Source organism: Dendrobates tinctorius, unplaced genomic scaffold (assembly GCF_039654945.1).
Source record: "Dendrobates tinctorius isolate UK_male_01 unplaced genomic scaffold, ASM3965494v1 ptg000387l, whole genome shotgun sequence".
Lineage (NCBI taxonomy): Eukaryota > Metazoa > Chordata > Amphibia > Anura > Dendrobatidae > Dendrobates > Dendrobates tinctorius.
In genome coordinates, this window is record NW_027362053.1 from 2,350,025 (window position 1) to 2,494,203 (window position 144,179).

Sequence of the window (144,179 nt, forward strand, 5' to 3'; positions counted from 1 at the left end):
CTTTCAGTGCTATAGCCCATTTCTCTGCACTGTTTTTGGCTGTCTGATAGGTCTCTCTGTGTGTGAGTGCAGCTCACGTTGCAGTGTGTTCTACAGCCACCGCTAGCTGTAGTCCGCTCAGCGTGCGTCACTGCCTCGTACATAGTCCTTTTTTTGCAGCAAATTTAGTCAGATTTTTGCTCCTATATTAGTGTGCTTCCAACCGCATCCATTGTCATTGGTTGGTTGCAAACACTATATAGGATTAGATAGAGGAGCCTTTTTGCTGGCTTGTGCCCTTCAGGGTCAGCCAGGCTAGTATCACCCTATTTTTTGGAGCCTCATCAATTGAATTGTAGGTTAGCGATAGCAAGTTTGTGATACTATAGCTTTCAAACTTTGGTCACATCCTTTCCTTTCCCCCCACCCAAAAAAAAAAAGGAAATAAAGTTCACCAAACACTCCACTTTACAGTTGTCTAGGCCACATTAGATCATATTAAAGTGTAGTACACACACTCTTAGCCAAATTAGTGTTTCTTATACTGGTTAGCAGGTGTTCAGGAATAAAAACACTAAGCCACCCCTTTTTTACTTTTCTGCCTATCTTTATCAGTCTACCAAGATGAAGAAGGCAGGGAGTAAGGCACGTGGTCGTGGCCGTGGAGTTTCAGCAGGGAGAGGACGGGGGGATTCAGCAGGGAGAGGACGTGGGGATTCGGTATCTGCTGCGGCCACCAGTGACCCGGCATCCCCCACTTTTACCAGGCAACAGTCCTTCATGCGCAGCTTTGTAGGACCTCGCCGTACCCCACTGCTGCGTGACGAACAAATTGAAGCCGTTGTTGGATGGATGGCAGCTAACGCATCCACTTCAATGACTTCCGCATCCTCCCAAGGCCAGAGCACTGAAGAGCAACCATCTGTCTCTTCACCACCTGCCAAATTGCCCAGGCAGTCTGAGAGCCCTGGACAGGAGCCATCTCAATCTTTACTTCTGTTCTCAGAATCTGTTGGCTTGGAAAGAGGTGGCCAGCCAAGCAGCATTCTAGAGCGTGAAGAAGAGGGAGTATGCAGTGATGCGCAACTGCTTTGTCCCTCTGAATCTGAAGAGGCGGGTGGGCCAGTGCCTATGGTCAGCACACCTCAGTATGCATCAGATGATGATGAGACTCAGTTGCCAATTTCTGGTGCGTACGGTGCTGGCGAGACAACCCAGGACCAGCCGGTGCTTGAAGAGGGGAGTGGAGATGATGAGGTCCTTGACCCATCATGGCGTCAGCCACAGGAAGGTGGTGGGAGCAGCTCTGAGGAAGAGATTCCCCGAACGGCCAAAAGAGGAGGGAGAGGGCGGGGGCAAACTTGGTTGCCTGTAGCCTCCACTTTGGCACCCGTGAGGAGCAATCCTCTTCCAAAACACAAAACAGGCGCTCCCAGGACTTGCAGTGCGTGGTATTTTTTTGACACAGTTGCAGATGACATTTGCTTTGTCAAATGCAAGCTGTGTCATCAGAAAGTGAAACGAGGCAAAAATGTGACCAACCTCAATACCACAAATATGTGGAAACATGTGCGTACCAAGCACGAGGTGGAGTTACACAGACACACTGAAGATGTAGGCCAACCTTCAGCAGCACCTACCACCTCTTCAGCTCGTGTTGGGGCCTCTTCCTCCAGCTCACACACAGCTGGTTCGGCTTCCTCACTGGAACGCCATGGAAGAACCACTGCCACTGTTGTCCAGAGACCCAGTGAAATTCCACCCACTGAACCACGTTCACAGTCATCAGCACCCTCCCAGGCCACTCACCAGCAATCGGTAGCACAGGCATGGGAGAAAAAGCGGCCATACTCGGCAAACCATCCCCGAGCACTGGCTCTGAATGCCGGCATTGCCAAACTACTGGCCCTTGAGATGCTGTCATTCAGGCTGGTGGAGACTGACACATTCCGGAACTTTATGTCATTGGCAGTTCCACAATACAATGTGCCCAGCCGCTTTTATTTCAGCAGGCAAGCTGTCCCTGCCCTGCAAAAGCATGTGGAGGGAAAAATTTAAAATGCGCTACTAAATGCCGTCAGTAGCAAGGTCCACCTGACCACCGATGCGTGGACCAGTAGCCATGGACAGGGACGATACCTTTCCCTCACTGCCCATTGGGTCAATGTTGTGGAGCCGGGTACAGATCTGGAGAGTGGCTCTGTACGTATTCTGCCAACTCCAAGGATTGCAGGAATGCAGTCTGTACATATTGAGTCCTCCTCCTACTCTAGTTCCTCGGAATCAGCACTGCGTGAGCCTGTTAGGCCAGATATGAGCACAGGTGTGGCCAAACGTCAACAGGCCGTCCTTAAATTAATTTCTTTGGGGAATCGGAGCCACACAGCACAGGAGCTCTGGAATGCCATCAAGCAGGAGAGCGATGTGTGGTTTGTGCCAGCGAATCTCCAGCCAGGTTTGGTAGTGAGTGACAATGGCCGAAATCTAGTGGCAGCTCTGGGCCTAGGCAACCTCACTCACATACCATGTCTGGCACACGTGCTCAATTTGGTCGTGCAGAGCTTTCTGAGGGACTATCCGGATCTTGATGCACTGCTGCACAAGGTTCGCCTAGAGTGTGCTCACTTGCGGCGTTCCAGCATGGCAAGATCGCGCATTGCATCTCTGCAACGCCGATTCCGCCTGCCAGAACATCGCATCGTATGTGACCTCCCCACCAGGTGGAATTCAACGTTACATACAGTGGGGCAAAAAAGTATTTAGTCAGTCAGCAATAGTGCAAGTTCCACCACTTAAAAAGATGAGAGGCGTCTGTAATTTACATCATAGGTAGACCTCAACTATGGGAGACAAACTGAGAAAAAAAAATCCAGAAAATCACATTGTCTGTTTTTTTTTCATTTTATTTGCATATTATGGTGGAAAATAAGTATTTGGTCAGAAACAAGCAATCAAGATTTCTGGCTCTCACAGACCTGTAACTTCTTCTTTAAGAGTCTCCTCTTTCCTCCACTCATTACCTGTAGTAATGGCACCTGTTTAAACTTGTTATCAGTATAAAAAGACACCTGTGCACACCCTCAAACAGTCTGACTCCAAACTCCACTATGGTGAAGACCAAAGAGCTGTCAAAGGACACCAGAAACAAAATTGTAGCCCTGCACCAGGCTGGGAAGACTGAATCTGCAATAGCCAACCAGCTTGGAGTGAAGAAATCAACTGTGGGAGCAATAATTAGAAAATGGAAGACATACAAGACCACTGATAATCTCCCTCGATCTGGTGCTCCACGCAAAATCCCACCCCGTGGGGTCAGAATGATCACAAGAACGGTGAGCAAAAATCCCAGAACCACGCGGGGGGACCTAGTGAATGAACTGCAGAGAGCTGGGACCAATGTAACAAGGCCTACCATAAGTAACACACTACGCCACCATGGACTCAGATCCTTCAGTGCCAGACGTGTCCCACTGCTTAAGCCTGTACATGTCCGGGCCCGTCTGAAGTTTGCTAGAGAGCATTTGGATGATCCAGAGGAGTTTTGGGAGAATGTCCTATGGTCTGATGAAACCAAACTGGAACTGTTTGGTAGAAACACAACTTGTCGTGTTTGGAGGAAAAAGAATACTGAGTTGCATCCATCAAACACCATACCTACTGTAAAGCATGGTGGTGGAAACATCATGCTTTGGGGCTGTTTCTCTGCAAAGGGGCCAGGACGACTGATCCGGGTACATGAAAGAATGAATGGGGCCATGTATCGTGAGATTTTGAGTGCAAACCTCCTTCCATCAGCAAGCGCATTGAAGATGAAACGTGGCTGGGACTTTCAACATGACAATGATCCAAAGCACACCGCCAGGGCAACGAAGGAGTGGCTTCGTAAGAAGCATTTCAAGGTCCTGGAGTGGCCTAGCCAGTCTCCAGATCTCAACCCTATAGAAAACCTTTGGAGGGAGTTGAAAGTCCGTGTTGCCAAGCGAAAAGCCAAAAACATCACTGCTCTAGAGGAGATCTGCATGGAGGAATGGGCCAACATACCAACAACAGTGTGTGGCAACCTTGTGAAGACTTACAGAAAACGTTTGACCTCTGTCATTGCCAACAAAGGATATATCACAAAGTATTGAGATGAAATTTTGTTTCTGACCAAATACTTATTTTCCACCATAATATGCAAATAAAATGAAAAAAAAACAGACAATGTGATTTTCTGGATTTTTTTTTCTCAGTTTGTCTCCCATAGTTGAGGTCTACCTATGATGTAAATTACAGACGCCTCTCATCTTTTTAAGTGGTGGAACTTGCACTATTGCTGACTGACTAAATACTTTTTTGCCCCACTGTATGTTGGAGCGGTTGTGTGAGCAGCAGGCAGCAGTAATGGAGTACCAGCTGCATCAGGCGCAAACAAGTCGCACTATGCGCCGGACACACTTCACCACCACTGAGTGGGCCACTATGAGGGACATCTGCCAAGTTTTGCGTGCCTTCGATGACTCCACGCGGATGGCCAGTGCAGATGATGCACTAATCAGCATGACTGTCCCCCTCATCTGTCTGCTTCAAAAAACCTTACAAGCACTAAGTGAGGAGGTTTTTGAAGAGGTCGAGGATGAGCAGTCAGAAATGCCATCTGCTTCTGGCAAGTCTGCGCAACATGCTTCCACACAAAGGCCCAGGCAGGGGACACTTAGTGAGGAGGATGACGAGGAGTCAATGGAGGAGGAGGAACACATCTCTCCAGAGGAGGGAGGTACACAAGGCTCTAGTAGTCAGTGTGTACAGCGAGGGTGGGGTGATGCTGAGCAGGCAGAGATGCTGCCTCAAGCTGGGGACAGCGTTTCCGGTCCAGTTGGCAGTCTGCAGCACATGGTTGATTTCATGCTGCAGTGCTTGTTAAATGACCGCCGCATCGCCAACATTCTCCACACGGCTGATTATTGGGTGTACACCCTCCTAGATCCTCGCTACCGGCCATGTGGGTAGAGGCAGTGGAGGAAGCTCTGCACAAAGAGGTAGCAGAGGCAGTGCCGCAGGACAAGGCAAGGCCAGTATGGCCCAAATGTGGAAAAGTTTTGTGGGACCGCCACAAACGGCTACACCATCACAGACGGTTCCAGTCAGCAGGAGGCAACGTTTCCGTCAGATGGAGACAGACTACTTGTCGTGCCCTGTTAGTGTTCTCCCAGACGGCTCTTCCCCGTTCAAGTATTGGGTCTCTAAGCTGGATACATGGCCAGAGCTTAGCCAGTATGCATTGGAGGTGCTGGCTTGCCCTGCTGCCAGTGTATTATCGGAACGTGTCTTTAGTGCTGCAGGTGGTGTGGTAACAGACCGTCACACGCGACTATCCGCCGATAATGTTGACCGGCTTACTTTTGTGAAAATGAACAAGGCCTGGATCTCACCTGAATTTGCCAGTCCTCTTCCAGAATAAATAATTGGCTGGCAACAGGATCCAGGTCTCCTGTTGTGTTCATGTTTCTATGACCTGAACTTTATTTCCTGGGCTACAGCAACGCCCGTTGTTGCTCAGAAGTGCTGTCCGCACAGACAAAACACTCGCTCATGTGTAAGTGGGGTTCGGTAACGTCAGCTGATCCCCTGCTGTGTGTACGGCAAACTCTCCTGCTGCCTACAACTTCTGACTACCTCTGATTTAATATGTTCTCTGATTTGCCCTCTGTCTCCACTCTGTTTTGAGTATTTCCTCCGGCCTACAACACCGCCTGTTTCTGCTCTCAAGTGCCGTCTGCACAATCCACACTTGTTCCTGTGGTACCTGGGTCCTGTAACATCTGCTCATCTCCAGAGTTGAGCACGGCAATGTCTCCTGCTTTGTCTACATTCCCACTACTTGTAGTGGAAATGTGGACAGAGCAGGAGACATTGCCTGACTCACCTCTAGGGAGAAGCTGCTGTTACAGAACCCCAGTAACACAGGAACAAGTGTGGGTTGTGCAGACGGCATTTCAGAGCAGCAACTGGCGTGGTTGGAAGCCAGCGGAAATACTCGAAACAGAGTGAAGACAGAGGCCTAATTGGAGTACGTTGACAGTTAGTAGTAGTCTAGAAACAATCGCAAACTGCCACCAAGTAGGCCTCGGCCTACTACCTGATTTTCCCTGGGCTCCGACACCGCCAGTTGGTGCTCAGAAGGGCTGTCCACACAGACAAAACACTCGCTCATGTGTAAGTGGGGTTCGGTAACGTCAGCTGATCCCCTGCTGTGTGTATGGCAAAGTGTCCTGCTCCCTCCACAGTCAAACAACCTCAGATTTACACTGGGCTCCAAGTAGGCCTCGGCCTACTACCTCATTTTCCCTGGGCTCCGACAACGCCAGTTGGTGCTCGGAAGTGCTGTCCGCACAGACAAAACACTCGCTCATGTGTAAGTGGGGTTCGGTAACGTCAGCTGATCCCCTGCTGTGTGTACGGCAAACTCTCCTGCTGCCTACAACTTCTGACTACCTCTGATTTAATATGTTCTCTGATTTGCCCTCTGTCTCCACTCTGTTTTGAGTATTTCCTCCGGCCTACAACACCGCCTGTTTCTGCTCTCAAGTGCCGTCTGCACAATTCACACTTGTTCCTGTGGTACCTGGGTCCTGTAACATCTGCTCATCTCCAGAGTTGAGCACGGCAATGTCTCCTGCTTTGTCTACATTCCCACTACTTGTAGTGGAAATGTGGACAGAGCAGGAGACATTGCCTGACTCACCTCTAGGGAGAAGCTGCTGTTACAGAACCCCAGTAACACAGGAACAAGTGTGGGTTGTGCAGACGGCATTTCAGAGCAGCAACTGGCGTGGTTGGAAGCCAGCGGAAATACTCGAAACAGAGTGAAGACAGAGGCCTAATTGGAGTACGTTGACAGTTAGTAGTAGTCTAGAAACAATCGCAAACTGCCACCAAGTAGGCCTCGGCCTACTACCTGATTTTCCCTGGGCTCCGACACCGCCAGTTGGTGCTCAGAAGTGCTGTCCGCACAGACAAAACACTCGCTCATGTGTAAGTGGGGTTTGGTAACGTCAGCTGATCCCCTGCTGTGTGTATGGCAAAGTGTCCTGCTCCCTCCACAGTCAAACAACCTCAGATTTACACCTGGCTCCAAGTAGGCCTCGGCCTACTACCTCATTTTCCCTGGGCTCCGACAACGCCAGTTGGTGCTCGCAAGTGCTGTCCACACAGAAAAACACACTCGTTCATGTGAAAGTGGGGTTCGGTAACGTCAGCTGATCCCCTGCTGTGTGGCGGGCAAACTGCTGCTGCCTCCAAATTTTAGCTACTTCAGATTTAAACATTCTCTGATTTGGCCTCTGTCTCCACTCTGTCTCTAGTATTTCCCCTGACCTCCAACACCGCCAGTTCCTGCTCACAGTTGCCGTCCACGCATTCCACACGTGTTCCTGTGTTACTGGGGTTCTGTTACGTCAGCAGATCCCCCAATGTGTGTCCGCCACTGTCTCCTGCGCTGTCCACCTTCCCACTGCAAGCGGTGGGAATGTGGACAGAGCAGGAGACAGTGGCAGACACACATCAGGGGATCTGCTGACATTACAGAATCCCAGTAACACAGGAACACGTGTGGATTGGGCAGACGGCTACTGTACGCATAAACTGGCGGTGTTGGTGGTCACGTGAAATCTGGGAAACAGAGTGGAGACAGATGCCTAATTGGAGCACGTTGACAGCCTGTTGTAGCCTACAAACAATCTAAAACTGCCACCAAGTAGGCCTCGGCTTGCACCCTGGTTCTCCCTGGGCTCCAACAACGCTAGTTGGTGCTCGGAAGTGCTGTCCACACAGAAAAACACACTCGTTCATGTGAAAGTGGGGTTCGGTAACGTCAGCTGATCCCATGCTGTGTGGAGGGCAAAGTGTCCTGCTCCCTCCAAAGTCAAAATACCTCAGCTTTACACCTGGCTCCTAGTAGGCCTCGGCCTGCACCATGATTGTCCCTGGGTTCCAACAACGCTAGTTGGTGCTCGGAAGTGCTGTCCACACAGAAAAACACACTCGTTCATGTGAAAGTGGGGTTCAGTAACGTCAGCTGATCCCCTGCTGTGTGGAGGGCAAACTGCTGCTGCCTCCAAATTGTAACTACTTCAGATTTAAACATTCTCTGATTTGGCCTCTGTCTCCACTCTGTCTCTAGTATTTCCCCTGACCTCCAACACCGCCAGTTCCTGCTCACAGTTGCCGTCCACGCATTCCACACTTGTTCCTGTGTTCCTGGTGTTCTGTAACGTGAGCTGATCCCCCAATGTGTGTCCGGCACTGTCTCCTGCGCTGTCCACCTTCCCACTGCAAGTGGTGGGAATGTGGACAGAGCAGGAGACATTGGCAGACAAACATCAGGGGATCTGCTGACATTACAGAACACCAGTAACACAGGAACACGTGTGGATTGGGCAGACGGCTACTGTACGCATAAACTGGCGGTGTTGGTAGTCACGTGAAATCCTGGTAACAGAGTGGAGACAGATGCCTAATTGTAGCACGTTGACAGTCTGTTGTAGCCTACAAACAATGTAAAACTGCCACCAAGTAGGCCTCGGCCTGCACCCTGGTTCTCCCTGGGCTCCAACAACGCTAGTTGGTGCTCGGAAGTGCTGTCGACACAGAAAAACACACTCGTTCATGTGAAAGTGGGGTTCAGTAACGTCAGCTGATCCCCTGCTGTGTGGAGGGCAAAGTGACCTGCTCCCTCCAAAGTCAAAATACCTCAGCTTTACACCTGGCTCCTAGTAGGCCTCGGCCTGCACCATGATTGTCCCTGGGCTCCAACACCGCCAGTTGGTGCTCGGAAGTGCTGTCCACACAGAAAAACACACTCGTTCATGTGAAAGTGGGGTTCAGTAACGTCAGCTAATCTCCTGCTGTGTGGAGGGCAAACTGCTGCTGCCTCCAAATTGTAACTACTTCAGATTTAAACATTCTCTGATTTGGCCTCTGTCTCCACTCTGTCTCTAGTATTTCCCCTGACCTCCAACACCGCCAGTTCCTGCTCACAGTTGCCGTCCACGCATTCCACACGTGTTCCTGTGTTACTTGGGTTCTGTAACGTCAGCAGATCCCCCAATATGTGTCCGCCACTGTCTCCTGCGCTGTCCACCTTCCCACTGCAAGCGGTGGGAATGTGGACAGAGCAGGAGACAGTGGCAGACACACATCAGGGGATCTGCTGACATTACAGAATCCCGGTAACACAGCAACACGTGTGGATTGGGCAGACGGCTGCTGTACGCATGAACTGGCGGTGTTGTTGGTCACGTGAAATCCTGGAAACAGAGTGGAGACAGATGCCTAATTGGAGCACGTTGACAGTCTGTTGTAGCCTACAAACAATCTAAAACTGCCACCAAGTAGGCCTCGGCTTGCACCCTGGTTCTCCCTGGGCTCCAACAACGCTAGTTGGTGCTCAGAAGTGCTGTCCACACAGAAAAACACACTCGTTCATGTGAAAGTGGGGTTCGGTAACGTCAGGTGATCCCCTGCTGTGTGGAGGGCAAAGTGTCCTGCTCCCTCCAAAGTCAAAATACCTCAGCTTTACACCTGGCTCCTAGTAGGCCTCGGCCTGCACCATGATTGTCCCTGGGTTCCAACAACGCTAGTTGGTGCTCAGAAGTGCTGTCCACACAGGAAAACACACTCGTTCATGTGAAAGTGGGGGTCGGTAACGTCAGCTGATCCCCTGCTGTGTGGAGGGCAAAGTGTCCTGCTCCCTCCAAAGTCAAAATACCTCAGCTTTACACCTGGCTCCTAGTAGGCCTCGGCCTGCACCATGATTGTCCCTGGGCTCCAACACCGCCAGTTGGTGCTCGGAAGTGCTGTCCACACAGAAAAACACACTCGTTCATGTGAAAGTGGGGTTCAGTAACGTCAGCTAATCCCCTGCTGTGTGGAGGGCAAACTGCTGCTGCCTCCAAATTGTAACTACTTCAGATTTAAACATTCTCTGATTTGGCCTCTGTCTCCACTCTGTCTCTAGTATTTCCCCTGACCTCCAACACCGCCAGTTCCTGCTCACAGTTGCCGTCCACGCATTCCACACGTGTTCCTGTGTTACTGGGGTTCTGTAACATCAGCAGATCCCCCAATATGTGTCCGCCACTGTCTCCTGCGCTGTCCACCTTCCCACTGCAAGCGGTGGGAATGTGGACAGAGCAGGAGACAGTGGCAGACACACATCAGGGGATCTTCTGACATTACATAATCCCAGTAACACAGCAACACGTGTGGATTGGGCAGACGGCTGCTGTACGCATAAACTGGCGGTGTTGGTGGTCACGTGAAATCCTGGAAACAGAGTGGAGACAGATGCCTAATTGGAGCACGTTGACAGTCTGTTGTAGCCTACAAACAATCTAAAACTACCACCAAGTAGGCCTCGGCCTACACCATGATTGTCCCTGGGCTCCAACAACGCCAGTTGGTGCTCGGCAGTGTCTTTGGCACGGGGACTCCCTGTTGCCCAGCCTGGTTCCAGCACGCCTGCTGTTTCCGGGTAGTGTCAAGGTCACTATGCCACCAATCCGTTGTCCTGTCGTCTTGCGGCCGGGTTAGCCGACTCTACGGTGCCTGCAGTTTAGGTGACTCCTATGTGGGCTGCGGGAACTGGCACTGAAGGCTGGATCCGTAGTGCCAATGGGACATGGACCCCCTGTAGGACTGTGGGTTTCGGTAACTGCGGCCGGCTTGCGGCCTGGCTACTTTGCTTTCAATGGGTACCTTCTGCTACCCACCCGTGTTCCAGCACTGTCTGCTGGTTCTCGCCAGAGCCTTTGGCCTAGGTGCCTCCATCTCGGTATCCGAGGTCCAGCACCGTCAGCTGGTCCTTGGTAGTGCTTTTTAGCACAGGTACCTTCTGCTTAGTAACCGTGGTCCAGCACCGTCAGTTGGTCCTCGGTAGTGCCATTGGCTCTTGTTCCTTCTGCTACCCATCCGGGTTCCAGCACTGTCTGCTGGTTCTCGCCAGAGCCTTTGGCCTAGGTGCCTCCATCTCGGTATCCGAGGTCCAGCACCGTCAGCTGGTCTTTGGTAGTGCTTTCTAGCACAGGTACCTCCTGCCTAGTAACCGTGGTCCAGCACCGTCAGCTGTTCCTCGGTAGTGCCATTGGCTCTTGTAGCTTTTGCTACCCATCTGGGTTCCAGCACCGTCAGCTGGTTCTCGGCAGTGTCTTTGGCACGGGGACTCCCTGTTGCCCAGCCTGGTTCCAGCACGCCTGCTGTTTCCGGGTAGTGTCAAGGTCACTATGCCACCAATCCGTTGTCCTGTCGTCTTGCGGCCGGGTTAGCCGACTCTACGGTGCCTGCAGTTTAGGTGACTCCTATGTGGGCTGCGGGAACTGGCACTGAAGGCTGGATCCGTAGTGCCAATGGGACATGGACCCCCTGTAGGACTGTGGGTTTCGGTAACTGCGGCCGGCTTGCGGCCTGGCTACTTTGCTTTCAATGGGTACCTTCTGCTACCCATCCGGGTTCCAGCACTGTCTGCTGGTTCTCGCCAGAGCCTTTGGCCTAGGTGCCTCCATCTCGGTATCCGAGGTCCAGCACCGTCAGCTGGTCCTTGGTAGTGCTTTTTAGCACAGGTACCTTCTGCTTAGTAACCGTGGTCCAGCACCGTCAGTTGGTCCTCGGTAGTGCCATTGGCTCTTGTTCCTTCTGCTACCCATCCGGGTTCCAGCACTGTCTGCTGGTTCTCGCCAGAGCCTTTGGCCTAGGTGCCTCCATCTCGGTATCCGAGGTCCAGCACCGTCAGCTGGTCCTTGGTAGTGCTTTTTAGCACAGGTACCTTCTGCTTAGTAACCGTGGTCCAGCACCGTCAGTTGGTCCTCGGTAGTGCCATTGGCTCTTGTTCCTTCTGCTACCCATCCGGGTGCCAGCACTGTCTGCTGGTTCTCGCCAGAGCCTTTGGCCTAGGTGCCTCCATCTCGGTATCCGAGGTCCAGCACCGTCAGCTGGTCCTTGTTAGTGCTTTTTAGCACAGGTACCTTCTGCTTAGTAACCGTGGTCCAGCACCGTCAGTTGGTCCTCGGTAGTGCCATTGGCTCTTGTTCCTTCTGCTACCCATCCGGGTGCCAGCATTGTCTGCTGGTTCTCGCCACAGCCTTTGGCCTAGGTGCCTCCATCTCGGTATCCGAGGTCCAGCACCGTCAGCTGGTCCTTAGTAGTGCTTTTTAGCACAGGTACCTTCTGCTTAGTAACCGTGGTCCAGCACCGTCAGTTGGTCCTCGGTAGTGCCATTGGCTCTTGTTCCTTCTGCTACCCATCCGGGTGCCAGCACTGTCTGCTGGTTCTCGCCAGTTTCTCAGCCTTCTTGTACCTTCTGCTACATTTCCAAGATCAAGCTTTTTGAAATTGTCTTTGGTAATCCTTATTGATCTCCATGACGATGACCCTGATGATGACGACCCTGAAGACCACACCAAAGAAGACCAGAAATATGACCTTAAATAATAAGACCAAGAGGACAAAGAACATGAAGACAACCACCAAGATACAGAACAAAAGACAGAAGAACAAGAAGCAGAAGAAGCAAAAGCAGAAGAACAGAAAGCAGAAGAACATTAAGCATAAGACAAAAAATCAGCATAGAAGAAATCAAAATTATAAGCAGAAGAAGACTAAGCAGTAAATGGGGGTGAGTCCGTTCCTCCTCGTGGTGCCCCTGGAAAATGCCTGCTGCTGCAGGCCAAACTGAACGCGGACAAATCCTGTTGTAAATCTTTTGTGACAGGCAGAACGTAAGGTGTAATCTTATAACTTTTATAGATAAGTACTACAGGAATGCCTGTCACCATAAGAAAATGAAGAAAAAGAAGAATAGGAAGAAGATGAAGAAATAGCATATGAAAATTAATAATAGCTGAATAAGAAGAATATGAAGAATGGAAAAAAAAAATTAATGGGAAGAAGGTGAAGAAGAAGAAGATGAATAAGGTGAAGAAAAAGTTGATGAAAAAATGCTACTGCTGCGGATCATGAAGGAGAAAGTGTGGGAGAAGTACAAAAGAAGGTGAAGAGCATGGAAGTTGCGAAACATACATTTCTGACTAAATATAAAAAAGTTAACATAGTCAATATCTTTTTAACTCCGAACGTCTTGAAAAAAAAAATTGGAATTAATGCTATGCCATGGGATTTTAATAAACCACTATGCTTTTAAAGTCTCCTCCACCTCCCACAATACATTCTACATGATTCTTATTTGTTTTCAATTATGTAGAATTAGCCGACAAGGAAATAAAGGCCTTTTTTTAATTCCGATACCGGAAGTCCCATTGACTTGAATGGGACTTCCGGTATCGGAATCGGCGATACCCGATATTTTTTTCGTATCGGGCGATACCATCCGATACGATATTTTTGGGTATCGAACGGTAACGCTCAACACTAATGGAGAGCATTATACACTGGAGTATTATATATGGGGCCCATCATACACTTGCGCATCATAGATAGGGCCCATTATACACTGGAGCATCATATGGGGCCCATTATATATGGAGCATTATATGGGCCCATCATACACTGGACCATTATAAATGGGGCCCATCATACAATGGAGCATCATCCATGGGGCCCATTATACACCTGCACATTATAAATGGGGCCCATTATATATGGAGAATTATACACTGTTTGCATATTTATTTTTTTATATCAGGTAATTTTTTATTAAACATTTTCAAAAATTGAAAAACAGGTAGTCATATACAGGATATTCCCCAAATATTGTATTACATAAACACAATAGAACCCCACAAAAATCCCTCCCAACTCACCCCCCACCCTCACCCGAAAAAACACCTCTCGTCTCTCCTGATGCATTTAGTCTCTCACAGCTACAATTTTTGGGTTATAGCCTCCTCAGCGCTCTCATCCATGTTAATCTAGAAGGCGCCAACCCGGGTGTGTCCAACCAAGGTGCCCACATATCTTCCCATTTCTTAGTTGTTCTTCTCTTTTGATACACATATTTTTCCATATCTATATTATTATTAACTGCATCGGTAACTTCCGTGACTGTGGGTACAGAAGATCCCTTCCAGTGAGCCGCCACCCTTTTTCGAGCTTGATATAATATTCTTTAGACTGCCAGCTGGTGCTCCTCCGAAAGCAGCAAAGTCTCCCGCCGCCCCAGAAGAGCCATTTTGGGGTCTAGTACCATTTGACATTAAATCATTCACACCTTCCCAAAACCTACGCAACCGAGAACAGTTCCAGGTCATGTGTATCAGATCCGCATTGGGCGTTCCACATTTCCAACAATCTGCCTCTCTAGCATAGCCCATTTTCAACAGCCATACAGGGGCTCGAAAAACTCGATGAAGCAAATAAAGATGCGACACTCTCTGCACCTCGCTAACCGAGACTTTCATGACTTCTTGCAATGCATCCTCCCATTCATCATCTGTTGAATCACCTACATCAACTTGCCACTTATTCTTCAGCGTCTCCAAACTTTTCACTCTCTTTTCCAACATGGTTGCATATATCATGGATATAATACCTCTTGATCCTCCTCCCATCACTACTCTATCCAACAGCGGAGTTTTAGCTGTATTACCTAGTGGAGCGAGTCGCTGTTGTGCTTCACAAGCATGTCTCAGCTGGAGATATTGAAAAAATCTTTTATTAGGGATGGAAAATGTCTGTTTGAGAACCTCAAAAGATCGAAACTCCCCTTCAGAATAAAGCTGTGATACTAGTTTAAGCCCTCTCCTCTCTCAAAGCTCAAAACCCTCTAATTTATTTAGCTCTGTACAAGTCAAGTTTCTCCAGATCAGGGAATGCCCCATGACTCCCTGTATACCCAATATTTCTTTGGCCATGTTCCATACCTTGTACATGCACTTCATTGTCGGACTATTGATAGCTTGACCCTGACGGAACCGCCCCGAGTCTAACGCCTGCACCAGTAAGTCCTTTCCCACTACACATGTAAGCATACACCCCGAGGAACTTTGCATGATGGAATCCTCCTCCCCCCATCCTCTGAAATGCTGCAACTGTGCTGCAAGATAATACAGAAACGGGCCAGGAACTGCTAATCCCCCCAGTTCTTTAGATGTACGCAAAACCTCCAACCGAATTCTAGGAGCACTCCTCTTCCAGATAAGCTCTCTAAATATTCTGTTTATCTGATAAAAGATTCGACCAGGAATCCAAATGGGTACATTGTGGAGGTCATACAAAGCTTGTGGCATGAGAACCATTTTTACCAGGTTTGCCCTTCCCACAATACTCAGTGGTAACTTGCACCAGTCCTTTACTTTTTGCTGAAATTTAGCAAGTAGCGGGGTAATGTTTAAACTCTTAAAATCTTGTATATTATACCCAATATGAATTCCCAAGTATTTAAACTCTTTGACTACATTTGATCGTCCGGCCAATTCCAAGGAGTTCTCAGGAGCATCTTCCACCCGCATAATTGAAGATTTCTCCCAGTTAAAACATAAACCAGAGATCACTGCGAAGGATCCAAAGACTTCCATTGCCACCCTCAGAGAAGACGGCCACTCTCCCAAAAACAAGAGCATATCATCAGCATACAACGCTATTTTTTCTTGCAAAGACTCATACCCAAACCCCGTAATTTCAGGTGTCGCCCGAATTACTACTTCCTAGGGCTCAATTGCCAGAGCAAACAGTAGGGGAGACAGGGGGCCCTCTGTGTAAGTTAATTGTATTTGAGATCTCCCCATTAATTCTAATTTTGGCCTCTGGACTCGAATACAGCAGCTGTATCCAGGCTATAAAATTTTTACGGGAACCCATCTTGGCTAATATAGCCCACAGAAATGGCCATTTGACACTGTCAAATGCTTTAGCAGCATCCAAAGATGCAACAGCCCTAGGTTCCTTTCCCTTTGATGGGATCTGTAAATTTAAATACAACCGCCGGATATTAATTGCAGTTGATTTCTCTGGCACAAAACCAGTTTGAACTGGATGAATAATACTAGATAATACTCTAGACAGCCGCATCGCCAGAATCTTTGCAAAAATCTTGACATCAACGTTTAAAAGTGAGATAGGCCTGTATGACTCTGTATACCCACTAGAGTCCCTGTGGGTAGAGATAAGGGGAGGGGGGAAAAATAATAAATTACTGATAGGGGTTTGTTATAAATCTCCAAAAATAATGGAAGCTACAGAGAATATCCTCATAAAGCAAATAGATGAAGCAGCGACTCAAGGAGAAGTCATTATTATGGGGGACTTCAACTACCCTGAAATACATTGGGGAACCGAAACCTGCAGTTCCAGCAAAGGTAATAGGTTTCTGACAACGATGAGAGACAATTACCTTTCACAACTGGTTCAGGACCCAACAAGAGGGGGGGCACTGCTAGACCTAATATTAACCAACAGGCCAGACCGCATATCAAATGTAAGGGTTGAGGGTCACTTGGGTAATAGTGATCACAAATTAATAAGTTTTCATGTATCCTTTAATAAGATGTGTAGTAGAGGGGTTACAAGGACACTAAACTTCAGGAAGGCAAATTTCCAACGGATGAGAGATGATCTTGGTGCAATTAACTGGGACGATATCCTGAGACATAAAAATACACAAAGAAAATGGGAGACGTTTATTAGCATCCTGAATAGGACCTGTGCACAATATATACCGTATGGGAATAAACATGCGAGAAATAGGAGGAAACCACTATGGCTAAATAGAGCTGTAAGGGGCGCAATAAGAGATAAAAATAAAGCATTTAGAGAATTAAAGCAAGTAGGTAGTGATGAGGCATTAAATAAATACAGAAGATTAAATAAATTCTGTAAAAAGCAAATCAAGACAGCAAAGATTGAGACAGAGACACTCATTGCCAGAGAAAGTAAAAATAATCCCAAAATATTCTTTAACTACATAAATAGTAAGAAGCTAAAAAATGATAGTGTTGGTCCCCTTAAAAATAGTCTGGGTGAAATGGTGGATGAGGATGAGGAAAAAGCCAATATGCTAAATAACTTTTTTTCAACAGTATTTACACAAGAAAATCCCACGACGGATAACATGATCAGGGATAAAAATTCTCCATTAAATGTCACCTGCTTAACCCAGCAGGAAGTACGGCGGCGTCTACAAATCACTAAAATTGACAAATCCCCGGGCCCGGATGGGATACACCCCCGAGTACTGCAGGAATTAAAGCACAGTCATAGATAGACCACTATTTTTAATCTTTAAAGATTCCATAATAACAGGGTCTGTACCACAGGACTGGCGTATAGCAAATGTGGTGCCAATATTTAAAAAGGGGACAAAAACTGAACTTGGAAATTATAGGCCAGTAAGTTTAACCTCAACTGTGGGTAAAATCCTGGAGGGTTTTCTAAGAGATAATATACTGGAGTATATGGAGAAGAATAACCTTATGACCCAATATCAACATGGGTTTACAAGAGACCGTTCCTGTCAGACTAATCTGATAAGCTTTAATGAAGAGGTAAGTTCCGGACTGGACCAAGGGAATGCAGTGGACGTGGTGTACATGGACTTTTCAAAAGCTTTTGATACGGTGCCACACAAAAGGTTGATACATAAAATGAGAACAATGGGGATATGGGAAAATATGTGTAGGTGGGTTAAAAGCTGGCTCAGGGATAGGAAACAAAGGGTGGTTATTAATGGAGCACACTCGGACTGGGTCACGGTTAGCAGTGGGGTACCACAGGGGTCAGTTTTGGGCCCGCTTCTTTTTAACATATTTATTAATGACCTTGTAGGGGGCATAGAGAGTAGAATTTCAATATTTGCAGATGACACTAAACTCTGCAGGGTAATTAATACAGAGGAGGACAATTTTATATTACAGGAGGATTTATGTAAACTAGAAGCTTGGGCTGATAAATGGCAAATGAGCTTTAATGGGGATAAATGTAAGGTCATGCACTTGGGTAGAACGAACAAGTTGAATAATTATGTGCTTAATTGTAAAACACTGGGCAAAACAGTCACTGAAAAAGACCTGGGTGTATGACAAACTCACATTTAGTGGCCAGAGTCAAGCAGCTGCTGCAAAGGCAAATAAAATAATGGGATGCATTAAAAGAGGCATAGATGCTCATGAGGAGAACATAATTTTACCTCTATATAAGTCACTAGTGCGACCACACTTAGAATACTGTGTACAGTTCTGGTCTCCGGTGTATAAGAAAGACATAGTTGAACTGGAGCGGGTGCAGAGAAGAGCGACCAAGGTTATTAGGGAACTAGGGGGTCTGCAATACCAAGACAGGTTATTACACTTGGGGTTATTTAGTTTGGAGAATCGAAGGCTTAGGGGTGATCTTATTACAATGTATAAATATATGTGGGGACAATACAAAGACCTTTCTAATGATCTTTTTACTCTTAGACCTGTGACGGGGACAAGGGGGCATCCTCTACGTCTGGAGGAAAGAAGGTTTAAGCATACTCACAGACGCGGATTCTTTACTGTAAGAGCAGTGAGACTATGGAACTCTCTGCCATATGATGTTGTAATGAGTGATTCACTACTAAAATTTAAGAAGGGACTGGATGCCTTTCTTGAAAAGTATAATATTACAGGGTATATACACTAGTCTCCTTAATATTGCGTTGATCCAGGGAGCTAGTCTGATTGCCGTATGTGGAGTCGGGAAGGAATTTTTTTCCCCAATGTGAAGCTTACTGTTGCCACATGGGTTTTTTTTGCCTTCCTCTGGATCAACATGTTAGGGCAAGTTAGGATAGGATATGGGTTGAACTAGATGGACTTAAAGTCTCCCTTCAACCTTAATAACTATGTTACTATGTTACTATGTTACAAGGATCCTTATCAGCCTTTGGGATCACAACTATGATTGCTTCATTCAAGGACCAGGGCAAGTGCCCATCTTCCCTAGCCGCCTCAATCACCTTCAATAGCTGTGGAAGCATTATATTTGAGTACTGTTTATATACCACCACAGGCAGCCCATCAGACCCCGGTGTCTTATTCCCTGCCATAGAATCTAGAGCCTCCTCTAATTCCTCCAGACTAATTGGTGCCTCCAGCCCAACAGCTTCCGATTCCGACAGAGTAGGCAGACCAGCTGTCCCCAAAAAGCTAATGAGCAACTAGTCAGAGAACCCGCCCTGCAAATTATATAATGTCTCAAAAAACTCACTAAAAGTTGCTAGAATTGCCCCAGAAGATCTTTCTAGTTCCCCATTTTTGTTTTTTATCTCCGCTACCATTGTAGGGCCAGATTGAGTCTTGATCAGGGTAGCTAGCAGATGTCCAGTTCCCTCCCCTTCCCCAAAATAGATCTGCCGCCGGAAGTATCGTTTATCTGCAGCTTTTGAAAGCTTATGTTGGGCTGATCGTTTTTCCGCATCTTTAATGCATTAAAACGTATATCTGATGGAGTTTTCAAATATTGCAATTCTGCAGAGATAGCTTCCTTCTGTAAAAGTTCCTCATATTCTCTAGACTTAGTTGTAAGGCTAACTGCACATGTAGATTTTCCTCCTGCGGATTTTTCCGCGCAGATTTGAAGAAATCCGCAGGTCAAATGACCTGCATTTTTCCTGTGGATTTCTTCCGTTTTTATTGCGCTTTTCCAGTGGTTTTTGTGTGGTTTTCCATTGCGGATTTCCCCCTGCGGATTTGGAGAATGGAGCAGGTGGAAAACCGCACAAAAGAAGTGACATGCTGCATTTTTTGTACAGCACAAAAACCGCACGGAAAAAACCGCAGCGTCTGCACAGTGGTTTTTTTTTGCATTGATTTACGTTGTACTGTAAATCACTTTGTGGATCTGCAGCGTTTCTGCGTGGTAAAATCCGCTGCGTATCCGCAGGAAAAATGCATCGTGTGCACATGGCCTAACTCTATTCACTTCCGAGCTCAACAGTCCTCTCACATAAGCTTTAGACGCATCCCATATTATTTCCCTGTGGGCTGTACCCTCATTAATAGCAAAAAATTATTTTAGCAAGTCAGGGATCCTAGCATTTGCTTGAATAATAGGTAACCAGAATGTGTTAAACGACCATGGTGCCCGTTCCCCTCTCCCGCCATTTTCCCAATTAAAGGTCGCCATAACAGGGGAGTGATCTGACAAGGCCATAGGTTGATACTTTTTTGCATAATTATTACTAGGCAAGTTGTATTTGAGAGGATTCTTTTTATTATTGAACAACAACTATGTTCTCAATCAACCGAAAAGACTCATAAATATCAAAGCTTAATATTTTTGGAAGTTGGAGTGGGTTTTTTTTAGATTTGGCTATCTTAGGAGGATATCTGTTTGTGCAGGTAACTATTACTGTACAGAACTATTAGCCAACTTAATAAAAACCAAATATATACCCATCTCACTTGTTTACTTTCACCAGGTAAACAAATATAACAACAACACAAAATGTAGAAATAAACATTTCTGACATTCAAAACCAAAAAAAAGGGACCAACATAGCCACCTTTCTTAACGATGACACTCAAAAGTCTTCCATCCATACATTCTGTCAGTTGCTTAATCTGTTTGCGATCAACATTGCGTGCAGCAGCCACCACAGCCTCCCTGACACTGTCCCCAGAGGTGTAATGTTTTGTCTCCCTGTAGATCTCACATTTTATAAGGGACCACAGGTTCTCTATGGGGTTCAGATCAGGTGAACAAGGGGGCCATGTCATTATTTTTTCTTCTTTTAGAACTTTACTGGGCAGCCACGCTGTGGAGTATTTGGATGCATGTGATGGAGCATTGGCCTGCATGAAAATCATGCTTTTCTTGAATTATACCGACTTCTTCCTGTACCACTGGTTGAAGAAGGTGTCTTCCAGAAACTGGCAGTAGGTCTGGGAGTTGAGCTTCATTCCATCCTCAACCCGAAAAGGTCCCACAAGTTCATCTTTGATGATACCAGCCCATACCAGTACCTCACCTCCACCCTGCTGGCGTCTGAGACAGAGTGGAGCTCTCTGGCCTTTACTGATCCAGCCTCGGGCCCATCCATCTGGCCCATCAAGAGTCACTCTCATTTCATCAGTCCAAATAACCTTACAAAAAACTGTCTTAACATATTTCTTGGCCCAGTTTTTATCTTATGTTTCTTGTTCATTGTTCAAAGGTGGTCGTTTTCCAGCCTTCCTTACCTTGGCCATGTCCCTGAGTATGGCACACCTTGTGCTTTTTGATACTCCAGTAATGTTGTAGTTCTGAAATATGGCAAAATTGGTGGCAAATGGCATCTTGGCAGCTTCACGCTTGATTTTCCTCAATTCATGGACAGTTATTTTGAGCCTTTTTTTTATCAATACGCTTCTTGCGACCCTGTTGGCTATTTGCCATGAAACGCTTGATTGTTCAGTGATCACGCTTCAAAAGTTTGGCAATTTCAAGACTGCTGCATCCCTCTGCAAGACATCTCACAATTTTTGACTATTCAGAGTCCGTCAAATCTCTTCTGGCCCATTTTGCCAACGGAAAGGAAGTTACCTAATAATTAAGCACACCTTATATAAGGTGTTGATGTCATTAGACCACACCCCTCCTCATTACAGAGATGCAAATTACCTGATTTACATAATTGGCAGTTGGCTTTCAAGCCTATACAGCTTGGAGTACGACAACATGTATGAAAAGGATGATCAAAATACTCATTTGCCTTATAATTCTGCACACAGTGTATAGGCCCATCATACACTGGAGCATCATCCATGGGGCCCATCATATACTGGAGCAACACATGGGGCCCATTATATATGGAGCATAATATAGGACCATCATACAATAAAGCATCATCCATGGGGCCCATCATATACTGGAGGATCATATGGTGCCCATCATATACTAGAGCATCATATGGGGCCCATTATATATGGAGCATAATATAGACCATCATACAATGGAGCATCATCCATGGGGCCCATCATATACTGGAACATTATATGAGGTTCATTATTTATGGGGCATCATATAGGATATGGAGCATTATATGGAGCCCATTCTGTATGGAGCAATATATGGGGCCCATCATATACTGTATTGAGCTTTATATGTGACTCATTATACTGTATGGAGCAATATGTGGGGCTCATTCTACTCTATGGGGACCGTCCTATACTGTATGGCACATTATATGAGGACCATCATATACTGTAGCATTATGTGGAGCTCATCATATACTGTATGGAACATTATATGGGACCAATTATTCTGTATGGAGCAATATATGGGGCTCATTATTCTGTATGGCGCACTAGGTGGTGGCCATAATACTGTAAGGAGGAATATACTGTCCGGTTTTTGAGCTATTGAAGAATTTAAAATAGATATCAGTCATGTAATGTAAGAAGTTAAGTATTTGTCATTGCACTATACAAATATTTCTCTGCCGTATCGGAGCATCATGAATTGTGGTATGTGTGCCCACTGACACTCTTTCGCCCGGGGCACATGAAAACCTGGAGCCAGCGCTACCCCTCCCCCCCACAACTTTAGCCAAATAACCCCCAGTTTTTAATGCATAACTATTATTATAAAGCAAATTAAGGTTGACAAGCTTAAGTGTTAAGAATTAATGCCGTTGGCATTGAAGGGCACTGTAGGTGTGTTTACTGTCCTCCACTCCCTGACAACTTTGCTTTCCCATTGACTTGCATTGGGTTTCGTGTTTCAGTCGGACCTTCAACTTTTCCCGATAGTCGGCCGATTTCGTTCGACTCGACTTTCATGAAACCCGACTCGACCCTAAAAAAGGCAAAGTCGCTCATCTCTAGTCTTGACCTTTTATCAGTACCTGGGTTAGACTCGTCCATGATGACCATGTTGACCTGACATGGGCCGAGTTGCGGAATTTCCTCAGCTCTTCAGGATTTTATGAAATCCACCAACTTATGCTATAATTTCCACTCCTGATGATCGCAGAAGTTTGAGATCACCGCCATATTTTTCATGGGGATTTTATCTTTCCCCAGAGATAAAAAATGACTTGACTGCTTTCAGAGATTTGCCTGTTATCGATTTGCGACCTACAGGCAGGAGTTGCAATTAGGAAAACCTATCTATCTTCTATGAAGCTGAAAAGGTATGTCGCATCACTATTAGATTGATACAAATTGATCACTATTAGATAAAAACTTCAGTGTTTATAATTTACTTTTGGAGACATATGTCTGGGCTAGCTATTGTAGCAGTTTCCTTGCAGTAAACCACAGTATCACTTGAATTCAAAATGCATTTTCTGTGGACAAAGATCCTTCCACACTTTGCTATTTTTGTGTAAACACAGGTACCTTATTGCTATCCATCCTTCTGAAAAGCCATCACCTGTCTATTCTAAGTCTTCTAAGTCTAAATTACCTGTACAAACTATAACTCTTTGTCTACACACAAAAGACATCCTAATTTTTCCACTGCAGGGGTCCTATGTCTAGACTGAGCTGCATGCATGTTAATTAAGATTGCCACTTCCCTTTGTCTCCAATCTATACATCACAGTTTTACTCATTTCCCATGTGTTAAACTGTGCAATTCACATAAAGTCAGCTAAAATTCTTAGCTCTTGTATTGTATTGCAATTCTGTGTGACAGAGGAGGAGGAAGGGGGTGAAAACCTCTTATAGTGTGGTGTGCAGAGCTTTTAATATTTTATATGACACCAATGTTCCACCCATGGTCTCCAGTATGTACCAACTGGTCTCATCAAAGGGTTTCATAATTCCATGAAGCTCTTCATTTTTATAGTGTTTGAGTAAAAAGCATTTCCATTTTGTCATTAGCGATTTTATACTTTTTTGTTACAGCGTTATACTTTCATCCATTCCAAATGAAACAGCTTTCATTTGACCTATTGTAGCTTTCCGATTTGTAATGGATTCATTTAACCAGTGCTTTAATAGGCTTCTTTTGGCTATTAGACATAGTGAGAGGAACATTGAATTTAGTGTCCCATTCCCTTTCTGTTGTGTGTCTCCATTACCCTTTCAATAATGGAAAATGAACCTTTTCCAATGTTTCCAATGCCCATACTTTCCATCATATTCTTTATGTCTTTAATAAATTATTGTATTGTAGGGCAACTCCATAGTCCATGTAATAAATCTGAATCCCTAAGTTTACCTTTTGGGCAATGTGTCAGACAGTCTCTCATTGTTCTAGATATTGGTATTGTGGAAGACAGGCTCACTCAGCTGCACATAGAGGTAGACATAGGAACACTGTCTCTTTAAATCTTCCACTGGTTTTATTCAAAATACAGCATAAAACCAGTGCAATGTTAGCAAAACAAGACCGGCCTAACAGAAAACAAAAACATAACGTATGGTATAGTCCTTGTTGCTACGCGAATTCGCCCACTTCAGGAACAAGCTGTGAGGCTGGAAGGACTCCAAGGGTGAACCCACAGGACCGCGACGACGAACCTACCCCCGGGCGAGCGGGCCAGGTGTACCACCCCCTATACAGGGAGCATTTGGGGCAGGCCCGGAGGAGACTATCGCCGCGGAAGCTGATACCTTGGGGACAACTGGAGTAGACCGTCAGTCACCGGGGTGGAATGCAGACAGGACCGTCCGAAGGACACAGGAAGAACAGCTGCAGGACTATATGGAGAGGAAGACCGGGACACAGGAGCAGGCAGGGAGAGACAGGAACAGACTGGACCGGCGGACTCTGGAAGAAAATGCAAAGGCGGTGAGAGTTCAGCAAGAGAAGAAAGGCGGCAAGCTAAGGCAAGGCTGGGTGCTAGGCAGGATTTAGGTGGACCCGAGAGTCAGTCATGGAATACCATAGACGATCAGGCAGCGATCCAGAGGAGAGGCTGCCTTTTATAGGGACATGAGTTCCGGGTCGGACCAGCAGGGTCATGGGGGCGGAGAGAGGACCGGCTCGCCAGTGTTGGGACCCGGGGTGTGATCTGCGCGTGCGCCTCGGGCAGAGCAGTCAGGCTGACTGCGGGGCAAGAGGCTGGAGTGCCGGCGGGCGCCCGCCAGCTGCAGGGGCGCGCTGGAACGGCGGGCGCACCCGGAGGCCACGGGCAGCGTGGAGCCAGAGGAGAACGCGGCAGGAGCCGAGCGCGCGGTGGAGGCGGCGAGCGTGGGACCAGTGGGAGCGGGAGCGGTAAGCATGACAGTACCCCCCCTCTTACGCCCCCTCCTCTTAAGGTCGGAAAGGAACTTAGCTAAAATTTGAGGGGCTTGAATGTTCTCCCGGGGCTCCCAAGATCTCTCCTCTGGACCAAAACCCTTCCAGTCAATTAAGAAAAGGGTTTTACCTCTGGACCTTTTCATAGCAAGAATTTCCTTAACCTCAAAAATATCCTGTGCGGAAACGGGCGCGGGGGCGCGGCCAGCAGAAGCGTGGAACTGATTGAGTACGACCGGTTTCAAGAGGGACATATGGAATGAGTTAGGAATTCATAGCGAAGTGGGGAGTCTTAACTTGTAGGCAACATCATTGATACGGGCTAAAATCTCAAAAGGTCCGATGTACCGGGGGCACAGTTTATAAGAGGGAATTTTGAGACGGACAAATTTTGAGGATAGCCAAACTTGATCCCCAGGATGGTACAACGGAGAATCTAGGCGTCTTTTGTTGGCATGTCTCTTGAATCTGTCACATGCTCATTCAAGTGCGGTTTTGGTCTCCTGCCAGACCCTGGAGAACTCCTCGGTCAGAAGATTGGCCGCCGGCACACCCAAGGCCGGGAGTACAGGCAGAGGTACACCAGGATGTTGCCCGTAGACAATAAAGAAGGGTGAATTGGTGGAGGATTCGCTGGGATGGTTGTTGTAAGCGAACTCAGCCCAAGGGGAGCAAGCTGGACCAATCGTTCTGGTGGGCATTGGAAAAATGTCGGAGATACGTCACGAGAGTTTGGTTCGTACGCTCCGTTTGGCCATTAGATTGAGGATGGTAAGCGGAGGAAAAGTCCAGCGTTACTTCCATCATCTTGCATAGGGCCCTCCAGAATCGCGAGGTAAACTGAACCCCTCTGTCCGAGACAATGTGCTTGGGGAAGCCATGGATCCGGAAGATATGAGATATGAAAATTCTTGCCAGTTCGAGAGCGGAAGGTAATCCTGGTAGAGGGGTGAAGTGGGCCATCTTGGAGAAGCGGTCCACGACCACAAAAATGACGGTGTGGCCCGAGGACTGAGGCAGATCCGTAATAAAATCCATCGCAATGTGTTGCCACGGGGCCGAGGGAACCGGAAGTGGGTGCAAGAGACCAGAGGGTCGCTGCCGGGGAACCTTGTTCTTGGCACAAGACGGGCAAGAGGCGATGAAACTTCAGACATCTTGAGGCAGGGAGGGCCACCAATAAAAGCAAGAGACGAGGGAGTGCGTTTTCTTGAGACCGACGTGGCCGGCTAACTTGGTGGCATGACCCCAATGTAAAACTCGCCTCCTGTCGTTGTCTTGGACAAAAGTTTTGCCGGGAGGTAAGGAAGTCAGGCTAACAGGATCAACTACGATAAGCTTGCTAGGCTCCACTATGTGTGAAGGCTCCTCCTCTTTATCAGAGACCAGAAAGGATCGGGATAAGGCATCCGCTTTGAGGTTCTTATCACCAGGACGAAAATGGAGCTCAAAATCGAACCGGGTAAAGAATAGCGCCCATCTGGCCTGCCGAGGGTTAAGCCTTTGTGCAGACTGAATATATGCTAGATTCTTGTGGTCAGTGAAGATCTGGAGTGGGTGTACGGCTCCTTCCAGAAGATATCGCCACTCCTCCAAGGCTAGCTTAATGGCGAGCAGTTCTCTGTCTCCGATGGTATAGTTTCTATCTGAAGGGGAGAACGTCTTGGAGAAAAAGTCGCAGGTGACCAACTGTCCGGAAGGAGATCTCTGAGAGAGAACCGCACCGGCTCCGGTGGCAGAGGCATCCACTTCGAGTGTGAATGGCTTGTTAGCCTCTGGACGGTGTAGCACGGGAGCTGTGGCAAAGGCTTGCCTCAAGGTTCGGAAGGCGTTCTCGACTTCGGTAGACCAGTGGTGAGGATCGGCTCCCTTACGGATCAAAGCGGAGATTGGAGCGGTCAGAGAGGAAAAGTGTGGAATAAACTGCCGATAATAGTTGGCAAATCCCAGGAACCGCTGGATTGCCTTGATTCCCTGGGGACGCGGCCAATTGAGTACGGCGGTCACTTTTCCAGGGTCCATGCACAAGCCAGAGTCGGAAATGATGTAACCCAAGAACGGCAGTGACGACTGTTCGAAGGCGCATTTTTGAAGTTTGGCATAGAGACAATGTTTTCTCAGACGAAGTAGGACTTGGCGTACATCTTTTCTGTGCGTAGACCGATCCGGGGAAAACACCAGGATGTCGTCCAAGTAAACCACCACGCAGACGTAGAGAAGGTCTCGGAATATGTCATTAACAAATTCTTGGAACACTGCGGGAGCATTGCACAAGCCGAAGGGCATAACCAGGTACTCATAGTGGCCGTCTCGGGTGTTGAAGGCGGTCTTCCATTCATCACCAGAGTGGATCCGGACCAGATTGTAGGCCCCCCGGGAGATCTAATTTCGTGAAGATCCTTGCACCCCGTAGACGGTCAAATAGCTCTGGAATAAGAGGAAGGGAGTATTTGTTCTTAATGGTGATATCATTGAGACCTCTATAGTCTATACAGGGACGAAGGGACCCATCCTTCTTCTTGACAAAAAAGAATCCGGCTCCCGCGGGTGAGGACGACTTGCGAATAAAGCCTTTGGCCAGATTTTCCTGGACGTATTCAGACATAGCCTGAGTCTCGGAAGGGGACAGCGGGTAGATTCGACCACGAGGCGGCGTGGAACCGGAGACAAGGTCGATGGGGCAGTCATATGGACGATGTGGAGGCAGATTCTCTGCTTCCTTCTTGTCAAAGACGTCCAAAAAGGCCCGATAGGCGGAAGGTAGCTCGGTAGACGTCAACCTAGAACGTGAGGAATCTTGCGGCTGTACGGTGAGCAGACACTTATTTTGGCAAGGTTGGCCCCAGCGCAGGATGTCTCCAGAACGCCAGTCCAGGACAGGTTCGTGTGTTCTTAGCCAGGGAAGGCCCAAAAGAATGGTATGGGATAAGGAAGGCAGCACATAAAATACTATCTTCTCCCGGTGCAAGGCTCCGACCTGAAGTTCCACTTCTTCAGTGACCTGAGAAACGGACTCCCAGAGGGGTTGGCCATCGACCGACGCAATCTGCCGAGGGGTCTCCAGGGATCTGACAGGAATCCGAAGTCTCCTAACTGCCTCAAGTTGGATGAAGTTACCGGCTGCCCCAGAATCAATATAGGCCCATTCAGAAAAACGCCTAGTACCTAGATGCAAAAGGACAGAAAGAGTCAAGGGTAGAGAGGAGTCACAATTACCTAGGGAGGCCTCTCTTACCTGTCCTAGGCGGAGGTGTTTCCTGGACGAATGGGGCAAGAACGAAGAAAGTGAGACGCACTCCCACAATAGAAACAGAGCCTCTGTTCGACCCTTTCTCTCCGACGCTCCTCTACCGGTTTGAGGCGATCCACTTGCATGGGTTCTGGTACCAGGACCGAGGAAGCAGACATTGGGCGGGAACGGGGTGGACTACGGGCAGCCGGTGGAGCACGAGGCCTTCTCTCTCTGGCGAGCTCTCGAGATCGTTCTGGAAAGCGTAGGTCGATGCGGGTGGCCAAAGAGATCAGGTCCTCCAGAGAGGTGGGAGTATCACGACCCGCCAACTCATCCTTGATTCGACCTGAGAGGCCCCGCCAAAAGGCTCCCACCAAGGCCTCATTGTTCCAGCCCAACTCTGAGGACAGGGTGCGAAACCGAATGGCGTACTGACCTACCGAGAGCGCGCCCTGGTGCAGATTGAACAGAGATTCTGTGGAAGAGGCCAGGCGGCCTGGCTCATCAAACACCTTACGAAAGGTGTCCAGGAAAGAGGAGAGTTGAGCAACTAATGGGTCATCTCGTTCCCAGACGGGGTTAACCCAAGCTAGGGCCTCTCCTTCTAAATGGGACACAATAAACGCCACCTTGGCTCGATCGGTGGGATACTGGTGTGGCAGCAATTCAAAGTGTAGCTGGCACTGATTTAAAAACCCTCTACACATTTTGGGGTCGCCACTGTATCGCGGGGGTTTAGCCAAACGAGGAGATGGGAGCGGAACCGCAGGCTGTGCCGGGGCTGCGGACGCGGTCTGGAGGGCAAGCAGGTGGTTATCCACCGAGGCCATGTAATTCAGGATGTGAGCCTGAGTGTCGCGCAGCTGGGCAAGCTCCTGTTGGAGACCAGCGATCTGGCTGGCACTCCCTGGATCCGAGGCCTGCAACGACGAGAGGCGGGACTCCATGGTCTTGAGGAAAGACATGATCCTCGTCTGATTTTCCCGTAGGAACAAAAGTTCCTTCTGGGTCGGGGTCGGGGTACCAGCGGGGTCCATGACCTGATCGTTCTGTGAGGCTGGAAGGACTCCAAGGGTGAACCCACAGGACCGCGACGACGAACCTACCCCCGGGTGAGCGGGCCAGGTGTACCACCCCCTATACAGGGAGCATTTGGGGCAGGCCCGGAGGAGACTATCGCCGCGGAAGCTGATACCTTGGGGACAACTGGAGTAGACCGTCAGTCACCGGGGTGGAAAGCAGACAGGACCGTCCGAAGGACACAGGAAGAACAGCTGCAGGACTATATGGAGAGGAAGACCGGGACACAGGAGCAGGCAGGGACAGACAGGAGAGGCACACACGGGAGGAGGCAGGAAAGGACTGGACCGGCGGACTCTGGAAGAAAATGCAAAGGCGGTGAGAGTTCAGCAAGAGAAAAAAGGCGGCAATCTAAGGCAAGGCTGGGTGCTAGGCAGGATTTAGGTGGACCCGAGAGTCAGTCATGGAATACCATAGACGATCAGGCAGCGATCCAGAGGAGAGGCTGCCTTTTATAGGGACATGAGTTCCGGGTCGGACCAGCAGGGTCATGGGGGCGGAGAGAGGACCGGCTCGCCAGTGTTGGGACCCGGGGTGTGAGCTGCGCGTGTGCCCCGGGCAGAGCAGTCAGGCTGACTGCGGGGCAAGAGGCTGGAGTGCCGGCGGGCGCGCCCGGAGGCCACAGGCAGCGTGGAGCAAGAGGAGGACGCGGCAGGAGCCGAGCGCGCGGTGGAGGCGGCGAGCGTGGGACCAGCGGGAGCGGTAAGCATGACACAAGCACAGCTTTCCTTAACACCAAAGCACATCTCCAGAGCTTGCACCTTCAGATTCAACCACACTCAAATGCTCTAGAAAGCTGGATACTTATCATCTGGATGTCTCCCACTCTATAGCTGTTCAATCATTCTAGCACTAAACAAGAATTATAGGTTCCCTCCTGCCTAAAATCCAGGATCTTTAATTATAGGTTCCCCCCTGCCTAAAATCCAGGATCTTTATGATAAGAGTATTCGATCCCACGCATTGAAAATTTCATCCGATCCCTCTCACCCGGGACACTCCTCATTCCAACTACTCCCTTCAGGACGTCGCTTCAGAGTCCCCAAATGCAGCACCAACTGCCATATGAACAGCTTCTATCCACTCTCTGTTCAACAATTAAATCGTCATGTGTAGACTATATACTGTATCTGTCTTGTTAGATGTTACTTGTTGTAGCTGTTGTTATATATTATGTTGCCTCTTTGCCACAAAGAATTCCTTGTATATATGTAATATGTACTTGGCGATAATAAATTTGATTGATTGATTGATTAACCCCTCACATCACTTAGTGTGCTGGTTGATTTTTTTCTAGGTTTATATTACTGAAGCTAACCACCTCAGTGCTACATATCTCCCCTCTAGTACCTTGTCAGTGACTTTGTCACAGTATGTTGAAGCAGGGGTGGACACTGACAGCTTGGGGCCCCTGTGCAAGAAATGTGCCCCCCTCCTTTTATGGCAACGAAGCTACACATTATATTATATACAGTGGGGAAAAAAAGTATTTAGTCAGTCAGCAATAGTGCAAGTTCCACCACTTAAAAAGATGAGAGGCGTCTGTAATTTACTTCATAGGTAGACCTCAACTATGGGAGACAAACTGAGAAAAAAAAATCCAGAAAATCACATTGTCTGTTTTTTTTTCATTTTATTTGCATATTATGGTGGAAAATAAGTATTTGGTCAGAAACAAAATTTCATCTCAATACTTTGTGATATATCCTTTGTTGGCAATGACAGAGGTCAAACGTTTTCTGTAAGTCTTCACAAGGTTGCCACACACTGTTGTTGGTATGTTGGCCCATTCCTCCATGCAGATCTCCTCTAGAGCAGTGATGTTTTTGGCTTTTCGCTTGGCAACACGGACTTTCAACTCCCTCCAAAGGTTTTCTATAGGGTTGAGATCTGGAGACTGGCTAGGCCACTCCAGGACCTTGAAATGCTTCTTACGAAGCCACTCCGTTGCCCTGGCGGTGTGCTTTGGATCATTGTCATGTTGAAAGACCCAGCCACGTTTCATCTTCAATGCCCTTGCTGATGGAAGGAGGTTTGCACTCAAAATCTCACGATACATGGCCCCATTCATTCTTTCATGTACCCGGATCAGTCGTCCTGGCCCCTTTGCAGAGAAACAGCCCCAAAGCATGATGTTTCCACCACCATGCTTTACAGTAGGTATGGTGTTTGATGGATGCAACTCAGTATTCTTTTTCCTCCAAACACGACAAGTTGTGTTTCTACCAAACAGTTCCAGTTTGGTTTCATCAGACCATAGGACATTCTCCCAAAACTCCTCTGGATCATCCAAATGCTCTCTAGCAAACTTCAGACGGGCCCGGACATGTACAGGCTTAAGCAGTGGGACACGTCTGGCACTGCAGGATCTGAGTCCATGGTGGCGTAGTGTGTTACTTATGGTAGGCCTTGTTACATTGGTCCCAGCTCTCTGCAGTTCATTCACTAGGTCCCCCCGCGTGGTTCTGGGATTTTTGTTCACCGTTCTTGTGATCATTCTGACCCCATGGGGTGGGATTTTGCGTGGAGCACCAGATCGAGGGAGATTATCAGTGGTCTTGTATGTCTTCCATTTTCTAATTATTGCTCCCACAGTTGATTTCTTCACTCCAAGCTGGTTGGCTATTGCAGATTCAGTCTTCCCAGCCTGGTGCAGGGCTACAATTTTGTTTCTGGTGTCCTTTGACAGCTCTTTGGTCTTCACTATAGTGGAGTTTGGAGTCAGACTGTTTGAGGGTGTGCACAGGTGTCTTTTTATACTGATAACAAGTTTAAACAGGTGCCATTACTACAGGTAATGAGTGGAGGAAAGAGGAGACACTTAAAGAAGAAGTTACAGGTCTGTGAGAGCCAGAAATCTTGATTGCTTGTTTCTGACCAAATACTTATTTTCCACCATAATATGCAAATAAAATGAAAAAAAAACAGACAATGTGATTTTCTGGATTTTTTTTTCTCAGTTTGTCTCCCATAGTTGAGGTCTACCTATGATGTAAATTACAGACGCCTCTCATCTTTTTAAGTGGTGGAACTTGCACTATTGCTGACTGACTAAATACTTTTTTTCCCCACTGTATATATACAGTATAGGTATAGTCAAATACACACATGCATGTGTATATATTATAGTCTCCTTTATTATGTATATTGCTGTCCCTTATTATACAGTGCCCTCTCTTGTCATGTACAGTACCGTACCTTACATATTGGATTATATAGAGCCCTCTTTTATATTACATACTGTTCTGTCTTGTTAGATGTATAATGCATTGAAGGCTGGTGGAGCATGGGAAAGATTCTTTTCTAATGGAGGAGCTGATGGACTGGTCATCTGAACACCGGCTCCTCCATCAGCAGTCATTTTATATCTAACAAGAGAGGGGACTATGTAATAAAAGAGGGTACAGTGAATAACAAAAATAATAAGAATACACTATGTAAGAGGCAGTAGAGTTTGGTACGTAATACGGGTCGGTGTTATACATAACTAAAGAGGAAACTATGTAACTAAGGATGGTGTTATACATAAGTAAGTACACTATATACTAAGGGACTGTGCTATAAATAATAAGTGAGTAGACTATATACTAAGAGACTGTGCTATACATAATAAGTGAGTACACTATATACTAAGGGACTGTGTTAGACACAATAAGCGATAACGTCTTCCTCCACCTCCCCGTTCCTAATTCCATTCTAAATCCTCCTTCCTCCCATCCCAATCTCCCACACCCCTCATTGTCCTCCTCCCCCCGCATCCCATTATTGTCCTCTCCCCCATCATTGCCCTCTTCACCACCTCCATCATTGCTTTCTCCCTCACCACCCCATCATTGGCTATTCCACCACCTCCATCATTTCCTCCTCCCCCACCACCCTCATTATTGCCCTTTCCACCACTACCATCATTGTCCTTTCCACGACCACCCCCATCATTGCCCATTCCACCACCCCCATCATTGTCTTTTCCACCACCTCCATCATTGCCTTCTCCCCACCACTTGCATTATTTCCTCCTCCCCCACCACCCTCATCATTGTCCTTTCCACTGCGACCATCATTGTCTTCTCCCCACCACCCCCATCATTGCCCATTCCACCACCTCCATTTCCTCCTCCCCCACCATCCCCATCATTGCCCATTCCACCACCTCCATCATTTCCTCCTCCCCCACCACCCCCATTATTGCCCTTTCCACCACTCCCATCATTGCCCTCTCCTCCACCTACACACAGACATACACAACACCATTCACCTTTCTGCATGTTCTCCCGCAGCACTATGCACGCACAAACACACACATACACACACAGCACCACTCACCTCTCCGTACGCTATCACGCAGCATCACCGTCAGCTTCCTCTTATAACTGCAGCGCTGAATGATGATGTCATCCAGATGCGCTGCTGACTACTGTGTGACACAGGAAGCTCGGGCAGGAAGCAGGATGGATCGCTGCAGCTCTGCTCCGCTTTCATCTCTTGCAAGCAGTGAAGCTGCAGGGATTGCTGCCTGCCCATCGCACATGAGGGCAAACTGGCCAGGGGCCCCTTAGGGCTGGATAAACAGGCCAGATTTACCTCATTATTAGCCGCCCTGCAGGGGCCCCCTCCACCTCCGGGCCCCAGAGCAGTCGCACTGGCTGCACATGCAGTATGTCCGCCCCTGTACAGTTGAAGGCTAATATTGATCTATGCAAAATCCTAAATTGCGTGTCTCTCCAAACCTCGCTCAAAATGTTTTTTTGTACTTCTGTAATGACCAGGCCGAACATTCCCTGCTATCCACCCCTACACGGTGTCCGCAGCCGAAAGGAATTATGACACACACCGGTCTAGGGGATAACAGTTGCTTTTACTTTAGCAGGAATGGAAATTATAACTTGGAACAGATAAGGAACAGTCTCTCAAGGGTAGTCCACGGCAATTACAGTCCACACTTAGATACTGAGATGTGATTGGGGTCTGGAGCTTTAAGCGCACTGGACAGTGTCTTTTTGTAGTTTACAGAAGGAGGTAGACGCAGCAATTAGAGGTTACAGACCTGTACTTGGGGTTAGCCCCACAGTGTGTCTCGGCACGTGCACAAGTACTTATAGGTGAATGTAGAAACTGTGGTGAATACAGTCAGAAAAACTTTAGAATGATGTCTGTACAGGTTAGAGAGGGAACTCAGGCTCTTAGGCCTGCAGGAGATCTTGAGGTAAACACAGCCTCTACGTGTGTTTTGCTCTCCGTGAAGGCATCCCTCAGACTAAAGAACATCCTAGACTTGCCTGGAAAACAGCTCCTCCTATTGACCATGTGACTAGGAGCTGGCCAATAAGAGACCAAATTCACATCTCAGATCCTTACAAACCAATAATTATGAGTCATTGTACACGTTCACCATTAGATGGCGCTAGAACACAGCAAATGAGAAATGCATTGCATCTAAAATGGAGGTTACTAGAGATGGAGAATTACAGCTCACAAATGCAGGGAATAATGTAGAAGGGCAGCTAGAGAGTGAGCAGTAGTGTACAGAAGCCACTCACAATCCAGGATTACTTAAAGGGACAGACACACTCTGGACTGGGCCACTACACTTCCTGCCAGCCTACCATTATTTTTTCTCAAACTTCTTCTCCCTCTATTTGCCCAAGGCCTAAATATTTGTTAGGCAGGTGCATCTCACAAAATTAGAATATCATCAAAAATTTAATTTATTTCAGTTCTTCAATACATAAAGTGAAACTCATATATTATATATGTTAGGGACGGCGGAATGCACTAAATAATAAATAATAAGTGCGGGGTCCACCGTGCAGAAGATGTTACACTGCTGCTATGTAATGGCAGACGCGCTATATGGCGGTATAACGCACGCGGGTTGAACGTCACCCAGAGTGCTCTGGACGATCTCTGTTCCTTCACAGAGTCGCCGAGGTGTTAAACACAAAGGCTGAGCCTGTTGACGTCACAGGACTCAGAGGAATGCACGCACGGTATATGGTCACAGGACTTGATCCAAGACACAGAGTCCACATCCGTCTAGACCTACCGTGCGTGCGGTGTCGCAACTGCAGATGCCAAGAAGAGCTGCAGACTGCAGCACAGCGACAGACACTGCCGCTATACGACAATGCCTGGTAGCAGGCGCACTGTCGGACGCTAGCACTGTGGAGGATGAGTATTGTGGCCTGTAGCTTGCCACTGGCTGGCGCTGACTCTAACACTAGTTCCCTATCTACACACGTAATATCAGAGGGAGGGGAATCTTAATGAGTCATTTGCAAGTCCATACATCCATCATCATTCACACAGTTAGCAACTAGAGTCTATACTAGCGCATGGCCGAGCGGCCATGCAAACCTTTTATAGCCGGGTGTTATGATTGAGTCACCGTAGGAGGCAAAAACAGAAATGCTAGCTAAGTCCAGAAAACCAGAGAGGTTGGCAGCTATCGGATTGCAGACCCCTGAACCTATCAACACAACTAGCAGTAGCCGTGGGGGGTTCCTATGATGCCCTAGACCCCTCGATCACAGCCGGAGGACTAAATAGCCTAAAGACAGAAAGGGAAATCTAAACTGCCCCAGAGCAGACCCCAAAGCAAAAGGCAGCCCCCCACATATAATGACGGTGAAGCAAGAAGAAAGAACACAACACAGACAGAAAGATAGACTGAGCAAAGACGGGGCCCAAGCTAACTAGGTAGGAAAGGACAGGAAGGCTGCTGTCTGCAATCCGTGAAAAACCCTATGAAAATAAGAGCCAACAGACTGACAGTGAAAAAGGCCCTGAAGATGCTAGGCTTCAAAAAGACTATGTCAGTACTCAGGAATATTCTGAAGACAGAGCAACCGGCAAAAGGAGATTCAGCTCACCCCAGCAGGGAATGGCAGAATCCAGAAAAGCAAGGCAAACAAAAACAAAACACAAATGCTAAAAGGCAAAGCAGAAAACTTAGCTTTAGAGGAGCAGGAATCAGACTGGTCTCCTAGAAGTCCACAGAGAAGTCACCCGCAGGGAAGAAGGGCGTCGGCAGCCTTATATCCAGTCCGTGACTCCACTCAGCTAGTCATCATCATTAGGCTCAGGTGCCTGATAATCAGGCTCATTACCTTCCTTTACCAGAATAGGGAGTTCACCAGACCTCAGTGACGAAGGGGAAAATGAACTCACAACAGTACCTCCCCCTTGAGGAGGGGTCACCGAACCCTCAACCACGCCACCAGGGCGATCAGGGTGAGCCCGATGAAAGGCACGCACCAATCTTTTGGCATGAATATCAGAGGCAGAGACCCAGGAATTATCCTCCTGACCATAACCCTTCCACTTAACCAAATACTGGAGTCTCCGTCTAGCCAGACGGGAATCCAGTATTTTCTCTACCTCATATTCCATGTTACCTTCAACCAATACAGGGTCCGGAGGTGCCACCCCAGGAACAACTGGTTCAACAAACCTCTTCAACAAGGACTTATGGAACACATTATGGATTTTAAATGTGACAGGAAGAGCCAAACGAAAAGAGACCGGATTAATAATCTCCAAAATCTTGTAAGGTCCAATAAATCTAGGCTTAAACTTAGGAGAAGCTACCTTCATAGCAATATTTTTTGATGATAACCACACCATATCACCAATCTTAAACTGGGGACCAATGGTCCCATGTCGATTGGAAAACCGCTGGGCCTTTTCCTGGGAGAGAGATAACTTATCCACCACTTGGTCCCAGATCTGGTGCATTCTCTCCACCACAGTGTCAACACCTGGGCAGGCAGAAGGCTCCACCTGCCCTGAAGAAAATCGAGGATGAAACCCAAAGTTACAAAAAAAAGGTGACATCAAAGTGGCAGAACTAGCTCTATTATTTAAAGCAAATTCGGCCAAGGGCAAAAATGAAACCCAATCATCCTGATCAGCGGAAATAAAACATCTCAAATACGACTCCAAGGTCTGGTTTGTTCTCTCTGTCTGCCCATTGGTCTGAGGGTGAAAAGCAGAGGAGAAGGACAACTGAATTACCAGCTTGGAACAGAAAGTCCTCCAAAATCTAGACACAAACTGAACTCCTCTGTCAGATACAATGTTCTCAGGAATCCCGTGCAAGCGAACCACCTGTTGCAAAAACAGGGGCACCAACTCAGAGGAAGACGGCAACTTAGGGAGTGGTACAAGATGAACCATCTTAGAGAACCTATCACAAATCACCCAAATAACAGTCATTCTTTGAGAGACAGGCATATCAGAGATGAAATCCATTGAAATATGGGTCCATGGCCTCCTGGGGACCGGCAAAGGCATCAACAACCCACTAGAGCGAGAACAAGATTTAGACCGGGAGCAAGTCCCACAGGACTGCACAAAATTCCTGACATCTTGAGACAAGGTGGGCCACCAAAAAGAGCGACTCACCAGATCTCTAGTACCAAAAATACCTGGATGACCAGCCAATGCAGAGCAATGAACTTCAGACATCACTCTCTTCTTCCTCTGGTCAGGAACATACAACTTTCCACTTTGACAACGCTCAGGTTTGTCCTCCTGGAACTCTTGCAGAGCAAGTCTCAAATCGGGCGAGATGGCAGAAAGAACTACCCCTTCGCCTAAGATGGTAGCAGGCTTGGTCACCACAGGAGAATCAGCAAAGAAGCTCCTAGAGAGGGCGTCTGCCTTGACATTCTTAGTTCCAGGAAGAAAAGAGACCACAAAATCAAAACGTGTAAAAAACAAGGCCCACCTAGCCTGTCTAGGGTTCAAGCGTTTAGCCGACTCTAGGTAAATCAAATTCTTGTGGTCAGTGAGGACCACAACTTGATGTTTAGCTCCCTCCAAACAATGTCTCCACTCCTCAAATGCCCATTTCATGGCCAACAGTTCCCGATTCCCCACATCATAGTTACGTTCAGATGGAGAGAACTTTCGGGAAAAGAAAGCACAGGGATTCATTTTAGATGTTACAGGATCCTTTTGGGACAAAACAGCTCCTGCACCAATCTCAGAAGCATCCACCTCTACCTGGAACGGGAGTGAGACATCAGGTTGCCGCAAAACCGGGGCGGAGGTAAATCTTCGCTTCAGCTCCTGAAAGGAAGCAACAGCCTCCGGAGACCAATTCAACACATCAGCACCCTTCTTAGTCAGATCAGTCAATGGCTTGGCAACACTAGAAAATTTTGCTATAAATTTCCGATAAAAATTAGCAAAACCCAAAAACTTCTGGAGGGCCTTCAAAGAAGTGGGCTGTACCCAATCATAAATGGCCTGTACCTTGGCCGGGTCCATTTCAATAGTTGATGGAGACAAAATAAATCCCAAAAATGAAATCCTCTGTACTCCAAAAAGGCATTTCGATCCTTTGACATACAGGGAATTCTCCCTCAAGATCCGGAACACAGTCCGAATATGTCCCACATGAGAATCCCAATCCTTGGAGAAGATCAAAATATCATCCAGATAGATAATCAAAAATTTATCGACAAAGTCTCGGAAAATATCGTTCATGAAGCACTGGAAGACAGAAGTGGCATTAGTGAGCCCAAAAGGCATCACCAGGTACTCAAAATGTCCCTCCGGAGTATTAAACGCCGTCTTCCATTCATCCCCCTGCTTAATGCGGATAAGATTATACGCCCCCCTGAGGTCAAGCTTGGTAAACCAGCAAGCACCTCTAACTCTAGAGAATAGATCCGAAATCAGGGGTAACGGATACTGATATTTAATAGTAATTTTGTTGAGGGCACGATAATTAATACAAGGCCTTAAAGAACCATCCTTTTTGGCCACAAAAAAAAAAACGGCACCTAAGGGTGAAGAGGATGGTCTAATATGACCCTTCTCCAACGCCTCCTTAATATAGGATCGCATAGCCTCGTGCTCGGGTACAGATAAATTGAAGAGCCGACCCTTGGGAAATTTACACCCCGGGCTCAGTTCAATTGCACAGTCATAACTCCTATGAGGAGGCAAGGACGCAGACTCATTCTCACTAAATACATCATAAAAGTCCGCCAAATAGTTAGGAACATCATGCGACTGAGGAGAGGTGGAAAAAACCGGAGCCTCACTAAAGGCACACCGACAACCCCAACTCACCACAGACACAGATTTCCAATCCAAAACTGGATTATGAATTTGCAACCAGGGAAACCCCAGAACAACGGCATCATGCAGACCATGCAACACCAAAAATCTGCAATTTTCTTGATGGTCTGGGGCGACCCGCATTACCACCTGGGTCCAAAACTGAGGTTTATTTTTCACCAAAGGAGTAGCATCAATCCCCCTCAAAGGGATAGGCGTCTGCAGAGGTGTCATCAGAAATCCACAACGTTTAGCAAAATCCAAGTCCATTAGGTTTAGCGCTGCTCCCGAATCCACAAAAGCCTTGGCGGAAAATGTGGACAGGGAGCAGATCAGAGTAATTGCCAGAAGAAACTTAGGTTGAACACCACCAACAGAAAACGTGTGTGCAAAGCGTTTCTCTCGTTTAGGACAAACAGAAATAATATGCGAGGCATCTCCACAGAAAAAACACAGCTTATTATGCCTTCTGAACTCCTGACGTTGCGCCTTAGACAAAATTCTATCACATTGCATAGGTTCAGACGTCTGTTCAACCGGTGGCAACACCTCTCGTGCAATCCTGCGTTCACGTAAACGCCGATCAACCTGAATGGCTAATGACATAGAATCGTCCAGACCAGAGGGAACAGGAAATCCCACCATAGTATCTTTTACAGCTTCTGACAAACCCTTCCGAAAGAGAGCAGCCAAGGCATTATCATTCCAGGTTGTTAGGACCGCCCACTTTCGGAACTTTTGACAGTACAACTCTGCAGAATCTAGACCCTGGTTCAATGCCAACAGGGTCTTTTCAGCCTGATCAATAGCATTAGGTTCGTCATACAACAACCCCAAGGCTTGAAAGAATGCGTTCACATTAGTCAGAATAGGATCATCTGGTTTCAAAGAAAACGCCCAATCCTGGGGATCGCCACGCAGCAAAGAGATGACAATTTTAACCTGCTGCGCGGAGCTCCCTGACGAGTTTTTTGAAACTCAAAAATTTAGATCGATCCCCAAAAAATACATCAGGTGTAGGGATCTTTGGTTCAACAGCATGCGAACGAGCAAGGTAGGCGGAAATTCCCCGCACTTCCGCAGCGAGCTGCTCCACACGATCAGACAATTGCTTTATCTCCATTGAGAGAAAAAAAAAATTCCCCCTATGGCCTCAGAGATATAGATGAAAGAATATACACACTCTTTTTTTTTTTTTTTTTTTTTAAACACAATTCTTTCCTGCTAATGAGTACCCTAGGATCTGCGGTATGGCGGGTGATTCTGTTATGATTGAGTCACCGTAGGAGGCAAAAACAGAAATGCTAGCTAAGTCCAGAAAACCAGAGAGGTTGGCAGCTATCGGATTGCAGACCCCTGAACCTATCAACACAACTAGCAGTAGCCGTGGGGGGTTCCTACGATGCCCTAGACCCCTCGATCACAGCCGGAGGACTAAATAGCCTAAAGACAGAAAGGGAAATCTAAACTGCCCCAGAGCAGACCCCAAAGCAAAAGGCAGCCCCCCACATATAATGACAGTGAAGCAAGAAGAAAGAACACAACACAGACAGAAAGATAGACTGAGCAAAGACGGGGCCCAAGCTAACTAGATAGGAAAGGACAGGAAGGCTGCTGTCTGCAATGCGTGAAAAACCCTATGAAAGTAAGAGCCAACAGACTGACAGTGAAAAAGGCCCTGAAGACGCTAGGCTTCAAAAAGACTATGTCAGTACTCAGGAATATTCTGAAGACAGAGCAACCGGCAAAAGGAGATTCAGCTCACCCCAGCAGGGAATGGCAGAATCCAGAAAAGCAAGGCAAACAAAAACAAAACACAAATGCTAAAAGGCAAAGCAGAAAACTTAGCTTTAGAGGAGCAGGAATCAGACTGGTCTCCTAGAAGTCCACAGAGAAGTCACCCGCAGGGCAGAAGGGCGTCGGCAGCCTTATATCCAGTCCGTGACTCCACTCAGCCAGTCATCATCATTAGGCTCAGGTGCCTGATAATCAGGCTCATTACCTTCCTTTACCAGAATAGGGAGTTCACCAGACCTCAGTGACGAAGGGGAAAATGAACTCACAACAGCCAGGACCTTCCGGAAGCTTCCAGATCCCTGAGATGGACCAATCAGATCTGGAGAAGGACCTGTGCATGTGACTCCCGATCTCCAATGGGAGATCGTCTCATGAGCATGCTCAGTGGAGTGACAGAAGGACTTAGCCTCTGGAGCGGTTTGCTGCTGAGCAGCCTGCATTGCTATTGCTGTCCAAAAGGTGGCAGCAACAGCCAGACCCACAGAGCAGGTCTGGGCAGAGCGCCGGGAACGACAGGGCTGCTGAGCAAGCTCCTCTGCCGTCGATGGGGAATGGAAGACCGCAGAATGTGAGGCTCTGGATTCCTGCTGTGCCGCTGCAGGAACCTGAGGCCTAACATTACCCCCCCTCCTAGAGCCCCCTCCCCCCTGAGCCTTCCAATCCACCAAATAAAGTTTTTTGCCACGTACCACCCTGTGTCCCACAATGGCATTGACCTCAGACTCGTCCGAAGACAAGTCTGATGTCTCGGCAGATGACTCGGAAAACCGGGACATGTGAACAGGTTTGAGAAGGGACACATGGAAGGCGTCAGAGATGGCCAAGTGTGGTGGAAGAGCCAGATGATAGACCACCGAGCTGATCCGCTTGAGGATTTTGAAGGGACCAATGTGTCGCGGCGTGAACTTGGAGGACTCGACCCGCAGCCTGATATTTCGGGCAGAGAGCCACACTAAGTCGCCAGGGGCAAAAGATGGAGCAGGGCGCCGATGGGTGTCGGCGGGCGCCTTCATTCTCTCCTTAGAGGCTAGAATGGCATGCAGGGCGCAACCTAAACTGTCACGAACCTCCATTGCCCGTTCTGCCACCGGCAAGGGATAGCGTAACCCAGCTGGCCTCTGCTTAGAGGACCTGTTACGAGCACAAGAGGCATATGCCTGAATGTATTCTTTAGTGTCCCGAGCACTGTGCGGCCACCAATAAGACCTTGCCAGTAGTTCTGTGGTCCGCTTGTAGCCAAAGTGACCACCCACCCTGGATGCGTGTGCCCACGCGAGAACCTTAGGCGGAACAAAGGTCTTGCCAGGCGGCACTGACTCGAGGACAACCGGAGTCACGGTCCTCAGATTCTCAGTGGGGGGCGCGGAAAGATCCGCGGGCACCTCCACAGAGGCTACTTGGACGCTGCCCCCCATGCACCATCCCACACAGCCCTTGCTCCATCCCAGTATTCTCCACGAGGACCACTCTATATGAGGGGAATGGCAACGGAGCCAGGGAACCCCGAGGAGCACCTGGTCGATGCCCTCTGGCATAATGAGCAGAGACAGCATCTCATGATGAGATGGTGGAATTGAGAGCCTAAGGGGTGCTGTCTGGTGGGAAATCTGGGATGATAAGGTCGAACCGTTGACCACCCTGATGGGTACGGGGTGAGGAAGTGGCACCAACGGGATAGCGTGCTGTTGGGCGAAGGCCGAGGACATAAAGTTCCCTTCTGCCCCGAAGTCCACCGTGACCTCTACCTCCCAGGAGGAAGCACCGCTATCTAACGTCCCTCGGAATGCCGGTTTGGGGGAGAAGGTCTCCATAGAAAACAGACCCCCACCCATTACCACTGGACCGACCGTTTTTTCGACCGCTGCGTTCACCTGTTAGCCAGGTGACCAGACTGTCGACACTGGTAACAGCATGTGGAGCTTTGTGCCGGACGCGGCTTGGGACCGACGCGGGACACCTCCATGGGCTCAGGAGGTAAACTTTCCAGCTCGGGAGGTTCACCTAGCCTTAGGCCTCTCCTTCACTAATCCTCAAATTAAAATTTATAAATTCTCACACGGCCCTTCACAATGTGTTAGGGCACGAGAAAACAACTACGGTAAGTTATTACCGAGCTACTAATGGACCTTCACCCCCCCTTTTTTCCTTACTTTCCATCCACCCTTGTCCCTCTCTATTCCCACCCCCCACTCTTTTTCACCCATTGTTTGTCGAATGTTAGTTCTGCAGTTCCATGTATTTTCCCTCTTCAAGGTTTCTAGTTATTCCAGAACTGTTACAAATTGGAATTACTGATATACTGCTCACACTTGTCTAAAAAAAAAGAAAACTAAGAATCTTTCATTTTTTTGTAGCTATGACCAGTGTTTCTTACATATTGTTGGTGATTTGCTTTACAAGATGTTGTCATATATTTCTTGATTCTTAATAAACAAAACATTGAAAAAGAAATATATTAATTTACGGTAAAACAACTGGACCAATTTGTCCCAAATTTGCCACATAAGTAAATCAGGCACTTTGGAACATTTTTACATCGGTTTTGTGCTGTGTAAAACCTACCATTCTCTAGCTATTAGCAAAAAAAAAGACAGAATAAAACACAAATATCAGTATCAGATAAAGTTTTTAACCGCACACAAACAACAGACAGGAAAACCAAATACACCTGTGAGAAGTGTGACCAGAGTCGCCATCTAATCTCTGTGAATTAGCTGATGTCTCAGTAGCCCAGATTTCTGTTCAAAGCATTTTGAGCATGCCGAGCACGTATATGGCTTCTCTCCAGTGTGTGTTCTCGTGTGTCGTACTAAATCAGATTTCTGGGTAAAGTTTTTCCCACATTTGAGACAAGTAAAGGGGTTCTCTACATTGTGTATTCTCAGATGTCTTACAAGTACTTTTTTTTGCAAAAAATGTTTGCCACACTCAAGACACGGGAAGGTTTTTTTCTTCATGATGTGGGATTCTTGATGATCAATAAAGTTGTCCTTTGTCATAAAGCACTTTCCACAATCGGTACAGGTAAACTGCTTTTTGCCACTGTGAATTGTCTGGTGTCGGATGAGTTTCGATGCGTATGGAAACATTTTGGGGCACTCTGTGCACGGATATCGGTCCTGGCTTATGTGAAGTTTCCGGTGTGCCGTAAGATAATCTTTTCCCTTAAATCTTTTATCCCACTCGGGACAAGAGAACAGTCTATCACTCTTAGGATTGCCTTGTTGCAAACTTAGAATCAGATTTTCCTTAGGAAGGTTTTGCTGACTTTGCATAGGATGAGAAGTAAGACATGGGAAATCTTTTGGTGGTCCAGCTAAACCTCTCGGCTCCATACAATCAGATAGGATTTCCGTTCTGTACTGATGTCTATCTAAGGCAAAAAGATCTGAAGAATTCTTGGTGCTGTCATATTCTTTATTTAAGTTTTGAAATGAGTTATTGCCTTCAGGAAGAATGCCATTTTTAAATTCTTTACCTGAAAAATAAAAAATCCTGTATTACAATGTAATTCAATAGTATCATGGCACGAGGGCTCATTAACACTTATGTACTATGAATCTGCATTAATTCTAGATTTTCAGTGAAAACCTTTTTTTTTATAAACCTTTGCTAGTATGTTTTTATTTATAATTCCATGTTTTAAACGGCATTTTGTAAGTGCTTGGCATTTTTTCAAGTGTAGCACAGGTACAATTTCAATTAATTACATTAAAAAAATACATATTTTGTGTTTGCATAGTTCACAAGTACATAATTATGATTTTTAGCATCCATATTTCAGCAACTTTACAAAAAGTATAAAAATACTAATTCAACAAAATACAAAACTAACAATTACAGATGAAACATGAGAAATTAGAAACACAATTTAAAAAGAAATGGGAAAAAACTGCATTGTACATTATTTTTTAACCTGTATTTTTTTTATAGACAAGTGTGTGTAACGTCTCCCATTTCTCAAGAAATGAGTCAGTGTCTCCAGATCTTGTGAGTGAAGGTCCCACATAATACAATTTATCATCCATACTAATTATACCATCTTTATGCATCATTTAATAAATCATGGCCTTGATATTCTTTGATACAGTTAATAATAGCAATTCTGAGATTGATCCACTGATCCTCCTCTATCACTGATCAGACAGCTATTGGAGTATCCACCCCAGAATGGCAGTGCGCTCCACAGATAGAAGGTGTCTTGCGTTCCACTGAACTGACTACTCCATTATTACGTGTGTCACCGGAAGTGATGTACTTCCAGTCCAATATGGCAAGTTTAGGTTCCAGAGGGAACGCATGCCGTTTGATCAAATGGACCGCATGTTCTATTACGCGCATCTTGTGTCACCAGAAGTGACGTACTTGCAGTCCAGAGGGAGCGCACGCTGTCTTTTCCTATGGAACGCATGCTATATTACATGCCATACTTATTTCTAAATGTTTAACATTTAATTATTTTACACCCGAATCATCATGGAGGATCTTGATAATTTTATTGAATCACGGGAACCTAATTCTTATTGGACATTTGCTATTGTTGACAACCTGTTCCTCACTTAATTTTTTAATCCGATATCACAATAATCCAGTGACTGCGCTTGGCTTCCCATATTAGTAAGCTGCACATTAATTATCTCTATTGCAGACTAAAATTATATACTGATATATGTACTGTTCTTCTATTTGTGCTTTTTAAGTGTTAAGTATGTTGTTACTTTTTTACTATATTTAGAATAATTGACATAGTTTAATAACTGTATACCATTGCTGTTTTTCCCTTTTCACAATCAATTTTATCCTAAGATTAGGCCATCAATATTTAAAGTACCAGACAACCCCTTTAACAGTTATTATTGGATGGATAATCGTTTTCAGGCTAGGTTTATAGGGTGTAGAAAATAAGAATATGTTCTTGACTGTACACAAATCTCTTGCTTACCTAAGCAAATAGCAATTATTTTCCCTATATTACATGGCTGAACACTTTCGGCAAAAGTCTTTTCTACTCCATCTTCACTCTAAAGAAGCCAAACATTACATAAATGAATAAATAAATTAGGATTAACGGTAAAGAGTACCTATCACCAGTCTAGGCTACCCTTTTATTTAAAGAAACTCTCCTATCAAAGTTTTATCCTCCTATCAGTTTTGGGCCCGCTTCTTTTTAACATATTTATTAATGACCTTGTAGGGGGCATAGAGAGTAGAATTTCAATATTTGCAGATGACACTAAACTCTGCAGGGTAATCAATACAGAGGAGGACAATTTTATATTACAGGAGGATTTATGTAAACTAGAAGCTTGGGCTGATAAATGGCAAATGAGCTTTAATGGGGATAAATGTAAGGTCATGCACTTGGGTAGAACGAACAAGATGTATAATTATGTGCTTAATTGTAAAACACTGGGCAAAACAGTCACTGAAAAAGACCTGGGTGTATGGGTGGACGACAAACTCACATTTAGCGGCCAGTGTCAGGCAGCTGCTGCAAAGGCAAATAAAATAATGGGATGCATTAAAAGAGGCATAGATGCTCATGAGGAGAACATAATTTTACCTCTATATAAGTCACAAGTGCGACCACACTTAGAATACTGTGTACAGTTCTGGTCTCCGGTGTATAAGAAAGACATAGCTGAACTGGAGCGGGTGCAGAGAAGAGCGACCAAGGTTATTAGGGAACTAGGGGGTCTGCAATACCATGACAGGTTATTACATTTGGGGTTATTTAGTTTGGAGAATCGAAGGCTTAGGGGTGATCTTATTACAATGTATAAATATATGCGGGGACAATACCAAGAGCTTTCTAATGATCTTTTTACTCTTAGACCTGTGACGGGGACAAGGGGGCATCCTCTACGTCTGGAGGAAAGAAGGATTAAGCATACTCACAGACACGGATTCTTTACTGTAAGAGCAGTGAGACTATGGAACTCTCTGCCATATGATGTTGTAATGAGTGATTCCCTACTAAAATTTAAGAAGGGACTGGATGCCTTTCTTGAAAAGTATAATATTACAGGGTATATACACTAGTTTCCTTAATATTGCGTTGATCCAGGGAGCTAGTCTGATTGCCGTATGTGGAGTCGAGAAGGAATTTTTTTCCCCAATGTGAAGCTTACTGTTTGCCACATGGGTTTTTTTTTGCCTTCCTCTGGATCAACATGTTAGGGCAAGTTATGATAGGATATGGGTTGAACTAGATGGACTTAAAGTCTCCATTCAACCTTAATAACTATGTTACTATGTTACTATGTTAATATATTGCAGTTATCATATAATATATACCACTGTGCACTTACAATTGCTCATTTTGCCTGTCTACCCAGAATTCTCTTTATTCTGCTTTATGTCGAAACAGGAAGTCTCTTGTCCCTGCAAAAATCATTCCCCTCTTTATCTCCTGACCCAGCTGCTCCCTCTTCCTGCCAGGAATTTTAGCAGTGACTTTTGACTCATGCAGGGAAAACTGACCTCCTGTTTCTGTACAGAGCTTAGAAGGATTCAGCTAGTCAGTTATTAATCACGTGATGTTATAGACCTAATGGAAAACAAAAGAATTATTTGGGTAGAAAGGTAAAATGAGCGACTGTATGTACACAGTGTTGTCTAAAATGTTGATTGCAATATATTAAGAGGATAAACATTTTGATTGGAGGAGGAGTGCTTCTTTAAATAAAAAGGGCATCCAGAAACTGATAAATTTTCTATATATAACTTCTCAAAAGTGTCCAGAAGTGTCCATAATTTCCCTAAAAGAGGTTTAACTTTCCAGCAAATGTCAGGACCAAACTTACCAGTTGTGGGATCTGGTCATGCATAGTGGAACCCACAAACCTGTGCACACCTCCACCTTTGCTATGAAAGTTTGAGAGTGTTATAAGATTTTGTGCTTTGCCCTAACCTACCACATCCTTTAGGTTGTAACATAGTAAAGGATTTGGCAGCGTTGGGTTGGTGCAAAGAGCAAGATCTTGCTTTTTCACAGCGAGAAGCGGCCATGTTGGGGTATGGGATCTGTTCTGCATTCTCGGATTCCAAAACCTGGAAGTTTGGCCCTGACTTTTGCTAGAACGTTGACTTCTGTAGGGGGCATTAGTGACACTTCTGGAAACTTTTGGAGTGCCATGTGTCTTTTCGTGTTGGCCGTCAATGTTCATTGGTGTTTTGCCTTTAGCAAAATGTTTTTTGTTTTTTATTGTTTACACTCACACATAAGCATCTCCAATTCATTTTACCCTTTCACCATAAAACGTTCATTACCAATCCCATGGATAGGCCATTAATATTATGTCACTTATAAACCCTTTAATAAAATCACCTTTACCACAAAAGTCATAATGTCAAATTCACAGCTTGGCAGAACTTACCTTGTAAACATGAAAGCTATTGAGATGTTCCTGTTTTGCAACCTGTGTATAGGGACATGGTTTACTCTCTGATAAACTTCTTTTGTTGGACTTTTCTACAAGATACAAATGCAGTGAGTTAAGGCCCCTTTACATTTAGCGATGCACCAGCGATCCCGACAACGATACGACCCAGTCAGGATCGCTGGTGCATCGCTAAATGGTCGCTTGTGAGCTGCCACACAGGCAGATCTCACAGTGATGCAGCAGCGATACAGCGGTCTTTACTTACCTGTCAGACGCGGCCATCCTGACGTCCTCCCGCCCGTGTCCACGCGTCGCTCGTCGGCGCCAGCAGGAAGCGCCCGACGAGAAATGGAGCTGTGCGATCAACAACAGACAGCAGGGGAGCCGGTCGGAGGTAAGTATCACACATAGCGATATCGCTGCTGCGTCACCAAATAGGTAATGCTTTAGCGATATTGCTAGCGATATCGCTATGTGTAAAACCCCCTTTAATCTTAGGGTTATGTGCTAATCATATAACCTAGTGGATGCTTGGGAGTGTTTTCACATGACCTGAACGGTTCCTTCCTTTTGCCATGTGGCCACTTACCATGATTTTGGGCTTGGGTCTTGTACAGGTGAAACAAATTGTAAGTAATTTGTTTCAATGGTAGAAGTCATATGGCTATGAAAGATCATTAAAAAGATGGTGCACATGCGACAGAAGACTTTTTCTTGCCTAGTGACATGAGGGTCTGGGTCTTCTCCATGATGACGTCCTCGTAGAGATCCTTGTGTCCTTCTATGTACTCCCACTCCTCCATGGAGAAATACACACTGACGTCCTGACACCTTATAGCAACCTGAGAGACAATGATAAATTATCCAAACACATTATTCCTTGTGTTATCATGTAATGACCCAGTATTCCCACCAGCGCTCACCTCTCCAGTCAGCAGATGGATGATCTTTTTAGTGAGGTCCATGATCTTTTGCTCATTTTCTGTGTCAAGTTCCATGGTTGGTTTATTTGACTCATGTTGGCCGTCGATGGGCTCCTCAGACTTCTTCATTGGTCCATAATCCTAATACGACAGACAATGCTAAATATAATAGATTCTTGCTCTTGTACATTTCCAATTTCTGTTTATAAATTAAGTGCTACTGTGTGACATGCATGAATTGTCAGAATCCCTTACCTGTCCAGTTCGCAAGTAGATAATCTCCAGGGTAAGATGTAATAGCCGCTCAGTCATGTCACCTTGGTGCGTGTTCATCATGCATGACCTATGACCTGTTGCAAAAACATAAGCATAAAGTAACTGGGCAGCAAGGTGGCTCAGTGGTTAGCACTGCAGCCTGGCAGCACTGGGGTCCTGGGTTCAAACATCTGTAAGGAATTTGTATGTTCTCCCCGTGTTTATGTGGGTTTCCTCCGGGTTCTCGGGCTTCCTCCCACACTCCAAGACATACTGATAGATTGTGAGTGGGGCCAGCGATGATAATGCGTGTAAAGCGCTGTGGAATATCATGGCAATATATAAGCGTAATAATAACTGTAGATATACTATACAGTCTTGGGTAGTCTGTAATAGTTCACCATCATGTTAAATTAAAAAAAAATCAGCACTACTCACCAGTTCTCCTCTCTTATACAGGTAGATGGTGCTCAGCATCATATAAAGCAAAACACAGTCCAGAAAATAGTATCCTTAAAAGTAAAATTTGATGCAGCGCTCACCCATATAGGCCAATTCAATCTGTATTCTATATCCCTCATCCCAGTCTACCACTGTTTAATGCTTCTGTTCTTGGGTCGCCCTCGCACACCCAGGGCAGCGGGGTACTCGGTACCGGGCCGGTGTCAGGCGGGAATGTGTCACAGCAGCGGTGACCCGCTCTGTGGCCCTGGGCGCCCAATATCAGATGCCTTTATGCATCTGTACTTGTTCCTGCCTTGCTGTTGTAATGCTCTGAATTTCCCCATGGTGGGACGATTAAAGGATTATCTTATCTTTTCTTATCTTATCAATGGCGGTGATGTAGCTAATGGTAGAATAGTTCGTGACGCCACCCGTGGTGTTTGGCAAGGTGTTGAGCCAACGCTGCATGCAGATCCGCTGGGACTGATGGTGTGGTGCAGCAGAGATGGTATAGCTCCCCACAGGTGGAGCTGTAGCCCCAGGGCAGTGTAGGTGCAATGGATGAGGAGAGGCGCAGAATGGTATGGATGCTGATACTCAGGTGTAACGGTGCGGGAATAACTGGAGGACACCAGAGTATGTGGTTCCAAAGCTTTACTCACTGTTTGCAGTTCACACACATGCCTGCCTCCGTACTGTGTTCTCCAGGTCAGGGCTCCAGCCAACCTCCAGGCAGGATAGGATTCTCCCTTCCACACTCCGCCAACATGTACCTTACTGAACGACTCCTCCAATGCGCCTTTAGGTGCGAAGCACTCCAGTACTTAGTTACCCTGGAATGCCTCTCTCTAGGTTTTCCTAGTCTTTACTTGTATGACAGACAGCTGTAGCCTGCTTCGGGGACTCCTCACTGCATCCCGGCTCTCTATTCAGTTGCTGTTGTGTCCCAAGTCTATGATGGGAGCAAGGCGTTAGTGGCTCACTACTCCTCCGGTGTCTGTTGCCAGACATAAAGATCCAATCAACCTCGGGGACCGGGCCCCGGTCTTTGCGCTCTCTGGACTGGAAGGGTTCTCTATCTTTCTTCAACCAGCTTCCCACCGTCCTTCTATTCTCCTTCGTTCCGATCTGTTCTCTCTCTCTTATGGAAGGTTAGGTTATCAATCTTATCAGTCTCTTTCTCTGGTCTTTCTCGTGCCAGCAGCCCAGATCACTGGGACCTGCTGCAGCACGTCCCTCAGACACCCATTTTCTCTCTTCTCTCTCCTCTAACCCACTGCTCTGCCCCCTAACTTTCACTCTTCCCACTCTTTTATATCATCTCACTCCACCAGCCTCCCAGCACATCTCGTGTTACAAAGCAGGGTTCCACGAGGGGTGCTCTGCTAACCCCCAGCCTGAAGCTGTTAGGTGGCCCCACTGAACTATCCTGTGTGTGGAATGCAGGTGTGGAGCGTGGTCAGGAGCTCGCACCTTACCTGGATGGTGGGGCACTACACCTTAGGAGAAGGTGCAGTACCTCTGTGGCGACTGAAGCCTCAGGGGCGCCACATTCTCACTTGACATTACTTGGAAGAAGATGTGTTACATTAGAGGTATACTTTTTTTGGTAGCATTTTTAGTCATTTTCTGAGCAGCTTTTTTCCACCAATTTTTTTTTTCAGCATTCTTTTTACTGAGATTTTTCAGTTGTTTTTTTTTTTAAATGAATTTAACAATGAAAAAAATCCTGATAAAACGCTCAAAAAGACGCGTGGGTATCTTATGGGTGTCCTTTTAACTTTCCCAGTAACTTTTATTGTCTATGCCTGAAGAATGTACATTTCACTTCTTTTAAACACTTGGTGTATTAGAAAGCCTGAACAAATGATCAGCAAATCTTTTTCCCATACAAGTTAATAGGACCATTATTTTGAGCATTTGAGCTTTTCCTGCCATTGTTTTCAGTGAACCCAATGATAAAATGGCAGAAAATGACATTGTACACATACCCTAACTTAAGAGAGTACTTTGGCTGTCACTAATGGGCAGGGCCAGGTTTAGACAAAGTGGGGTCCTGGGCAAAAGTTTAAAGTGAGGCCCAAAATACTCACATATTGCACATCACACAGAAACATTTCAGTTGTATTTACATGCGCTGAGTTCAGGCCGCTAAACGAGCGTGATCGACAATATTGAAATTGTTCGACGTTTGTTTCCCGGCCTCTTTACTTCAGCTGAGGAAGAATGATGAAGACAGATAGTCCATGACACAGTATAATGCAGGTCTCATATAGTAAATATAGTATAATGCACTGACCATGGTTCTTGATAGAGTATAATGTAGCCTCCCTCATAGAAAATACTGCAGCCCCCTATAGCGTATACTACAGACCCCCTCATAGGGTATACTGAAGCCCCCTCAGAGTATAATTCATCCCCACACACAGTATAGTGTAGCCCCCTCGTAGAGCATAATGCAGCCTCCTGAGAGTATAATGCAGTCCCCCATGTACACAGTATAGTGCAATTGCCCCACCCACAGTTTAATGCAGCGCTCCCACACAAAGCATAGTGCAACCCCACACACACAGTATAGTGCATTCACCCCAAACACAGTATAATGCAGCCCTCCCACACAGTATAGGGCAGCACCCCCCACACAATATAGTGCAGCCCCCAAACAGTATTTTGCAGCCTCCCCCATGCACAGTATAGTGCAGCCACCCATATACAGTATAGTGCAGCCTACTCCATACGCAGTATAGTGCAGTCCCTAACATGCAGTATAATGCAGCTTCACCCCATACACAGTGTAGTGCAGTCCCCCCACATGCAATATAACGCAGCCTCCCCACATACACTGTATAGTGCTACCCTCCACACCACACACACAATACTTACCTCTCCTCCTTATTCCCCTAGTTCTGGCTTCTGCAGAGCTTCTCATCAGCTCCACATCTGGCACACGCTGAGTCAGAGGCAGAGGTGCAGTGATGGGAACGTCATCTGACTCTCTCCTCCATAACTAATTTCAACTGTATCGGCATCTGTGGTCCCAATAAAGTTGAATGCGCAATGCGGCGGGAGGCATGGCGCCTGGACCCTCTTTCTCATGGGTTCCATAGCAGCTGCATGGTGTGCTGCTTATTAGTGGCACGCCACTGGCTGGGGGCCCCTGGAGGAGCATGGGCCCTAGGAAGCTGCCTGGTCTGCCTGCCGCTAATGAAGGCCCAGCTAATGGGGATAATATAGTGGTCACTGACAGTTTTTGGGGACACTGTGGCTTTAATTGTTCAGAGGCAGTGTCAGTGTGCATGAGAGCCCTGCTGTTTAGAATTACATCCCTATTGCCATTGTGGTAGGTCGTCTCACTCGGCTTCTTAAAGAGGTAGACACAGGAACCGTTTCTATTTAAGGTCAATTTAAAGTCCACCTGGTTTATTGCACTCTTCATAAACCACATCACCAGAAAACATAAATACAGCCTTTATGTAGGTAAAACATAAAGTATCAAGTCCATACAATAGTGCTGGTTAGCCCTCTTGTCTTAGATTTCAGCTTCCATGTCATTTAGAAAAGGACATTCAATCCAGGAGACCTGCAATTTCCATACGTCCAGCTTTCCTTAACACCAAAGCACATCTCCAGAGCTTGCACGTCCAAACCCACCCACACTCAAATGCTCTAGAAAGTTGGGTATTTATACTCTGTACTCCTCCCACTCTATAGCTGTTCAACCGGCCTAGTACTAAACATGGCTGATTAACCCCTCTCATCACTTAGTGTGCTGGATAACAATAAAAGATGTAATTTACCTCTCATAGGAAGAAGTAACACAAAATACCATTATGCTATAATTTCCCGTCAACCACCGTTACATTGTATCTTCTATGCCCCATTTGTTAAACCCAATCAACCTGACACCCCAATGAAACCATGCCACCCTATTCAACCCTATTGTTCTCTGCTATCGCCTATCACCTTATGTCACCCATCCCGTACTCAGTACTGTGCAAGGAACAGGAGATTCTTCCAGTTCTAGGCAGAAGGATGATCCTTAGTACAGTTGCTTTACAAAGGATATTTGCTGCAAGCTGAAACTACAAGTCCCAGATGTCATCCTTTTCTATTACTACCCACTACACACATTGAACATTCCCTGTAGCTATAACAGCCAGTATTGCTAAAGTCAGCGTGACTCAATATTACTACAAGTTACAAGTCTGACCAGGAGCACTACAATCTTGCTCCTATACGTGCCAGCTCACCCAGAGGGACAGATAAGGGGCATTGGCGGGGCATTCCCAGCATACGGAGGGAATTTCAGTTTAGTTAGTGAGACAGACCCATCACCATACTCACCTTTGGAAATAAGCCTTAGCCTAATCCTGGTGGGAGTTATCAGCATGGTGGGACATGGTCAGCCTAGCACAGAGCACAGCAGTCCTTCCTCCTGATCCGTGTCAGAATCCCAGCACAGTCTGGAACAATGTATCCACTTGCATACATCCGGGAGGACACAGTACTTCCCAGTCCTCAGCATCTCTGTCAGCAGATAGCAGAGGTTGGGAATGAGGTTTTTCATAGGAGGGTTTCCAGCTTGGGAGTCTCAGTCCTTCTTCTCCCCCTTTGTCTAACAGGATGTGGCGGAGAGAATGCTACAATATTCCAAATATTAATGTGGAGCCTAAATATTATTATATGGAACATTAATTTCCTATAAATGATAGACTTTTTTTTTACAAATTTTAACTACTAAAATAATAAAACTGAGTAAGTTTGGTATCGCCATAATCGTAGCGACCTAGAGAATCATGTTGCCAGGTTAAATTTTCAGACACAATTGATACCGTAAAACACATAAAAGGATGGTAAAATTGTAGTTTTTTTTCATCATTTCTCTTCACACAGATTTTTTCTCTCTGTTTTCAGTACTTTATATGGTAACGTTAAAGTTGTCATTCAAAACTGCATCTTGTCCTACAAAAATGAGTCCTTATATGGATCTGTTGACTGAAAAATCATAAAAATTGTAGCAGTATGAAAAAAGGAACATAAAAAGAAAATGATAAAAATGAAAATTGCGTCTTTAACCCATTCCTGACATCCGCCATACATGGATGTCACAGCAACCGAGGAGTTCCCACAAAGCACCATACATCGCAATGTTGGAACCAGTTTAGAAGCAGAATGGGCACCAACAGCAATAATTATCATCTATATATTGCAGCTGAAACTCTGCTACCTGGTACCAAGATCTCATCAAACAAAAAATAAACCATCACATAGATCTTACAGCAGAAAAATAAAAAGGTATAGTTCTCAGAATATGGCGATGGAAAAAACAAATACATTTTTGAAAAAAAAAAGTGTTCTTGGTGTACAAAAATAGCAAAATGTATGAATACTGTATAACCCTGGTGTCGCTATAATCGAACAGTCCCACAAAATAACGTAGATTTATCACTTTTCTTGCACAGTGAACAACATAAAACTCCATAAAAAGTTAAAGACAATTCCTGAAATGCTGTTTTTGTTCATTTTGTCTACCAAAAATAAAAATAAAAAAAAGCAATAAAAAATGTTATCTAACCCAAAATGGCACAAATAAAATCTTCAACTCATCCTGCAAAAAACAAGCCCTTAGTCAGATTTGTTGTATGTCAATGGAAAATTTAGGTTTTCTATGCTACCAGTAGCTCAAGGGGGCTGGTAGAGCGACATGGATCCCAAAAACCAATTGACGAAAACCACGCTCCCTAAGCTAAATGGTTGCCCCTTTTAAGTCCTGCAGTATTCCCATAGAACATAGACTTGTAGAACACTGCTGCAGAGGGGAGAACACACTTAAAGGGGTTTTCCAGGACTTAAAGGAGTTGTCCACTACAACAACCTCTTCTTAGATACTATGTTCATTCCACAATGAGTCTTGCAGCCAATCAGCGGCTGATACTCCGCTGCTGTGCTCTCACTCCCTTCGGACAAATCTTGGACAAACGGAGGAAGCGGGAGCACAGTAACCCATTATCAATGACTAACTGGCTGCCAATGATTAACCCTAATCAGCTGAACACTGGTTCGGCAGCAGAACCAGTAATGCACGGGCAGAACACAGCAGCCGTACACTGCTTAGTGACTGCAAGCAAGTACTGCACTTTATCTAAGAATGAACTGCAGTGCTCGGTTGCAGCCACCATAAAACGTACAGGGTTGTTACAGTACATCGCTTAGTTCAGGCTGCTGTCCGAGACAAGCTCAGCTGATCAGTGGGGGTGTTGAACCTCTATGATTTTATATTGGGATAGGTAATCAATTCATAAGTCCAGAACAAACCGTTTAACAATTTATGGGACACGTGTCAACTGAGTGCTACAGTATGTAATGAGCACTAAAATGGTATATTTTCAATTTTTACTCACACCTGGACATTAACACTTTCTCTAACGCTCATTTTCAATTTTTACTCACACCTGGACATTAACACTTTCTCTAACGCTCTTCAACTGCTCTCCATCATAACCTCACTCCACAGCCCAGACACAGCCACAGTTTTCTACAGCGCCAAACTTTCATTTAATATTAATTTGGTTGTCCCTCTCATGCACAGCAGAATGTGACGAATCAATATACAACCCTTGCACACCATGCTCATAGAAAAAAGCTGCTGCATGTATCCAGGGTTGCAGAGCGGCACTGGAAGAAAATAAGCTAATAGGTAGACTTAATCACATTCAAACAAGCAATTTTTTCTTCCAAATCTGTCCTCACGTCTGCTAAACAGGACTACTTCAATACTCTCATATATTCAGCACACAAGACTTTACAAGTCTTCCTTATTTGCCTCCGTTCTTCACCCAATTGCATTCAAGATTTTTCCAGAGCAACACTCCCACCATCCTCTGAAACTTTCCCACAACCTACTGTCTCCTTACCCTGTAGATTGCAAGCCCGTGAGGGCAGGGTTCTTTCTACCTCTGTACCAGTCTGTCAGTTTGTGTAATTTATCTTATATATGTTATTCACTGCTCAAAAAAATAAAAGGAACACTAAAATCCCACATCCTAGATATCATTGAATGAAATATTCCAGTTGCAAATCTTCATTCATTACATAGTGGAATGCGTTGAGAACAATAGAACATACAAATTATCAATGTAAATCAAATTTTATATCCAATGGAGGTCTGGATTTGGAATGATGCTCAAAATCAAAGTGGAAAATCAAATTACAGGCTGATCCAACTTCAGTGGAAATATCTTAACACACAGAAATTATGCTCTGTAGTGTGTGTGGCCTCCATGTGCCTGTATGTCATCCCTACAATGCCTGAGCATGCTCCTGATGATGCGGCGGATGGGATCTCCTCCCAGACCTGGATTAAAGCATCAGTGAACTCCTGGACAATCTGTGGTACAACATGGTATTGGTGGATGGATCAAGACATGATGTCCCAGATGTGCTTGATTGGATTCAGGTCTGGGGAACTAGCAGGCCAGTTCATAGCATCATTGCCTTCATCATGCTGGAACTGAGGATACCCTTCAGCCACATGAAGCCCAGCAAAGTCATGCATCAAAAGGAACCCAGGGCCCACTGCACCGGCATATGGTCTCACAATGGGTCTGAGGATCTCAACCCGGTACCTAATGGCAGGGTACCTGTGGCTAGCATATAGAGGGCTGTGCGGTCCTCCAAAGAAATGCCTCCCAACACCATTGCTGACCCACTGCCAAGTCGGTCATGCTAGAGGATGTTGAAGTCAGCAGAACGTTCTCCACGGCATCTCCAGACTCTATCACGTCTGTCTCATGTGCTCAGTGTGAACTTGCTCTCATCTGTGAAGAGCACAGGGCATCAATGTTGAATCTGCCAATCCTGGTGTTCTCTGGCAAATGCCAATCGCCCTGCACGGTGTTGGGCTGTAAGCTCAACACCCACTTGTGGACGTTGGGTCTTCATACCACCCTCATAGTGTGTTTCTGACAGTTTGAGAAGACGCATGGATGTTAGTGGTCTGCTGAAGGTTATTTTGCAGGGCTCTGGCACTGCTCCTCTTTGCACAAGGGAGGAGGTAGTGATCCTGCTGCTGGGTTGTTGCCATTCTACGGCCCCCTCCACGTCTCCTGGTATCTACTACATGCTCTGGCTACTGTGCTGATAGTGTTGGGCTCACAGTGTTGGGCTGTGAGCACAACTTCCATCTGTGGACGTCGGGCCCTCAGACCATCCTCATGGAGTCGGTTCCTAACCATTTGTGCAGACACATGCACATTTGTGGCCTGCTGGAGGTCATTTTGCAGGGCTCTGGCAGTGCTCCTCCTGTTCCTCCTTGCACAATGGTGGAGGTAGCGGCCCTGCTGCTAGGTTGTTGCCCTGCTATGGCCCGCTCCACGTCTCCTGGTAGCGCATCCATCCTCTGGACACTACGCTGACAGACACAACAAACCTTCTTGCCACAGCTTGCACTGATGTGCCATCCTGGATGAGCTGCACTACCTGAGCCACTTGTGTGGGTTGTAGAGTCCGTCTCATGCTACCACGAGTGTGAAAGCACAACCAACATTCAAAAATGACCAAAACATCAGCCAGAAAGCATTGGTACTGAGATGTGGTCTCTGGTCCCAACCTGCAGAACCACTCCTTTATTGAGGGTGTCTTGATAATTGCCAATAATTTCCATCTGTTGTCTATTCCATTTGCACAACAGCATGTGAAGTTGATTGTCAAGCAGTGTTACTTCCTAAATGGACAGTTTGATTTCACAGAAGTTTGATTCACTTGGAGTTATATTCTTTTGTTTAAGTGTTCCCTTTATTTTTTTGAGCAGTGTACTTTAAAAATAAAAACGGGCACACCATAAAAAGCTTTATTTTACAACCACAACCCCTCTACATAACAGACTAATGCCCTTCCCCCATAATCTTCTGTCGCACCATCACTGAAGTAAAGCTTGATCATTTTCTTCCCTAGTCACGCCTCACCACCATGCTTATCCCAGCTATCACGCACCTCTTCAACTTATAATTAACCTCTGGTGTCTTCCGCTCAATCTTTCAAACACACAATCAGGCATATCCTGCAGAAGCCATCACTTGACCCAATCTCTGTCTAGCTATCGACTCATATCACTACTTCCGTTCACCTCTAAACTCCCTGAACAGCATGTCCATATCGAACTTTCTTCCCACCGCTCATCTAACACACTCTCCAACAATCTTCTGTACAATTCGGTGTCTGTACTACTCCACTCAAACTGCCCCAACCAAACTTATGAACAACTGACTAGCTGCAAAGTCAATACTCTATAATCTTCCTAGACCTGTCCTCTGACTTCAGTTTAGTTGACCACTTTCTCCTACTAGAGATCTTCTCTTCCCTTGGCAGTAAAGATCTTGACCTATCCTTGATCTCCTGATACTTCACTAACCGCACATTTAGTAGCTCTATTTCTAGACTACCTCCTCATTTTGCCATTTGTGTTGGAGTCCAGCAAGACTCTGTCCTGGGACCTTTATTTGTCTCCATATATATCTATGGCCTAGGACAACTCAAACTCGAATGACTTCCAGTACTACCTGTACACTGATGACACTCAGACAAACTCTCTCGCTCAGAAGTCAACAGAAATGATGTCCAGAATCCCAAAGTGCCCATCAGTTGTATCTTCCTTCTCATCATGCTTCCTAAAACTAAATGTCGAAAAAAAAAAATAATCATCATTGCTCCATCTCATTCAACCCTCCCTGGCAGAGTTAGCACTATAAATGACACCACACTTTCCCCTGTATCACAAGTCCGCTGCCTTGGTGTAATGCTTGAACGTGCTCTGTCACACATCCAAGCCCTTACCATCTCCTGAAACTTAAAAATATTATCCAGAATTCATACTTTCCTCAACCCTGAATCTTTTAAAATGTTAGTGCGTGCCTTCAACAACCCTCACCTTGATAACTTGATTATCCTCCTCTGTGGTCTGCCATCTATCACTCCCTCCTTCGCTACTTCTCTGCCAATCCCTTCACTAGCTTCCAGTTCCCCAGTGAATCCAACTTGAACTACTAACAATGATTTACTAGGCCGTACATAAATCTGTCTGCCCTATATATCTCTAAACTAATCTCGAGTACTTGAGAGACTTCTTTCTCTCCTTTGCGCTAGTATTTTCCGCACCTAATGAACTGCATGAATTTTCAAGCTTTCCTATCTGCAAGAATGGAATGCCAAAGCACATGCGATTGTCTTCCACAACTGATACCTTCAGACTAAAAATACCTGAAAACTCAACTCTTCAGGAAAGCCTAGCCTGCAATGACCCAACTAACCCCTGACATCCACCGGAGCTGCTGGCGCCCCAATTTACTCTCACCCTTCACCAATACCCTGTAGTTTGTAAACTGTGCAGGAAAGGGCCTCTCCCTCTCTGTACCAGTCTCTCGCTGTTAGGCTACGGCCACACTATCAGTATTTATTGAGTATTTTTTCAAAGCATTTGTAAGCCAAAACCAGGTGAGGAACAATCAGAGGACAAGGTATAATAGAAACAAGTGCAACAATTTCGCATGGTTTGACCCACTCCTGGTTTTGGCTTACAAATACTGATGTGAAATACTGACTAAATACTGAGTGTGGCCGTAGCCTTAGTCCCATACCCTTAATGAATCCATTTCCTCCACTCTATGTGTCAGCTAGATATTGGATTTCTTTCCATTTCCTCCACTTTATGTGTGTCAGCTAGATATTGGATTTCTTTCCATTTATTTTAGATCTGCCCAGGATCAGTTCTCTTCTGGAGAAAGGCTCATACTCAAGGTTTTATACAGTCAGTGATGTTCCACAACAACCTCTTTATTACTGTACTTGTTGAATCTTCCTCCTAAAGCCATCATCACAAAATCCAGCAGATTGTTTCAGCCCATTCTAACAGATGCTAAAACTCTTATAGTCCACTCATAGGAGCATGTAGCCCTTGCCTCATGTTATGAACTTTTCCCAGCTGAAAGACATTACATAGCATAAACATCTGACTGGCTCCGGGAATAATAATTCAGAAGCATCTGAAGTCATTTGGGCCTTAGGACTACTATCAAATATCTAATATACGCGGATAGTGGATAGCCATCTGGGTGTATGTGATCCTATGATACAGTATATCAAAGCTCTAATTTCTCTCTCATGGTCTTCCCCTTGTGCTAGGTGTCTTGTCTCACCTTTGTGGAGTTTTCTGCATTCCTTGTGTTTTTAGTAGTCAAAAGATAAGCCATTTAATGCAAGTGTTAAAGCTAGAAAAGTGTATCTACATCACTTCATTTATTTTTTTACTGAATATAGAATTTACATATTACGTATGAAAGCTTATGTATCTTGAAGGGGTTGTCATCACCTGGCCCCAAGGTGTATCAAAGGAAAAAGACTATACGTCCCGGCCGGACCAATGCTGTTCTTCTAATCTCAGTACTGTCTCTCCTATGGTGGTTTCTAAATAATGTACTGTGACCCCTACAGCCAATCAGCAGTCACTAATTGGATGCAGCGGTCATGTGACATTATGTCAAGTGACCATTGGGAAATGCGACAGACCAGTGTTGGAACAGGAGGTAAGTATAGTGAGCTACTAACTAAAAGCTTGACCACTAGTGAACAACCCCTTTAAGAGCGTTTCCTTGTCATATCTTCACTGTGCCTGGTTTTCCACATAATGTTTGAATGCAAAAATAAACAATTGACAAGATTAAAATAATAGGTTTATTGTTTACATTCCACATTTTAAACTATTCTCATATATTATATATAATTATCTATTTTAAACAAGCTGTAAACTTTAAATAACTTTTTTTTAGTAGTCCAAAAATGAGCTGTCACCTTCAGTGTCTATGCTGGCCTGACTTGAAGGTGTTTGTGAAGAGTGAGAGAGTGGGCTTCGGTAAGGAGATTCAATAGGTGAATGTGGCTGACTAGGAGGGGCACACAATATGGATGGGTCTGAAGAATTGTGCTGATGGTTAGAATGGATATAACTAGATTCTGGGGAGTGCCTGGAGGAATGAGAGGTTTCATAGGGATAGTAGTGGGGGTAAGCAGGTGGGTATGTAGATGGGGAAATATGATCTTCTGGTGTGCAAGAGTAGTTGTGAGAGGGATAGAAAGAAGCCTGCTGGTCAAGAGAATGCATTTGCAGCAACTCCATAATCTTCATTCTAAAAGCCCACTTCTTCTCCGGAGAGAATCTTTTAGTTACAGCCATGATATACATGTAGAAGTGATAGTCTGCGTCTTTCTCTAGCTCTTGATGTTCCCTGACAACCCCATGAGAGCTTATTGGAGAATTCAGAGAGCAATTGGACTTTTTCTCATGCCTTCTCCTTTTCCGGGGCTGTTCCAGGTGGAGACTGTCCATTAAAGGTACAGTAGGTGTAGCTCCAGACTCTGGGATTGTAAATGTGGCAAATGACTTTGGCTCCAACTTTTTGTCTTGGGTCTTATCTCGAATATTTCCAGAAATGCTGCTAAAAAAATAAAACACATAAGTGTTCCCTAGCATAACAATAATAATAATCTTTATTTATATAGCGTCAACATATTCCGAAGCGCTTTACAGTTTAACAGTTTCAAACACAAGTCATAAGTAACAACTCGTGAGAGCTTACAATCTATAATGAGGTGGGGGAGAATTTACAATGATGGTCCAGCCATCTTGAGGAAGTGGGGGGTAGATAGAGATAGTGAATGGGCTACACATGCACACTTACAAATAAAATGACTGATTAGGGAACGTGATAGTCCCCTCTGAACAAATGTTTTGAGGGAGAGCCTAAAACTGTTCAAGTTGTGAATGGTCCTAATTTCTTGGGATAGAGCATTCCAGAGGATTGGCGCAGCGCGGCAGAAGTCTTGGAGTCGGGAGTGGGAGGTACGGATTAGTGCAGAGGTTATTCGAAAGTCGTTTGCAGAGTGCAGCGATCGGTTAGGCCAATAGACAGAAATGAGGGTAAAGATGTAAGGGGGTGCCGCACTGTGGAGAGCTTTGTGGGTGAGAACAAATACGTTGAATTGGATCCTGTAATGAATGGGCAGCCAGTGTAACGACTGGTGTAGAGCGGACACGTGTGAATACCGATTAACGACCCTGGCTGCTGCATTAAGGATAGACTGGAGAGGGGAAAGTCGAGTAACGGGGAGGCCAATTAATAGAGCGCTGCACTAGGCCAGGCGGGAGTGGATCAAGATGACAGTGAGAGTTTTTGTTGTTAACAAGGTGAGAAAAGGGCGGATTCTAGAGATGTTCTTTAGGTGTAAGCGGCAAGAGACTGCATATGGGATGTGAAGTAGAGATTGGTGTCAAACTTAACACTCAGACAGCGCGTCTGCTGCCGGGGTGTTATTATGGTGCCACCCATGGAGAGGGAAACGTCAGATTTAGGGAGGTTAGTAGACGGCGGGAGCAAAAGTAGTTCAGTTTTGGAGAGGTTGAGTTTCAGATAGAGAGCGGACATGATGTTGGAGACTGTGTCATCAGCATAAAGATGGTACTGAAAGCCAAATCTGCTGATGGTCTGTCCAATTGGGGCTGTGTAGAGAGAAGAGAAGGGGGCCAAGGACTGAGCCGTGAGGTACCCAACAGTGAGAGGAAGAGGAGATGAAGTGGAGCCAGCAAACAAAACACTGAAGGAGAAGTCAGAAAGATAGGAAGAGAAACAGGAGTGGGCTGCAGAAAGGTCGAGAAGAATGAGCAGAGAGTGGTCACCGTTACATTTTGCTGTCAGAAGGTCATTGGTCACTTTGATGAGTGCAGTTTCTGTCAAGGGGGTGGAAGCCGAACTGTGAAGGGTCTAGGAGTGAATGAGTGGAGAGGCAACGGGTAAGGTGTGAGTAGACAAGGCACTACAAGAGTTTATAGATGAAGGGGAGATTGGAGACTGGTCTGTAGTTATTTGTGCAGGATGGGTCGAGTGGGTTTCTTTAATAATGGAGTAATGAGTGTTTGAAGGAGGATGGAAAAATGCCTGAGGAGAGGGAGAGATTAAATAGGTTAGGTGAGTTGTTACAACTGGAAGAGAGAGACTGGAGGAGATATGAGGGAATGGGGTCGGTAATGCATGTAGTCGGACGAGAAAAAGAGGAGTCTGGAGACTGTGATGGGATCAAATCTGGAGAGTGAGCCTGGGGAAATGCAGGGAGGGATGGGAGTCACAGCACTTGGTGGCTGGGAGCAGATTTCCTGATGGATATTATCTATTTTCTTTATAAAGTGGGAGGCCAGGTCATCAGCACAAATATCTGTGATAGGGGCTTGTGCTTTCTGCACGAGGGAGTGAAAGGTGTTAAAAAGTTTCTTAGGGTTGTTGGACAATGAGGAGATCAGGGTGTTGAAGTAGGTCTGTTTGGCGAGGTGAAGGGCAGTGTTATAGGTTCTAAACATAAATTTGAAGTGGATGAAGTCTTCTTGTGTGCGGGTTTTCCTCCATAAGCATTCAGCACTCCTAGAGCATCGCTGGAGAAGTCGAGCTTGTGATGTGAGCCAGGGCTGTTTTACTCTGTGTTTGGAGGTTCTGAGGATGAGGGGCACTACTTGGTCCAGGGTGCTTCTGAGAGAGTCATTGTGGTGGTGTACAACCAGATCAGGACAGGAAAAAGAAGAGATTGGGGACAGTGATGAGTGTAGGAAGTCAGAAAGTGTATGAGGGTTAATTCCATGAATATTTCTGACTGTGTGGTAGGTACAGTCATGGCCAAAAGTATTGACACCCCTGCAATTCTGTCAGATAATACTCAGTTTCTTCCTGAAAATGATTGCAAACACAAATTCTTTGGTATTATCATCTTCATTTAATTTGTCTTAAATGAAAAAACACAAAAAGAATTGTCCTAAAGCCAAATTGGATATAATTCCACACCAAACATAACAAAGAGGGTGGACAAAAGTATTGGCACTGTTCGAAAAATCATGTGATGCTTCTCTAATTTGTGTAATTAACAGCACCTATAACTTACCTGTGGCACCTAACAGGTGTTGGCAATAACTCACACTTGCAGCCAGTTGACATGGATTAAAGTTGACTCAACCTCTGTCCTGTGTCCTTGTGTGTACCACATTCAGCATGGAGAAAAGAAAGAACACCAAAGAACTGTCTGAGGACTTGAGAAACCAAATTGTGAGGAAGCATGAGCAATCTCAAGGCTACAAGTCCATCTCCAAAGACCTGAATGTTCCTGTGTCTACCGTGTGCAATGTCATCAAAAGTTTAAAGCCCATGGCACTGTGGCTAACCTCCCTAGATGTGGCCGGAAAAGAAAAATTGACAAGAGATTTCAACGCAAGATTGTGCAGATGTTGGATAAAGAACCTCCACTAACATCCAAACAAGTTCAAGCTGCCCTGCAGTCCGAGGGTACAACGGTGTCAACCCGTACTATCCGTCGGCATCTGAATGAAAAGGGACTGTATGATAGGAGACCCAGGAAGACTCCACTTCTTACCCCGAGACATAAAAAAGCCAGGCTGGAGTTTGCCAAAACTTACCTGAAAAAGCCTAAAACATTTTGGAAGAATGTTCTCTGGTCAGATGAGACAAAAGTAGAGCTTTTAGGGCAAAAGCATCAACATAGAGTTTACAGGAGAAAAAAGAGGCATTCAAAGAAAAGTACACGGTCCCTACAGTCAAACATGGCGGAGGTTCCCTGATGTTTTGGGGTTGCTTTGCTGCCTCTGGCACTGGACTGCTTGACCGTGTGCATGGCATTATGAAGTCAGAAGACTACCAACAAATTTTGCAGCATAATTTAGGGCCCAGTGTGAGAAAGCTGGGTCTCCCTCAGAGGTCATGGGTCTTCCAGCAGGACAATAACCCAAAACACACTTCAAAAAGCACTAGAAAATGGTTTGAGAGAAAGCACTGGAGACTTCTAAGGTGGCCAGCAATGAGTCCAGACCTGAATCCCATAGAACACCTGTGGAGAAATCTAAAAATGGCAGTTTGGAGAAGGCACCCTTCAAATATCAGGGACCTGGAGTAGTTTGCCAAAGAAGAATGGTCTAAAATTCCAGCAGAGCATTGTAAGAAACTCATTGGTTACCGGAAGCGGTTGGTCGCAGTTATTTTGGCTAAAGGTTGTGCAACCAAGTATTAGGCTGAGGGTGCCAATACTTTTGTCTGGCCCATTTTTGGAGTTTTGTGTAAAATGATCAATGTTTTGCTTTTTGCTTCATTCTCTTTTGTGTTTTTTCATTTAAGACAAATTAAATGAAGATAATAATACCAAAGAATTTGTGTTTGCAATCATTTTCAGGAAGAAACTGAATATTATCTGACAGAATTGCAGGGGTGTCAATACTTTTGGCCATGACTGTAGGAGTGTGTTGGGGTGGGCGAGGATTTCTGAGCGTGAAGGAGAGAATGTTGTGGTCAGAGAGGGGAAGGGGCGAGTTATTTAGGTAGGAGATTGAACAGAGCCGGACAAAGACCAGGTCAACGGTGTTACAATCTTTGTGTGTCTCAGAGGTTGAGAGCTGTGAGAGGCTGAGAGAAGTGGTTAGTGATAGAAGCTGGTATGCAGATGTGGAAGTGGGGGTGTTAATCGGGATGTTGAAGTCTCCCAGGATAAGGGTTGGTAGTTCTGAGGATATGAAGTGCGGCAGCCAGGCCAACAAATGGTCAAGGAATTGGGTGGGTGAGCCTGGGGGCCGGTATATGACTTCTACTCTGAGGGAGAGGGGACGGAAGAACCTGATGGTGTGGACCTCAAAAGAAGGGATTGAGAGTGATGGAGCTGGGGGGGGGATGACCTGGAAATTGCATTGTGGGGACAGGAGTTTGCCGACTCCACCACCAGGTCTGTTTGTGGGTCTTGGGGAATCGGGGAATGGGAGAATTGTAAGCCACCATGGGAAATGGCAGCAGGAGAGACAGTGTCAGAATCCTGAATCCAGGTTTCAGTGAGGGCCAACAGATTCAGAGAGTTGTTCAGAAAGTAACTGTGCAGGAAAGGAAGTTTGTTACATACAGACTGTGGATTCCAGAGGTCACACTTAAAAGAAGGAGATGAAGGAGTGCAACTAATATTAATAAGGTTAGTAAGGTTTCGATGTGAGGTAGGGTAGGGGCTGAAAATGGGGGAGATGTCCCCTGAAATCAGTAGGAGTAGGAAGATAAAGATCAAGTAGCTATTGGAATTGTAAGAAGTGTTGTTGTGTGATGTGTTTGGGCAAGATGGGCTCAGGTTTTTCAGGAAAGTGAGAAGTGAATGGGAGCTGTACATGGAAAAGTGAAGTATAGAGGGGCTGATGTGTACGAGTCGTGATGGAGGGGGATGGGGCGGTGAATGTGGATGGCAAGGGAACACAGGAGGATAGAAATAAAGCACATGGCTAAAAGGGAGAGCAGAGTGTGGGTCACCTGTCTCCTGCCCTGACTAACCTGGAACCGTTGAAGCGATTAAACGCGAAACGGCCGTTGTCCACTCGCATGTTCCCTGCATGTCTCCCTAGCCCGTATGTCCTGTACAAAGTCTACCATTGCACGGATGAAATAAAGACTTTGGAATATTGAATCCATATGGTGATTGCCGCATTATTTTCTTCTTTATGAAAATGAGAATGGATATGTGCTTTCACCCCACATTTGACAAGTATGCTGTCTTATTCAGCGTAAAAGGATCATTGGAAGGAGATTATTATTAATAAAAAGATCAGTTACACACACCCTGCAGGTTGAGCCATGCCTCTCCATCAGTGTTCCATGGTTTTTGTTGACAGGCTGCAGGGGTGACATCATGACTTGAGTGCACATGACTGCTGCAGCTAATCAATATTCTCAGTGGCTGATGTCTTCACTATCAGCATCAACACTGAGTCCAGTGATTGGCTGAAGTAGTCACATGCACGGTCAACAAATGATGGGGCAGCGGTGAAGAGACATCGCTGCTCCTGTAGAAGATAATTATATCATTTATCTGTAGCACAAGCCTATAACCATTAAAAAATAAATAAACTTAGTGTTTCCATCCAAGTACGATCATAGCTTTCTAATGATGCAACTCTAACCCACAAAGGGACCAATGTGATAATCTACATCAGGTGTGGCAATCAATTTTTCCAAAGGACCAAGTGACTGTTGTCATGCTCCGAACCAATAGGCTGAATTTAAGAGGGTTTTTGCAACTTAAAGCTCTAAGCCGGGGTCACACTTGTGAGTGCAATGTGAGAAACTCGCGCGAGTCTCACACTTCAATACCCGGCACTGCTGCCGGCACTCGGGAACAGAGTGTGAAGCTGCATATCTTTCTATGCAGCTGAACGCTCCGGTCCCGAGTGCCGGCAGCAGTTTCGGGAATTGATGCTTAGGAGTATGATGCTCCCAGCCACCAGCTTCTTGCATTCACAGGAATAAATTGATTCTAGCAGTGGTAACATTGCCTCTGTAACGTTGGACACTGAATCTGGTTGGATCCAGCCAACTTCAGCACGATGAAATCAGGAATAGACCCTGCTTGTGCTACACGCACCCTACCTAGGTGCCAAGCCAGGCTAGGACTTCAAGGTGGCTGGCAACCTAGGTAATGAATTTTACACTATATAAATAAAAATCCCTCTGTTTCTGGGAACAGAGAGGATTTTAACAAAAGGTGAATTGGTAAGCTGCGATTTGACCCAATCAGGGGTGGATTAAGGGTAGCCAGGGCCCGGGGCAGTTCAGACTCTGTGGGCCCCCCTCGTCACGAATCGTAGAGCCACACTCTACATAGAGAATAATGGGGCCTCCAGCACCGACCTCCACCCGCAGAGCCGCACTCCACATAGAGAATAATGGAGCCTCCAGCACCGACCTCCACCCGCAGAGCCGCACTCCACATAGAGAATAATGGGGCCTCCAGCACCGACCTCCACCCGCAGAGCCGCACTCCACAGAGAATAATGGAGCCTCCAGCACCGACCTCCACCCACAGAGCCCCACTCCACATAGAGAATAATGGAGCCTCCAGCACCGACCTCCACCCGCAGAGCCACACTCCACATAGAGAATAATGGGGCCTCCAGCACCGACCTCCACCCGCAGAGCCTCACTCCACATAGAGAATAATGGAGCCTCCAGCACCGACCTCCACCCGCAGAGCCGCACTCCACATAGAGAATAATGGAGCCTCCAGCACCGACCTCCACCCGCAGAGCCGCACTCCACATAGAGAATAATGGGGCCTCCGGCACCGACCTCCACCCGCAGAGCCGCACTCCACATAGAGAATAATGGAGCCTCCGGCACCGACCTCCACCCGCAGAGCCGCACTCCACATAGAGAATAATGGGGCCTCCGGCACTGACCTCCACCCGCAGAGCCCCACTCCACATAGAGAATAATGGGGCCTCCAGCACCGACCTCCACCCGCAGAGCCACACTCCACATAGAGAATAATGGGGCCTCCAGCACCGACCTCCACCCGCAGAGCCACACTCCACATAGAGAATAATGGGGCCTCCAGCACCGACCTCCACCCGCAGAGCCACACTCCACATAGAGAATAATGGGGCCTCCAGCACCTACCTCCACCCGCAGAGCCGCACTCCACATAGAGAATAATGGAGCCTCCAGCACCGACCTCCACCCGCAGAGCCGCACTCCACATTGAGAATAATGGAGCCTCCAGCACCGACCTCCACCCTCAGAGCCCCACTCCACATAGAGAATAATGGAGCCTCCGGCACCGACCTCCACCCGCAGAGCCGCACTCCACATAGAGAATAATGGGGCCTCCAGCACCGACCTCCACCCGCAGAGCCGCACTCCACAGAGAATAATGGAGCCTCCAGCACCGACCTCCACCCACAGAGCCCCACTCCACATAGAGAATAATGGAGCCTCCAGCACCGACCTCCACCCGCAGAGCCACACTCCACATAGAGAATAATGGGGCCTCCAGCACCGACCTCCACCCGCAGAGCCTCACTCCACATAGAGAATAATGGAGCCTCCAGCACCGACCTCCACCCGCAGAGCCGCACTCCACATAGAGAATAATGGAGCCTCCAGCACCGACCTCCACCCGCAGAGCCGCACTCCACATAGAGAATAATGGGGCCTCCGGCACCGACCTCCACCCGCAGAGCCGCACTCCACATAGAGAATAATGGAGCCTCCGGCACCGACCTCCACCCGCAGAGCCGCACTCCACATAGAGAATAATGGGGCCTCCGGCACTGACCTCCACCCGCAGAGCCCCACTCCACATAGAGAATAATGGGGCCTCCAGCACCGACCTCCACCAGCAGAGCCACACTCCACATAGAGAATAATGGGGCCTCCAGCACCGACCTCCACCCGCAGAGCCACACTCCACATAGAGAATAATGGGGCCTCCAGCACCTACCTCCACCCGCAGAGCCGCACTCCACATAGAGAATAATGGAGCCTCCAGCACCGACCTCCACCCGCAGAGCCGCACTCCACATTGAGAATAATGGAGCCTCCAGCACCGACCTCCACCCTCAGAGCCCCACTCCACATAGAGAATAATGGAGCCTCCAGCACCGACCTCCACCTGCAGAGCCGCACTCCACATAGAGAATAATGGAGCCTCCAGCACCGACCTCCACCCGCAGAGCCACACTCCACATAGAGAATAATGGAGCCTCCAGCACCGACCTCCACCCGCAGAGCCACACTCCACATACATGGCTGCTCTCAGTGCTCTGTGCTGTGCGCACAGGACCTGTGATGAGGTCACAGGAGGGGAGGAGACAGGGGTCACATGATCGGGGGCCCTGACACCTTACCTCCTGTGATCTCATCACAAGCCTTTGCACGCTACCAGCAGCATCAGCGTTCACGCTACTTGTAGATGCTGCTGGTAGCAGAGCACATAATGCCGCCCCCACGGTCACTCACTTTTAGGTGGGGAGAAGATGGAGTGCCATTGCAGCAGCCAGCAGGAATGTGGTGGGGGCCCCCTTAGAAGCTCTTGTGGTGGGGGACCCGGGGCTGAAGCCCCGCCTGTCCTGCCTTTAATCCGGCCCTGCGCGGTGGCTGATTATAATGGGGCAATTTACTGGCCTGGGCTGTGGGCCCCTTAACCCCACTGGGCCCGGGGCAACTGCCCAAATTGACCTCATTATAATCCGCCACTGCCTGGGCTGTGGGCCCCTTAACCCCACTGGGCCCGGGGCAACTGCCCAAATTGACCTCATTATAATCCGCCACTGGACCCGATACTGAACTTGATACAACCCCTTTAACCTTGCTAAATATTACTACTAGCATGGTCATTTTATTATTTGCATATTCTTTAATATTCATTTTATTGCTTAACACTGAGCAGAACTATGTATGTTGACTAGTTTCTACTACATGTTACAATACAGCTTCCATAATGTACTTTACTGCTTTTTAGAATGTTTATAAAATCATACTGCTCCTGTTATTCAGCCTTCAATGAAATGTGCCAGCAGTTTTTTGCTATGTAATGTGTGGACAGCATGAGGCAGGGGTTAACATACAGATTTAAACAATGTGTCACTTATCAAGCTGTGTGCTGTTGCTTACTTAAGGGGGTTTTACAAATAGCGATATCGCTAGCAATACCGCTATAACGTCACCGATTTTGTGACGTTATAGCGATATCGCTATGTGTGATACTTGCCTCCGACCGGCTCCCCCGCTGTCTGTCGCTGATCGCGCGAGATCGGCCGGCTCCATTTCTCGTCGGGCGCTTCCTGTAGCGCCGACGAGCGACGTGTGGACGTCTGAAAGGTGAGCATCGTCCGCTGTATCGCTAATGCATCGCTGTGAGATCTGCCTGTGTGGCAGCTCACTAGCGACCATTTAGCAATGCACCAGCGATCCTGACCGGGTCGTATCGTGGTCGGGATTGCTGGTGCATCGCTAAATGTAAAAGAGCCTTTACACTGAAGATTTTATCACCCGGTTATTATCAGTGCCTGGTCTACAGCAGTGCCTGCCTGCTAGTCTAACTTCGCCCTCCTGTGATAGGCACCCCACTATGGGCATTGTACATGGAGTGCCTGGTGTGGGCAGGGATAGCTGTGGTGTGAGTGGGGGCGCTTTCTCAGCTCTGCTTCATTGCTAAATTTAAAAGCTCTGAGTTAGAACGGCTGCACCCAGTAATCTAAGTGATACATTGTGGATTGCTCTCAAATTAGGTAGCAAAAACCTGCTGACAGATTCCCTTTAAGAATAATAAACTTACATGCAATCCTTATTATGAGCTCTATTCCTGTGTTGATCTTTGTCTCTGTAACAAATTAGCTCACTTTCTTTCTTCTACCCCAAGTCTTGCTCCTGTACTCGCTTGATTCGCCTATGTTGCAGCTGCACCTACGTCTAAGGGTGAGGTCTACATTGATCAGGTGTGGTGCACCTTGTTTGGATGCAATGCAGCCAGCACTGAACTGCTTCGTCACATTTGATTTCCAGCCCTTTATCTGTCCCAGTCTATGGGACGGACACAAAAAGCAAGGTTAAAGTCTTCCTTCAACCTTAATAACTAAGATGAATGTGGCTCACGGGCTGCTGTTTACCCAGGTCTCGTTGTATAGAGTAAAAAGAAAACCAAAACTTACCAGTCTCCTGACTTCTGCTTCCAAACTTGTCGGCGAGCCTCCAAAACAGGCTTCAAGAAATGGAGCTGTCGAAAATACAAGTATGTCTTCCTTTTTACTGCTGGTCCACCGCTCTTCTCTGCCTTCCTCTGCTGCTGTAGCTCCCTCCTGTAACAGTCCTTCAGAGAACGCCATCTTGTTTGAAGATCTTTCACTGTGAAACACGTGAAACAAAATGACAACAGAGTAACACCGTCCTTTATACTAGCCTGGACATCCAAAGAGAAAATGTAAGAAAGATGGCCTATGATGCAGATTATAAACTGTTCACACCCAGGTCTGAAATGATGGTAGGATTTGTGTGATGGACTTTAGCAACATATTTACTTGTGCTTACATCGGCGGTCTTTGGTTTTTGTATGCAAGTCATCCCAGTCCTCAGTCACTTCCTGACATACACTCTCCCAAGCATGGGACCTCTTAAGCCGGTCCATGTAACTGGGGTCCCTGGCATCCCAGATGGCCGGCTGATGGGACACAGCCATTATGAGACTGTTTACTTCAATATAACCTCGACTGTCAGACATTCTGAAAAAAAAAAAACAACAACTTTGCTTAATTACAAATAAAGCAATTTTTGACACAGAGAATCAGTAACTTACCTGGTGGCAGATGGCCTTTTTCGTGTGTGTGAGAAAGTGCTGGCTCTGCCGCAACTGCTTGTCCTACTAAGAAAAAGATATGAGTCAGCTTGGTAATAGTCAACACGGGGGTAAAGGAATGGCCTGTATGATTGGATGGCCCAATAGTTACGTACTTCTTAACAATGCGTGAATGAGTCCCGAGAGGTTCCGATGCTACTGTAAATGATAAAAAAGACGTTTTAAGAAGGAAGGTACAGCCTACAATGTTCTAGTACAGGCCTGGGCAAACTGCGGCCCGCGGGCCACATCTGGCCCCCTGAGTGTTCCTCTGAGGGCCCCCTGACACTCACAGCCAGAGGGCTGGAGTCCTCACCTTTGTATGTGAGAGTTAACCCTTACCTCCCTCTTTGCTCCCAGCTTGTGCTGTTGTATGTCCTGTGCAGGACAGGTAAGGATTAAGTCCCCCATAGTGCTCCCCCTGTGATCTGTGGCTTCTCACATCCACTTCATAGACTGCAATAAGGATTCCCACCCCCTCCTGTCAGCTCCTTCCCATATGTGATGTGGATCTCTGCATGTGAAGTAGAGGTGGGAGAAAACTTTTTTTCAATGTTCCCAATTTATTGCTTGATCAACTACTATTACTTGTTACTAGTGTTGAGCGATACCATCCGATACCCTAAAATATCGGATCGGATGGTATCGGCCCGATACGAAAAAAGTATCGGGCATCGCCAATTCCGATACCGGAAGTCCCATTCAAGTCTATGGGACTTCCGGTATCGGAATAAGAAAAACCCTTTTCTGTCCTTGTACAGCCTCTCGGGGGTCTGTGCCGGACTGCCCGGGGGGTCTGTGCCGGACTGCCCGGGGGGGGTCTGTGCCGGACTGCCCGGGGGGGTCTGTGCCGGACTGCCCGGGGGGGTCTGTGCCGGACTGCCCGGGGGGGTCTGTGCCGGACTGCCCGGGGGGGTCTGTGCCGGACTGCCCGGGGGGGTCTGTGCCGGACTGCCCGGGGGGGTCTGTGCCGGACTGCCCGGGGGGGTCTGTGCCGGACTGCCCGGGGGGGTCTGTGCCGGACTGCCCGGGGGGGTCTGTGCCGGACTGCCCGGGGGGGTCTGTGCCGGACTGCCCGGGGGGGTCTGTGCCGGACTGCCCGGGGGGGTCTGTGCCGGACTGCCCGGGGGGGTCTGTGCCGGACTGCCCGGGGGGGTCTGTGCCGGACTGCCCGGGGGGGTCTGTGCCGGACTGCCCGGGGGGGTCTGTGCCGGACTGCCCGGGGGGTCTGTGCCGGACTGCCCGGGGGGGTCTGTGCCGGACTGCCCGGGGGGTCTGTGCCGGACTGCCCGGGGGGGTCTGTGCCGGACTGCCCGGGGGGGTCTGTGCCGGACTGCCCGGGGGGGTCTGTGCAGGATCGTCCGATGGGACTACAAGTCCCATCGGGCTATGCCTGCTACCATGACGGTGATTGACACATTAGCCAATGATGGGACAGTAGTAGTCCCATCATCCGGCTAATGTGTTGAATGTAAAAAAAAAAAAAAAAAAAAAAATACATACTGCATACATGCTACATACATACATGCTACATACATATATACAACATATAAACTACATGCAACTACTACATGCATACTACAACAATACTACATATATACCACATTCATGCAACATATATATACTACATGCATGCAACATGCATACTACATATATACCACATATATACTACATGCATGCAACATTCATACTACATGCATGCAACATACATATATACAACATGCATACTACATATATACCACATGCATGCAACATACATATATACAACATGCATACTACATATATACCACATGCATGCAACATACATATATACTACATGCATGCAACATGCATATATACTACATGCATACTACATATATACTACATATATACCACATGCATGCAACATACATATATACTACATGCATACTACATATATACTACATATATACCACATGCATGCAACATACATATATACTACATGCATGCAACATGCATACTACATGCATGCAACATACATATATACTACATGCATACTACATATATACTACATATATACCACATGCATGCAACATACATATATACTACATGCATGCAACATGCATACTACATGCATGCAACATACATATATACTACATATATGCAACATGCATACTACATATATACTACATTTATACCACATGCATTGAAACCAATTGACCTGATTACCAGCAATGCCACAAAGAAACGTAGAAAATTAAAAAGAATTATATAGCAGAAATCATATAGGGTTCCTATTCCCAACGTTTAATAGTGGATGCTCATGGGGGAATGGTAGACCATTCGAGAGAAACTTACATACCGAACCACAAGGAAAAAACCCGAATTTTATGGTCAATAGTACAAATATTTAAAAATAAAAAATAAAAGAAATTTTAAAAACAATAATACAATTTAAAATACCTTTATTATATAATAGTGGTACATATATATAAAAAAGCAATGTGTGCTGAAATTACATTAAAATATATACCTGTATAGGTTTAATAGACAACATACACAACGGTCCACATATGTGAGATAATGTAATTACACCTAATATATTATCTCACACAATACATAATCGGGGCTGTGTTGCTCGCTTACCAGCGGTCCTTAAAGGTATACACCCTCATTTGTCCTTGTGCACTTCCATTTCTATTTTTTTGCACTCAGCACTTTAGTTGCACCATTTGGATGAACATTTCACTATTGTTGGCTTATATTGCACTTTTGCAGTTTTGCTTTGAATATACTGACACTCTGTTTGAGCCTAGACATATTTTGTTTGGCTCTTTATATATTTTTTGTCACTTTTCTACAGGACAAGTTTTTTTAAAAAAAAGGTGTAATTACATTATCTCACATATGTGGACCGTTGTGTATGTTGTCTATTAAACCTATACAGGTATATATTTTAATGTAATTTCAGCACACATTGCTTTTTTATATATATGTACCACTATTATATAATAAAGGTAATTTAAATTTTATTATTGTTTTTAAAATTTCTTTTATTTTTTATTTTTAAATATTTGTACTATTGACCATAAAATTCGGTTTTTTTCCTTGTGGTTCGGTATGTATTTATACCACATGCATGCAACATACATACTACATATATACAACATATATACCACATGCATGCAACATGCATACTACATGCATGCAACATACATACTACATATATACAACATATATACCACATGCATGCAACATGCATACTACATATATACAACATATATACCACATGCATGCAACATGCATACTACATGCATGCAACATACATACTACATATATACAACATATATACCACATGCATGCAACATGCATACTACATATATACAACATATATACCACATGCATGCAACATGCATACTACATATATACCACATGCATGCAACATGCATACTATATATACCACATATATACTACATGCATGCAACATACATACTACATATATACAACATATATACCACATGCATGCAACATGCATACTACATATATACCACATGCATGCAACATGCATACTATATATACCACATATATACTACATGCATGCAACATACATATATACTACATATATACCACATGCATGCAACATACATACTACATATATACAACATATATACTACATGCATCATGAATATATACTACATGCATGCAACATACATATATACTACATGCATGCAACAAACATACTACATATATACAACATATATACCACATGCATGCAACATGCATACTACATATATACCACATGCATGCAACATGCATACTACATGCATGCAACATACATACTACATATATACAACATATATACCACATGCATGCAACATGCATACTACATATATACCACATGCATGCAACATGCATACTACATATATACCACATATATACTACATGCATGCAACATACATATATACTACATATATACCATATGCATGCAACATACATACTACATATATACAACATATATACTACATGCATCATGAATATATACTACATGCATGCAACATACATATATACTACATGCATGCAACATACATACTACATATATACTACATATATACCACATGCATGCAACATACATATATACTACATGCAACATGCATACTACATGCATGCAACATACATACTACATGCATGCAACATGCATATACAACATATATACTACATGCATACTACATATATACCACATGCATGCAACATACATATATACAACATATATACCACATGCATGCAACATGCATACTACATATATAACATACATATATACTACATACAATACATACATATAGACATACAGTACATATAACAGAGTACATACTCACCGTCACTTTGCTCCCCGAAGCCATTGTCATCTGTGGAATAAATATTAAAATAACAAGCCACCAATATACTTACCCCTGATCCGCAGAAGTCCACGAGTGTCCCACGACGATCTTGCGTGGAGAACAGCAGCATCAGCTGATGCTACCGTTCTCTACGGGCTCCAGGAAACCAATGACGGGAGGTAGGTATCCTTCCTCACTGTATTCCTCCGCCACTGTAAAAAAAAAGTCCCTAGTCTCATTTTATGGCATTGCTGTGTGAGAAATTTCCCACGCAGCTTTTGCCATAAAGTGAGACTAGGGATTTTTTTTTTTTTACAGTGGCGGAGGAATACAGTGCGGAAGGATACCTACCTCCCGTCATTGGTTTCCTAGAGCCCGTAGAGAACGGTAGCATCAGCTGATGCTGCTGTTCTCCACGCAAGATCGTCGTGGGACACTCGTGGACTTCTGCTGATCAGGGGTAAGTATATTGGTGGTTTGTTATTTTAATATTTATTCCACAGATGACAATGGCTTCGGGGCTCAAAGTGACAAGTGATGGTGAGCATGTACTCTATGTTATATGTACTGTATGTCTATATGTATTTATTGTATATAGTATATATGTATGTTGCATGCATGTAGTATATATGTAGTATATATGTAGCATGCATGTGTTATATATGTAGTATGTATGTAGCATGCATGTAGCATATATGTAGTATGCATGTGGTATATATGTAGTATGTATGTTGCATGTAATATATATGTATGTTGCATGCATGTAGTATATATGTGGTATATATGTAGTATGCATGTTGCATGCATGTGGTATATATGTAGTATATATGTATGTTGCATGCATATAGTATATATGTGGTATATATGTAGTATGAATGTTGCATGCATGTGGTATATATGTAGTATGCATGCATGTGGTATATATGTAGTATGCATGTTGCATGCATGTGGTATATATGTAGTATGCATGTTGCATGCATGTGGTATATATGTAGTATGCATGTAGTATATATGTAGTATGCATGTATGTGGTATATATGTAGTATGTATGTTGCATGCAGTATATATGTATGTTGCATGCATCTAGTATATGTAGTATGCATGATGCATGTAGTATATATGTTGTATGTATGTAGCATGTATGTTGCATGCATGTAGTATATATGTATGTTGCATGCATGTGGTATATATGTAGTATGGATTTTGCATGTAGTATATATGTATGTTGCATGCATGTAGTATATATGTTGCATATATGTAGTATGCATGTTGCATGCATGTATTATATATATGTATGTTGCATGCATGTAGTATGTATGTAGTATGTTGCATGCATGTAGTATGTATGTAGTATATGTATGTTGCATGCATGTAGTATATATGTAGTATGTATGTTGCATGCATGTAGTATATATGTATGTTGCATGCATGTAGTATATACAGTGGGGCAAAAAAGTATTTAGTCAGTCAGCAATAGTGCAAGTTCCACCACTTAAAAAGATGAGAGGCGTCTGTAATTTACATCATAGGTAGACCTCAACTATGGGAGACAAACTGAGAAAAAAAAAATCCAGAAAATCACATTGTCTGTTTTTTTTTCATTTTATTTGCATATTATGGTGGAAAATAAGTATTTGGTCAGAAACAAAAAAAATCAAGATTTCTGGCTCTCACAGACCTGTAACTTCTTCTTTAAGAGTCTCCTCTTTCCTCCACTCATTACCTGTAGTAATGGCACCTGTTTAAACTTGTTATCAGTATAAAAAGACACCTGTGCACACCCTCAAACAGTCTGACTCCAAACTCCACTATGGTGAAGACCAAAGAGCTGTCAAAGGACACCAGAAACAAAATTGTAGCCCTGCACCAGGCTGGGAAGACTGAATCTGCAATAGCCAACCAGCTTGGAGTGAAGAAATCAACTGTGGGAGCAATAGTTAGAAAATGGAAGACATACAAGACCACTGATAATCTCCCTCGATCTGGTGCTCCACGCAAAATCCCACCCCGTGGGGTCAGAATGATCACAAGAACAGTGAGCAAAAATCCCAGAACCACGCGGGGGGACCTAGTGAATGAACTGCAGAGAGCTGGGACCAATGTACAAGGCCTACCATAAGTAACACACTACGCCACCATGGACTCAGATCCTGCAGTGCCAGACGTGTCCCACTGCTTAAGCCTGTACATGTCCGGGCCCGTCTGAAGTTTGCTAGAGAGCATTTGGATGATCCAGAGGAGTTTTGGGAGAATGTCCTATGGTCTGATGAAACCAAACTGGAACTGTTTGGTAGAAACACAACTTGTTGTGTTTGGAGGAAAAAGAATACTGAGTTGCATCCATCAAACACCATACCTACTGTAAAGCATGGTGGTGGAAACATCATGCTTTGGGGCTGTTTCTCTGCAAAGGGGCCAGGACGACTGATCCGGGTACATGAAAGAATGAATGGGGCCATGTATCGTGAGATTTTGAGTGCAAACCTCCTTCCATCAGCAAGGGCATTGAAGATGAAACGTGGCTGGGTCTTTCAACATGACAATGATCCAAAGCACACCGCCAGGGCAACGAAGGAGTGGCTTCGTAAGAAGCATTTCAAGGTCCTGGAGTGGCCTAGCCAGTCTCCAGATCTCAACCCTATAGAAAACCTTTGGAGGGAGCTGAAAGTCCGTGTTGCCAAGCGAAAAGCCAAAAACATCACTGCTCTAGAGGAGATCTGCATGGAGGAATGGGCCAACATACCAACAACAGTGTGTGGCAACCTTGTGAAGACTTACAGAAAACGTTTGACCTCTGTCATTGCCAACAAAGGATATATCACAAAGTATTGAGATGAAATTTTGTTTCTGACCAAATACTTATTTTCCACCATAATATGCAAATAAAATGAAAAAAACAAAAACAGACAATGTGATTTTCTGGATTTTTTTTTCTCAGTTTGTCTCCCATAGTTGAGGTCTACCTATGATGTAAATTACAGACGCCTCTCATCTTTTTAAGTGGTGGAACTTGCACTATTGCTGACTGACTAAATACTTTTTTGCCCCACTGTATGTGGTATATATGTAGTATGCATGTAGTATATATGTATGTTGCATGCATGTAGTATGTATGTTGCATGCATGTAGTATATATGTATGTTGCATGCATGTGGTATATATGTAGTACGCATGTTGCATGCATGTAGTATATATGTAGTATGTATGTATGTTGCATGCATGTAGTATATATGTAGTATGCATGTTGCATGTGGTATATATGTAGTATGCATGTAGTACATATGTAGTATGCATGTTGCATGCATGTAGTATATATGTAGTATGCATGTTGCATGCATGTACTATATATGTAGCATGTATTTTTTTTTTTTACATTCAACACATTAGCCGGATGATGGGACTACTACTGTCCCATCATTGGCTAATGTGTCAATCACCGTCATGGTAGCAGGCATAGCCCGATGGGACTTGTAGTCCCATCGGACGATGCCTGCACAGACCCCCGGACAGTCGGCACAGACCACCGGCAGGCCGGCACAGCCCCCCGGCAGTCCGCACAGACCCCCGGGCAGTCGGCACAGACCACTGGCAGGCCGGTACAGACCACGGGCAGTCCGCACAGATCCCCGGGCAGTCCGCACAGACCCCCGGGCAGTCCGCACAGACCCCCGGGCAGTCCGCACAGACCCCCGGGCAGTCCGCACAGACCCCCCGGAAGGCCCGAACTGACGGCGCATCATGATGACGTCATTTCGGCAGCCAATCAGGGCCACAACAGTGGCTCATTGCATTATGGGAACTTCCGATATTGAAAAAATATCGGTACTCGGTATCGGAATTCCGATACAGCGAATATCGGCTGATACCCGATATTTGCAGCATCGGAATGCTCAACACTACTTGTTACAATAAGCTTTATTGCAACAAGTATTGTAAGCCTATGTTCACACGACTGTAATATTTGTCCAAGTGCTGTCTGTGAAAAAAAATAAACCCGACCTCAGACAGAGCACTAGGAGCAGTGTTATGGAATTCGACTATCCAGATTACAGTCAGAAAATGTCTGTGTGAGAAAAATCACAGCACCCATCAGTCTCCTCTCTATTTTGGATCAGACTTGCCTGTTGAAGTCTATGGGCGTGCAAAAATAAAAAAAATTGGATACCATATGAATCATCCGTATAGCATCCGATTTTACTAATACATTTCCATTACTAACACAGGACACTATTTCTTCTTTAAAATTTTATTCACTTCTGATGTATAAAAATGGATGCCATAAGGATGATAATACAGATGGAAAATCGTCTTTTCTTTTTCTGGATGAAAATAACGATTTTTTTTAATACGCTCAAGCAAAATTAATCACATAAGCAACTGCTTTTTATAAAGTGACAAAACTGACACTTTTCTAATATATTTCAATTAAAACATTTCTAACATTCCCTCTCTACTCCAACTTCCTGTCTGCTTGTGTTGATTTTCTTAACTTCCAATGACATTTTTTTTTTGAGAATCCCAGTGCATTTTGGGGTACTCACACGGGACATCATCAGGGTGCAGAGCCTGCGGTCTCTGCCACAGCTGCTTTACCCACCATGAAGTGTCATCTGTTTCAGAGACTGGAATGGTCACTGTCAGGTCATCACTTCTCTTTAGAGCCAGCAATGGAGCGCACTGTCACTGTGCAGTCAAAGGAATATAGCACAGGGAGCTCATACTGAGTATACGTCAGAATTTACAACCGACGTATTATCAGGTGAGCAGGGCAAGCCTCCAAAACAGACATCACTGATAGTGCCTCATTTCAGAGAGGGTGCAGAGGCTGTGGCAGTGATCGCAGCTTCTGAACCCCCAATGATGGCTCATTTCGAGTATCCCAGCATGCACTGGTGAATCTCAAACAAAATGTCATGGGATGTTAAAAAAAAAAGACAGGAAGTCAGAATGTAGAGGATACATTAGGGAATTTTTCATTGTAGTATAGTAGAAAACGAGATTAGATTATTACACTGAATAGATATACATTTAATATGAAATTCACCTTTGGTTTCGGACTGCCGCTTTAAGTTCAGCCGACTGGTTCGGCCCTCCACAGCAGTGCCAGTTTCTCATGTGGCCCCTTGGGAAAATTAACTGCCCACCCCTGTTCTAGTACAATGTTCTAGTATATGCACTTCCATTTTTTCTTATAGAACTGTGCTCTATTGAATGACTTCTAAATGAACAGCATCCATTATTAAGATCTCTTACACCTGGTCAAGTAGGCGTACTTACTTTAAACATCTATCTTATGTCAAATTGTATTGAGTAGCGTGAGATGTCAGTACCAAGGAGGAGGAACACTGAGGAACTGATAATCAGAGTAAATGGTCAGCGATTAAGTTTAACATTTCTCAAAGAACTGCACAGCAATTATGATTTAGACTATCAGAGAAAATGCACCAGCTTCATCAGGTCTAAGAGAGTTTGAATTGTGAAATCTGGTGACAAATCAGCTTTTAGCCAACTTGTTTTGGATTAATTCATAGCCATCTTTTCCAATCTAACATTTCTTCTGCTATTTGAGGACCAGAATTTTGTGGCTACCCATAAGTCTTCAATGACCATCACATGAACACTGGTTCAGGCAAGAAAGGTAGCAGTCATCTCCTGTGGGAGCTAAAACAAGGCATGATGAACTCTAACACACAATATATTACTTTACTCCAACATCTGCTGTCGAATGAGAGATCTGACACATCCTTTGCAGATCACCCATCATCATATAAGTGTGGGCACCCACAGACTGAATGGAAAATCAGTCAATTAGTAAAAGGCCATCAAAATATGGCAAAGTTGTGCACATTACCTAGTCCTGTTATCATCAGGCAGTCTGCCTACATGGGCTGATGGCTCCTGATGCTAATGTGCGTAATGTAGTGGGTGAGGATTGTGTAAAATGTGGCAATAATATAGTGAGTGAAGGAGCACATTGACATATCTGTTTAGTTTTCATTCCTCACCTGGGCAGAAATCTATAGGAATTTCCTCTTCCTTATTATCCAAGTAAGAGCTGTCTCCATCAATCAGTGGATCAGTATTAACTAGAACAATATTCAATCTTTCCTCCTAAAAATACATTAATAAACTCCTATTAATATTTTGGTAATAATCTTAATTTAAAATAAAAAAATATAAATTGGGAATCATCTGTTGAGCAAAACTAACCAAGTCCTCCTTCTGCTTTACAGAATATCTGTGTCACAACAGGGTACCGTATTTTACGGATTATAAGATCAACCCCAAATTTTGAGGAGAAAAATAGGAAAAAAAACTTTTTTAATAAAATGGTGGAGCTTCTTATAACACTGGGGAACGCAATTTTTTAGGAGTTAGGTCAGACAACTGTTCTTAATTAATTTTTGGATGCTGAATCCAGAAATGATCTCAGTTTTTCTCTATCACGTCAAGTTTTTAACTATAGGATTTTTGTCTTCTCAAAAATATGTAAACTACTGTACCTAAAAAGTTTTTGTTTTTTTTCTATATGAGTCGAATTGTACTCAGATAACAAGTCTTATTACAGAAATCAGTGCAATTGTGCTTCTATGGCAGGTAAGTTGAGGAGGAAAAACTTGACGTGATAGAAAAAAACTGACTACATTTTTGGAATCAGCATGCCAATTTTAGTATAAATCAGCTCAAAAACCTAACTCAACAGAAATTTTTTTCAAATTGTTCCCCAGTGTAATCCATGCATCTTACTGCTTACCGGGGGGTGGTGGTTGCGGTGAAGCGGGGTCCCAAGGTCGCTGCTGGAGGAGGAAAGAGTGGAGCATTGCTGCAGGCCGCAGCCTGGGATGAGGGGCTGTTTAGACGTGAGGCGAGCCACTGCGAGTGTTCGGTGCTCCCGACATTCTGCCCCCGCAGTTCCATGGTTTCCTATGCGGTGAACTCCGGGAAAATGGCTGCCGAGGGCGGCGCATGCGCAGATGGAGATCTCGGCACCAAGATCTCAGGAGATGAGATCTTAGCACCGCCAAAGGCAGCCATTTTCCCGGAGTCCACCGCATAGGAAACCATGGAACTGCAGGGGCTCTGGCCTTTCACAAAATGTCGGCAGAGCCCCTGCAGCACCGAACACCTGCAGCTATTTTGCCTTTCCCCACGAATGCACTAAACAGTGCTTTGCTCTGCCCTCGGCAGGGCAGAGAGAAGTGCGCCATGCACAGGAGCCCGATGCCGGTAACACTGTGTGGATGACATAGGACACATCATTCACAAGAAGCAGAGAAGGAGAACGGCATCACAAGAAGAGAGGAGGCACTAAAACAAGACAAGCGACGTCAATCGGACTGGACTACCTGACAGGTGTGTATAAGAAAAGGTTTTCTTTATTTTTTTGGATTAATACATACAGAATTATAGAACGCTGTCACATGGGGCTGAAAGGTGGTGGTTGTAAGTTACATCGGAAACACCGAGCGACAGGTACCCTTTAAAGATTTTGTTCTGCTAATATTATGAAAGAATCTTTAGACACAAAATATGCCTCAATGGCAGCACATCTTTTGCCATCTCTTGAATAGCAAACGAAACAAACAAGTAGATCCTTCAAGGTGTACCACCCATGCAAGACTGAAGCCCCATCTCATATCATTAGAATACCAGGCAAATTAGTGAAGACAATTCTATTCAATGGAGGTAAAGTAAAAGTTCCTAGAGAATAACAATAGTAAATCAATGGCAGCCTTATCATCATCAAAAGCTGGACAGTAACTGTCCTTCACCAATGTCATATCCAACATTCACAACAAGGTGGAAAGCCACCATTACTTCTGCATGTAGATGATACTTACTTACAGTGAAGGCACTTTGTGCATTGAGGCAATTGTGCAGATTTTATTGAAGTGTCATATTTTTCTAAGTGCCAAGGCAGTTAAATATGGCAGTAGGACAGGGCAGGAGACAGATAAGACATTCAACACAATCAAACTTGTTCCCAGTTCATTTGTATTCACCATATGTTCTGCCTACTGCAAACACTCATATCTACTGCCCTTTCAAATACTCTATGCACCTCATCCATATAAGTCTTTCTCTCCTCCCCTCTCCTATGTACAGTTCTCATCCTCTTTCCACAATCTTAAACCACACAGATCAATGAACCATCTGCTCACTCTCTCTATTCTCCTAGTCACATGAGATATCTCCCCTATGGCCGGGGTCAGACTTGCGAGAAACTCGGACGAGTCTCGCACGTCAATACCGGACACTGCCGCCAGCACTCAGATCGGAGCGTTCAGCTGCGTGTATTTCTATGTAGCTGAATGCTCCGATCCGAGTGCCGGCACAGTGCCGGATATTGACGCGCGAGATTCACTCGACTTTCTCACAAGTCTGACCCCAGCCTAACCCAGGTCCTTGTTGTAATAGTAAGTTTAACTCCCTTCTCTACTACACACGGAAACCCTGCTAATATCATTAATATTCTTTGCATGGCTTCTCCTTTAATTGGGCTTTCTGGAACTCACAGTCAGAGTGTAACAAACTCTCCTGCATCCATGATTTTTCATTTTAATATTATGCCTTCACTTCCCTTCTGCACTTCATCTAACTCACTTTCTGTCTGTGAAACTGTCACAAAAGAAGAAGTTGCCAGGCTCTTCACATCTTCTCGCCCTACTACCTGCACTACTGACCCTATTTCCTCACATCTCATTAAGTTTCCAACGGTGGAAACCCTGTCAGCAGCTATAACTAAGGCTGCATCTACCCTCCTGTTACCTAAATATACCTAGCCTCTTGGCATTCACCGTATTGTTATCCTGTGGTTGGCCATTGTATATCTATCATAACCCTCAGTACACAGCTGATGAAGGTCTTTTGCATGGACCGAAATGTTTTGTATATGCTACTGTTTGGGATTGAATAAAATCACCTATAACTTTAACACTAAGTTGAGCACCGGGTTCTGTCTTTACATTTGTGCAAGGAGGGACAGGAGGAGCACTGCCAGAGCCCTGCAAAATGACCCCCAGCAGGCCACAAACGTGCATGTGTCTGCACAAACGGTTAGAAACCGTCTGTGAGCACAACTCCCATCTGTGGACGTCGGGCCCTCAGACCATCCTCATGGAGTCGGTTTCTAACCGGGTGTCTTGAAAATTGCCAATAATTTCCAACAACAGTTATCAGATCTCTATACAAATCGATAGCTGCTACTGCGCAGGCGAGGCGGGTGCCATTTTCAAAATTACTTTTTTTTTTTTTTTTTATTTCCTCGCTCAAGAAAATCTGGAAAAGGGATTATGTGCACAGTAACCATGTGATTATGCTGCAGCGCAGGTGCCACGGACAGCACCTGCCTGCAGCTTTTTTTTTGTCTCCTTCAGTATGTGATGGTATTCATTATGTAAAACTAGGGGACAGGTGAGTGAGGGAGCAGTGACCTGTCAGCAGCCTGCATTATGAATGCCTAAGCAGAGCACCACATGCATGAACACTACTTTAGGGCGTGAGAATCTCATTAACACAAAACTGAAAATAAAGATTAACCAACAACCACAAGACGGATTTCACCAACCAAGGTATCATTTTATTCAGTATAACGGCGCTGACCCGACACTGTGTGTAGGTTACTATGCATAATCCTGCTGACAGGGGCACTTTAAACGTGCCCTAAAAATGCATTTCTTTAGACTGACCTATTACCTCACCTCATTTATCTATTCCCGTTTTGCCTTTCCAAAATTTTCATGCACTTAATAGCACTTTTTATCTGTATTTGTACATATACTGGCTGATGACTGGATTATGTAGTGTATTTTGACTATTATTATACTTATGGGTGGACTGTACAATACAAGCACCTGTTACCATTTACCCCCAGTGGTTCTCATAGACTTTAAGCTTGGGAGGAGGGCCCTCACTCCTCTTGTTATCTGTTGAATGTGTTACTCTGTTATATCTTTATTGTCTGTACACAATAAATATTATTACCTCTTTCTCTGGCTTTAAGCCATGTGAGTACCGAAGTCTCAGGCGTCTCTCTGGTGGATTTCTTTCACTGGACCCATCTGCAGGAGTAAATACCATACATTGTTCACCAATTCTCAACTTAATGTGGGAAAAGATGGATTTTTGGTTCTTACCGTAAAATCTCTTTCTTGGAGCCTTCATTGGGGGACACAGAATACCATGGGTGTATGCTGCTGCTGCTAGGAGGCTGACACTATGCAAAAACAAGAAAATTAGCTCCTCCCCGGCAGTATACACCCACCGACAGGCACCAAGCACCTCAGTTGGTGAAAAAGCAGTAGGAGAAGCAACGAGAAAAACTCGAACCATATGTACCAACCCAACAAGGGACTCTAAGACCCAACACGGTACAACTTAAACAGGGAGGGTGCTGTGTCCCCCAATGAAGGCTCCAAGAAAGAGATTTTACGGTAAGAACCAAAAATCCATCTTTCTTTATCGCCTTATTGGGGGACACAATACCATGGGACGTCCCAAAGCAGTCCCAAGGGTGGGAACAGCAATAAGGAACGAAAGAAACAGAAAGGCTTAGGTCGGCCGGTGAGCCACCGCCGCCTGCAGAACCTTCCTACCAACCACAGCATCAGACGAGGCCTGGGTATGAACCCTGTAGAACCTCGTGAAGGTGTGCAAAGATGACCAGGTTGCAGCCTTGCAAATTTGCATGGCCGAGGCCTGGTGACGAGCAGCCCAGGAAGCCGCCACAGCCCGGGTGGAATGAGCTCTTACTCCCGGAGGGGGCCGCTTTTCCTGAAGACGATACGCTTCCAGAATGGTAGAACGAATCCAGCGAGCGATCGTGGATTTGGAAGCCGGAAGGCCCTTCTGGCGACCTTCAGAGATGATCAGCAAGGAATCGGACAGACGAAAGGAAGAAGTCCTGGCGAGATAGACACGCAGGGCTCTAACTACATCCAGTTTGTGGAGAGACTTCTCAAGAGGATGAGATGGAGCCGGACAAAAAGAAGGAAGGACGATATCCTCATTGATATGGAAAGCGGAAACCACCTTTGGAAGAAAAGAAGGAACGGGTCTGAGAACGGCTTTGTCCTGATGGAGAATGAGGTAAGGGGAACGACATGACAAGGCCGCCAATTCAGAAACTCTTCTGATGGATGAAATGACGATCAAAAAGGTGACCTTCCAAGAGAGAAGGGACAAAGGAATGTCCTGGAGAGGCTCGAACGGCGCCTTCTGGAGCGCGCTAAGGACGAGGTTGAGATCCCACGGGTCTATTGGCGAATGATGAGGAGGAGCCACGTGGGAAACCCCTTGTAGAAAGCTCTTGACCTGTGGTAGAGAAGCTAGCTCTCTTTGGAAGAGGATAGAGAGAGCGGAAACCTGGCCCTTGAGTGTACTGAGGGACAGACCCGCGTCTAACCCAGCCTGAAGAAACCCCAGGATAGACGGGATAGAAAAAGACATTGGGGAGACTCTGTTATCATCGCACCAACGGAAAAAAGCCTTCCAGTACCTATAGTAAATGCGGGAAGAGGCTGGTTTCCTGGCTCTGATCATAGTTTGAATAACCTGACTGGACAGACCTGATTCCTTCAGAATTGCGGTCTCAACGGCCATGCCGTCAAACTCAGACTGAGAATTCTCGTGGTAAAGGGGGCCTTGCGAGAGAAGATCTGGACGGTCCGGAAGCCTCCAGGGAACGTCCGTGAGCATGTTGACCAGTTCCGCGTACCAAGGCCGTCTTGGCCAATCTGGAGCGACTAGAATCACTGGTACGCCTTCCGATTTTATCTTTTTGACCACCCGAGGGATCAATGCCAGAGGCGGGAACAGATACGGAAGTTGAAACTGGGACCACGGACTCACCAGTGCGTCGCATGCGACGGCTAGAGGGTCCCTGGACCTGGCTACGAACTGCGGCACCTTGTGGTTCATCCGAGATGCCATGAGATCGACATCCGGGGTGCCCCAACGGTCGCATATCTGAGAGAAAACCGCGGGGTGCAGGGACCATTCGCCGGACGCTAGGTCCTGGCGACTCAGAAAGTCGGCTGCCCAATTTTCCACCCCTGGAATATGGACGGCGGAGATTGTCGGAACGTAACGTTCTGCCCAGCGTATTATCTTGGCCACTTCTGACATTACTTGTTTGCTGCGCGTGCCCCCCTGATGGTTGATGTACGCCACGGCCGTGGCGTTGTCCGACTGGATCCGGACCGGCTTGCCGGAGAGGAGGGGTTGCCAATGAAGAAGGGCCAGGAAAATAGCCCTGATCTCCAAAAGATTGATTGGGAGGAGAGACTCCTGTGGCTTCCAGCGGCCTTGGGCCGCTTTCTGATGGAACACGGCTCCCCATCCTAGAAGGCTCGCATCTGTGGTGATGATTTGCCACTGAGGCGGAAGGAATGACCTCCCTTGGAGAACTGACGCTGGCCGTAGCCACCAAGTGAGAGACTGCCTCACTCTGAGAGGAAGCCGAATAGGACGGTCCAAGGACATCGTGGTCTTGTCCCAGGCTGAAAGCAGAGACAGCTGGAGGGGGCGAAGATGAAACTGTGCAAAGGGCACTGCTTCCATGGAAGCCACCATCTTCCCTAGGACTTTCATGCAGAACCGAATGGGAATGGGAGCAGGCCTCTTGAGAGGTCTGATGCCCTTGGACAGAGTTGTAAATTTTTCCTTTGGAAGAAAAACACGTGCTAGCTCCGTGTCGAATTCCATACCCAGAAAGGTCAGACGCTGGGTGGGGATCAGAATGGACTTCTCCTTGTTGACCAGCCAACCTAGGCGGCTGAGAGTGTCCAGGGTTATCTGAAGGCTCCGGAGACAGTCCTGGTGAGACGAACCCTTGATCAAAAGATCGTCCAGATAAGGGATGATGAGAATCCCTCTGGAGCGAAGGATGGCCATGACGGTCGCCATCACCTTCGTGAAAACCCGGGGCGCTGAAGCCAGGCCGAAAGGAAGAGCTGTGAACTGAAAGTGGCCTCCCTGAAACGCAAATCGAAGATACTTCTGGTGTTGCACACAAATTGAAATGTGCAGATAGGCATCCCGAATGTCCACCGAGCAGAGAAATTCCCCGGGCTCCTTGGAAGCAATCACCGACTGAAGAGACTCCATTTTGAAATGAAGAATCTTCACGTGGCGATTGAGCAATTTGAGGTCCAGAATAGGACGAAGAGAGCCGTCTTTCTTCGGGACCACAAAGAGATTGGAGTAGAACCCGGAAAACCGTTCGTCTGAGGGAACGGGAACAATGACTCCGGCGGAAAGAAGGGAGGAAATGGCCTGCAGAAAACCCGGAATCTGGGCCCGCTGTCGCGGAGGCCGAGACAGGAAAAACCGTCTGTTCGGGAGTGAAGCAAATTCGATTTTGTAACCGGACGCGACGAGTTCTCTGACCCAAGCATAGTCGACAACGGACAGCCAAGCATCCGCGAAAAAGGAAAGTCTGCCTCCCACCCTGGAAGAAATTCCAGGTGGGGGTGACCCGTCACTTAGACGAAATTCTGCCGGAATTGGCTCCTGCAGATCTGGAATATTGACCTCTAGATCTCCAGCGAGGAGCGGGTTTGTAGGAAGGTTTCCTCTGATCCCGCTCCCTGGTGGCAGGCGGCCGATCCTGTTGAGTGGCTCTCTCTGTGGCAGAGAAGGGACGAAAGGGCCTGAACGGCCGAAACCCCTTCTGTTGAAAGGACGTTTTGGTCGAGACTGGGGAAGCGAAGTACTTTTACCTCCAGTGGCATCGGCAATTATCTGATCCAGCTTTGCTCCAAAGAGCCTAGAGCCATGGAATGGCAGATTGGTAAGCGACTTTTTCGAAGTAGTGTCCGCATTCCATGACTTTAGCCAAAGGACTCGGCGTACAGCTACTATGTTGCTGTTAGCCCTTGCTACGCAGCCGGCCGCGTCCAAGGAGGCGGCCAAAAGGTATTTTCCCGCCTGGTTAATCTGATCTGCAAGATCTGCCAACTCGTCTTGAGGAGCTGACGCTAAGATGCCTCTGCGAAAATGACCTTCGCCACCCAGGCGGATGCGAAAATAGGGCAGAGAGAGGCGCCAGATGCCTCAAAGATAGACTTAGCCAGAGATCCAATCTGCCTGTCAGTAGGATCTTTGAGCGATGCCACGTCTGGCAGAGAGAGCACCGTTTTTGAGGCTATCCGCGAAACTGGAGGATCTACCTCGGGAGCCTTGGACCACTTGGAGAGCAGTTCTGCGTCAAAGGGGTACAGAACGTCCAAGTACTTGCGGCCTGAGAAACGTTGCTCAGGGCGCTCCCGGTGTTTGGATAAGGTAGTGTCGAAATCGTCGTGATTGGGAAAGGTTCGAGACGGAGGTCTGGCTCGTCTAAGGAGAACAGAGTTTTCCTGAGTTGGAGCCTCATCCTGTTTAAGTTTTAGTGTTTGGAAGATAGTTGCAATAAGACTATCGACCATGTCCCGCGTTTTAGAAACGCTGTTCCCCTCTGAGCTAGCTTCCGAATGAGAATCCTCGCCTGATTGAAGGTTGTCATCCGAGGAAGGAGAAGGAGGCCTGGGCGCGGAAGGGCCCTGCGAGCCCGAAGACGAAGTGGACAGAGCCCGCTTCCTAGAAGTCCTTCCCTGTCTGTCTCTCTGAAGGTCGCGGTCAGGTGCGGACGACTCACCCCGAGGTGTGGTCGGAGCAGAGGTGGCTGAGGATAGCTGAGGTAATCGTTCTAAGACCTGGACCAGCGACTGTGATACTTTTGTCAAGTCAGAAACAGACTGTGACATTGCAACGGCCCACTCCGGGGGGAGAGAGGAGGGAAGAGCGCCCTCCGCCCGGGACTCTGTGCGTTCCTGAGATGCTGACATATTTGAAGGACTGCAGGGGGGGCAGAATGGGGACGACTGACCCGATGCCCACTTCTTTTTACAGCGCGCACAGGCGTAATAGGTAGCGGTGGGCCTGAAGCAGAGATCCCCTGAAGGGATGGGCATAAATAAACTGCACTGATTGGCTGCAGATATTAGGAAATAACTGCCGAGGAGAGCTAATCCCTGTCCCAGAGCCGAGCCTACCGAGATTCTGTGAGCAGCAGAAGAAAACGCCGAAGTGTCTCCCAAGCAGCGCAGGAAAGAGTGGTTCAGGCGTCAGGAAACGCTGTGCTGGGAGATGGGGGCGGAGCTTAGCGGCCGCGCCGTGATTGGTTAATAGCGCCTGGGGAGGGCATGGCAGAAGAGGGGGCTGGCATCCAAGAGAGAAAGAAGCCCTGTGATGGGCTAGAAAGGGCGCGCTGAAAAGAGCGCGCTCAGGAAGGGAGGAGGGAGAGCAGAGGAATTCCCCGCGCTGAGGGGAAAGTGAAAGTGCCTCCCACCCTGACGGCGCCGCAGCCCCATGCCCGACATACCGCGCTAAGGATGTGACCAGGTCCTGACGCTGCGGTGAGTGAGGGGATCCCCGTAGACACCCTGGCTAGAGCAGGGAAAGTGAAGGAAGGCAAGCGCTGAGCGCGTGACAGGCAGAAAAGGGCGGGAGATTCAAACTTGTGGAACTGCAAAACCAGGTCCCTTCTTCTCCCATGTCACTGGAGCTTATGCGGGGCCGGAGGGAACGTACAGGCACTTACCTGACATCCCAGAAGAGGATGACCACAGGGGCCCACGGGAAAACGGCAGGCCGCTGGGAGGGGAAGGAGTCCTCTGTACCCGCATCCTGCAGAAGACGGCTTGAAACACCTGCGATCGCCGTCTTCCTCTCAGCCCTGTCCCGAGAAAGGGGTGAGGAGTGGGATTCGGCAAGGACCAGCCACCTGTCCACAACCCTTATCACCGGAAGGTGATAGGGAAAAAGTCCTGCCTGCAGTACTGAGAGTTGCGATGTGGGTGACACCACACTGCTCCCTCAGCCGCATGATATAGGAAATCAGAGTGATAACTATACCCTGTTTCCCGATGGAAAAGAACCTAAAAGAGAAAAGAGGGAAAAATTAAAAAGTTCAAACTAAACCTGAAAGGAAAAATGGATAAAAACTGCGGATCTGGGGAGATCCCAGTCCACCTCCTACAGACACTAAGCACAAACTGAGGTGCTTGGTACCTGTCGTTGGGTGTATACTGCCGGGGAGGAGCTAATTTTCTTGTTTTTGCATAGTGTCAGCCTCCTAGCAGCAGCAGCATACACCCATGGTATTCTGTGTCCCCCAATAAGGCGATAAAGAAAAGATGACATTTGCAACTGTTGTGGATCTGCGATATTTGCCTTGGAGTTGTAGATTTACAATTACATAGAGACAAGCTAAGTACAATTGGTTTATAGTGTCACATTCCTAATGATGTTGGTGGAAATTGAATGCAGTGCTAGACATGACAGCTTGGTGGTCTGTCTGCATGCACCCTGCTGGGAATCGGTTTTGACCAGCCTTGTATCAGTAAAGCTGACCATACACATAAGATGGCTGCCTGCTGAATTATGCTTTGGCCAATCATTTGTCACACAGCCATCTCCATCGACACTCCCATACACGAGTGCTTGCTTTGCCTAAAAAATATTTTAAAGCATCACTCCAGCATTCTTTTCCTTTTATTTCAGTGCAAGAGTGGTGCAACTCATCTAAGTTTATACAGCTCTCCATGGCTGGGTGTCCATTATTCAGGGTCTCGATCCTGCTCTGCCCTTATTCACATCTACATCATTTGACATATGGTAAGGTTTTAATACTAGAGGTTAGGACCGTCATGAATAGGGTCACCTTGAAGCGGTAGGATGATTTTTATGATCAAACTTATGTTAACTAAGTACCCTATGTTAGTTTCAAGCACTATTGCTATTTATTTGCTGCAGGGTACTTGCTCATTTTGCTTTTATCTTAAGTTTTGTCTGTACAGTGGCCAGTGTGAACAAGTGCCTTTAGTGTGCAAGCATACCAACTTATATTCCAGTTCATTGCTTTAGGTTTCTGCACTAAAATAAGGGGGTGGCCTCTCTTTTCCTTGAGCTGGACATTGCATTCATATAGTTCCCCATTGTTGGGTGTCCATTAGTTGGGCTCTCAGTCCTGCTCAGCCTTTATTCACATTTACATCATTTGATATATAAGGCTAGGACTGTCCCAAATAGGGTCACTGTCACAAGGTGGGATGTCTTACATTTTTTTTTATTCAAAATTATGTTAACTAAGTACTCTATGTTATTTTCATGCACAAATGCCATATGTTTACTACAGGGGGTTTGCTCATTTTAGGTTTTGGGTGTTAAAAATCTAAAGTTTAATTGACCTTGCTCTCCTTGCATGTGGTCAATGGCGTGTGCAGAGAAAGGAGAGAACTTCACAAGCACACTAAGATGTCAATCACACTGCTGTTGGAGTGCTACATACACACACATACACAGTGGCATTGACTGACAATGGTCCTGGACTAGTCCAGGGATCACAGGCAGGGATGATACTTTGGATGTAACCCCTTCTCATGTACAGCACCATGGAATTAATGGTGCTATATAAATAAATAATAACGATTAAACTTAGTTTATTAACGCGTACATTTGGGGCCAATTCAGGCATGATTTAAAAGGGAATTAGGATGCTGATAAAGAGCTCCTTTTACCTTCTAGGGGTAAACATGACAGATGGATCCCTTTTAGAACTTTTTCTCCCCTAGTGCAAAGCTCTGTGAATAATGATGAACCAAATAAAATATACAGTGTAAATGTAGCCTAACAGAGGCCATAACATGTGTTTGAGCTGATAGGGGACAGTGGGGCAGAGAAAGAACACAGCATCCATTTGTGATTGTTTCTTACGTAGGTCGATATCAGCAGGTATCTCCTCCTCCTTAATCTTCACACACATGATTTCTCCATCCTCGACTTGCATATGTATCTGAACTCCACCCTACGGTAAAGGACAGTCTTACTAATCCATTACAGCGAATGTCACTAGATCCAGACGGTGTCCGCCCAGTGTACCTGAGGATCCGCTGTGCGCAGAGCGCCGTCCATCGGATGGAAGCATCGGACGGCAGGCAACAAAACGGTGGTCCTGAAACCATAACAACACTCACATGAAGAGACGGCTTCTCACGGGGGGCCAATGTCTACAGCTCCTGTCTTCTAGATGCGTATGCAACAAGCCATGGGATGGCGAGCAGTGTGAGAACACTAATGGGGGCACCACTATGCCCTGCTATCAGTGACCACCTCGCCCAGGATACTGTGCAAATGCAGCCCAAACTGGCTGATACCAGCGAGCAGCAGAACGCATTCCCACCTGCTTCATACGGAAATAGATGTACCTTCAGGTTCAGTATGCATCTATGGTGGTCACCAGTGACAGACTATACTCATAGTAATAGCACCGGCACCCTCCGGAGCTGCGGCCATTAATAAACTCCCCTGCAGCACTGACAGCGCGATAACAGCAGTAGCGCAGCACTTACTCAGCGCAGACTCATCTTCCTGTTTACTTCCGCCACTAGCCGTCTCCTCTCCTTTCCTGGCACCTTAGTTCCGGTCTATGCGTTCCAGGAGCTCCGGGTCTGTGCGTTCCACAGGATGTGCTTACCACGTGACGTCATGCAGCCAGTGACGGGCTTGTTGGAGTGTCCGATAGATGCGTCCCTCACAGCTGCTGAGCTGGCATATAAAGCAATTTATAGGGTTAATTTGGGCCAGGGTCGGAAGGGGTTACTGTAAGCATACAGTAACTGGTAGTAGGAGGTTTCCACTTGAAGATGTATTTTTATTTTTTAAGGAACACAAGTTATTCCTCACTGCTCCTATTCCAGCACTTTCCTTCAGCAGGACCCCAGCCCATCAGTGCCCAATGATTGCATCAGGGGTCGGGGAATAAAGTCACTACGTGCTCCATTTAAATGCTGCGCTCAGGGAGTTATTAATTTTTTAATAAATTCAAGATATAGCGACCTACATTTCCTGTTAAAGAAGAACTCCAAACAAAACTTGAATTCCCTCCATGGTTCTATGCGTGTGTATTGTCTGTCAGGTGCATTAATATTCTGCCCGATCGCCGTCTTCCTCGGTTTCCAGCGCAGCCCCAGTCCTCTTCTGAGTCACCTGACTTCACTCGCCAGATCACCCTGGGGTTTGTGTGAAAGGCGCCACAGACTATAAATCCTCGCTCACACGAGCGTATGCATCCGACTGGTGCTATCTGGTGTTTCATCAGACATGGCTCGGCCCAGTGTTATAGTTTGGGGCAGAGTAGAGCTGAGATTTTTTCTCAATGCCAATTTGGCATAATGGGAGTGGTTCCACAGTTTAGGTCACTCGCATCCATCAAGTCTATGGGTGCGTATAAAACATCCAGAATTGAGAGTCCTCAGTGGTTGCTACCTTTTAATGGCTAAGGCTGGTTTCACACTAGCATTTGATTGCGCAGCGCATCGTGCGCTATCGGGCGCAAGCGCAATGTTCCCCTATCTTTAACATGGTGGTCGCAGGGTCTTGCGAATGTACGCGCTCTTCAGCGTTTAGCGTGCGCTGCGCATTTTACAGGTGTGTGCCCAGACACGCCGTACGCTACATGTTGCATTTTTTGTTCCGCTGACATCGTTAAAAAAATCGCGCGCGCACGTGTGCGCTCGGTGTGTGCGCAAAAATAGCATTACAGTCTATGTGGTCACTGACGAGCGCTTGGCAGTGCGCACGTCAGCGCACGCGATTTGAGTAAACAATGTCTAGACACTTGTCTAAAACTCCCCCTAAATAAGCAACATTGTTTGGGAGGAGTGTAGATAAAAAAAAAGCATCTTCAGGAACAATTACTGTTAGGCATCGGGTTCCTGCCACTGCACAGCAGGAATCCAGAGCCATGCACCCAGCGGTCTCCCATTCATCTTCAGCCACAGTGGAGCCTGCTCAGCAGATTTATCGATCCCGATGCTCTGCCCAGGCCAACTCTGTGGGTTTGCTTGCTGCTGCCACCTCTGGCACAACTATGACAATGCATGCTGCTCAGCAGCGAGCTTCTCCAGGGACTAAGTCCCCATGTCGGGCCACTGAGCATGCCCGTGGAGTGATCTCCCATTGGAGATCGAGGGTCACGTGCTCAGGTCCTGCTCGTGCTCGGATTGGCCCATCCGAGAAGCCAGGAAGGTCCCAGACGCCCGTGGCTATAAAAGGTTTGCATGGCCGCTCGCCCATGTGCTAGTATTGACAGACTATGTGGAGTGAGTGATGTGTGCACGCATGAATGTCTCTGGTGACTGACTCATTAAGAATCCCCTACCCTTGGTACGCATGTGTTGTGCAGCCTAGCCTGCTAGCGCCCAGGCTTAGGTGTAGGTAGGTCTGAGGTTGAGTCAGGCATCTGGCCTCACCAGGGACTCGGCACGCCTCAGTGCACGTGCTCCATAGCCAGCGTTTATAGTAGCGCTCGCGGCAGCGACGCCGCGCGTTCATTGAGCCTAGAAGGACTCTAACCCCGTGTCCTTGGGGTAGAGTTCTGTGGCTGTACACTGTGCGCTCTTTTCGCCGAGCTCTGTGAGTTAACAGGCTCCGGCATCTACTTTCAGCGGTGGTGCGGCTCTGTGCAGTAACAGAGTTCGCCCTGTTCACATTGGGTGACGTAACCCACGTGTGACTGGTTTCACACCACTTAATTCTTCCTCCATTACTTAGCAGCAGTGTACCACCTCTGCACGGTGGACCCCGGGCTGCGAACACACCTAGTATTATTTTATAATTTGGTGCGTTCCGCCAGCCCTAACATTATACAGTACTAGCGCCAGCGTCTGGCTAGTAATGGCGGACGAACAGCGACTGCTGCAGTACATCCGCCAGCTGCAGGGCAGGTTGGCGGCTCTAGAGCGTTCAGCCTCAGCTGCGGATGTTACTGCGGTTGCTGTTCAGGCAGCCACAATGGCTGTCTCCCGTGTGACCACAGCCATCCCTGCCCCGACTTTGTCCCGCCTCCCGCTGCCTGAGAAGTTCTCGGGTGATAGTGCTTCTTGTAGGGGTTTCATAAGCCAGTGCTCTATACAGCTGGAGCTGCTGGCCCCACGATTCCCCTCTGAGCGTGCTGAGGCTGGGTGCCCACGTAGCGATTTTTAAGCGTTTTTGCCACGATTTTCGGCGCGACAACGTTTAAAAATCGTGTACAGACTGCCCCCCCCATGCATTCCTATGGCATTCCGCACATGCTGTGCTAATGCTGAGCTTTTTTCCGTGGCGGAATCGCATTGCAGAAAAAATCGCAGCATGATCATTCTTTTGTGCGGAATCGCAAAGAATTGCCGCAATTCCGCACCCATAGGAATGCATGAGAATCGCTTACTTCCCGCATGTGGCTATGCCCACCATGCGGGAAGTTAAGCGTCTCATGTGCGGTTGGTACCCACGGTGTGGAGGAGAGGAGACTGTCCTCCAGGCCCTGGGTACCATACCCCTGTAAAAAAAAGAATAAAAAATCGGGGTATATTTACCTTCCGACGGCCCATGCTGCATTCCCGGCCTCAGCGTTACCAGTAATGCCTTGCGGCAAGTCCTGTGATGACGTAGTCTCGAGTGACTCTAGCGGTCTCGTGAGATCGCTATAGCAACGCGAGACCAACGTCATCACAGGTCTTGCAAGGCGTCGCTGGGAATGGGAGCGCCACTGAGACTGCGCGGGACTCGGAAGGTAAATATACCCCGATTTTTTTTTTTTTTAATCATTTTTAACATTCTACCTTTTACTATTGATGCCGCATAGGCGGCCTCAATAGTAAAAATCTGGTCACACTTGTCAAACACTATGTTTGACGAGTGTGACCAACCTGTCAATCACTTTCCAAGCGATGCTTCAAATCACTTGGAAAGTGCTTGAATATCGCATGTGAAAATCGCGGCAAAATCGCGCTGAAAAAAACGCGCGATTTCTGGGAAGGAGTCCGGTTTTTAGTGTCCGGAAAAAAACGCTACGTGGGCACATAGTGGAATTTATTATTTCCCTCTTGTCGCTGTGGGAGCGTGGTGATTATGCGGTGCAGAGTGTCTCGCGGTTCTTGGACACTCTGAAGCAGGTCTTCCTGGGGCCACGAGTCACCCATGACACCGCGCTCCAGCTGCTGGCATTATCACAGGGCTCGTCCATGGTCAGCCACTTTGCCATCCAGTTCCGGACGCTGGCCTCAGAGTTAGAGTGGCCAGATAAGGTCCTCATTCCGGCATTCTGGAGAGCTTTGGCTGGCCATGTGAAGGACGCTCTGGCCACCAGGGAGATTTCCGCTACACTGGAGGAGCTTATCACTGTCTCCACCCGTATTGATCTTCGCTTCACCGAGCAAAGGTTGGAGCGGGCCCAGTGTAGGCAGAGGTTTAGGTTGGCACCTAGCTTTGTTAAACTTCTGGAATCTTCCGATCGGGCGTCCGAGCGTCAGGGGGCTTCCCGTGAGGGATCCAGGCCCCGGTCCGCTCGAGCGCCTGTGAGCTGTCATGTTTGCCGGCAGCCCGGTCACCTTGCCAACCGGTGCTCACAGCAGCTGGGAGAACACTCTCGCCTAGTGGCCGTAGGAGGCGGCGCACTAGAATCAGCGGCGTTTTCCTCCAAGCTGTCCTTTAAGGGGACACTTGAGGTTGATTCTTCCATTCTGGCGGTGGGAGGTTTGCGTGGATTCCGGGGCAGAGGGCAATTTTATGTCGTCAGCCTTCGCTCAACGGCACACTATACCTCTGGTTATGATGTCTACACCAGTCACCGTCAGAGTGGTGAACGGCGCCACTCTACCCTCACAGATAACCCACCAGACTGCCCCCTTGTTACTCTCAGTGGCTCCATCTCATCAGGAGACGATATCCCTCCTCGTCATGCCCGAGGGTATTGACCAGGTACTTCTAGGGGTCCCTTGGTTGCGGTTCCACTCCCCCCATATAGAGTGGTCCTCAGGGAGGATTATTGGGTGGAGTAAATCATGTGAGGGTAGATGTCTGAGGGAGTGCGTTCAGGTTGCCTCCACCGAGGTTCCCGCAGATCTCTCCTCGCTCCCTAAACACTATCGACAGTATGCGGACGTGTTCTCCAAAAAGGCGGTGGAGACCCTTCCACCGCATCGCCCCTATGACTGTCCTATTGACCTCTTGCCTGGTGCTGAGCCTCCCCGGGGCCGAGTTTATCCCCTATCTCTCCCGGAGACAGAGGCCATGTCTCAATACATCAGGGAGAATCTGGCAAGAGGATTCATTAGGAAGTCAGTGTCACCAGCGGGGGCGGGATTCTTCTTCGTCCAGAAGAAGAGTGGGGAACTACATCCTTGCATTGATTACAGGGGTCTTAACGCCATCACCGTTAAGAATAAGTATCCTCTGCCCCTGATATCAGAGCTGTTTGATAGGCTATGGGAAGCGAGAGTGTTTACCAAACTTGATCTGCGGGGGGCTTACAACCTGATTCGCATCCGTGATGGGGACGAATGGAAGACGGCATTTAACACTAGGGATGGGCACTATGAATACCTGGTGATGCCCTTCGGCCTCTGTAATGCCCTGGCCGTCTTCCAAGACTTTGTGAACGATATCTTCCGGGATTTGCTTACCACCTCGGTTGTAGTCTATTTGGATGATATTCTCATCTACTCACCAGATATTGACTCCCAACGGAGAGATGTTTGCAAAGTTTTCGATCGCCTGCGGGCAAACTCCCTCTATGCCAAGTTGGAGAAGTGTGTGTTTGAGCAGCAGTCCTTGCCGTTCCTGGGCTATATCATCTCCGCCCGGGGGTTGGCCATGGATCCTGCCAAGCTACAGGTGGTGATGGATTGGCAGGAACCTCATTCTCTCAAAGTAGTGCAGCGCTTTATGGGGTTCATAAATTACTATCGCCAATTCATCCCCCACTTCTCGACTTTGGTAGACCCTTGATAGCCCTCACCAAGAAGGGTGCAAACCCCAAGTTGTGGTCGGAACCGGTCTCCAAGGCCTTCTCCTCCATTAAGTCCCATTTCGCTAGCGCTCCCATTCTACATCACCCCGATGTAGATAAGCCCTTCATTCTGGAAGTGGATGCCTCTTCCGTCGGTGCTGGAGCGGTCCTGTTTCAAAAGGACACGCAAGGTCGGAAGCACCCATGCTTCTTTTTCTCCAAGACCTTCACAGCGGCGGAGAGGAATTATGCTATCGGGGACAGGGAGTTGCTAGCGATGAAGTTGGCCTTCTCGGAGTGGAGACACCTCCTGGAGGGGGCTCGCCATCCTTTCCAGGTGTTCACCGACCACAAAAACTTGGTGTATTTACAAACAGCCCAGCGGCTAAATTCTCGCCAGACCAGATGGTCTTTGTTCTTTTCCTGGTTCCACTTCACCCTCCATTTTCTCTTCGGGGAGAAGAACGTCCGGGCCGATGCTCTCTCCCGCTCCGTGGTGTCATCGGAGGAAGAGGAGGAGGAGCCTCGGCTGATCGTCCCATTCGAGAGCCTGAGGACTGTGGCTCCAGTTGCCCTTGAGTCAGTACCTCCGGGCAAGACATTTGTCCCTGCCTGTCTGCAACCGGAGGTCCTCTCTGGGATCATTCGTCCAGGGTGGGTGGACATTTCTGGCGAGGACGTACTGGTGGCCGTATATGGCCCGAGACGTCAGGGACTATATTCAGGCATGCGTCTCTTGCGCTCAGAATAGGTCCTCTCGGCAGCGACCCGCTGGGCTTCTTTTTCCTCTGCCAGTAGCGGACAGGCCCAGGGAGATGGTCGGCATGGATTTTGTGGTGGGGCTACCCAAGTCCAGTAGCAGCACGGTCATTTGGATTGTCACCGACCATTTCTCTAAGATGGTGCACCTGGTACCTCTCTCCCGGTTACCTTCTGCGTGGGGCCTGGCAGTGTTGTTCATTAAGCACGTTTTCCACCTGCATGGCATGCCGGACAAGATTGTCAGTGACCGGGGTCCTCAGTTTGCATCCCGGTTTTGGAGAGAGCTTTGTTCCCTGCTCAGCATTGAGCTGAATCTCTCCTCGGCCTATCATCCAGAGACGAACGGGTTGGTAGAGAGAGCCAACCAGACCCTGATCACATCTTCGACATTTTGTCTCGGCCAGGCAGGACAACAGGGCATCCTTGCTGCCATGGGCAGAGTTCGCTTTTAACAATGCTGTGGCCGACTCCACTGGTCAGACCCCATTCCTCCTAAATTATAGCCAGCATCCGCGCGTCCCTGTGCCCATGCCATCCACGGACTCCAGGGTGGCAGACTGGGCGGTGGAGGCACGCAACATTTGGGATCGCACCCAGGATGCTATCTGAGCTTCCAAGGAGAGAATGAGGACCTTCGCTGATGCACACTGGCGCCCTGCTCCGACTTTTGCCCCAGGCGACTTGGTGTGGCTCTCCGCCCGAAACATCAGGCTGCGGGTAGAGTCCGCTAAGTTCGCACCGCGCTACATTGGCCCCTTCAAGGTCCTCGAGCAGATCAGTTCTGTGGTCTACCTTTTGGCCCTTCAACCACACTTGGCTATCTCTGATACATTCCACGTGTCCCTCCTTAAGCCTGTTCACTTGTCCCGATTCTCCGAGTCATCTGCCGGGACATCAGACTTGTCTTCGGACGAGTTTGAGGTCAATGCCATCATGGGATGCAAGGTGATGCGGGGCAAAAAGTTTTATATGGTGGATTGGAAGGGTCATGGTCCAGAGGCTCGGACCTGGGAGCCAGTGGGAGCTATCCACGCTCCGCTCCTCATTGCGGTGTTTGAGCGTAGCGAGGCTCAGAGGGGATGGGGCCCTAGGAGGGAGGGTAATGTTAGGCGTCGGGTTCCTGCCACTGCACAGCAGGAATCCAGAGCCATGCACACAGTGGTCTCCCATTCTTCTTCAGCTGCAGTGGAGCCTGCTCAGCAGATTCGTCGGTCCCGGCGCTCTGCCCAGGCCAACTCCGTGGGTTTGCTTGCTGCTGCCACCTCTGGCACAGCTATGACAATGCATGCTGCTCAGCAGCGAGATTCTCCAGGGACTAAGTCCTCATGTCGGGCCACTGAGCACGCCCGTGGAGTGATCTCCCATTGGAGATCGAGGGTCACATGCTCAGGTCCTGCTCGTGTTCGGATTGGCCCATCCGAGAAGCCAGGAAGGTCCCAGACGCCCGTGGCTATAAAAGGTTTGCATGGCCGCTCGCCCATGCGCTAGTATAGACTGTATTTACAGACTATGTGGAGTGAGTGATATATGCACGTATGAATGTCTTTGGTGAATGACTCATTAAGATACCCCTACCCTTGGTACGCATGTGTTGTGCAGCCTAGCCTGCTAGCGCCCAGGCTTAGGCGTAGGTAGGTCTGAGGTTGAGTCAGGCATCTGGCCTCACCAGGGACTCGGCACGCCTCAGTGCACATGCTCCATAGCCAGCGTCTATATCGGCGCTCGCGGGAGCGACGCCGCGCATTCAGTGGGCCTAGAAGGACTCTAACCCCGTGTCCTTGGGGTAGAGTTCTGTGGCCGTACACTGTGTGCTCTTTTGGCCGAGCTCTGTGAGTTAACAGGCTTCGGCATCTACTTTCAGCGGTGGTGCGACTCTGTGCAGTAACAGAGTTCGCCCTGTTCACATTGGGCGACGTAACCCACGTGTGACTGGTTTCACACCGCTTAATTCTTCCGCCATTACTTAGCAGCAGTGTACCACCTCTGCACGGTGGACTCCGGGCTGTGAACGCACCTACTATTATTTTATAATTTGGTGCGTTCCGCCAGCCCTAACAAATTACTCTACAGACAGCCTTGCACAGAGACCAGACAAGAGCCTAGAAGAGCCTTTACAAGTGTGGATTCAAGCTTCAGGAGCCAAAATATGAGTATTCTTCAACATAATGTCTGTGTGTCCTGTACAATTTTATAATGTACTAATGTATTTTTTGTTTTCATTTCAGCATGTCTTCTTCTGGATCGGTGTATTCGCCATCTCGGCAAGAACTGGCCCAAGCTGACCGTGAGGTGAGGATCTTGCTGCCTTTGGGTAAGTATATCTGCCTCTATAAATGTGTTTAATTTTTTCTTTCTTTACAGACATTGGACATGGGCACTGAAGGTGAAGAGCGGCAGCGGTTTGAGCGGGAGGATTCTGAGCGGGAGCAGCGTAGTCAAGTTGTGGCGAGGAGACACAATGTTAGTATACAGTATATTTTTTTTCTGTCTTTATTTATCTTGCTTTTTCTCTGTTTCTTTTTGTATCTGTTTCATTTTCCAAAATTCAAAACATTATATTATTTTTTCTAGGTTCCACAACGGGATGACGAAGAAGTAGTGTACATCGACAACGAGCACCTGATCCGCCAAGTTGAGGAGCGTATCCCGTTGTGGGACAGCCGTGACCAGCAGTACAAAGACACAGTGGTGACCCGGTAGCTCTGGAATGAGGTGGCCGCAGCGATGATGGATGGCTGGGACAGAGCCTCTCCAAGTACAAAAAGGGCATTCAGTAAGTATAAAGATGCTCTGTGATACTGCATTGATTTTTGGACCTGATGGTGCTGATGTGTTTTTTGCAAGATATATTCTTGCATTAAACACATCAATGCCTTGTGGAATACATAGATTGTTTTTTGTCTTCAACTGCTGCATTGCTTTATGGTCCTGATGGTGCTGGTGTTTTTTTGGCAAGATATATTCTTGCATTAAAAACACCAATGCCATGTGGAAAACAGTGATTGATTTTTGTCTTCAACTGCTGCATTGCTGTATGGTCTTGATGGTGCTGATGTGTTTTTTGCAAGATATATTCTTGCATTAAACACATCAATGCCTTGTGGAATACATAGATTGTTTTTTGTCTTCAACTGCTGCATTGCTTTATGGTCCTGATGGTGCTGGTGTTTTTTTGGCAAGATATATTCTTGCATTAAAAACACCAATGCCATGTGGAAAACAGTGATTGATTTTTGTCTTCAACTGCTGCATTGCTGTATGGTCTTGATGGTGCTGATGTGTTTTTTGCAAGATATATTCTTGCATTAAACACATCAATGCCTTGTGGAATACATAGATTGTTTTTTGTCTTCAACTGCTGCATTGCTTTATGGTCCTGATGGTGCTGGTGTTTTTTTGGCAAGATATATTCTTGCATTAAAAACACCAATGCCATGTGGAAAACAGTGATTGATTTTTGTCTTCAACTGCTGCATTGCTGTATGGTCTTGATGGTGCTGATGTGTTTTTTGCAAGATATATTCTTGCATTAAACACATCAATGCCTTGTGGAATACATAGATTGTTTTTTGTCTTCAACTGCTGCATTGCTTTATGGTCCGGATGGTGCTGGTGTTTTTGTGGCAAGATATATTCTTGAATTCAAAACACCAATGCCATGTGGAAAACAGTGATTGATTTTTGTCTTCTGCTGTGATGATCCGGTTTTCACTCTTGCTCCGGATGATACTGTTGTTTTCGCTGCTACATATATTGTAGCAGGAAACATAACAGTGTCCTCAGTATCAACAGTGACTGCATTGTGTCTAGAATTTTATTTGTGCTGCAGAATTGACTGTTTGCAAAGTTCTATCCGGTGTGTGTGCTGATAATTAAGTTTCCTTAAGTGCATTTTCTAATTTTTTTTTTCTTTTTTCCCCAACAGTGAACAAAATCCGCACACGTTGGCGCTCGATGAAGGACCACTTCAACACTGATCTTCGTGCTGAAGGACAGGTTCGGAGTGGTTCAGCGGCAAGGCGCAGAAGAAAGTACCGCTATTATCGAGAGTTGGCTTTCCTGAGACCGATCCTTGTCAGCAGAGCGTAAGTTTTTTTTTTTTTTCTGGTTTGTTATTACTATGTGCTTTTCAAATCCACAGGTGATGCTTCTTGTAAATGCATGATACTAATGTTTTCCCTTTCTTTACACAGCACTTGGAGCAGCACCCTGCAACCTGTCCCGGGAGCGGTTCTTCATCGATCGACCTCGGACCTGTCCCAGCCATCCGACAGCCAGGAAGCATCTTGCAGGTCAGCAACACAGACAGCTGGTGACCAGGAAGCTGGTCAATCAGGTGTTCCCCTGTCCCAGGTCTCTGTCACTGGTTATGCGGGCACTACCCGCCAGCGGCAGAGGGCCTCGGACAAGCCTGTCATGCCCGAGTTCATGCTCTTGAGCGAGGCCTTTAAGGGCAGCCTCAAGGCGCTGTCCGCCAGAATGGAAAGCGGTTTTAACCACATGGAACACCTCTTCGACCGTCTGGAGGCCGACCTCAACAGACCAGCGCACCATTTTTTCCGTAAAATTGAACAGGGCATGGCGGAACACCTTAGTCCTGAGCAACAGCTGAGTGTGTTACAGGCCTGCAACACTGCTTACTTGCAGGCTATGCAGCAGAATCGGTAAGTGCAGCCGTCAGTGGTGTCATTTCCAACAGTTCCACCGCTGACTCGCTTCACCACACTACCGACTTCTGCTGCATACCACTGCACGGCCACCTGCATTCCAAGCGAAGCCGTACACCACTACACCACCCCAAGTCTGAGTGCTGCTGGACACTCCTCCGCCACCACCACTATGCCAAGCGCTGCTCCTGTATGGAGCACCACCACTGCCACAGCACCACCAGCTTGGACCCAAACCACCACAGAACCTGCTTGGGCCACAGACACCACCAGTCAACCCCAAAGGAGCACCGCCAGCACTCCTCAGCAACAGAGCACCGCCAGCACTCCTCAGCAACAGAGCACCGCCAGCACTCCTCAGCAACAGAGCACCGCCAGCACTCCTCAGCAACAGAGCACCGCCAGCACTCCTCAGCAACAGAGCACCGCCAGCACTCTTCAGCAACAGAGCACCGCCAGCACTCTTCAGCAACAGGGCACCGCCAGCACTCTTGAGCAACAGGGCACCGCCAGCACTCTTGAGCAACAGGGCACCGCCAGCACTCTTGAGCAACAGGGCACCGCCAGCACTCTTGAGCAACAGGGCACCGCCAGCACTCTTGAGCAACAGGGCACCGCCAGCACTCTTGAGCAACAGGGCACTGCCAGCACTCTTCAGCAACAGGGCACCGCCAGCACTGTTCATTGGAGGAGCACTGACCCAACTTTCTCCCCTTCTAGCACCGCCACTGCCACTTCTACCGCCACCACAGAGCAGCAAAGGAGTGATCCGCATTTCCTATTTTACGGGGCAACAACACAGTCCACCATCACCAGGCGGTCCACCAAAGTAATGCGGTCACAGGCTGCAAGTCGGTCCGGGCAAGATATTCCTGCGCCAAAGAAAAAGAAAAAAAAACTTTGTTCGTCCATCCACCCTCTCTTACTAATGTGTCTCAACCTGCCTCCATGTCCAATCAAGAGCTCCCTTCCCCCAGTACTTTCGTCGCCCCTTCTCCTAGAACCCCTTCCTCAACCTCCAGTCGTTCCTCGTCTCTCCACACACCCAAAGTATCCCAATCTTCCCCCAAACGTCTTTCCTAATAAAAAAATTTTTTTTAGTTTTTGTTACAAAATAAATGTGCAATTGTGCTTTCAAAATATTTTGATTGGTTACTGTGTAAATCGCCGACTACACACACTGCACCGTACACTTAGCGTTTTTCCCACCAGATATCTCCATTACTGAGACATGTTTCTTGTGTCAGTCTTGGAGATATGTGTTGTCAACGAAACAACTCTACATGACTTGTCTTTTCCACAACAGTCTCTACATTCTTGTAATATTGCACAGAGTGGATCCAGCTGGGTTCCCCAACTCCAGTCCTCAAGGGCCACCAACAGATCATGTTGTATGGAATCCTTTTTATTCGGTCGTCCATGACAGCACCACCTGAGAGAGGGGATCCGCCCTCCAGGAACAGGAAATCCTACAGATACATAAGGGCGGCACCTCTCCACAGCATCAGTTGGTTTCCTGTTCCTGGAGGACAGGATTCCCTACAGATCATGCCATCATGGATGAAGGAATCCCCAGGCCGGCTGTCCGACTCAGGTAGCGGGGGAGTCTCCTACCTCGGGCAGTGCGGAGTCCCCTGGAAGCGCCATGGTGGCCCGCACAGGGTTCCACATCAGTGTGCGGGGCAGGTGGGAGCGGGGTCCGGCGGATGCCGGTCTTCAGGGCCGGCGCCGGCAGGTAAGTATGGCCTCTCCTCCCCTGAATCCCGATGCTGGTTCACGGTGCGTTTCCCCTCGGCCCCAAATCGCGTCAGGGGCGTGCGGCTGCGCCTTGGTGACGTCTGGGGGGCGCTGTGTGTCGGGCGCCACTGTGGCGCTGGGGGCCTGCGCGTCCTCGTGCGCGCCCAGACCGGGGGATGTGGCGGGGGGGCGCCGACAGAGCGGGGGGGGCGCGACACGCAGAGGGAGGGACATCGAGGAAAACGGGGGAGAGGGGGCAAAAAATCAGCCCCTGGCCACGTCACCTGCGATCCCGGATTACCGGGGGAAGAAAAAGGGCACAGAGGCACTGACTAGCGGCTTCAGCTCGGATGCAGGATGGAGGAGCAGGAAGCTCCCGTGCCCCAGCTGGACAAAGAGCAGGAACGTACCTCAGAGAGGTCCCAAACCAGCTCTCAGCAAAAGAAGAAACGAACTGGACAATCCGGCCATAGAAGTTCCTCCAGGCCGAAGGATCCAGCTCGCCCCCCCGTGATCCGGTACCTACGCCTTCTGCTCAGGGTAAGAGATCTTCGTGAATGTGCCCTGACGCAGTGTCCCCCTTATGTTTTTCCTCCTTTAGGGAAAGAAATGTACTGACAAGGCAAAAAACAGGGAATGCGCCCTTTGTAAATGCCCCTTGCTGGATGCCTACCCTAAGAGGCTGTGCCAGTCATGCATACGGCAGACAGTAAAAAAAAAAAGGAAATGAGAAAAGGGGGGGCGTAGTCCCAAAAAGTTATAAGCATACTTCCTTACTCGGTCCCCCCTCCTGTAGGTGGCAGAAGAGACCCCTGACTTTGCTACAAGTCTAAGGGAAATAATCAGAGCGGAGGTTAAAGCCCTAAAATCCGTACCCCAGGGGGAGTCGTCTAGGAAGAGAAAGAGGACAAGCTTCTCAGAATCAGGCTCTTCAGCAGACCCTAGAGGGAACGAAGACTCCTCAGAACCCTCCACCTCCGCATCCGCGTCCTCTTCAGAGGAAGACGCCAGCCGTTTCTGCCTAGGTCTTGACCAAGTGGACAAACTAGTCAAGGCAGTCAGGGCTACCATGGGGGTAACAGACTCCAGACCTGAACGGTCAGCACAGGACCTAATGTTTGGGGGTTTAGACCCCAAGAAACGTAAGTCGTTCCCGTTAAACGACAAGGTCCAAAGTTTGATTAATAGAGAATGGAGGAAACCTGAAAGAAAAGGCTCCCTACCACCAGCCTTTAAACGGCGATATCCCTTTGAGGACCCTGTGGTGAATAAGTGGGACAAAGCCCCAAAATTGGATGCAGCAGTAGCTAAAGCATCCAAGAAATCCACTATTCCCTTTGATGACATGGTCTCTTTGAAGGATCCGCTGGATAAAAAGGCGGACTCCTACTTGAAAGGCACATGGGAAATGTCGGCTGGCGCCCTGAGACCGGCGGTCGCAGCTACCTGCACGGCCAGATCTATGATGGTTTGGCTGGATCAATTGGAAACAGAGCTAGTGGACAGAGCCTCGAGGGAATCTATCTTAAAAACCCTACCTACCATCCAGGATACGGCAGCCTTTTTAGCCGACGCTTCAGCAGACTCTGCAAGGATGGCAGCCAAGGCCGCAGGGCTATCGAATGTAGCCCGACGGGCTATATGGCTGAAATGCTGGCCCGGGGATATCCAGGCCAGATCCCGGCTTTGCTCCATCCCGTGTGAGGGAGAATATCTATTCGGATCAGTCCTAGATGAACTCCTGGAGAAGGCTGGCGATGATAAAAAGAAATTCCCTTCCCTACCCACCACTTCCTATAGGCGTCCCTTTGCTAGGAAGAGATTTTTTCGGAGGAGGTCGTCCAGGGACCGAGGCAGATGGGAAGATAAGAAAAGAAAAGGTACCGGTTTTATGTTTGGAGGGGGACGCCAAGAAGCATCCCGTGAGTCCAAGAAACCTCCCCAATGACTAGAGGCCTCGGTGGGAGGTAGGCTATCGGCCTTCTACTCAGCCTGGTCGCGGATCTCGAACCGTAACTGGATCCTGGGATTGGTGGCCGCAGGCCTAAAGCTCGAATTTGCCCGTGTCCCCCAGAGCAGCTTTAGAGTCACTCCGCTTAGGTCTTCCTTGATGGAACAGACTGCCCTAGAAACCGAAGTTATTGAACTATGCCAGAAGGGGGTACTGATAAAGGTACCAGAGGCAGAGAAGGGCGAAGGCTTCTACTCCCCCCTATTTTTGGTCCGTAAACCGGATAATTCCTACAGGACCATAATTAATCTAAAGGCACTTAACAGATACCTAGTCATTCGACCCTTTAAAATGGAAATGATCAGCTCCCCAATAAAGTTGCTGTTTGAAAATTATTTTATGGTGGTATTGGATTTAAAGGACGCTTATTACCATATACCCATCTATGCGTCTCATCAGCGTTTCCTTAGAGTGGCAGTTCATTTAGAGGGGTCGTTACAGCATTTCCAATATGTCGCCCTTCCCTTTGGTATAGCAGTTGCCCCCCGGGTGTTCACTAAAGTTATAGCGGAGGTTATGGCCCATCTGCGGGAGGCAGACATCCTAGTAATCCCCTACCTGGATGACTTCCTTATTGTAGGGAAAACAGCAGTCCATTGTCTGGATCAATTGCAGAAAGCAAAATTGGCTTTGGAAAGGTTAGGGTGGTTATTAAACATCAAGAAATCCCGTCTACATCCCATGAAGGTCCAGCAGTTCTTGGGCTTAATCCTTGATTCGCAGAATCAGGAATGTCGTCTTCCTCCCAAAAAATTGGTCCGCCTACGTCAGCAGGTCTTGAACGCCTCCAATAACCACACCATGTCTCTCAGGAAGGCAATGTCCCTCCTGGGCTCTCTCTCATCCTGCATCCCCGGGGTCCGGTGGGCCCAGTTCCACACAAGGGTGCTACAGAGCGAAGTCTTACGCCACCAAAAAATCCTGGGCGGGTATCTAGAAGGCCGGTTGACTCTGTCCCAACAGACTTTGAAATCCTTTGAGTGGTGGCTAGACAACAACAATCTAGCCAGAGGGGTACCCTGGGAATGTAACATAACCCGGGTAGTCACCACGGACGCAAGCCCTACGGGTTGGGGGGCCCACATGGTGAAAACCTTGATTCAGGATGTATGGGATAGTCATCAGTTGGAAATGTCCTCCAACCTGAAAGAACTAACAGCCGTAGAGCAGGCAGTTAAAAACCTTCTTATGTATCTACAGGGGCACCATGTTCGTATATATTCTCCGACAATCAGGTCACCGTGGCTTACATCAACCACCAAGGCGGCACTCGGTCCAAGCCCCTGATGGAGGTAGCAGAACGGCTGTTCCAGTGGGCAGAGCAACATCTCCTGTCTTTAACAGCTCTGCACATAAAAGGCAAGGAAAACACCACGGCAGACTTCCTCAGCCGCAACCTCCTAAAGCAAGGAGAATGGTCCTTAAAAGCGTCCATCTTCAACCAGATAGTACAAAAATGGGGACTGCCAGAAGTGGACCTCTTCACCACCAGAGAGAACAAGAAGGTGCCGCGGTTCTGCTCCCTGAATCCCAGGGAGAACCCTCTGGCAGTAGATTCTCTTCTAATCAAATGGGACTTCAGGCTAGCATACGCCTTCCCTCCCCTGGCTCTACTACCCCTGGTAATGAGGAAAGTCAGGAAGGACAAAGCGAAGATTATAGAGATCGCCCCGTTTTGGCCCAGGAGGGCATGATTCTCATGCCTGAGGACCATGTCGGTATCCGACCCTTGGATCCTACCCAACGTCCCAGACCTCCTGTCCCAGGGCCCAGTTTACCATCCTCAGGTAGCTGGCCTACTTCTGACGGCGTGGATTTTGAACAGGCACTGCTAAAAGAGAAAGGTTTTTCCCCGGCCCTAATTAACACCCTGCTTAGAAGCAGAAAGCTGGTTACAACAAAAATCTACGTGAGGATCTGGAAAAAATTCCTTCAGACCTCAGGGGTAGTAGCTGGACAGCCCACTCCCATAGCGCAGATCTTAGAGTTCTTGCAAAAAGGTCTAGATATGGGACTCTCCACCAGCACCCTCAAAGTACAGGTGTCGGCTCTTGGGGCACTGTTCAACTGCAACATCGCCAGCAACCATTGGATCAATAGGTTTATTAAAGCAACAGGCAGGTCCAGACCGATTGTGAGGAATAAGTTTATGCCATGGGATCAAAACCTAGTCCTCATGGCCATGACAGAGGCCCCGTTTGAACCTATATCATCAGCTTCCACGAGAAACCTATCCCTTAAAGTGGCTCTCCTGGTGGCGTTGACATCTGCCTGTAGAGTGAGTGACATCCAGGCACTATCTAGACTCCCTCCTTACATACAATTTAGGGATGATAGGGTAATTCTTATACCCGATCCGGCATACCTACCTAAAGTAGCCTCCAGTTTCCATAGAACTCAGGAGATAGTTCTTCCATCCTTTCTCCCTAATCCCACGAACGATAAGGAAAGGAAATTACACACGCCAGACGTTAGGAGATGTCTCCTAGAGTACCTGGCAGTTACCGACCCCTGAAAAAAAGATAACGCCTTATTTATTTCCTATCAGGACACTAGAAAGGGCCTTAGGGCTTCAAAAAGTTCGATAGCAAGATGGATTAGGGAGGCCATTTCATTAGCATACACCTCAAAAGGCAAACCGGCCCCTGGCAAGCTGAGGGCGCATTCCACCAGGGCCATGGCAACTTCGTGGGCAGAGAGATCGGAGGTCTCAATCGACCAAATATGTAAGGCAGCTACTTGGTCCTCTCCGAGCACCTTTTATAACCATTATAGACTAGACCCAGGTGCTTCCTCAGACCTCTCCTTTGGTGTCAGGGTTCTGCAGGCTGTAGTCCTTCCCTAAAGTAATTATTACTCTCTGTAATTCTCTCAGGTGGTGCTGTCATGGACGACCGAATAAAGTCGTAGTTACTCACCGGTTAACGGTATTTTTCGGAGTCCATGACAGCACCCGTACATTCCCTCCCTTTAGTTTAATTTGGGTGTGCACTTCTTCCTCTTATATGTACATGGGTAACTGATAGTCATGTAGAGTATTGTATATAAACTATGCCATTAACCATTGCGTCCTCTTGTGCTTTGTAAACCAACTGATGCGTGGGAGAGGTGCCGCCCTTATGTATCTGTAGGATTTCCTGTTCCTGGAGGGCGGATCCCCTCTCTCAGGTGGTGCTGTCATGGACTCCGAAAAATACCGTTAACCGGTGAGTAACTACGACTTTTTTTTTGGCTCTTGATATGGATTTCATTACAATATGATCTGTTGGTGGCCCTTGAGGACTGGAGTTGGGGAACCCTGCTGGATCCACTCTGTGCAATATTACAAGAATGTAGAGACTGTAGAGACTGCTGTGGAAAAGACAAGTCATATAGATATGTGTTGTCCAAAAAAGAAATCCAATCTACATGATTTTTCTTTTCCACGATGTAATGTATAATAATTAGATCTGTCTCTTTAAGCAAGCCAGACTTATGGGACTTGGAGGGTGGAGACAAGAGGGATGAGAAGGAAAGTTTCAGTTTCACTTCTGGTAGCATGGGAATGCAAGTGTTATGCTGTGTGCTGGAGGACGAAGAATAAAACATATCTAAAGTTCAATACCTTGAATTTTTCATAACGTGTAGATATTACAACTGGCGACGAGGATGGGATATAATCACCTACTGCTGTGAGTACGGACTCTATTTTACCGTTTCACACGCCAGCACCACTGAGAGACTCTATCATGGCTGACTACTTGCACACATTCCCACAGTGTGATATGACTGATGTCATTAATCTCTCCCATAACTGGAGAAAATGGCTAAACAGATTTGAGAATTTCCTAGAAGCCATGGACATAAAGGAGGAGAAAAGAAAGAGAGCTTTGCTCCTGCATTGTGTAGGCACAGGAGTCTATGACATATACAGTACGTTACCTGCAGCAGAAACAGACACATACAGCAACTGCACTAAAGCTCTCACTGGCTATTTCAACCCCAAACAGAACATCAGATATGAAAGATATAAATTCAGGATTGCCAAGCAGCTTCCAGAAGAGTCCATAGACACTTATGTCACACGGCTAAAAGAGTTAGCACATGGATGTGCCTTTACAGATGTAGATGATGAAATCCTAACTCAAATAATTGTCACCTGCTCGTCTAATAACCTAAGGCGTAAGGCTCTGCAGCAGGATATCTCTCTACATGATTTGCTCAAAATGGCCCGTGCTATAGAAATAGCAGATCATCAGGCTACCGTAATGGAGAATGGAGATAAATTACATGTGCATAATCTCAAACAGAAAAATTTACCAGACGAACAAGCCCAGAAACAGAAGAAATGTTATAGATGTGGACAGGATTTCCCTCACCACCAGGACAAATGTCCAGCTATGGGACAAACCTGCAGTAAATGTGGAAAAGGGAATCATTTTGCAGCTGTTTGCAAATCAGCGCACTACAAGCCTCCGCTGCCTATGACAAAATCTGCAGATGTAAAAGTGATAAATCAGGACACAGAAGAAATGTCTGCGACTGAGAACTATGTGTTCACTACCTCTGTCACTGGTTCAGTACAGTCTCCCTGTGTTACACTCTCAATCTGCAACACTGACATTACCTTTACAATAGATACAGGAGCTTCAGTGGATATCATAGATGGCACTACATATGAACAATTGAAAACAAGGCCAGTCTTACAACAAGTGCAGACTAAAATCTTTCCTTATGGATCTAAAACACCTCTAGCTATAATGGGACAATTTGATGCTGAAATTAGATATAAAGAAAACAGGCAGAAAACCACTTTCCACACATTACAAGGATCGGGAGGCTGTCTTCTCAGCTATCACACTGCCTTGGAGCTAGGGCTCATCCAGATTATTCATACCATAACTGACCCTGCGGATATGGATGTACAAACTATGGTGAACAGCTTTCCCTCCCTATTTAGTGGTTTGGGAAAACTAAAGGACTCTCAAGTACACCTTCATGTGGATGACAATGTTCGTCCAGTAGCCCAGCCTCACAGGCGTATTCCATTTCACCTGAGACAGAAGGTAGAAAAGGAACTCCAATTGCTCATGGATGAGGACGTTATTGAAACTGTTACTGGTCCCACTCCGTGGGTCTCTCCACTTGTGGTAGTTCCAAAACCAAAGACTCCTGATCAAGTGAGACTGTGTGTTGACATGCGCCTACCCAACACCGCTATCCAGAGGGAAAGACATATCTCACCTACGATTGATGACATTATTCATTTATTAAATGGAGCCTCAGAAGATACAAAAGATTGACTTTTGGAGTCTGCTCAGCAGCAGAAATTTTTCAGGATGCAATAAGGAGTGTCATTCAACACATCCCAAATGCCTTTAATTACAGTGATGACATATTGGTTTTTGGTAAAACTCAAGCTGAGCATAATCGTGCTTTATATGCTATCTTCGAATGCCTGCTTTCTGCTGGACTCACTTTAAACAAAGAGAAGTGCAAGCTTGACAAGGGTTCATTAGAATTCTATGGTCACATCTTCTCGGCAAAAGGAGTACAACCAGACCCCAAGAAAGTGGAAGCTATCAGAACAGCCTCAATTCCACAGGATGCCAGTGAAGTGCGTTCTTTCCTTGGAATGGCAAGTTACTGTGCTAGATATATTCCGAATTTTTCAACAATCAGCAATCCACTACGGGAACTTACAAAACAAAGTTGTATTTTTCAATGGTCTCAAGACTGTCAGGCCTCTTTTGAAACAATTAAAAATGAACTCTGCTCGACAACCACTATGGCTTATTTTGATCCAGCTCTTCGAACTGAACTGATTGTGGACGCCAGTCCCGTGGGACTGGATGCTATTCTAGCGCAGTACAAGGATAACAATCAAAATCCTCACATCATTTCTTATGCAAGTAAGAGCTTAACAAACACTGAAAGAAAATATTCTCAACCTGAAAAAGAAAGCTTGGCAGTTGTCTGGGGATGTGAACACTTTCACTTATTTCTCTATGGAGCTCCCTTCACCATTGTCACAGATCATCAAGCACTTCTTACAATTTTTGGAAATCCCAGAGCTAAAATGCCTGCACGAATTGAACGATGGGGCCTACGTCTACAGGACTACAACTATAAAATTGTTCACAAACCTGGAAAATACAGCAATCCGGCTGATTATCTTTCAAGACATCCTACTAATGATGATATACCTGTGCATTCCTCCATTGAAGAATACCTACGTTTTGTTACAGATCATGCCGTGCCAAAAGCACTTTCTCTTGATCAATTTATAAATGAAACAACAAAAGACAAGACACTCTGTGCCCTAATACAAATCATCCAAAATCGAAGGTGGCATGAAATTCAAAAAGAAAAATTTCCTGATTCTGAGATCGATCTGAAAGAGTTAAAACTATTCTCAAACGTACGTGAGGAATTATCAGTCACTGAAGAACACCTCATTCTTCGAGGTACCAAACTAGTTGTACCTAAGACTTTGCGTAACTTAGTCATACAGATAGCACATGAAGGTCATTTAGGAATTGTTGGCACAAAGAAGTTACTCAGAGAAAAAGTGTGGTTCCCAAATATGGATCACTTGGTGGAAGAAAAGATTAGACGCTGTTCTACTTGTCAATTAATCACTCCATCATCAAACTTAGAGCCATTACAAATGTCTCCGTTACCCACTGCTGTCTGGGAGGAAGTGGCAGTTGATATATATGGACCATTGCCAAATGGCCAATACATTCTCGTAACAATTAATGAATATTCTCGATACCCTGTCATTTCATTTATCTCTTCAACATCTGCTAATTATGTCATACCAGAGCTGGACGACATTTTCTCGGCATATGGAATTCCAAGGGTGGTCAAAACAGACAATGGACCTCCATTCAATGGACATGTGTTTACACAATTTTCTGAATACTTGGGATTCAATCACAGGAAAATCACACCTTGCTGGCCGCAAGCCAATGGAATTGTGGAACGTTTTATGCGCACTCTGGGGAAACGTATCAAGGCAGCGAGTCTGGAGCACATCCCACTGAAACCGTCATTATACAAATTCATGCGTAATTACCGCAATACGCCACACTCCACTACTAATGCTGCTCCAGCTCATTTAATGTTCAGCAGAACCCTGCGTATACGTCTCCCTGATGTGACCAGCCATCCCCGACCGAGTGACTCCTCAGTGAGATCCACAGATTTCTCAAACAAACAAGCCATGAAACGTTATGCAGACAGAAGGCGAAAAACACAGTCAAGTGCCATCGAAAGAGGGGATGTCGTGGTGGTACGTCAAAGACCAACCAACAAGACCTCACCTGTATATGGTCCTGCAAAATATTATGTTACCAAAAGGAAAGGCAGCATGATCACAGCTGAATGAGATGGACACTCCATAACGCGAAATTCTTCATATTTTAAAGTCATATCGCAGAATGATGACAATGAACTCTCTTTGGTGGAAGATTTGGTATCCGATGGTGGAGAGGACCAACAAGAGGTAGCTGGTCCATCAACAATGAACCCTCTCAATGAGCCCAGACGTTATCCTACACGAGAGAGAAGAGCTCCATCGAGGCTCATTGAAGAAGTGTAACTACAGTTTTGTTTTGTTTTGTTTTTTTTTGTTGTTTGTTTCTCTGGTTTTAGAATTGAACAAATAAGACAAAACAGACATATGATTTCTTTGGACGTTTTCATGTTGTTGCATTTATCAGTAATATAGATTATTTATAAAAAAAAAAAAAAAAAAAAGGGGATGATGTAATGTATAATAATTAGATCTGTCTCTTTAAGCAAGCCAGACTTATGGGACTTGGAGGGTGGAGACAAGAGGGATGAGAAGGAAAGTTTCAGTTTCACTTCTGGTAGCATGGGAATGCAACTGTTATGCTGTGTGCTGGAGGACGAAGAATAAAACATATCTAAAGTTCAATACCTTGAATTCTTCATAACGTGTGCAGTCTCTACATTCTTGTAATATTGCACAGAGTGGATCCAGCAGGGTTCCCCAACTCCAGTCCTCAAGGGCCACCAACAGATCATGTTGTATGGAATCCTTTTTTTTTGGCTCTTGATATGGATTTCATTACAATTTGATCTGTTGAAGTTGGGGAACCTTGCTTGATTCAGTCTGTGCAATATTACACGAATGGATTCAAAAAGATTTAAATAAACTGGAGAAGTGGGCAGCAACAAACAGAATGGTTTTTAACAGGGAGAAATGCAAAGTACTACATCTGGGCAATAAAAATGGAAAAAGCATATATAGAATGGGAGGAATAGGGCTAAGTGACAGTACATGTGAAAAAGACTTGGGTATACTAATAGATCACAGACTGAATATGAGTCAACAGTGTGATGCAGCAGCAAAAAAGGCAAATGCAATTCTAGGATGTATTAACAGAAGCATACAGTCTAGATCACGTGAAGTCATTATTTCCCTCTACTCCTCTTTGGTCAGACCTCATCTGGAATATTGTGTCCAGTTTTGGGCACCACATTTTAAAAAAGACATCAACAAACTGGAGCAAGTTCAGAAAAGAGCGACCAGAATGGTGACCGGTCTGCAAACCCTGTCTTATGAGGAAAGGTTGCAGGATTTGGGAATGTTTAGTTTGCAAAAGAGAAGACTGAGAGGAGACTTAATAGCTGTCTACAAATATCTAAAGGGCTGTCACATTGTAGAAGGATCAACTTTATTCTCATTTGCACAAGGAAAGACTAGAAGCAATGGGATGAAACTGAATGGGAGGAGACACAGATTAGATATTAGAAAAAACTTTTTGACAGTTAGAGTGATCAATGAGTGGAACAGGCTGCCACGAGAAGTGGTGAGTTCTCCTTCAATGGAAGTCTTCAAACAGAGGCTGGACAGACATCTGACTGGGATGATTTAGCGAATCCTGCTTTGAGCAGGGGGTTGGACCAGATGGCCCAGGAGGTCCCTTCCAACTCTACGATTCTATGATTCTATGATTCTATGAATGTAGAGAGTTACCTACTCAGGAGTATCAGTGAATTCATGATGCACAAAACACAGCATCATAAATTCACTGATATACCTGGATACTTGCTAATGGTTTTGGGAGTGTAAAAACAGAGAATGCACTCAGTACAGGTTTCAAAAAGGTTTTTTTTATTAACATACCAACAACAGATATCAAAAAGGTTTTTTTTTATTAACATACCAACAACAGGTATCAAAAAATTTTTTTTTATTATTAACATACCACCAAGAAATTTTTTTTACACCATTTGCTCTTGCCATTCCACCCGTCCTACATCTGAGTTGAAGTAGGCCGCAAATTGGTCCCTCATTTGGCCAACTTCAACGGATGACCTGAGAGGGTGCTGAGTGAATTCAGGCAATGGGTTTGAAGCAACATTATCAAGATCTAAGTTCGGGTGCTCTCGAGAAATTACAAAATTATGTAGAACGACACAGGCCTTGACCACCTCATCCACTGTTTCCAGTTTCAGATTAATAGCTGTGCCAAGAATGCGCCATCTAGATACAAGTATACCAAATGCACACTCTACTGTTCTCCTGGCCCTGGTGAGCCTGTAATTAAAAATTCTTTTGTTGAGGTCCAAGTCCCGGCTGGAGTAGGGTTTGAGCAGGTTTTGTCACATCTGGAATGCTTCACCACCAACCATTACAAATGGCTGTGGCGGACCTTCGGTGTTGGGAAGAGGCCGTGGCATGGGGAAATTGAAGTTGTTGCCATACAACCTCCTGCCCATGTCTGAGTTCTTTAAAGCCTGGGAGTCATTCCCACGGCCAAATGCCCCAATGTCCACTGCAAAAAAACTGATATTTTGCATCCGCAATGGCCATGAGTACAGTAAAAAAGTACTTTTTGTAGTTGTAGTACTCGGAGCCTGTTCTTTTGGGCTTGATAATCCGGATGTGTTTCCCATCCACCGCTCCCAAACAGGGAAATTGCAGACAGTCCAGAACGGCAATTTCCAACCACTTTTCTGCGGTTGGCAGGGGCATGAATTCAGGACAAAGAACGTTCCACAAAGCCTGGCAGGTGTCCGCTACAATTCCAGACAACGTGGAGATTCCAATCCGGTACTGGAAGTGCAGTGACGAGAGGGTCTCTCCAGTAGCCAGTAATCTGTGACACAAAGAAAACAAAAAAAATTAATATTTGTTTATACGTACTGTAATTTTTTGACACACGTTAAATTAAAAAAAAAAATCTGCAGGCTTTGTTTCAATACATGGCATCAAAAAATTATGGCAGCCTTTTGTTAACGACATGGCAGAACTGTAATTCTGCCAGATTTGGAAGATTACATGTCCCAACCAAGAAAAATCAGCAGGCATTGGTTTAGCAAAACTACGTACCTTAATGTGACCAGGAGCCGTTCCTCAGGAGTAATCGCACGCCTGAGCTGCGTGTCCTGTCTCCGGATGACTTCTTTTACCCGACCAAGCAAATAGTGAAAGGTTTCTTTGGTCATCCTGGTATAATCCGTAAATTTCTTCGGGTTTGCCTGGAGCTCGCTGTAGAGGGTGTGGTACGCTCCACGGCTCTCCCGAAGTTCAATAATGGGATGTATCCACAAACACCGCCGCTGCCTCTCTCTCTCCCTCTGTTCATGGCAAGCAACGGCATAAGCCTGAGCCATCCTCATGTCCAGATCCAAGTCAAAGTCAAAGCTCTTCCAGCGCAGATCCATGTTCTCAAGTCAAATGCAAGCAAATGTGAAGAATTCAGCTGTAAACAGGGGCTATGTATAGATTTTCCATAAGACACGCCCACTGCTGTCCCATTGGTGGAGTGTGTTGCAAGAATTTTTCAAGGAATTTTTCTCCAGTTTATTGCGCATAAAAAATGCAAACGCATGAAAAACGCTTACAAACGCATAAAAACGCTGCAATTTTTTGTAGGTATGCGCACAATAATGCTACAAAAAAACGCAGCGTTTACAAGCGTTTGCATGCGCTTTTAGCATGTGTTTCATGTGCGCTCCAAACGCAGCGCAAAAAAACGCTAGTGTGAAACTAGCCTAACTGAAAAGATGGTAACAAATTGCAAGCTTTCAAGACTACTCAGGTCTCTTCATTAGGCTAGACTAATACAACATCTGAAGAGTCGCATATTTAAACACAAGACAGCACAGAAATAACTCAATAAATAAGACAAGTGATGTGAAACGGAATTGTCATTGTGGGAGAGAGATAAGCATAAATATTGGAGCAGTTCATAGATAAGCAGTGTGAAGGTTTTATTGCCCTCTGATTGCTGGTCTGGTTCTGTGTTGTGATGACCCCAGGATGGTCTGAGGAGCAAATTCCTTAATTGATGTAAAAAGACAAAAATCCATGTGACACATTAATACCTGCACTGAATGTGTCGAAAGTTTTCATAAATTTGTACTCAAAGATTCTTCTCTCTCTCTGAGACTTGAAGTTACCTTTTAATACAAGTAATTTAATGTCCATCATGCTATGGCCAGGGATACAAAAATGTTTTTCCACAGGTAGATCCATTCTTTTTTCTCGTATTGTGTGGCGATGAGAATTCATCCTTGCTCTCAGTTTTTGCCCTGTCTCCCCCACATACAGACCCCCAGTAGGACATTTAGTATAAACAATTAAGTACACCACATTAGATGTGATGCAGCTGAACATACCTGGGATCTTGTAGTCCTGATTTGTCAGAAGCTCCCTGTCCTCTCCAACAGCTGCAGGAACCTTTCCTTGCAACCAGAAAAAATGTAAAACCTGTCTATTTATAATGACCACGGACAAGATAAAGATCCCCAATTCACATCAGGACTACAAGATCCCAGGTACGTTCAGCTGCATCACATCTAATGTGGTGTTCTTAATTATTTGTACTAAATGTCCAACTGGGGGTCTGTATGTGGGGGAGACCGGGCAAAAACTGAGAACAAGGATGAATTCTCATCGCCACGCAATCAGAGGGCAATAAAAACTTCACACTGCTTATCTATGAACTGTTCCAATATTTATGCTTATCTCTCTCCCACGATGACTATTCCGCTTCACATCACTTGTCTTATCTATTGAGTTATTTATGTGCTGTGTTGTGTATAAATATGCTATTCTTCAGATTTTGTATTAGTCTAGCCTGATGAAGAGACCTGCATTGTCTCGAAAGCTTGCAATTTGTTGCCATCTTTTAAGTTAGCCATTAAAAGGTATCAACCACTGAGGACTCTCAATTCTAAATATTCTTCTATCTAATGGCTAACACGGTACAGAGATATATATCTTTCCTGAATAAAACATCCGACATTCCCGGTGTTATGAGCTCATTTTCTGCTCCACTAGCTGGGAGTTCTCCTTCCGTTCTCCCTCTGGTGGTGACAGGAGGTGGTGAGGTTAGTTTAATTGGTAATGGTCTGCCACCTGACGAGGAGGATAATGATTGGATCTCTGGAGTATCAGACTGGATATAAGACAGCCGACGCCTTATCCTGTTGCTGGTGATTCAGTCTGCTTCTCAGGTCTTGGACTTCAGCTCTGCTCCATTCTTCTCAAGTTAAGTTTGTTTTTTTGCTAATTTTCACACTTGCTCTTGTTGGTCAGCTCAGTTTTTGTGTGGTCAGCCAGCCCGGCTGGGCTGTGCTGAATCTCCACTCTTATTTATCTGTATTTGCCAATTTGCCTTTTATTAGATTGGCCTCTTTTTTGCTCTGTCTCAGAATATTTCAGAGTGCTGATAAAGTGGGAGAAGTCTAGTGACTTCAGGGTTAATTTTGTTATCAGAAGTGTTGGACATTATTTTGGGTAGGGTTTTTTGACAGATTGCAGACAGTATCTTTCCTTTCCTGTCCTTTCAAGTTAGTTTGGCCCCATCGTTTGCTCAGCCTATTTTTCTGCCTTTGTTTGTGTTTTCATCTTGCTTCACCGTCAATACATGTGGGGGGCTGTCTTTCCTTTGGGGTCTGCTCTGGGGGAGTTAGTTTTCCCTTTTCTTACTGTAGGCTTATTTAGTTCTCCGGTTGTGATGAGATGTCCAGGACCATCGTAGGCACACTCCACGACTGCTGCTAGTTGTGTGTTAAGATCAGGGGATCTGCAATCTGCATAGTTACCAACCTCTCTGGTTTTCTGAGACTTAGCGTGTGTTGTTTTTCTCCTCGGTGACCCATTCATAACAGAATCACCAGCCATACTGCAGATTCTAGGGTACTCAAAAGCAGGAAAGAGTTGTTTAAAAAGAAAAAAAAAGTGTCAGAATTTTTTTTTTTATTATTATTATATTTTTTCCTCTTTTTCTCTGGGGCCGTAGGAGGATTTTTTTTGTCTCCTAATGGAGTTTAAACAACTGTCTGATCGTGTGGAGCAACTTGCTGCTGAAGTGCAGGGAATTTCTACCTACCTCATTCAGTCACATGTTGCTGAACCCAAGATCCCTACTCCTGATGTGTTTTCTGGGGATCGGTCTAAATTTCTGAATTTTAAGAATAATTGTAAGTTATTTCTTGCCTTGAAGCCTAATTCATCGGGGAGCTCTGTGCAGCAGGTTAAAACTGTCATCTCCTTGCTGCGCAGCGATCCCCAGGATTGGGCTTTTTCTCTGACACCTGAAAATCCTATTCTGACTAATGTGGATGCATTTTTTCAAGCCTTGGGGTTGTTGTATGATGAACCTAATGCCGTTGATCAAGCTGAGAGAACCCTGTTGGCATTAAACCAGGGTCAGGATCCTGCAGAGTTATACTGTCAAAAATTCCAAAAGTGGGCGGTCCTTACTACATGGAATGATAGTGCACTGGCAGCTCTTTTCGGAAAGGTTTATCAGAGACTGTGAAAGATGTTATGGTGGGATTTCCTGTTCCCTCTGGTCTGGATGGCTCTATGTCATTAGCCATTCAAGTTGATCGGCGTTTACGTGAACGTAAAACTACACGGGAGGCGCTGCCACCTTTTGAACAAATGTCTGAACCTATGCAATGTGATGGGGTGTTGTCTAGGGCGCAACGTCAGGAGTTTAGAAGGCGTAATAAGCTGCGTTTTTTCTGTGGAGACGCCTCTCATACTATTTCTGTCTGCCCTATATGAGAGAAACGTTTTGCACACACATTCGCTGTGGGTAGTGTACAAACTAAGTTCCTTTTGGCAGTCACTTTGATTTGCTCCTTGTTCACGTTTTCTACTAAGGCTTTTGTGGATTCAGGAGCAGCTCTGAATCTGATGGATTTGGACTTTGCTAAACGTTGTGGTTTGTCCATGATGCCTCTGCAGACGCCTATTCCTTTGAGGGGTATTGATGCCACTCCTTTGGCAGAGAATAAACCTCAGTTTTGGACCCAGGTGATAATGCGAGTTGCCCCAGACCACCAAGAAAATTATTAATTTTTGGTGCTGCATAATTTGCATGATACTATTGTTCTGGGTTTCCCCTGGTTGCAAACTCATAACCCAGTTTTGGATTGGAAATCTGTGTCTGTGGTGAGTTGGGGTTGTCAGTGTGTTCTTAGGGACGCGCCTGTTTTCTCCACCTCTCCTCAGTCTCATGATATTCCTGATTATCTGGCTGATTTCTCTGATGTATTTAGTGAGAGTAAGTCTGCTTCTTTGACTCCTCATAGGAGTTATGACTGTGCAATTGAGTTGATGCCTGGGTGTAAATTTCCCAAGGGTCGGCTTTTCAACTTATCTGTAACCGAACATGATGCTATGCGATCCTATATTAAGGAGTTGTTGGAGAAGGGTCATATTAGACCATCCTCGTCACCTTTAGGCGCTGTTTTTTTTTTTGTGGCCAAGAAACATGGTTCATTAAGACCGTGTATTGATTATCGTTCCCTTAACAAGATGACGGTTAAATATCAGTACCCGTTACCTCTGATGTCTGATTTATTCTCCAGAGTTAAGAGTGCCTGCTGGTTTACTAAGCTTGACATCAGGGGGGCGTATAATCTTATTTGCATCAAGCACGGGGATGAATGGAAGACGGCGTTTAATACTCGGTAGGGACATTTTATGTACCTGGTGATGCCTTTTGGGCTCTCTAATGCCCCTTCTGTCTTCCAGTCCTTTATGAATGATATTTTTCGAGACTTTGTAGATAAGTTTTTGATCATCTATCTGGATGATATTTTGATCTTTTCTAGAGATTGGGATTCCCATGTGGAACATGTCCGGACTGTGTTCCGGATTTTGAGGGAGAATTCTCTGTTTGTTAAGGGATCAAAATGCCTCTTTGGTGTACAGAGGATTTCATTTTTGGGATTTATCTGGTCTCCATCGGCTATTGAAATGGACCCGGCCAAAGTACAGGCCATTTATGATTGGGTTCAGCCTTCTTCTTTGAAGGCTCTCCAGAAGATTTTGGGTTTTTCAAATTTCTATCGTAAATTTATAGGTAATTTTTCTAGTATTGTCAAACCACTGACTGATCTGACCAAGAAGGGAGCTGATGTGCTGAATTGGTCTCCTGAGGCTGTCTCAGCATTTCAGGAGCTTAAGCGGAGATTTACTTCAGTTCCAGTTCTACGGCAGCCTGATGTCTCACTTCCATTTCAAGTGGAGGTAGACGCTTCTGAGATTGGTGCAGGAGTTGTTTTGTCCCAAAAAGACCCTGTGACTTCTAAGATGAATCCCTGTGCCTTCTTTCCTTGAAAGTTCTCCCCATCTGAACGCAACTATGACGTGGGGAATCGGGAATTGTTGGCCATGAAATGGGCATTTGAGGAGTGGAGACATTGGTTGGAGGGATGTTATGAATGAGTCACCATAGGAGGCAAAAACAGAAATACTAGCTAAGTCCAGAAAACCAGAGAAGTTGGCAGCTATCGGATTGCAGACCCCTGAAACTATCAACAACAACTAGCAGTAGCCGTGGGGGGTTCCTACGGTGCCCTAGACCCCTCGATCACAGCCAGAGAACTAAATAGCCTAAAGACAGAAAGGGAAATCTAAACTGCCCCAGAGCAGACCCCAAAGCAATAGGCAGCCCCCAACATATAATGACGGTGAAGCAAGAAGAAAAATACTCACACAGATAGAAAGATAGGCTGAGCAAATGATGGGGCCAAAGCTAACTAAATAGGACAGGATAGAAAAGCTGCTGTCTGCAATCCGCCAAAACCCTATCAAAACAACAGCCAACAGACTGATAGAGAAAAAAGCCCTGAAGACGCTAGGCTTCAAAAAGACTATATCAGTACTCAGGTATTTTCTGAAGACAGAGCAAAAAGGAATTCAGCTCACCCCAGCAGGGAATGGCAGAAATCCAGAAAAACAAGGCAAAACAAAACCAAAACACAAATGCAAAAAGCAGAGCAGAAAACTTAGCTTTTGAGGAGCAGGAATCAGACTGGTCTCCTAGAATCCCTCAGGGAAATCACCAGCAAGGCAGAAGGGCGTCGGCTGCCTTATATCTAGTCAGCAATTCCAGTCACCCAGTCATCATCATCCTGCTCAGGTGCTTGGTAATCAGCCTCACTACCTTCCTTCACCAGAAGAGGGAGTTCATCAGACCTCAATGGTGAAGGGGAAAATGAACTCACAACAGTACCTCCCCCTTGAGGAGGGGTCACCGAACCCTCATCCACGCCACCAGGGCGATCAGGGTGAGCCCGATGAAAGGCACGCACCAATCTTTTGGCATGAATATAAGAGGCAGAGACCCAGGAATTATCCTCCTGACCATAACCCTTCCACTTAACCAAAAACTGGAGTCTCCGTCTAGCCAGACGGGAATCCAGTATCTTCTCTACCTCATATTCCATGTTACCTTCAACCAATACAGGGTCCGGAGGTGCCACCCCCGGAACAACTGGTTCAACAAACCTCTTCAACAAGGACTTATGAAACACATTATGGATTTTAAATGTGACAGGAAGAGCCAAACGAAAAGAGACCGGATTAATAATTTCCAAAATCTTGTAAGGTCCAATAAATCTAGGCTTAAACTTAGGAGAAGCCACCTTCATAGCGATATTTTTTGATGATAACCAAACCATATCACCAACCTTAAACTGGGGACCAATGGTCCTATGTCAGTTGGAAAACCGCTGGGCCTTTTCCTAGGAGAGAGATAACTTATCCACCACTTGGTCCCAGATCTGGTGCATTCTCTCCACCACAGTGTCAACACCTGAGCAGGCAGAAGGCTCCTCCTGCCCTGAAGAAAAATCGAGGATGAAACCCAAAGTTACAAAAAAAAGGTGACATCAAAGTGGCAGAACTAGCTCTATTATTTAAAGCAAATTTGGCCAAGGGCAAAAATGAAACCCAATCATCCTGATCAGCGGAAATAAAACATCTCAAATACGACTCCAAGGTCTGGTTTGTTCTCTCCGTCTGCCCATTGGTCTGAGGGTGAAAAGCAGAGGAGAAGGACAACTGAATTCCCAGCTTGGAACAGAAAGTCCTCCAAAATCTAGACACAAACTGAACTCCTCTGTCAGATACAATGTTCTCAGGAATCCCATGCAAGTGAACCACCTGTTGCAAAAACAGGGGCACCAACTCAGAGGAAGATGGCAACTTAGGGAGTGGTACAAGATGAACCACCTTAGAGAACCTATCACAAATCACCCAAATAACAGTCATTCTCTGAGAGACAGGCATATCAGAGATGAAATCCATTGAAATATGGGTCCATGGCCTCCTGGGAACCGGCAAAGGCATCAACAACCCACTAGAGCGAGAACAAGGTTTAGAGCGAGAACAAGGTTTAGACCGGGAGCAAGTCCCACAGGACTGCACAAAATTCCTGACATCACAAGACAAGGCGGGCTACCAAAAAGACCGACTCACCAGATCTCTAGTACCAAAAATACCTGGATGACCAGCCAATGCAGAGCAATGAACTTCAGACATCACTCTCTTCTTCTACTGGTCAGGAACATACAACTTTCCACTGGGACAACGCTCAGGTTTGTCCTGCTGGAAATCTTCCAGAGCACGTCTCAAATCGGGCGAGATGGCAGAAAGAACTACCCCTTCGCCTAAGATGGTAGCAGGCTTGGTCACCACAGGAGAATCAGCAAAGAAGCTCCTAGAGAGAGTCAGCCTTGACATTCTTAGTGCCAGGAAGAAAAGAGACCACAAAATCAAAATGTGTAAAAAACAAGGCCCACCTAGCCTGTCTAGGGTTCAAGCGTTTGGCCGACTCCAGGTAAATCAAATTCTTGTGGTCAGTGAGGACCACGACTTGATGTTTAGCTCCCTCCAACCAATGTCTCCACTCCTCAAATGCCCATTTCATGGCTGACAGTTCCCGATTCCCCACATCATAGTTACGTTCAGATGGAGAGAACTTTCGGGAAAAGAAAGTATAGGGATTCATTTTAGATGTTACAGGATCCTTTTGGGACAAAACAGCTCCTGCACCAATCTCAGAAGCGTCCACCTCTACCTGGAACGGGAGTGAGACATTAGGTTGCCGCAACACCGGGGCAGAAGTGAATCTTCGCTTCAGCTCCTGAAAGGAAGAAACAGCCTCCGGAGACCAATTCAACACATCAGCACCCTTCTTAGTCAGATCAGTCAATAGCTTGGCAATACTAGAAAATTTTGCTATAAATTTCCGATAAAAAATAGCAAAACCCAAAAACTTCTGGAGGGCCTTCAAAGAAGTGGGCTGAACCCAATCATAAATGGCCTGTACCTTGGCCGGGTCCATTTCAATAGTTGACGGAGACAAAATAAATCCCAAAAATGAAATCCTCTGTACCCCAAAAAGGCATTTCGATCCTTTGACATACAGGGAATTCTCCCTCAAGATCCGGAACACAGTCCGAACATGTTCCACATGAGAATCCCAATCCTTGGAGAAGATCAAAATATCATCCAGATAGATAATCAAAAATTTATCCACAAAGTCTCGGAAAATGTCGTTCATGAAGCACTGGAAGACAGAAGGGGCATTAGTGAGCCCAAAAGGCATCACCAAGTACTCAAAATGTCCCTCCGGAGTATTAAACGCCGTCTTCCATTCATCCCCATGCTTAATGCGGATAAGATTATACGCCCCCTGAGGTCAAGCTTGGTAAACCAGCAAGCACCTTTAACTCTGGAGAACAGATCCGAAATCAGGGGTAACAGATACTGATATTTAATAGTAATTTTGCTGAGGGCACGATAATCAATACAAGGCCTTAATGAGCCATCCTTTTAGGCCCCAAAAAAAAAAACGGCACCTAAGGGTGAAGAGGATGGTCTAATATGACCCTTCTCCAACGCCTCCTTAATATAGGATCGCATAGCCTCGTGCTCGGGTACAGATAAATTGAAGAGCCGACCCTTGGGAAATTTACACCCCGGGCTCAGTTCAATTGCACAGTCATAACTCCTATGAGGAGGCAAAGACGCAGACTCATTCTCACTAAATACATCATAAAAGTCCGCCAAATAGTCAGGAACATCATGCGACTGAGGAGAGGTGGAAAAAACCAGAGCCTCACTAAGGGCACACCGACAACCCCAACTCACCACAGACACAGATTTCCAATCCAAAACTGGATTATGAATTTGCAACCAGGGAAACCCCAGAACAATGGTATCATGCAAATTAAGCAACACCAAAAATCTGCAATTTTCTTGATGGTCTGGGGCGACCCGCATTACCACCTGGGTCCAAAACTGAGGTTTATTTTTCGCCAAAGGAGTAGCATCAATCCCCCTCAAAGGGATAGGCGTCCGCAGAGGCGTCATCGGAAATCCACAACGTTTAGCAAAATCCAAGTCCATTAGGTTCAGGGCTGCTCCCGAATCCACAAAAGCCTTGGCGGAAAATGTGGACAGGGAGCAGATCAGAGTAATTGCCAGAAGAAACTTAGGTTGAACACCACCCACAGAAAACGTGTGTGAAAAACGTTTCTCTCGTTTAGGACAGACAGAAATAATATGCGAGGCATCTCCACAAAAAAACACAGCTTATTACGCCTTCTGAACTCCTGACGTTGCTGCCTGGACAAAACTCTATCACATTGCATAGGTTCAGACACTTGTTCAACAGGTGGCAACATCTCTCGTGCAGTCCTGCGTTCATGTAAACGCCGATCAACTTGAATGGCTAATGACATAGAATCGTCAAGACCAGAGGGAACAGGAAATCCCACCATAGTATCTTTTACGGCTTCTGACAAACCCTTCCGAAAGAGAGCTGCCAAGGCATTATCATTCCAGGTAGTAAGGACCGCCCACTTTCGGAATTTTTGACAGTACAATTCTGCAGAATCTCGACCCTGGCTCAATGCCAACAGGGTCTTTTCAGCCTGATCAATAGCATTAGGTTCGTCATACAACAACCCCAAGGCTTGAAAAAATGCGTTCACATTAGTCAGAATAGGATCATCTGGTTTCAAAGAAAACGCCCAATCCTGGGGATCGCCACGCAGCAAAGATATGACAATTTTAACCTGCTGCGCGGAGCTCCCTGACGAGTTAGGCTTCAAGGCAAAAAATAATTTACAATTGTTTTTGAAATTCAAAAATTTAGACTGATCCCCAAAAAACACATCAGGAGTAGGGATCTTTGGTTCAGCAGCATGTGAATGAGTAAGGTAGGCGGAAATTCCCCGCACTTCCACAGCGAGCTGCTCCACACGATCCGACAATTGCTTTATCTCCATTGAGAGAAAAAAAAATTCCCCCTACGGCCTCAGAGACAGAGGAAAAAAATATACACACCTTTTTTTTTTTTTTACAATTCTTTCCTGCTATTGAGTACCCTAGGATCTGCGGTATGGCTGGTGATTCTGTTATGAATGAGTCACCGTAGGAGTCCAGAAAACCAGAGAAGTTGGCAGCTATCGGATTGCAGACCCCTGAACCTATCAACAACAACTAGCAGTAGCCGTGGGGGGTTCCTACGGTGCCCTAGACCCCTCGATCACAGCCGGAGAACTAAATAGCCTAAAGACAGAAAGGGAAATCTAAACTGCCCCAGAGCAGAACCCAAAGCAATAGGCAGCCCTCAACATATAATGACGGTGAAGCAAGATGAAAAAACACTCACACAGATAGAAAGATAGGCTGAGCAAATGATGGGGCCAAAGCTAACTAAATAGGACAGGATAGAAAAGCTGCTGTCTGCAATCCGTCAAAGCAAGAGCCAACAGACTGATAGGGAAAAAAGCCCTGAAGACGCTAGGCTTCAAAAAGACTATATCAGTACTCAGGTATTTTCTGAAGACAGAGCAAAAAGGAATTCAGCTCACCCCAGCAGGGAATGGCAGAAATCCAGAAAAACAAGGCAAAACAAAACCAAAACACAAATGCAAAAAGTAGAGCAGAATACTTAGCTTTTGAGGAGCAGGAATCAGACTGGTCTCCTAGAATCCCTCAGGGAAATCATCAGCAAGGCAGAAGGGCGTCGGCTGCCTTATATCCAGTCAGCAATTCCAGTCACCCAGTCATCATCATCCTGCTCAGGTGCTTGGTAATCAGCCTCACTACCTTCCTTCACCAGAAGAGGGAGTTCATCAGATCTCAATGGTGAAGGGGAAAATGAACTCCCAACAGAGGGAGCTAGACATCAATTTGTGGTCCTCACCGATCACAAGAATCTGATTTATCTGGAGTCGGCTAAACGCTTGAATCCTAGACAGGCTAGATGAGCCTTGTTTTTCACGCATTTTAATTTTGTGGTCTCTTTTCTTCCGGGCCCTAAGAATGTTAAGTCAGATGCCCTTTCTAGGAGTTTCTTTGCTGATTCTCTTAATGTGACTGAGCCTACTACTATCCTAGGTGAGGGGGTAGTTCTTTCTGCCATTTCGCCCGATTTGAGACGCGCCCTGGAGGAATTTCAGGAGGATAAATCTGAGCGTTGCCCTATGGGAAGATTGTATGTTCCTGACCAGTGGAGAAAGAGAGTGATGTCTGAAGTCCATTGCTCCGCATTGGCTGGTCATCCAGGTATTTTTGGTACCAGAGATTTGGTGAGTCGGTCGTTTTGGTGGCCTGCCTTATCTCGTGATGTCAGGAATTTTGTACAGTCCTGTGGGACTTGTTCTCGGTCTAAACCCTGTTCTCGTGGGTTGCTGATGCCCCTCCCGGTGCCCAAGAGGCCATGGACCCATATCTCAATGGATTTTATTTCTGATCTTCCTGTCTCTCAGAGAATGACTGTTATCTGGGTGATTTGTGATAGATTTTCGAAGATGGTCCATCTTGTACCACTCCCAAAGTTGCCATCTTCCGCTGAGTTGGTACCCTTGTTTTTACAACAGGTGGTTCGGTTACACGGGATTCCTGAGAACATTGTTTCCGATAGAGGGGTCAAGTTTGTTTCCAGATTTTGGAAAGCCTTTTGTTCCAATCTGGGAATTCAGTTATCCTTCTCCTCCGCATTTCATCCCCAGACCAATGGGCAGACTGAGAGAACAAACGAGACCCTGGAGTCTTATTTAAGATGTTTTATATCTGCTGATCAAGATGATTGGGTCTTATTTTTACCCTTGGCCGAATTTGCTTTAAATAATAGAGCTAGTTTTGCCACTTTGATGTCACCCTTTTTCTGTAATTTTGGGTTTCATCCTCAATTCTCTTCAGGACAAGTGGAATTTTCGTCCTGCCCAGGTGTGGACACTGTGGTTGTGAGAATGCAGCAGATATGGGACCAAGTGGTGGATAAGTTGTCACTCTCTCAGGAAAAGGTCCAGCGCTTTTCCAACCGGCATAGGACCATTGGTGCCCGGTTTAAAGTAAAGTGGGTGATATGGTTTAGTTGTCGTCTAAGAATATTCCAATGAAAGTTGCATCTCCAAAATTTAAGCCAAAATTTATTGGACCTTATAAGATTTTGGAGATTCTTAATCCTGTTTCTTTTCGATTGGCTCTTCCAGTTACGTTCAAAATCCATAACGTATTTCACAAATCACTGTTGAAGAGGTTTGTTGAGCCAGTAGTTCCTGTGGCGGCACCTCCTGACCCTGGTTTGGTTAAAGGCAATGTGGAATATGAGGTAGAGAAAATATTGGATTCTCGCTTGGTCAGACGGAGACTCCAGTATTTGGTCAAATGGAAGGGTTATGGCCAGGTGGATAATTCTTGGGTCTCTGCCTCGGATATTCATGCAAATAAATTGGTTTGTGCTTTTCACCAGGCCCATCCTGATCGGCCTGGTGGCGTGGATGAGGGTTCGGTGACCCCTCCTCAAGGGGGGGTACTGTTATGAGCTCATTTTCTGCTCCACCAGCTGGGAGTTCTCCTTCCGTTCTCCCTCTGGTGGTGACAGGAGGTGGTGAGGTTAGTTTAATTGGTAATGGTCTGCCACCTGACTAGGAGGATAATGATTGGATCTCTGGAGTATCAGACTGGACATAAGACAGCCAATGCCCTATCCTGTTGCTGGTGATTCAGTCTGCTTCTCAGGTCTTGGACTTCAGCTCTGCTCCATTCTTCTCAAGTTAAGTTTGTTTTTTGCTATTTTCACACTTGCTCTTGTTGGTCAGCTCAGTTTTTGTGCGGTCAGCCAGCCCAGCTGGGCTGTGCTGAATCTCCACTCTTATTTATCTGTATTTGCCAATTTGCCTTTTATTAGATTGGCCTCTTTTTTGCTCTGTCTCAGAATATTTCAGAGTGCTGATATAGTGGGAGAAGTCTAGTGACTTCAGGGTTAATTTTGTTATCAGAAGTGTTGGACATTATTTTGTGTAGGGTTTTTTTGGCAGATTGCAGACAGTATCTTTCCTTTCCTGTCCTTTCAAGTTAGTTTGGCCCCATCGTTTGCTCAGCCTATTTTTCTGCCTTTGTTTGTGTTTTCATCTTGCTTCACCGTCAATACACATGGGGGGCTGTCTTTCCTTTGGGGTCTGCTCTGGGTGAGTTAGTTTTCCCTTTTCTTACTGTAGGCTTATTTAGTTCTCCGGTTGTAACGAGGCGTCCAGGACCATCGTAGGCACGCTCCACGACTGCTGCTAGTTGTGTGTTAAGATCAGGGGATCTGCAATCTGCATAGTTACCAACCTCTCTGGTTTTCTGAGACTTAGCGTTTGTTGTTTTTCTCTTCGGTGACCCATTCATAACATCCCGGGCTCAGACGCTGGACATAGAGTGGGAGGGAGGGTGCTCACCATATCTCCTCCTGCAGAGCCAACACCGGCATGTGTACTGACAGGACGTGAGATGATGTCACGGTCAGGTGATCACCACATGGGCTGGGTTAAAAAGTCTGGAAAGATTCAGTTTTTGTTGTGACTTGGGAGAGGAGGACCTCCCACGTGGCTCTAGGAGGAGCTGAGGACATTGCGTGGCATTGCGCAGAAGAAGAAGAGAACGTCAGATGACGCTCTCTCTCCCATCATTCCCCCTCTGCGCCTGATGCAACAACCGCAATGACATCACTTCATCGCGAGCTGGGCAGTTGAGCTGCTGAGTAAATATGCTGCAGAGACCACAGTAGCTGGGGAACGAGGAGAGGTATTGTATTTTTTTTTAAATCAGTAAGTGGTGGCCATAAAACTGGAGGACTATGGGGCTGCATTATACTATATGTATTCTATGGGGCTGCATTATACTCTATGCGGACTGCATTGTACTCTGTAGGCTGCATTATACTCTACCGAGGACTATGGGAATGCATTATACCGATATGTACTATACAGTATGGGGACTGCATTATACTCTATAAAGGACTATGGGGAGTGCTTTATACTATATGTACTATATGGGGGGTGCATTCTACTGTATGGAGGACTATAGGGGGGTGCACTATACTGTATGGGGTTGCATTCTACTGAATGGGGGCTGCTTTATACTCTATTGAGGACTATAGGGAGCACATTATATTCTATGTACTATATGGGGGGTGCATTATACTGTATCGAGGACTATACTATACTGTATGGGGTTGCATTATACTGAATGGAGGCTGCATTATACTCTACAGGGCTGCATTATACTCTATTGAGGACTATGGGGAGTGCATTATATTCTGTGTACTATATGGGGGCTGCATTATACTATATATACTATAGGGGCTGCATTATACACTATCAAGGACTACAGGCTGTGTATTATACTGTATGCACTATTTGGGAGCTGCATTATGCTCTATGAGGGAGTGCATTATACTATGTATACTATATGGGGCTGCATTATACTGTAAGGAGGACTATGGGGTACATTATATCGGGATAAATCGCCGGTAATACTCCACAATTCCAAGAAATGCCCTCACTTATTTCTTGGAGAGCGGATGCAGTCACTTCTGAATTGTCTTATTTAACTGAGACTTGATTTCTCGTCTCCCGATGATGTAGCCTAAGTACCTTGCCTCCTCTTTCCATATGGCACACTTCTTTGGATTTATGGTGTATCCAGCTTTGCTTTCCTCGATGCATCGAGATCGCCTGTACCTTTGGCAGATGGGAACTCCAGTCAGGGGTAAAGATGACAAAGTCATCCAAGTAGGCTGCGGTTTATTTCTTATGTGGAGCCAAGATTTGATCCATCACCCTCTGGAAGGTAGCTGGGGCTCCCTGCAGTCCGAAGGGCATTCTGGTGTACTGGAAACACCCATCCGGCATTGAGAAGGCCGTCTTCTTCTTGATGCTCTAGGACATGAGGATCTGCCAGTACCCCTTCGTCAGGTTGAGGGTTGTGATGTACCTTGTGGGCCCCAGTTGTTCAATTAATTCATCCACGAAGGGCATTGGATATGCATCAAAACTGGATACCTCATTGAGTCTGCGGTAGTAGTTTCAAAACTGCCACTCGCCATTGGGCTTCGGCACAAGGACGATGGGACTCGACCATCCACTCCTTAACTCTTCTATCACCCCGAGGTCCAGCATTCTCTTCACCTCCTTTGAGATTATCTCCGGCTTGCTTTGGTGTTTCTATAGGGCTTGAGGTTCGCCCTTACATGCGGCTCTTTATGCATGTCGTGTTCAACGACTGGTGTGTGCCTGAGAACAGGTTCTGCTGTAGCAGTTCTCGACAATGTTGCTTCTGGGCCAGTGTTAGCATCTCAGCATTCACAACTTCCTCCACCTTGGCTTCAGGACAGGCCCCCAGGCAAGGAGCTTCCAGTGGTAGTCGGTCCAGCCATGGTTTGAGCAAGTCCACATGGTGTACCTGGTGCGACTTCCTGCGACTGGGCTTGGGTACCTTGTAATTCATGTCCCCGAGTTTTTCCACAACCTCGCATGGGCCTTTCCACTTGGTCAGGAACTTGCACTTCACTGTGGGAATAAGTACTAGCAATCAGTCCTGGTTGGAATTGCCTTAGCCTAGCTGATCACTGATCGGTTGTATACCCTTTCTTTGGCCTCCTGTGCCTGGAGCGGCTGTTGCTTAACCCCTTCACCCCCAAGGGTGGTTTGCACGTTCATGACTGGGCCAATTTTTACAATTCTGACCACTGTACCTTTATGAGGTCATAACTCTGGAACGCTTCCATGGATCCCGGTGATTCTGACATAGTTTTCTCGTGACATATTGTACTTCATGTTAGTGGTAAAATTTCATTCAAATAACTTGCGTTTATTTGTGAGAAAAACGGAAATTTGGCGAAAATTTTGAAAATTTCGCGATTTTCCAACTTTGAATTTTTATGCCCTTAAATCACAGAGATACGGCACACAAAAAACTTGATAACTAACATTTCCCACATATTTACTTTACATCAGCACAATTTTGGAACCAAAATTTTTTTTTGTTAGGAAGTTATAAGGGTTAAAAGTTGACCAGCGATTTCTCATTTTTACAACACCATTTTATTTTTAGGACCACATCACATTTGAAGCCACTTTGAGGGGTCTATATGATAGAAAATACCCAAAAGTGACACCATTCTAAAAACTGCACCCCTTAAGGTGCTCAAAACCACATTCAAGAAGTTTATTAACCCTTTAGGTGCGTCACAGGAATTTTTTTGAATATTTAAAAAAAAAATGAACATCTAACTTTTTTTCATAAAAAAATACTTCAGGTTCAATTTTTTTTATTTTACCAAGGGTAACAGGAGAAATTGAACTGCAAAAGTTATTGTGCAATTTGTCCTGAGTACGCAGATACCTGATATGTGGGGGGAAACGACTGTTTCGGCGCATGGCAGAGCTCAGAATGGAAGGAGCGCCGTTTGACTTTTTCAATGCAAAATTGGCTGGAATTCAGATTGGACGCCATGTCACGTTTGGAGAGTCCCTGATGTACCTAAACAGTGGAAACGCCCTACAAGTGACCCCATTTTGGAAACTAGACCCCCCAAGGAACTTATCTAGATATGTGGTGAGAACTTTGAACCCACAAGGGCTTTACAGAAGTTTATAACGTACAGCGGTACAATTAAAAAATCATATTTTTTCCACAAAAATGATCTTTTCACCCCAATTTTTATTTTCCCAAGGGTAACAGGACCCTAAAAGTTATTGTGCAATTTGTCCTGAGTACGCTGATACCCCACATGTGGGGGTAAACCACTATTTGGGCGCATGGCAGTGCTCGGAAGGGAAGCAGCGCCATTTGACGTTTTTGGCTGGAATTGAGATCGGACACGATGTCGCGTTTGGAAAACCCCTGATGTACCAAAACAGTGGAAACCCCCCACAAATGACACCATTTTGGAAACTAGACCCCCTAAGGAACTTATCTAGATGTGTGGTGAGAACTTTGAACCCCCATGGGCTTCACAGAAGTTTATAACATAAAGCCATACAATTAAAAAATCATATTTTTTCCACAAAAATGATCTTTTCACCCTCAATTCTTATTTTTCCAAGGGTAACAGGACCCTAAAAGTTATTGTGCAATTTGTCCTGAGTACGCTGATACCCCACATGTGGGGGTAAACCACTATTTGGGCGCATGGCAGAGCTCGGAAGGGAAGCAGCGCCATTTGACGTTTTGGGCTGGAATTGAGATCGGACACCATGTCGCGTTTGGAAAACTCCTGATGTACCAAAACAGTGGAACCTCCCCACAAATGACACCATTTTGGAAACTAGACCCCCTAAGGAACTTATCTAGATGTGTGGTGAGCACTTTGACCCCCCCAGTGCTTCACAGAAGTTTATAACACCCGGGCGTGAAAATAAAAAATTCGTATTTTTTCCACAAACATGATCTTTTAGTCACCATTTTTTTATTTTCCCAAGGGTACCAGGAGAAATTGGACCCCAAAAGTTGTTGTCCAATTTGTCCTGAGTATGCTGATACCCCATATGTGGGAGAAAACTACTGTATGGGTACACGTCGGGGCTCGGAAGGGAAGTAGTGACGTTTTGGAATGCAGACTTTGATGGAATGGTCTGCGGGTGTCATGTTGCCTTTGGAGAGCCCCTAATGTACCTAAACAGTGGAAACCCCCCACAAATGACACCATTTTGTATACTAGACCCCCCAAGGAACTTATCTAGATGTGTGGTGAGCACTTTGAACCCCCCAGTGCTTCACAGAAGTTTACAACGCCCGGGCGTGAAAATAAAAAAATTTGTATTTTTTCCACAAACATGATCTTTTAGTCACCATTTTTATATTTTCCCAAGGGTACCAGGAGAAATTGGACCCCAAAAGTTGTTGTCCAATTTGTCCTGAGTATGCTGATACCCCATATGTGGGAGAAAACTACTGTATGGGCACACGTCGGGGCTCGGAAGGGAAGTAGTGACGTTTTGGAATGCAGACTTTTATGGAATGGTCTGCGGGTGTCATGTTGCCTTTGGAGAGCCCCTAATGTACCTAAACAGTGGAAACCCCCCACAAATGACCCCATTTTGAAAACTAGACCCACTAAGGAACGTATCTAGATGTGAGGTGAGCACTTTGAACCTCCAAGGGCTTCACAGAAGTTTATAATGCCAGGGCATGAAAATAAAAAAATCGTATTTTTTCCACAAACATGATCAATTAGTCCCCAATTTTTTCATTTTCCCAAGGGTAACAGGAGAAATTGGACCCCAAAAGTTGTTGTCCAATTTGTCCTGAGTACGCTGACACCCCATATGTTTGAGAAAACTACTGTATGGACACACGTCGGGGCTCGGAAGGGAAGCAGTGACGTTTTGGAATGCAGACTTTGATGGAATGGTCTGCGGGTGTCATGTGCGTTTGGAGAGCCCCTGATGTACCTAAACTATTGAAACTCCCCACAAGTGACCCCATTTTGGACACTAGACCCCTCACGGAACTTATCTAGATGTGTGGTGAGCACTTTGAACCCCAAAGTGCTTCACAGAAGTTTATAACACTCGGACGTGAAAATAAAAAAATCATTTTTTTCCACAAAAATGATATTTTTGCCCCCAATTTTTTATTTTCCTAAGGGTAACAGGAGAAATTGGACCCCAAAAATTGTTTTGCAATTTGTCCTGAGTAGGCTGATACCCTACATGTGGGGGTAAAACACTGTTTGGGCGCATAGCAGAGCTTGGAAGGGAAGGAGCACCATTTGACTTTTTCAACTCAGAATTGGCTGGAATTGAGATCAGACGCCATGTTGCATTTGGAGAGCCCCTGATGTGCCCAAACAGTGGAAACCCCCAATTCTAACTCCAACCCGAACCCCAACACGCCCCTAACCCTAACCCTAGCCCTAACCCTAGCCCTAACCCTAACCCTAGCCCTAACCCTAACCCTACCCTAACCCTAACCCTAACCCTACCCCAACACACCCCTAGCCCTAACCCTAGCCCTAACCCTAATGGAAAAATGGAAATAAATAAATTTTTTTAATTTTATTATTTTTCCCTAACTAAGGGGGTGATAACGGGGGGTTTGATTTACTATTTATGGCGGTTTTTATGTTTGGCGGCTGTCGCACGCTAAAAGACGCTTTTTATTGTAAAAATAGTTTTTGCATCACCACATATTGAGAGCTATAATTTTTCCGTATTTTGACCCACCGAGTCATGTGAGGTCTTATTTTTTGCGGGACAAGTTGACGTTTTTATTGGTACCATTTTCGGGCACGTGACATTTTTTGATTGCTTTTTATTCCGATTTTTGGGACGCAGAATGAACAAAAACCAGCGTTTCATGAATTTCTTTTGGGGGGGGTGCGTTTACACCGTTCTGCGTGCGGTAAAATTGATAAAGCGGTTTTATTCTTCGGGTCAGTACGGTTACAGCGATACCTCATTTAGGTCGTTTTTTATGTTTTTGTCAGTTTTATGCAATGAAAACTACTTTATATAAAAAATAATTATTTTTGCATCGCTTTATTCAGCGAGCTATAACTTTTTTATTTTTTCGCTGATTATGCTGTGTGGTGGCTCGTTTTTTGCGGGACAAGATGACGTTTTCAGCGGTACCATGGCTATTTATATGCGTCTTTTTGATTGCGCGTTATTACACTTTTTGTTTGGCGGTATGATAATAAATCATTATTTTTTGCTTCGTTTTTTATTTTTATTTTTTAAGGGGTTCGCTAAAGGGGTTAACTAATGGGACAGTTTTATAGGGCGGGTCGTTACGGACGTGGCGATACCTAATATGTGTACTTTTATTGTTTGTTTTTTTTATTATTTCCAAAAAATGGATTTATTGGGGGAATATTTTTTTTTTTTTTTCTAATTTATTTGGCGATTTTTTTTAAATTATTTTTACACTTTTTTTTTTTTTTTTTTTTACTTTATTAAATAGTCCCAGGTGGGACATCACTGTCCTGTGACAGATCGCTGATCTGTCACATCACAGATCACTGTGACAGATCAGCGATCTGACACAGGCACTGCAGAAGGCTTCCTCATGCCTGCGCTTTGCAGGCACTGAGGAAGCCAGCTTCCGCAGGCCCCCGAAGGCCCCCGTCGCCATCTTGGATTCGGGGGCCTGGAGGAAGGGAGTCCCCCGCAGCAGCGCTGCACATTGCGCTGCCGTGGGGGGCTCAGGGAAGCACGGAGGGAGCCCCCTCCCTGCCGATGCTTCCCTTTAACCCCCGGTACACCGCAATCGTGTTTGATCGCGGTGTGCAAGGGGTTAACGTGTCGGGGGCGGTCCGTGACCGCCCCTGACACATTGTGCCGGGTGTCAGCTGTGATAATCAGCTGACACCCGGCCGCGATCAGCGGCGCTCACCACGTGGGCGCCGCTGATCGCGCCGACGTACTATCCCGTCCCCGGTCATACGGGCCCGGGTACCGTGGACGGGATAGTACGTCGGATGGCAGGAAGGGGTTAACAATAGACATTACGTGTGCCATTCTCTCCTGCAGCTGGGTGACATGCTCAATGATACTCCGGTGCGGTGTGACCTTGGCTTCCCAGGTTATCTTGCAAATGACCAGGAGCACTCGTGGATGTCGGCCATACAAAAGCTCGAACGGCAAGAAGCCAGTGGAGGCCTGTGGGACTTTTCTGATAGAAAACAGCAGGAATGGGAGCAGATAGTCCCAGTCTCGACAGTTCTTCTCAACAACCCTCTTGAGCATGACTTTCAAGGTCTTATTGAAGCGCTCCACTAGGCCAAAGGTCTGTGGATGGTAATCTGAAGTCCACAGCTGGGCAATCTGGAGGACGCTACACAGCTCCCGCATCACTTTGCTCATAAAAGGGATACCCTGGTCCGTCAAAATCTCCTTAGGCAAACCGGTTCTGGCAAATATATGGACAAGCTCCTGGGCGATACTCTTAGATGAAGAGTTCCTCAGTGGAACTGCTTCTGGGTTCCGGGTCGCTAAGTCCATGACCCCTAAGATGTACTGATGATGGTGTGCAGATTTAACTAGGGGACCTACCAGGTCCATGGCAATCCTCTCACAGGGGATCTCTATCACAGACAACGTGACTAAGGGGGCTTCAGAAGTGAGAAGTAGGAGCAGACAGTTACAGAATCCGGGTAACGTGTCAATGAATGTGCTGCTGATGAATGTAGTCGGATGATCGATATATTTTACAAAGTCTTTATTGGTCAGATTTTAAAGTCAATGCGTTTCGAAGTCATATATAGGTCCTCTTCCTCAGGACAAAACCTATAACAACTATCAGAGTTGGTTTGCTTATATGTGGTCTTTTTTTAAGAAAATAACCCGCCAAACCAGGCACATGATAGTGTCAAAGTTCATCATACAACAGGCATTGAATAACTTGAAAAATATTAAAAACCAAGATTCTTTCTGATCAATAGCGACGGGATTTGCCTACTGACAGTTGACATATAATATAAAAACTAATATTAAAAAGGTGAACACAAGATTTTTTTAAACATCTAAAACAATACTGTATATAAGGACATACTGGATTCAATCCTGCAATCATTAGAGCCCTAAAATGTCCAAGGTGGATTTTGTTGGGCATGAGCCATGTGAGATACATATCACATTGAAATTACTGTATATACATTATATAGGTGATACTGCAACTATACACAGCCATCGCAAGATCACCTATATAATGTACAGGGAAGATGTATATCTTTGTACCGTGTTAGCCAGTAGATAGAAAAATATTCAGGATTGAGAGTCCTCAGTAGTTGATACCTTTTAATGGCTAACTGAAAAGATGTTAACACATTGCAAGCTTTCGAGACTACTCAGGTCTCTTCATCAGGCTAGACTAATACAAAATCTGAAGTCACATATTTATGCACAATACAGCCTAGAAAAAATGCAATAGATAAGACAAGTGACGTGAAGCAGAACTATCAATATGGGAGAGGGAGAAACATAAATATAAACATTGGACCAGTTCATAGATAAGGAGTCCGGATGTTTTATGGTCCTCTGATTGGGGTCTAGTTCTGTGTTGTGATGCCCCCACACGGTTTTAAAAGGAAATTCCTTAATTGATGTAAAAAGACATCAATTTTACATCAATTAAGGAATTTCCTTTTAAAACCGTGTGGGGGCATCACAACACAGAACTAGACCCCAATCAGAGGACCATAAAACATCCGGACTCCTTATCTATGAACTGGTCCAATGTTTATATTTATGTTTCTCCCTCTCCCATATTGATAGTTCTGCTTCACGTCACTTGTCTTATCTATTGCATTTTTTCTAGGCTGTATTGTGCATAAATATGTGACTTCAGATTTTGTATTAGTCTAGCCTGATGAAGAGACCTGAGTAGTCTCGAAAGCTTGCAATGTGTTACCATCTTTTCAGTTAGCCATTAAAAGGTATCAACTACTGAGGACTCTCAATCCTGAATATTTTTCTATATAATGTATGCACAGTAGTTGCAGTATCACCTATATACTGTATTGTATAGGTATATTTTGAGTAAAATGTAAATTGCTCTTTTATTCTATAAACTACTGACAACATGTCTTCGAATTTCCAAGCAATAAATTTTGTATTTTTTTTCTAAAATTAAAAAATGGTCAAAATTAAGTAAAATAACCAGTGCTTTCAGACCTCAAATAATGCAAAAAAACAAGTTCATAATCATTTAGAAACAACAATACTAATGTTTTAACTCAGGAAGAGTTCAGAAATCAATATTTTGTGGAATAACCATGATTTTTA

At 46.1% G+C, this 144,179-nt stretch overlaps 2 protein-coding genes across 9 annotated transcripts; both read right to left on the reverse strand.

Annotated features, from left to right (window-relative positions):
- Positions 1-43,890: 43,890 nt before the first annotated feature.
- On the reverse strand, positions 43,891-49,922 carry LOC141076084 (uncharacterized). The gene is made up of 8 exons (XM_073563330.1): positions 49,845-49,922; positions 49,590-49,730; positions 49,498-49,508; positions 49,256-49,330; positions 48,932-49,020; positions 48,661-48,755; positions 46,224-46,302; positions 43,891-44,759 (listed from the first exon to the last, which is right to left on the reverse strand). The coding sequence occupies exons 1-8, from the start codon at positions 49,920-49,922 to the stop codon at positions 43,978-43,980; spliced, it is 1,350 nt and encodes a 449-aa protein (XP_073419431.1). The 3' UTR covers positions 43,891-43,977.
- Positions 49,923-61,993: 12,071 nt separating this feature from the next.
- On the reverse strand, positions 61,994-96,438 carry LOC141076095 (uncharacterized). 8 transcript variants are annotated; one of them, XM_073563372.1, is made up of 10 exons: positions 96,238-96,427; positions 95,768-95,840; positions 95,603-95,693; positions 87,833-87,909; positions 83,854-83,959; positions 73,631-73,670; positions 73,476-73,538; positions 73,211-73,401; positions 72,835-73,027; positions 61,994-62,773 (listed from the first exon to the last, which is right to left on the reverse strand). In XM_073563372.1, exons 2-10 carry the CDS (start codon positions 95,798-95,800, stop codon positions 62,104-62,106), a joined length of 1,464 nt encoding a protein of 487 aa, XP_073419473.1. In that variant the 5' UTR covers positions 95,801-95,840; positions 96,238-96,427; the 3' UTR covers positions 61,994-62,103. The 8 variants fall into 8 exon arrangements, with proteins under 8 accessions (XP_073419473.1, XP_073419472.1, XP_073419469.1 ...); XM_073563371.1 differs by having other exon boundaries at positions 73,476-73,541; XM_073563368.1 differs by having other exon boundaries at positions 73,631-73,673.
- Positions 96,439-144,179: the final 47,741 nt, after the last annotated feature.

Coding starts and splice junctions, on each gene's coding strand:
- LOC141076095 (XM_073563366.1), bottom strand. CDS start 95,800: ATGGACGGCGCTCTGCGCACAGCGGATCCTCAG. Junction 83,960..87,832: donor GCTTAAAGCCAGAGAAAGAG/GTAATAATATTT, acceptor ATGTATTTTTAG/GAGGAAAGATTGAATATTGT. Junction 73,542..73,630: donor CATTCACGCATTGTTAAGAA/GTACGTAACTAT, acceptor TCTTTTTCTTAG/TAGGACAAGCAGTTGCGGCA.
- LOC141076084 (XM_073563330.1), bottom strand. CDS start 49,922: ATGAACACGCACCAAGGTGACATGACTGAGCGGCTATTACATCTTACC. Junction 48,756..48,931: donor AGGATGGCCGCGTCTGACAG/GTAAGTAAAGAC, acceptor TGTATCTTGTAG/AAAAGTCCAACAAAAGAAGT. Junction 46,303..48,660: donor ATAGCTTTCATGTTTACAAG/GTAAGTTCTGCC, acceptor TGGCTTCTTTAG/AGTGAAGATGGAGTAGAAAA.